Raw genomic sequence first — 117,762 nt, forward strand, 5'->3', positions numbered from 1 at the left:
TCGAAAAAATAATCAGTTTATTAATCGATTATGAAAATAATTGTTAGTTGCAGCCCTAATGCAGAGTATATATACACAATTAAGTACTGCATTGCAAAATAACTGCATACGTAATAAATATTTATATATGCACAGTATGTATCAGCAGTTAAGCACTGCATTGCAACACATCTGCATAGATAGTAAATTATTTATATGCAGAGTATATATTTGACATGTGCGCAGTGGAAATATTTGTTTCGGACCAATTCGGATTTTTTCGAATTTCGTTTTGGATCGATTAAAATTCGGATACATTCGAATGTATTTGTTTTGGGCTTCATTTGGATTCGAATAAATTCGGAATGCATTTGTTTCGGATTTGATTAGTAAATTCGGAAGTTCACTATGTGTTATGTTGATTCAGATGGTTCCAAGTTACACAAACGGAATTATTTCACTGTTCTATCTCACTAAATCTCACTAAATTTAATTTTTAGACTGAATTGTGATTAGTCCATGGCCATTCGAATGTAACAAATAAATCCAAACTAATTCGGATTTATTCGTTAAAAATGCATTCGGACTAGTTTAGTTTTGTTGCTAGGGTAATTCCGAAATACGAATCGATTTGAATCTTCGAATTTGCCGAATTTGTCCAAATTTCGATTCAGAACGAAACGCACATGTCTAGTATATATACACAATTACGTGCTGATTTATCAAGCCTTTTTCTTCTCACAAGACAACCTGCAGTCGGTATTTATCAAGCAGCAGTCAACAGATCGCTGCTTCCCTACTGTCTTAGGTGGAGAATTTCAATCTCCCCGGTCTCATCTGCATGATTGGCTATGCGCGGGCAGAATTGCATATATATAGGGATTGCGTGCAATGATAAATCGCCAGAGGCGAGCTGGGGCGGACAGGGGCTAATATGTACGCACCTGTCCACCCTCGCTTGATAAATCAAGCCCAAAGTATAATTTTTTTAAATAAACTGATTTGTTGTACACAGAGACAGCAATCCATGACAGATCACTAGAGAAATCATATCTTAGCGCAATTTATCAGTTGTATATGTGCGTTGTGTCATTGGATCATCTGATGTGTAAGCTTCGAGTAGTGCATTGTTACTCCTTCAACAAAGGATACCAAGAGAATGAAGCAGATCTGATAACAGAAGTACATTTGAAAGTTATTTAAAATTGCATGTTCTGTCTGACTGGTTAAAACAAAATTTAGGGTTTCCTGTTCATTTAAGGTATGTGTGACGTGTGCAAAAGATAAATATATTGAGCCCAACACTGAAGACATTGCATGGTAATAGTTTAACATTAGTGTTAAAATGGGCTGTACTCTGAGGAATTGTCTGCAGATTGTGGGCCAGATTACAAGTGGAGCGTAAAATTGCGCTTACGCGAGCGCAATATTTGCTCTCCGCTCGTAATACCAGCACACGCAATTGTGTTCTGGTATTTGAAGTGTGGCGTAATACGGCATGACCTCGCCTTCGCATTGCTAGGAAGCTATGCACTCAATAAAGCGCGCTTCCATAGGCTCCAATGCCGTCAGACAGGAAGGGGGTAAGTTGTGCAGCGATGAGCAACAAATGGAAATATATATGTATATCATAAATATATATTTATCTGTTAATATGTTTATATACACATATTAACACAAAAATATATATGTATATAATCATATACATATATATTTATTTATAGCGAACACACAGTTTATATAGACCGCTATGTAAACGCACTTTTCATTTGACTTTTTTTTTAACACTCCACACCTGCAACATTTAACCCAAGTTCCAGGTAGCAATAACCAGCTACTTGTAATGGCTGCTTATTTATCCCGTGCCCGCAAATGGGAAAATTTGCCCGTTTGCGGGCGCGCAATAAATAAGCACTCCACTTGTAATCTAGCCCCCGTATTAGTTGATGGTGCGCTAAATGACATTACAACATGACCGCAATTATGCTGATGATGCAGTTTATAAATGATCTAGCGCTGGTGTGTTTACTGCCTCTAGAATTACACAGCTTCAGGAATGCTGGCAGCTGTTTCATTTGTGTCCCTATAAAAAATATCTGCAGATTTCCGTGAGGATATTTTGTCATATTTTACTTTTGTCATTTGAGTTTATTTTCTTCTTTGTTCATTTTATAGTTCTAAAAACCTTTCTCGTTTTTTTCCTATAAGAGGCGAAGGGAGCATAATTTGCTTCTATAGGGTAGTAATTCAGTTGGTTGCCTTTTGTGACTTTCATACTTGTGTAAATAACACTGCTGTGAGTGGTGATTTATGGGTGACGCATAAAGACACAGTCGCATTTCCCCTGTACTGCAAACCCTCTGCTAACATTCACTGTGTGCTTCCTTTCTGTTGTCAGCTGAATAACTAGCAGGTCACTTTCCTCTGACAGGACCTTCCCATAAATCCTAAACTACTGCCTTGGATTTCTTTGAGGCAGGTGCATTATATTATGCAGGGAGCTGGGCAGAGGAGCTTACAGTCTAAAGTCCCTATCTAGCCTCGACTGTCTTCCTCTCAATCCTGGAAATGGATCCTTGCCTGGACTGACCAAAATAGCCGCTGTGTAAGATATGATCCTTACGACAGCAAAGGGGATTTACTCAGCTGCCTGAATGAACTGAGAAAGAGAGAGGGAGGGGGTAAGGGGAGGAGAGATCCACAGAATATTGAGGGAGAAGTAATGATCTAGGCTGGAGCTTAGAAAGCCTCCTGACACAGAGAGATTGTTATTTAGTCACAGGGATCCTCAAATTACAGTGGATACCTTGGGGTAGTGTGCTAGGTGCACCAGAAAAAAAAAACAGGGCAGAAAAGAGGGGAGTGAGATATCGGATAGAGGGGAGGGCGAGAGAACACATAGAGGGGAGGGCGAGAGGGAGGGCAGCTCTGTGACTTCATCCATTCCTTGCTTTTTAAGCCCTGGGATGCAGGAGAGTCGGATTTACACATCTCTGCAGCAGTACTAGGACACATCGGATTCAGCACCAGCTCAACACTCAGTGTCTTCCAGATTCTGGGAGCTTCTGGTGTCAAGCTGGGCATCCAAAATTTTGTTCTTCTTTGTCACCCTCTGCAGTAACCCATGAGATACTTCCGGCTAACCTTTAAGTGCTTTGTGGACGGTTTCTGATTCTCTTATCATCTTTGACCCCCTGTTTAGTCCTTTTAGAGGAATTTCTCCTTGTACAAACCTCATTTGCCAAACTTTTACTTTTTTATATATATATTCTATATTTTTCTATTTGACATCCATAGTATTCTTTGTATTTATAAGTATTATTTTGAAATTAATTTGGTGAGGTAGGTAGACACCAGGACTGAAGAAGAGATAAAGGAGAACAGAGGGAGAGAATCAGAGGGGTGTGTAGGGTGTTCTGTAGAGGGTGAGAGGGGTAGATTGGGACGATGGAGAAGACAAGGTTGTCCTTGGATAACGGCAGCTACAAAGTGACTGTGGAGGAGAAGAACGGACAGTTGATACCGAATGGACATGACTCAAGCGTGTGCCACAATGGGTCAGTGAAAGGGGGAATGGCTTATTCCTCCGGTTCCAAAACCGCTATCCCTGAACGGGAGACCTGGACCCGCCAGATGGATTTTATAATGTCCTGTGTGGGTTTCGCTGTGGGACTCGGCAATGTTTGGAGGTTCCCCTATTTGTGCTACAAAAACGGAGGAGGTGGGTATGTGCGGAGATAACCGTTACTAACATGCGCACTAGGTTTATCCTTGGAATAGCTAACATTTAATTTGACAACAAATTCAGAAAGTAATTCCTCATAAAAATGTTTAACTGTAGTAGCAGTAAAAAAAAACAAAAAACTTAAATGCACTTTTAGTATGTATTTTGCCTGCTTTTCCTTTAATTAAACTCTAAAAATTGTTTTTTTTCCACTGTCCCAGAGAGGTTAGAGGGCATCCTGGAACATGCACAAAAGTGATTGCTTGATCAGTACAAGGACATCAGCTGCTATATACTGGGCATATATAAAACATTCTTTGCGTATGCAAACCTTTTGGAATGCAGCGCTTAATTGCTGATATGTACTGTTCATATATAAAACATTTATTGTGCATGCAGATATTTTAGAATGCAGCGCTTAACTGCTGATATATATACTATGCATATATAAAACATTTATTGTGTATGCAGACCTTTTGGAATACAGTGCTTAATTGCTGATATAAATATATATATATATATATATATATACACTATGCATATTTAAAACATTTATTGTGCATGCAGATATTTTTGAATGCAGCGCTTAATTGCTGATATATATATATATATATACTATGCATATATAAAACATTTATTGTGTATGCAGACCTTTTGGAATACAGTGCTTAATTGCTGATATAAATATATATATATATATATATATATATATATATATATATATATATATATACACTATGCATATATAAAACATTTATTGTTTATGCAGACATTTTGGAATGCAGCGCTTAATTGCTGATATATATTTACTATGCATATATAAAACATTAATTGTGTATACAGACCATTTGGAGTGCAGCGCTTAATTGCCGATATATATATGTATATAAAACTTTTTTTTGTGTATGAAGACCTTTCAGAATGCTGCTCTTAATTGCTGATATATATATATATATATATATATATATATATATATATATATATATATATATATATATATATATATACTATGCATATATGAAACTTTTATTGTGTGTGCAGACCTTTTGGAATGCAACGCTTAATTGCTGATATATAGTATTCATATATAAAACATTTATTGTGTATTCAGACCTTTTGGAATGCAGTACTCAAATAAATATCAGGTTTTCAAATGTGCAAATTGTGTCTGATGAATTGAAATACAAGCGCAATGAGCTTTCTACTACCGCTTTACAATAGCCATTAAAAGTAAAGAGCATACTATATTTGTATCTGATACATTAAAGGGTCTAAAGTCTACTTGATTTTTTTTACTGTTTAAAAAGATAGATACCACCCGTACCCCAGCTTTGCATTACCAACATTGTTATATTAAAGGTATACTGAAGCCAATTTTTTTCTTTTGTGATTCAGATAGAGCATGCAATTTTAAGCAACTTTTTAATTTACTCCTAGTATAGATTTGTCTTTGTTCTCTTGCTATCTTTATTTAAAAAATAAATTACAGAACCCTGGACAGCACTTGTTTATTGGTGGATGAATTTATCCACCAATCAGTAAGAACAACCCAGGTTGTTCACCAAAAATGGGCCGGCATCTAAACTTACATTCTTGCTTTTCAAATAAAGATACCAAGAGAATGAAGAACATTTGATAATAGGAGTAAATTAGAAAGTTGCTTAAAATTGCATGCTCTATCTGAATCACAAAAGAAAAAAATTTGAGTTCAGTGTCCCTTTAATATTCTTTTTAACCTGTAAGTTTGCCAGCAGGCTGCCCCTTATCTTAGTGATTTTTATTAGCTTTTTAAATCTTACACAGCAGCCAGCCAGTGCTAGTTCATGTGTGCAATATAGATAAAACTGTGCTCACTCCGGTGGAGAATGATAATGGTTATACAAGAACCAGCACTGATTGGCTAAAATGCAACACTGAGATAAGGGGGCAGTCTGCAGGGGCTTAGATACAGGTAATAATAGAGGTAAAACAGTTTAATAGTGTTGGTTATACAAAACTGGGGAATGGGTAATCAAGGGATTATCTATCTTTTTTCAAACAATAACATTTTTCAAGTAGACTGTCACTTTAAAATGCTTTGGTTAAACAGGTTAATGAACAACTTCTAATACCCTATTCGGCATTATTGATTGCACAGGGCAAGCAGAAAATAACACACATTGCGTGTTATCCATTGCGCTCCACTTGCAATCTAGGCCTTATTGTTTATGCAGACATTTTTTCAATGCAGCCCTTAATTTCTTATATATAATGTGCATATATAAAAAGCATGTATTGTGATGCAGACCTTATGCAATGCAGCCCTTAATTGCTTATATATACTGTCTTGCATATATAAAAAGCATGTATTGTGATGCAGACCTTATGCAATGCAGCCCTTAATTGCTTATATATACTGTCTTGCATATATAAAAAGCATGTATTGTGATGCAGACCTTATGCAATGCAGCCCTTAATTGCTTATATATACTGTCTTGCATATATAAAAAGCATGTATTGTGATGCAGACCTTATGCAATGCAGCCCTTAATTGCTTATATATACTGTCTTGCATATATAAAAAGCATGTATTGTGATGCAGACCTTTTGCAATGCAGCCCTTAATTGCTTATATATACTGTCTTGCATATATAAAAAGCATGTATTGTGATGCAGACCTTTTGCAATGCAGCCCTTAATTGCTTATATATACTGTCTTGCATATATAAAAAGCATGTATTGTGATGCAGACCTTTTGCAATGCAGGCCCTAGTTGCTTATCGATACAGTGCATATATAAAATGTATTGTGTATGCAGACTTTTTGCAATACAGATTCTAATTGCTTATATATACTGTGCATATATACAATGTATTGTGTATACAGAGACCTTTTGCAATGCAGATTCTAATTGCTAATATATACTGTGCATATAAAAAATGTACTGTGTATGCAGACCTTATGCAATACAGATTCTAATTGCTTATATATACTGTGCATATATAAAATATACTGTGTATGTAGACATTATGCAATGCAGATTCTAATTGCTTATATATACTGTGCATATATAAAATGTACTGTGTATGTAGACATTATGCAATACAGATTCTAATTGCTTATATATACTGTGCATATATAAAATGTACTGTGTATGCAGACCTTATGCAATACAGATTCTATTTGCTTATATATACTGTGCATATATAAAATGTACTGTGTATGCAGACCTTATGCAATACAGATTCTATTTGCTTATATATACTGTGCATATATAAAATGTACTGTGTATGCAGACCTTATACAATACAGATTCTAATTGCTAATATATACTGTGCATATATAAAATTTATTGTGTATGCAGACCTTATGCAATACAGATTATAATTGCTAATATATACTGTGCATATATAAAATGTACTGTGTATGCAGACCTTATACAATACAGATTCTAATTGCTAATATATACTGTGCATATATAAAACATATTATGTATGCAGACCTTTTGCAATACAAATTCTAATTGCTTATATATACTGTGCATATATAAAATGTATAGTGTATGCAGACCTTATGCAATACAGATTCTAATTGCTTATATATACTGTGCATATATAAAATGTACTGTGTATGCAGACCTTTTGCAATGCAGATTCTAATTGCTTATATATACTGTGCATATATTAAATGTACTGTGTATGCAGACCTTATACAATACAGATTCTAATTGCTTATATATACTGTGCATATATAAAATTTATTGTGTATGCAGACCTTATGCAATACAGATTCTAATTGCTAATATATACTGTGCATATATAAAATTTATTGTGTATGCAGACCTTATGCAATACAGATTCTAATTGCTAATATATACTGTGCATATATAAAATGTACTGTGTATGCAGACCTTATGCAATACAGATTCTAATTGCTAATATATACTGTGCATATATAAAACATATTATGTATGCAGACCTTTTGCAATGCAGATTCTAATTGCTTATATATACTGTGCATATATAAAATGTACTGTGTATGCAGACCTTTTGCAATGCAGATTCTAATTGCTTATATATACTGTGCATATATTAAATGTACTGTGTATGCAGACCTTTTGCAATGCAGATTCTAATTGCTAATATATACTGTGCATATATTAAATGTACTGTGTATGCAGACCTTATGTAATACAGATTTTAGTTGCTAATATATACTGTACATATATAAAACGTATTGTGTATGCAGACCTTATGCAGTGCAGGCCCTAGTTGCTTATCGATACAGTGCATATATAAAATGTATTGTGTATGCAGACTTTTTGCAATGCAGATTCTAATTGCTAATATATACTGTGCATATATCAAATAAGTATTAAGTATGCAGACCTATGCAATGCTTAAAGGGACATGAAACCCAATTTTTTTCTTTCATGATTAAGATTGAGCTTGCCAAGATAAACCTTTCAGCAAAGGATAACAAGAGAAGGAAGCAAATTAAATAATAGAAGTAAATTGAAAAGTTGTTTAAAATCGTATTCTCTATCTGAATCAAGAAAGAAAAATTTTGGGTTTCATGTCCCTTTAATTGCTGATATATACAGTGCATATTTAAAACATGCATTGTGTATGCAGGTCTTTTGCAGTGCAGCACTTGATTGCTAATAGCTACTGTGTACATATATAAAACATTATGCATATATAAACATTTATTTTATGCCCCTTTTAATCATTAGCATATACTTGCTAATATTAATGTGTGCAACAGAGAAACCTGATACAGTATACTGTGCCTGTGTTATGTGAGCTGTATAAATAGATATTAGCAAGTGCCATCAATACAAGCCCAGCAAGGAGAACAAGCCATAAATATTTTGTGCCAACTTCAGAATTTTGTAATTTCCCTATTTAACTAAACCATTTTCTATAATATTAAAAAAAAATGTTTACTCTTAAAGGAATATGAAACAGATTTTTATTTTCTTTCATGATTCAGATAGAGCATACAATTTTTAACAACTTTCCAGTATACTTTGATTTGTTCTCTTTGTATCCTTTGTTGAAGGAGCAGCAATGAACTACTGAGAGCTAGCTGAACACATTGGGTGAGCCAGTAACAGGAGGCATATATGTGTAGCCACCAATCAGCAGCTAGCCCCCAGCTCCTGAGCCTACCAAGGTATTCTTTTCAACAAAGGACATCAAAGAGAATGAAGCAAATTTGATAACAGAATTTAATTGAAAACTTCTTTAAAATTGTTCTGTCTGATTCATGAAAGAAAAATGGGGAATTGTTCCTTTGTGTTTGTTTTTGTAATGTAAATATATCTGTGTTTGCTCCTTAAACTATCACCTGTTCTCAAAGACATGACCTTACAAATGGACTGAGTCTGCAGGTAAAGCAGACCTGCTAATGTTATCGTTAGATATTGAAATGATAATTATGGCTGGGCACAACCAGCTATTTCTGATACAAATACCTCTGTCTCCTACCACCCCACCCCCCTCCACCACACACACACACTGTGAGATTAATTAGAGGTAATGGGGCATATGTAACAAGCTCCGTATGGAACTTGATGCCCCGTGTTTCTGGCGAGCCTGCAGGCTCGCCAGAAACAGCAGTTATGAAGCAGCGGTCACAAAGACCGCTGCTCCATAACCTGTCCGCCTGCTCTGAGCAGGCGGACAGACATCGCCGTAAATCAACCCGATCGAGTACGATCGGGTTGATTGACACCCCCTGCTGGCGGCCGCGAGTCTGCAGGGGGGGGCGTTGCACCAGCAGCTCTTGTGAGCTGCTGGTGCAATGCTGAATACGGCGAGCGTATTGCTCGCTGTATTCAGCGAGGTCTGGCGGACCTGATCCGCACTGTCGGATCAGGTCCGCCAGACCTTAATAACTAGAGTCCTATGTCTCTTATTAACATATATATTCTAAAGAAAATATGTTTGTTATTCATTTAGTGAAGGTGGTGGTTTCTACAGAAAAAAACAGCTCATTCAAATAATAAAATAAAGATAAAGAAGCTGTTTCCAAGCAATTAAATACACTTCAGCAGGTAAAATGGACAATTGGGAACACATTAAAGGGTAGGAAATTTTAAAATATCCCTTTAATGTTCTGGGTGGCAAAATCTGGAGGACATTCAGTGAGTGCGGGAACTGTATGCAATAGTAACGTTGCTGAAAGTCATGTAGCCTATAGCTGGACAACACTGTTATTTGTATTGTTATATGTGTCAGTGTATTGCACATAAGTGTATGGTGTGTACATTAGTGACAGTCATAGGTAAGGAGCCTGTTTCTGGGGCTTACATAAGAACCCTGCTTCTGAGGGGTATGAATAAGGAACCAGTTCCTGTGGGGTGTATATAAGAAACCTGCCCTATTTGTCCTACAAAAGGAGTTTAATCCTGGGGGTGCATATAAGCAGCCTGCTCATTGGGTGTGCACATAAGGAACCTGCTCCTGTGAGGTGTATATAAGGAGCTTGCCCTAGGGGTCCTACATAATGAGTTTGCGCTTGGAGGTGCATATAAGGAGCCTGTTCCTTGGAGGTGCATATAAGGAGCCTGCTCCTTGGGGGTGTATATAAGGAGCTTGCTCCTAGGAGGGGTTTTACAAGAAGCTTGCTCCTGGGAGGGTTTTTACAAGAACCTTGATCCTTGGAGGGGTTTTACAAGAAGCTTGCTCTGGGAGGGTTTTTTACAAGAAGCTTGCTTTTGGGAGGGGTTTTACAAAAATCTTGCTTTTGGGAGGGGTTTTACAAGAAGCTTGCTCCTGGGAGGGGTTTTACAAGAAGCTTGCTCCTGGGAGGGGTTTTTACAAGAAGCTTGCTTTTGGGAGGGGTTTTACAAGAATCTTGCTCCTGAGAGGGGTTTTACAAGAAGCTTGCTCCTGGGAGGGGTTTTACAAGAAGCTTGCTCTGGGAGGGGTTTTTACAAGAAGCTTGCTCCTGGGAGGGGTTTTACAAGAAGCTTGCTCCTGGGAGGGGTTTTACAAGAAGCTTGCTCCTGGGAGGGGTTTTACAAGAAGCTTGCTCCTGGGAGGGGTTTTACAAGAAGCTTGCTCCTGGGAGGGGTTTTTACAAGAAGCTTGCTTTTAGGAGGGGTTTTACAAGAAGCTTGCTCCTGGGAGGGGTTTTTACAAGAAGCTTGCTTTTGGGAGGGGTTTTACAAGAAGCTTGCTCCTGGGAGGGTTTTTTACAAGAAGCTTGCTTTTGGGAGTGGTTTTACAAGAAGCTTGCTCCTGGGAGGGGTTTTACAAGAAGCTTGCTCCTGGGAGGGGTTTTACAAAAAGCTTGCTCCTGGGAGGGGTTTTACAAGAAGCTTGCTCCTGGGAGGGGTTTTTACAAGAAGCTTGCTTTTGGGAGGGGTTTTACAAAAACCTTGCTCCTGGGATGGGTTTTACAAGAAGCTTGCTCCTGGGAGGGGTTTTAAAAGAAGCTTGCTCCTGGGAGGGGTTTTACAAGAAGCTTGCTCCTGGGAGGGGTTTTTACTTGAAGCTTGCTCCTGGGAGGGGTTTTTACAAGAAGCTTGCTTTTGGGAGGGGTTTTACAAGAAGATTGCTCCTGAGAGGGGTTTTTACAAGAAGCTTGCTTTTGGGAGGGGTTTTACAAGAAGCTTGCTCCTGGGAGGGGTTTTACAAGAAGCTTGCTCCTGGGAGGGGTTTTACAAGAAGCTTGCTCCTGGGAGGAGTTTTACAAGAAGCTTGCTCCTGAGAGGGGTTTTACAAGAAGCTTGCTCCTGGGAGGGGTTTTACAAGAAGCTTGCTCCGGGGAGGGGTTTTACAAGAAGCTTGCTCCTGGGAGGGGTTTTACAAGAAGCTTGCTCCTGGGAGGGGTTTTACAAGAAGCTTGCTCCTGGGAGGGGTTTTACAAAAAGCTTGCTCCTGGGAGGGGTTTTACAAGAAGCTTGCTCATGGGAGGGGTTTTTACAAGAAGCTTGCTTTTGGGAGGGGTTTTACAAAAAGCTTGCTCCTGGGATGGGTTTTACAAGAAGCTTGCTCCTGGGAGGGGTTTTAAAAGAAGCTTGCTCCTGGGAGGGGTTTTACAAGAAGTTTGCTCCTGGGAGGGGTTTTTACAAGAAGCTTGCTCCTGGGAGGGGTTTTTACAAGAAGCTTGCTTTTGGGAGGGGTTTTACAAGAAGATTGCTCCTGAGAGGGGTTTTTACAAGAAGCTTGCTTTTGGGAGGGGTTTTACAAGAAGCTTGCTCCTGGGAGGGGTTTTAAAAGAAGCTTGCTCCTGGGAGGGGTTTTACAAGAAGCTTGCTCCTGGGAGGGTTTTACAGGAAGCTTGCTTTTGGGAGGGGTTTTACAAGAAGCTTGCTCCTGAGAGGGGTTTTACAAGAAGCTTGCTCCTGGGAGGGGTTTTACAAGAAGCTTGCTCCGGGGAGGGGTTTTACAAGAAGCTTGCTCCTGGGAGGGGTTTTACAAGAAGCTTGCTCCTGGGAGGGGTTTTACAAGAAGCTTGCTCCTGGGAGGCATGCACATTTCCCCCACACCAGCCATGCATAACATTTCACTAAATGTCCTTGCATTGAATACAAAGGACACCATTTCAATTATAAGCAATTGTTTTGCTCATACAACAGGTTATGCTCTGCAAATATATAAATCAGGCCTGGCAGATAAGAAGTATCTGCCTCATATATAAGGACTTAACCCTAATGTGCCATGCAGTTAGCTAAATAGATTAACCCATTGATGGCCCGTTCAGAGGACTGAAATCCATTACTTGCAGGCCTCTCTGCCAGTCAGTGAGTTAAAATCTAATTTACCTGATGAGCCCTCATATAATGCAATGTCAGCTTGAGAGTTGCAGGGTCAGGGGTGCATTATTATATTGCCAGGCTAGACTGGGAAGTGTCGAGCAGTGCCCTGTTGTGTGCCAGACTGTACAGAAGTGGGTCACTAAGCAGTGAGACTGTGACCCTGGTCTTCTTCTCACCTACAGCCTATGCAGTATACAGAGACGTTTCAGTCCTCCTGGCTGTATGTGAAGCTCTGGGGGCAAGTGGGTTCATGTTGTGTATGGGGATAAAACAGTTTATAGATAAGGTGTGATTGTACTTTACAGTTGTGGGAGAAAATCTTCCTTTGTGGCTGACTGTGATTATTGCTGGTTACTTATTGATGAAGCAAATAACAGTAGCAGTGATAACAATATCCAGTATTCATGCACTGACATGTGTACATATAGTCACTGAATACGGCAGGCACGTGTACATACTGTTACTGAATACACCAGGCACGTGTACATACTGTTACTGAATACACTAGGCATACATGTACATACTGTTACTGAATACACCAGGCACGTGTACATACTGTTACTGAATACGCCAGGCACGTGTGTAAATACTGTTACTGAATACGCCAGGCACACGTGTACATACTGTTACTGAATACACCAGGCACGTGTACATACTGTTACTGAATACGCCAGGCACATGTGTACATAATGTTACTGAATACACCAGGCACACGTGTACATAATGTTACTGAATACACCAGGCACGTGTACATACTGTTACTGAATACGCCAGGCACACGTGTACATACTGTTACTGAATACGCCAGGCACACGTGTACATACTGTTACTGAATACACCAGGCACGTGTACATACTGTTACTGAATACGCTAGGCACACGTGTACATACTGTTACTGAATACACCAGGCACACGTATACATACTGTTACTGAATACACCAGGCACGTGTACATATAGTCACTGAATACACCAGGCACAAGTGTACATACTGTTACTGAAGCACACATACTGTATATTTAGTACACCAGACAAGCACACATACTGTATATTTAGTACATCAGACAAGCACACATACTGTATATTTAGTACACCAGACAAGCACACATACACATACTGTATATTTAGTACACCAGACAAGCACACATACTGTATATTTAGTACACCAGACAAGCACACATACACATACTGTATATTTAGTACACCAGTCAAGCACACATACAGTATATTTAGTACATCAGTCAAGCACACATACTGTATATTTAGTACATCAGACAAGCACACATACTGTATATTTAGTACACCAGGCAAGCACACATACTGTATATTTAGTACACCAGACAAGTACACATACTGTATATTTAGTACACCAGACAAGCACACATACTGTATATTTAGTACACCAGACAAGCACACATACGCATACTGTATATTTAGTACACCAGACAAGCACACATACTGTATATTTAGTACACCAGACAAGCACACATACACATACTGTATATTTAGTACACCAGTCAAGCACACATACAGTATATTTAGTACATCAGTCAAGCACACATACTGTATATTTAGTACATCAGACAAGCACACATACTGTATATTTAGTACACCAGGCAAGCACACATACTGTATATTTAGTACACCAGACAAGTACACATACTGTATATTTAGTACACCAGACAAGCACACATACAGTATATTTAGTATATCAGTCAAGCACACATACTGTATATTTAGTACACCAGACAGGCACACATAGACATACTGCATATTTAGTACACCAGACAAGCACACGTACACATACTGTATATTTAGTACACCAGACAGGCACACATACACATACTGTACATTTAGTACACCAGACAAGCACACATACTGTATATTTAGTACACCAGACAAGCACACATACACATACTGCATATTTAGTACACCAGACAAGCACACATAGACATACTGTATATTTAGTACACCAGACAAGCACATATACACATACTGCATATTTAGTACACCAGACCAGCACATATACACATACTGTATATTTAGTACACCAGACAAGCACACATACACATACTGTATATTTAGTACACCAGACAAGCACACATACTGTATATTTAATACACCAGACAAGCACACATACTGTATATTTAGTACACACCAGACAAGCACACATACTGTATATTTAGTACACCAGACAAGCACACATGCACATACTGTATATTTAGTACACCAGACAAGCACACATACTGTATATTTAGTACACCAGATATTATTACTAGAGATGTGACCCTTGCTGTAGTACAACCTGTATGGGTGGCTCAGCACAGTGCTATCATTACTACTAGAGATGTGACCCTTGTTGTAGTACAACCTGCATGGGTGCCTCAGCACAGTGCTATCATTACTACTAGAGATGTGACCCTTTTTGTAGTACAAACTGTATGGGTGCCTGAGCACAGTGTTATCATTACTACTAGAGATGTGACCCTTGTTGTTGTACAACTTGTATGGGTGCCTCAGCACAGTGCTATCATTACTACTAGAGATGTGACCCTTGTTGTAGTACAACCTGTATGGGTGCCTGAGCACAGTGTTATCATTACTACTAGAGATGTGACCCATTTTGTAGTACAACCTGTATGGGTGCCTCAGCACAGTGCTATCATTACTACTAGAGATGTTTAGTACACCAGACAAGCACACATACTGTTTATTTAGTACATCAGACAAGCACATATAATGTATATTTAGTACACCAGGCAAGCACACATACACATACTGTATATTTAGTACCACCAGACAAGCACACATACACATACTGTATATTTAGTACACCAGACAAGCACACATACACATACTGTATATTTAGTACACCAGACAAGCACACATACAGTATATTTAGTACATCAGTCAAGCACACATACTGTATATTTAGTACATCAGACAAACACACATACACATACTGCATATTTAGTACACCAGACAAGCACACATGCACATACTGTATACTTAGTACACGTCAGACAAGTACACATACTGTATATTTAGTACACACCAGACAAGCACAAATACTGTATATTTAGTACATCAGACAAGCACACACATACTGCATATTTAGTACACCAGACAAGCACACATACTGTATATTTAGTACACCAGACAAGCACACATACTGTATATTTAGTACACCAGACAAGCACACGTACACCAGACAAGCACACATAGACATACTGTATATTTAGTACACCAGACAAGCACACATACACATACTGCATATTTAGTACACCAGACAAGCACACATAGACATACTGTATATTTAGTACACCAAACAAGCACATATACACATACTGTATATTTAGTACACCAGACCAGCACATATACACATACTGCATATTTAGTACACCAGACCAGCACATATACACATACTGTATATTTAGTACACCAGACAAGCACACATACACATACTGTATATTTAATACACCAGACAAGCACACATACTGTATATTTAGTACACCAGACAAGCACACATACTGTATATTTAGTACACCAGATATGCACACATACTGTATATTTAGTACATCAGACAAGCACACATACTGTATATTTAGTACACCAGACAAGCACACATACTGTATATTTAGTACACATACACATACTGTATATTTAGTACACCAGGCAAGCACACATACACATACTATATATTTAGTACATCAGACAAGTACACATACAGTATATTTAGTACACCAGACAAGCACACATACACATACTGTATGTTTAGTACACCAGACAAGCACACATACTGTATATTTAGTACACCAAACAAGCACACATACTGTATATTTAGTACACCAGACAAGCACACATACTGTATATTTAGTACACACCAGACAAGCACACATACTGTATATTTAGTACACACCAGACAAGCACACATACTGTATATTTAGTACACCAGACAAGCACACATACTCATAATGTATATTTAGTACACCAGACAAGCACACATACACATACTGTATATTTAGTACATCAGACAAGTACACATACTATATATTTAGTACACCAGACAAGCACACATACTGTATATTTAGTACACCAGACAAGCACACATACGCATACTGTATATTTAGTACACCAGACAAGCACACATACTGTATATTTAGTACACCAGACAAGCACACATACACATACTGTATATTTAGTACACACCAGACAAGCACACATACTGTATATTATTTAGTACACCAGACAAGCACACATACGCATACTGTATATTTAGTACACCAGACAAGCACACATACTGTATATTTAGTACACCAGACAAGCACACATACACATACTGTATATTTAGTACACCAGACAAGCACACATACTGTATATTTAGTACACCAGACAAGCACACATACTGTATATTTAGTACACCAGACAAGCACACATACTGTATATTTAGTACACCAAGCACACATACTGTATATTTAGTACACCAGACAAGCACACATACTGTATATTTAGTACACCAGACAAGCACACATACTGTATATTTAGTACACCAGGCAAGCACACATACACATACTATATATTTAGTACATCAGACAAGTACACATACACATACTGTATATTTAGTACACCAGACAAGCACACATACTGTATATTTAGTACACCAGACAAGCACACAAACTGTATATTTAGTACACCAGACAAGCACACAAACTGTATATTTAGTACACCAGACAAGCACACATACTGTATATTTAGTACACACCAGACAAGCACACATACTGTATATTTAGTACACACCAGACAAGCACACATACGCATACTGTATATTTAGTACACCAGAAAAGCACGCATGCTGTATATTTAGTACATCAGACAAGCACACATACTGTATATTTAGTACACCAGACAAGCACACATACTGTATATTTAGTACACCAGACAAGCACACATACTGTATATTTAGTACACCAGACAAGCACACATACACATACTGTATATTATTTAGTACACCAGACAAGCACACATACACATACTGTATATTATTTAGTACACCAGACAAGCACACATACTGTATATTTAGTACACCAGACAAGCACACATACTGTATATTTAGTACACCAGACAAGCACACATACACATACTGTATATTATTTAGTACACCAGACAAGCACACATACTGTATATTTAGTACACCAGATACGCACACATACTGTATATTTAGTACACCAGGCAAGCACACATACAGTATATTTAGTACACCAGGCAAGCACACATACAGTATATTTAGTACACCAGATACGCACATATACACATACTGCATATTTAAAGCTGCTGCTCTCAGTCTCCTGCTGTTATCAGCAGTGCACACATAAACAGGAAGGCTTGTGCAATAACAGTGAACGTGTATAGCTGCACTCTCAGCTGCCTTGCTATGAGTGTCATTGCTGCATTTGGTATACAGTATCCTGGAACACTGTGACATCACTACACACAAGGAGGTGACTGCGCTGTCACTGCAAGGAATCCATCAGCTTCCCTTTAGTTTTCACGTCTGCAGCCTGCACGCCGAGCACATCTTGTAATTATTAACAGGGGGCAGAGCTCACACAGCACTTGAGATAGTGAGAAGAAAGGGCTAGTGCAAAGGTTTACAGTGCTCTGTGTCACCTTGAAAAACTTCTGTGAGTAGCAGCAGAGCTGGCTAAATCCATCATAGTGATGTGCACTGTAAATAGCTTCATTCAGTCACATCATATATAGCTTCTGTCAGAGAGACACTCACAAGCTGCTGCCCTCTGGTTACTATCATTCCCCTCTGTTACTCTACTCACTGGCATAGGCACCCTGTGTACTTGTACAGTGCTATCATTACTACTAGATATGTGACCCTTGTTGTAGTACAACTCATATGGGTGCCTCAGCACAGTGCTATCATTACTACTAGAGATGTGACTCTTCTTGTAGTACAACCTGTATGGGTGCCTCAGCACAGTGCTATTATTACTACTAGATATGTGACCCTTGTTGTAGTACATCCTGTATGGGTGCCTCAGCACAGTGCTATTATTACTACTAGATATGTGACCCTTGTTGTAGTATAACCTGTATGGGTGCCTCAGCACAGTGCTATCATTACTACTAGATATGTGACTCTTTTTGTAGTACAACCTGTATGGGTGCCTTAGCACAATGCTATCATTACTACTAGAGATGTGACTCTTGTTGTAGTACAACCTGTATAGGTGCCTGAGCACAGTGCTATCATTACTACTAGAGATGTGACCCTTGTTGTAGTACAACCTGTATGGGTGCCTGAGCACAGTGTTATCATTACTACTAGAGATGTGACCCTTTTTGTAGTACAACCTGTATGGGTGCCTCAGCACAGTGCTATCATTACTACTAGAGATGTGACCCTTGTTGTTGTACAACCTGTATGGGTGCATCAGCACAGTGCTATCATTACTACTAGAGATGTGACCCTTGTTGTTGTACAACCTGTGTGGGTGCCTCAGCACAGTGCTATCGTTACTACTAGAGATGTGACCCTTGTTGTAGTACAACCTGTATGGGTGCCTGAGCACAGTGCTATCATTACTACTAGATATGTGACCCTTGTTGTAGTACAACCTGTATGGGTGCCTGAGCACAGTGCTATCATTACTACTAGATATGTGACCCTTGTTGTAGTAGAACCTGTATGGGTGCCTGAGCATAGTGCTATCATTACTACTAGAGATGTGACTCTTGTTGTAGTACAACCTGTATAGGTGCCTGAGCACAGTGCTATCATTACTACTAGAGATGTGACCCTTGTTGTAGTACAACCTGTATGGGTGCCTTAGCACAATGCTATCATTACTACTAGAAATGTGACCCTTGTTGTAGTACAACTTGTATGGGTGCCTTAGCACAGTGTTATCATTACTACTAGAGATGTGACCCTTTTTTTAGTACAACTTGTATGGGTGCCTCAGCACAGTGCTATCATTACTACTAGAGATGTGACCCTTTTTTTAGTACAACTTGTATGGGTGCCTTAGCACAGTGCTATCATTACTACTAGAGATGTGACCCTTGTTGTAGTACAACTTGCATGGGTGCAGTGCTTGCTAATAGTGCAAATCTGCACTAGTATTATTTATTAGGGTGAGTTGCCAGCATTGCACAAAACATCTGCTCATTTTAAGTAATTGGGCGACTCAATTATAAAAAGATTAATTTAGAAACTGAACAGCACCTTGTACATATAACAGTAGGCCACTAGTATCAAATTCATAACTTTCAGACTGGTAACATTATGCATACTTACATATGTATACACATACACATGCGCACACAGACATCTACACACACAAGTAAGCCCCGACATGTACACACACACAAGTAAACACACAAAATCTTACACATAGGCCTGTACAAATAGACATAGACACCTATATAATATGCTCACACACACAAACACATATATATTTAGATACACACATATACACACAGTGTTAATACTTATGTAGAGTATTTTTGCTATATTTTTGCAACTAAAAACGACACACACAAATATACACACAATGTTAGAGATTATGTAGAGAATTGTATTTTCACAACTAAAAAAAGACGCACACAGATATAGACATAAATACACAGATACACACGCAAGATGTTTTGCATTATTGGAGGAGACGTGTGCTCAGTACAAATTTGTTATATCAGTTAATAAATCCTGAAAATATACTCACAGGCTGGTTACTGATTTTACAGGATTGTATGCATGTAGTACCCAAGCAGATAAGATAAACAGAAAGCGAGCATTTTCCAAACTCTGCAACACCACAGGAACTGTGTGCTGGGGATCCCTGTGCTGGATGATCCCTATACTGTGTGTTGGGGGTTCCCTGTGCTGTGTGTTGGGGGTTTCCTGTGCTTTGGGATCTCTATACTGTGTGTTGGGGGATCCCTATACTGTGTGTTGGGGGATCCCTATACTGTGTGTTGGGGGATCCCTATACTGTGTGTTGGGGGATCCCTATACTGTGTGTGGGGGATCCATATACTGTGTGCTGGGGGTTCCCTGTGCTGTGTGGTGAGTAAATCCCTGTGCTGGGAGATCCCTATACTGTGTGTTGGGGTCCCTGTGTTGTGGGTGATCCCTGTGTTGGGTGATCCCTGGGCTGGATTATCTGTGTGCTGGGGGATCCCTGTGCTGTGTGCTGGTGGATCCTTGTGCTGTGTGCTGGTGGATCCCTGTGCTGTGTGCTGGTGGATCCCTTTGCTGTGTGCTGGTGGATCCCTTTGCTGTGTGCTGGTGGATCCCTTTGCTGTGTGCTGGTGGATCCCTGTGCTGTGTGCTGGTGGATCCCTGTGCTGTGTGCTGGATGATCTGTGTGCTGGTGGATCCCTGTGCTGTGTGCTGGATGATCTGTGTGCTGGTGGATCCCTTTGCTGTGTGCTGGATGATCCCTATGCTTGGAAATCCCTGTGCTGTGGACTTGGGGTTTCCTGAGCTGTGTGATGGGGGGTCCCTGTGTTGTGGGTGATCCCTGTGCTGGATGATCTGTGTGCTGGGGGATTCCTGTGCTGTGTGCTGGATGATCCCTATACTGTGTGCTGAATGATCCCTATACTGTGTGCTTGGGGGATCCTTGTGATGATGTGTTGGGTGAATCCCTGTGCTGGGGGATTCCTGTGCTGTGTGCTGGATGATCCCTATACTGTGTGCTGAATGATCCCTATACTGTGTGCTGGGGATCCCTGTGCTGGATGATCTGTGTGCTGGGGGATTCCTGTGCTGTGTGCTGGATGATCCCTATACTGTATGCTGGGGGATCCCTGTGCTGGATGATCTGTGTGCTGGGGGATCCCTATACTGTGTGCTGGGGGATCCATATACTGTTTGTTGGGGGATTCCTATACTGTGTGCTGGGGGTTCCCTGTGCTGTGTGGTGGGTAAATCCCTGTGCTGGTAGATCCCTATACTTTGTGATGGGGGGTCCTTGTGTGCTGGGGATCCCTGTGCTGGATGATCTGTGTGCTGGGGGATTCCTGTGCTGTGTGCTGGATGATCATTATACTGTGTGCTGAATGATCCCTATTCTGTGTGCTGGGGATCCCTGTGATGATGTGTTGGGTGAATCACTGTGCTGTGTGCTGGGGGATTCCTGTGCTGTGTGCTGGATGATCCCTATACTGTGTGCTGGATGATCCTTATACTGTGTGCTGAATGATCCTTATACTGTGTGCTGAATGATCCCTATACTGTGTGCTGGATGATCCTTATACTGTGTGCTGAATGATCCCTGTGCTGATGTGTTGGGTGAATCCCTATGCTGTGTGCTGGGGGATCCCTGTGCTGGATGATCTGTGTGCTGGGGGATTCCTGTGTTGTGTGCTGGATGATCCCTATACTGTGTGCTGGATGATCCCTATACTGTGTGCTGGATGATCCCTATACTGTGTGTTGGATGATCCCTATACTGTGTGCTGGGGGATCCCTGTGCTGGATGATCTGTGTGCTGGGGAATCCCTGTGCTGGGGGATTCCTGTGCTGGATGATCCCTATACTGTGTGCTGGATGATCCCTATACTGTGTGCTGGATGATGCCTATACTGTGTGCTGGGGGATCCCTGTGCTGGATGATCTGTGTGCTGGGGAATCCCTGTGCTGGGGGATTCCTGTGCTGTGTGCTGGATGATCCCTATACTGTGTGCCGGATGATCCCTATGCTGTGTGCTGGGGGATCCTTGTGCTGATGTGTTGGGTGATCCCTGTGCTGTGTGCTGGGGGATTCCTGTGCTGTGTGCTGGATGATCCCTATACTGTGTGCTGGGGGATCCCTGTGCTGGGGAATCCCTGTGCTGGGGGATTCCTGTGCTGTGTGCTGGATGATCCCTATACTGTGTGCTGGAGGATCCCTATGCTGTGTGCTGGGGGATCCTTGTGCTGATGTGTTGGGTGATCCCTGTGCTGGTGGATTCCAGTACTTGGTCCATAACTGGATTTGCTCCAGTTGCTTACAACACTGCCCCCACTGCCTGTCATCAGATAGATGTATCCGCTTGTTATGAGCAGAGCTAAATGGGGGCAGATGTAAAAGTGTTTATCAGGTGCAGATGAGACACAGAACCCTCATGTGTGTGATGCTTTGCTTAGTGATTGGGCACGTGTCTTTATATAAAAATGTCCCTTCTCTTTCAGGTGTTTTTCTCATCCCTTACATCCTAATTGCCATCCTGGGAGGGATTCCTATCTTTTTCCTGGAAATTGCCCTGGGGCAGTTTATGAAGGCTGGAAGCATTGCAGTATGGAACATCGCACCTCTCTTCCAAGGTCAGTCTCGCACTGCCCCTGTCATTTACATTCCATGTTTGTCTCATGACCCTCAGCTAATGGAGCTGTAAAACCAGCAAAGCGTTTCCTGTTCTACCTGGGAACTAGTTTCCAACTCTTGTTTAGCGTTTGTACTTTTTTTTAGCCCTAAGCATTTTCTCACTAATTAATTAACTCCAATAATGTCTCCTTTTTGCCATCTCTCTGTTTGAACCATGTGATATGCCAGCAACCAATGGGTTTAAGTGGCAGACGACAAGCTGGAACACTGATATATTGTAGGAATGACCTTGGATTTCTGTAAATAACCAATGGCCTTTGCAAATTATAAAAACAAATCTTATCCAACTCTTGTGCCTAGCTGAGGTGTAAAGGAACTTAGACAGCTGTTTCTTATTTTAGGTGTAAAGAAATTTAGACACAAAGCCCCTTGAAATAGGTGAAGGGAGGTCTAATTTAACCAATTTCTATGGCACGCCTTGGTCGTAGCTACAACATGATTACAGGGACGGTTAACACCAAAAATGTTATGGTTTTAAAATATAGATAAACCCTTTTATTTACCATTCCCCAGTTTTGCATAACCAACATGGTTATATTAATATACGTTTTACCTCTATTATTACCCTGTATCTAAGGCTTCTGACTCTTAAATAACTCCACGGGCGTGAGCACAATGTTATCTATATGACCCACATGAACAAACAGTACATGTTGTTATTAGCTATTCACAGTCAGATAAGGCTTTTCCAAATGTGTGTAAATTGGTACTTTGGTAATTACTTTTGAGATATCCAACAGCCAAGATCAAATCATGTGCTTTTGTTTTAATGTTTTTTTGTTCTATAAAGTTTCACTTTGAGCAATATTAACTGTATTTATAAATTGCAATAGTATGTATAGCCTGCATTTGTTCTATCATCGTCATATACACTGTATGTGTCCCGTAGGAATCGGATTTGCTTCTGTGGTAATCGTGTTTTTCTGCAACACGTATTACATCCTTATCCTGACTTGGGGCGTCTATTACCTGGTGAAATCCTTTACCGCCACTCTTCCCTGGTCACACTGCAACAACACCTGGAATACACCGGAGTGCGTGGAGATATTCAGGCATGGCGATTGTATTAACAGCACAGGAAACTCCAGCTACTCAAATCTGACCTGTGATCAACTGTCTGACAAAGTATCACCAATCACCGAGTTTTGGGAGTAAGTAGCCTTTATAGCCGGTTGTGTGTTCAACAATTATGTAAAGTTTCAGATATAAATATACATAACGGGTACAGATGTATACATGGTAGAGAAAAAGTAGAATATTACATAAAAATGAAATTATTGGTATAATGCTATAGCTATCTAACAGTACAGGAGTCTATAATTCACGTGTGCTGCTGTGCGCAAATGGTATCATCTTTCCTAAAAAAACTTTAACCAAGAAAAGATCCAGAACAACGGAAAATTCACTATCTCTGATTTAGTGCTCATAAATATCAATTCTAAGTTTTTACAAGGTTCCAAAATCTTCCTAATTAAATAAATACGTACTGATGTCATCCCTACCTCCTTAAGGTAATGTACTCACATATGCCAACCTCAGTCATATGAGGTAAGTTGTATGAACTTCCAACCAAGTGTAAGTCTTCAAGGCTGTAACTGTCCCGTTGCATTTTGGGGCTTGTAGCAAGAAAGCAGAATTAAGTGTAGCTGGTTCGTATCCTCAGTGATATACAGAATTCTCATGTAAGATAGTAAAGCAGCGGTGGGAGACCTACCAATATAAGGATAAATTACGAATGGCGCGTTAACTGTTGTGCGTAAGCAATAAAAATTGTGCGCATTGGAAATAGTGAGCATATTACGAGTTGAAAGTAAATGCGAACGCATGAGAGCAATTGCGATTTATGCTCGTCAAGTTAACACAACTTGAGAGCTCTGGTTAACTGTTACACCAATCTAAAAAATTGCACAAAACACATCAAAAACACTTTTATTAGTGCAGTTACATTCACATTAACACTAACATTATTTAAAACAAAATGCATACAAAAGTTATGAGGTTCTAGGGTGTTATAAAAAAAGGGCTTTCACATAGAGATACATACATACGTTTAAATATGTATATGTATATCTTGCAGATAAAGTCAGATATTAGGTAATCCTATGATTACCCGGGTAAAACTGACATTACCCAGTGGCTGTGGGTTAAGCCTGATGTAAGATCATACATCGTGCTTTACCTGGGTAATCCTAGGATTACCCAAACGCTTCTGGATAAAGCTAATCACAGCATATTTTCTTCCTTTGAAGACCATAGTTCTTGGAAATCACCACATCAAACATATATATATATGATGCATGGTAATTCTCCATCTTCAATATCTTTTTTGCCTCCGCCTGGGGGGTTCAGAGGTAGCAAAGTCCCTCTTGTAATCCTCATTCCCCAAGGTTCACTTGGGGTGGATGCCAGAGGGTTAGCGGGGCACCCCCCTTGAACCCCCCAAGCAGAGGCATAAAAAATTGTGTAGATGGGCTTTATCCAGAAGCGTTTGGGTAATCCTAGTATGATCTTACATCTGGCTTTACCCATCAGCTGCTGGGTAATGTCCGTTTTACCTACCCGGATATCTGACTTTACTGTTTTCTATTTTATATATATAAATTGTCTATATGTGTATACATATGTACTTATGTGTTTATAAGTGCAGTGGAGACCTTTGCAGTCAAGTAGCTGAAAACATAAAAAATATTATTTATGCAATATTCATATTTAATAAAAGTGTTTTACAGTGTATTTACTGTAAATATTTCACATTCCAATTTTCTTCACATAGGGGAATATGTTCTACATATTTTTAAATAGATATTCCTATATATATCTGTGTGTATATATATATATATATATATATATATATATATATATAATAATATATATATAACAAATCGTGTATCCGCCTTCCTGTTGTCAACTTCATGGATGTTCAACTCGTATTATACATCAAAAGGAAACCGCAAAATACCAGGCTTTTCATCAAACGATTGTCAAATTTATTGACGTTTCGGAGAATGTAGAAGGGGATTGTACATTCCTTGATCCGTCAATAAATTTGACAATCGTTTGATGAAAAGCCTGGTATGTTGCTGTCTCACACACACACACACACACATTATTATTATTATTATTTTACCGAAAAACCATCAGCTATATATAGAAATATTTATTTAAAGGGATATGAAACCCAATTTTTGTTTAATTATTCAGATAGAGCAATTTTGAGCAACTTTCTAATTTACTCCTATTACCAATTTGTCTTTGTTCTCTTGATATCTTTATTTGAAAAGCAGGAATGTAAGTTTAGGCGCCAGCCCATTTTAGGTTCAGAACCTGGGTAGTGCTTGCTGATTGGTGGCAAAATGTGAGTACATTACTTTAAGGGGAAGAGGATTATATTGCTACATATTTATTTGATTCTGAGGCCTTTAGAGCCTGGACTTGATATCTATAAGAACTGTTGCAGTGCTAGTGTGTTCCCTTTGTTTATACACTTGTGAGAAATAGGATTATATCAGGGCAGTCATTCTGGTTCTGTGTTAGTTCCTTTTTATACTACGTAAGATCGATCATTCCTCTATTAACGGACCTCAACCAACCCTTGCAACAAATAATTGGTGCAACCCAGGGGCCCTCATTCTGTATACTGGCCCCTCCAGTAGAGACTGCTCAGTGCAATCTCTGTCACTGCCTTATTGACAAATAATCTTCAGTCCTTTTGTCTCTTTCTGTGCTATTTCTCTAGCTGTCCCTCTGTAATTTTGTTATAGGGGAACTATAAATAATGATCATGCAGGAGACAAATGACACAAGGTGACCTCTGCACTAGAGTGTTAATCGCAACCTGCCTTGTCTACCAGTGACTTAGTGACATCCTGTGATGTTTACCGTAAGCCAGTCACATAGCTATACTGTAGTTGTAACAACCACGCACTCATTGTCAAGTGATGCAGGGACTTCTGGGTAGTGACGTGCTAAAATGGATCATCATTTTTGCTCCTATCCAATTTCAGCCTTGCCTCTGGCCCCTTGTGTGTGTGCGGTATATCACCTTGTTACCCTACATGTCATAGTAAATCAGGGCTTGACAAACCCAGGAGTCAGGTAGCCACTGGCTCCTAGAATCTTACCTCTGGCTCCTAACTTTTTGGGTTATTCTCCATATATCTATATACAAACATCACTATCTGGCTCCTAAAAGTATGTCTGGCTCCTAAATATTCTTACTGGCTACTACATTTTAAACAGATTTGTCGACCCCGTAGTTTGTATGTTCCTCTATCAACCAAAGCTCTACATGCACATATTATGTAGCCCTCTACCCTGCCATAAATATAAACTTAATGAACTGTGAGGCAACATAACAAACATGATAAATTGCATATGAGCTGGTCTCTGTACAGTGCCCACGCAGGGTGGGGATACTGATGTGCGCCATGTGCCTGATGGCAAGGGGTCTGATTTGTGAGCACCCCCAGGAATATGTGGCTTTGTCAGGCACCAAACTGTTGTGATCAACCTGTTTGTTCCCTTGATAAATCTAATCATGAGTACAACACCTCAAATGTTTGTTAGTTGATGTTTATATAAAACAAATCTGTTGATTTAATCTGTGACAGTTCCTTAAGTTGCAATCACATGTGCACAAGGAGCTATAAGGGGCATCAGTAAGACCATGGGGCCGATTTATTAAGGGCCGAATGGCCCTTATTATACCGCCAAAAACAGGAGTTAAGAAGCAGCGGTCTTAAGATCGCTTCTCCTTAACTCATACGCCTCCTCTGAGGCGGCGGACAGCAATCAGCCCGATCGTGTACGATCGGGGTGATTGACACCCCCTGCTAGCAGCCGCGAATCTGCAGGGGGTGGCATTGCACAAGCAGTTCACCAGAACTGCTTGTGCAATGTTAAATGCTGACAGCATACGCTGTCGGCATTCAGCGATGTCGGACGGATCATGTCCGTCCAACAGTTGGTAAAGCATCTACTAACATTTTGCTGGTCACCTGCACAGCTAATAGGTATTGTCTGGTGCCCCCCGGGTAGTATTAGAAAAAAAAAAAGGAGGGCGTTAGGAGTCCCAGGTGAGGGATGTAAACCATAAATTTCAGGGATGGATGCAAAAAGACGATTATGAAGCTAAATATTAGTTGGACAGGGAGTTTCTTTCCCCCTTTTTCTTCCCTTAACCTCTGTTCTTGCTCTGTGCCCATCACTGGGTTGTAAATTAATGTGCCCCCCCCTGCATTCACAGCTACACATAAATATGTTTTTTTACTGCATTTTACAGTGTGTATTTGTCACCACGAAACTAATTAGTAATAATGTAATTGCAACATCTTAAGGTCTGACTGACAACAAAACTCTGCTGTATGTGTCAAAGGGACGTTACCACTATCACTTCACAATTGTATCTTGATAAAGAAACATAATAGTCAGATGTTGTTTTATAAAAAAGGCACAAAGCACCTTGAGATTGTACTATAAAATGTTTAGTAAAACACATTTGCAGTAAACTTTTTGTTATTTATGAATATTGCAGGCTTTCCAGTTCTGAGAATTGGGAGTGCACACTGCAGCCATCTTAATTTAACCCTGCTACATGCATGTCCCCAATTTAAAAATACCTTTTAAAGACACCTCCTTGCACAGATTTGGGAAGGATGTTAACAAAGATTTTAGGTTCACACCTAGTGAGTTTGTTATGGGTTCATTTTATGTCTTCATTTTTGTCTTCAAGTTTTTCTTAATCTTCTCTGTTATTATCCTCCTTTGTTTAACCAACACATGAGCCTTTAGATATTACCATTGCTCTTATTACGGGGATTTGATTTGATTCTTTATGTCCCTTTAAAACTAAGTCTGAATCATCATTGCTAAACACAATGCAGGGAGATAAAACACTGCATTGCATGTTGTAATAACTAATACATTCAGTAGCTCTTTAATAGATTTAAATGGGTCGGGTCCCTTTAAGAAAGGCACAAGCTTGCACTAGTAAAAGGTGCAACACTTTGTCTCTTTGGGCCCCCACAGCATATTGGCACAAGCTGGGATATTATCATGCGTCTGGTTAGCAGCGTCCACCCTGCACTTGTTTGTAACAGTTTCCCTCTTACAGATGGCCGGTGACAGTGACATTGGGTGACAGGGAGAGATTGTAGATCCCCTCCTGTTGTGAGAATGCTCAAGATATATAAACTGGTAAAAGGGCTAATTAATTAAAAATAATTTGCATAGAAAAATTGTTTAAAAATTACTGGCCAGTATTTTAAAATAATTTTCAAAAATATCAAAATGAATTACATATCTTAGCTGCCTGATGCAGCCAACTCCACCCCCTTTATCAGTGTTTAGACACAGACATTGTATTTCGATTGAGTTCACAGCTACTAGGCATGCTCCAGCAGATAATCCCGATGCACTTTTGCATTCTACCAAAAGAACAATAGATATAGATACAGCCATAAAAGGAATTGTGTGGGGGGGGAGTTGGAGCTTTCCAATTCAGAAACTCAAAAGAAAGGGTTAATGGCGAGGCACTGCAGTATAAATTTGCAGGTAAAGTCATTAAAGTACATATTATTATATTTTGTCTCTATCCCAACTTGTTTTATGTCCCTTAACATAAAATATAGCTCCTATAGAAAATTAATCGGACGTTATACTTATAATTTTTCTCCAATGGTCCATTTTGCTTGCTGGAGTGTATTTAATTGTTTGCAAACAACTCCTTTAGCTTTATTTGATATTTGAAACGGCTACTTTTGCCTGGTGTATCCCCAGCTGCACTGAAAATATGAGTAATATACATTTTCTCTGTAGAAAAGCTATGCAAATACGAGACAATGGCACTGATTTATCTCCCACTGGGGGGTATGAGGGAGAGATTTTGTATGCAAAATATCTGCTTGTGTTTATTAACCCCCTGCCATAATTAGCATTTTAATACCTATTACCTAATATAAATAACATTAGCATGTCTGCTTTACTTGCAGGCTCAGCCCATTGTTATGAGCATGTCCTTGGTGCAGGTTTTAATGGGAAAGAACAGCTATTTCAAATACAGAAATTAACATGAAGAAACAATTTCCCATACATGTAATACTCTGCAATAGGTAAAATAAGTCATTTGGAACACATTAAAGGGAAACAAATGTTATAGTACAGTGTTCTTTTAACTGAGAAATTGTATAAAGTACAATACGTAGAGAGCTGTTTGTATCTCACATTCCCTTTTTTGCAAGTGCCCAGTGTAATAATAGATCATAAAGATCCATATAATGTACTATGTTGTGTCATTTTTGGACATGTACCCAGTTGGCAGTGCAATTTAAATAGGGTACATTCATCTGTACCTGTGACCATAATCCCTTTCATCAGTACGCCCATATCGCACATTGTATCCGTTTCACAGATACACATCAGACTTTCTTGAAAACTTTTTTGTCTAAGTGATTTGTATGTGGAGTATAATCTCTAATACTCCTAAAACAATTAGGGCCAGAGTACAAGTGGAGCGCAAAATTGCACTTTCCCAAGCGCAATACTTGTGCTCCACTTGTAATACCAGCGCACGCAATTGCGCGCTGGTATTTGAAGTGGGTTCACATTGCTAGGAAGCTCTGCGCTCAATAGAATGTGCTTCCATAGGCTCCAATGGGAGCCTTGTTTTCATGCCGTGAGACACGACATGAGAACTAGCGCAGCGAAGGGGGGGTAAGTCCCACAACAATGGCAGCAAATTGTAAATATTTATGATTTTTTCCTTTAATATCTTTATTTATAGTCCAACAATAATATAATACATATTCTTATTCAGCAGATCCATTTTGCCACACAGGGTGCCTTAGAGTAGTCACAAACAAAACAAAACAGGACAATTCTGTCAAGTCTCCGATAGATTCAGATGCAGATACAAGTCAGAAAAAAAACCTTCTTGATATATTGTTGGAGTAAATATTTATGATTTTATATATATATATATATATATATATATATATATATATATATATATATATATATATATATATATATATATATATATATATATATGTGTATATATATATATGTATTTTTGTTAATATGTGTATACACATATTAACACATAAATATATATGTATATAAGCATATTAACACATAAATATATATGTATATAAGCATATACATATATACTTACAGGGAACACAAAGTTCCCCATAGACCACAATGTAAAGACACTTTTCAGTGCCTTTTTTTCTAACACACCACACCCGCCAACTTTAGCACCCAAAAACTGCCTGGTGCCGTTATTTTATTAAAAAAATAATAATGCCACCATTTTTATTTTTTAACAAAATACACAACACTGTATTTGGGGGTCATTTCTAAAATTAACCAGAGATCTGATCTCTGGTTAATTTTATAAGCGGCTAAAGCTACTGCAAGCTCATGGTAGCAATAACCAGCCACGTGTAATGGCTGGTTATTTGTTGCACACCCACAAACTGGCAAATTTGCCTGTTTGCAGGGCGCCCTATAAATTAGCGCTTCACTTGTAATCTAGCCCTTAATGTATTAACCTACAATTTGTGCATCCTGCTTTAGTATTTGCCTATAGACCATACAGGCTATATAGATGATATTCAGGTGACATTGAGTGTTGAGTGGCTGTGTCATGGCAGCACCTTATTGCCAATCTTTAGTATATAAATGACTGTTATGAATGATGCCCAGACACAGACTCATTTCTATTAAATAATTGTTTTACTTATTTGTAAAAGTCTCTCTAGTTAGCCAGGCACATCACCAATATAGCTATAGCTCAGCCAAATTAATCATCAATGTATCTGTAGTTAGCTAGATTCATCATTCATAAATCTCTAGTTTGCCAGATATATCATCAATATATCTATAGTTAGTCAAATATATCATCACTATATCTATAGTTAGTCAAATATATCATCAATATATCTATAGTTAGTCAAATATATCATCAATATATCCTAGTACCCTATGTGATGCAGTTCTTCACTTCCTCTGCTATTGTTTGTTCTCTGTTGCTATGATGTTTTTTTGCAGTGGTGCGAGCGAGTGGCGTTTGGGGAGGAGTGCCCGCGCACTGCGCCCCAGCAATCCCAGGACAGGAGCGGATCAAATGACCTCTCGCTGGCAGCTGCAGGGTGGGATGGTCTTGTTAGCATGATTCTGAAACATGTGAGCCTAAAAACAGCCTCTCCGGTTTTTTTTTTATTTATTTTTCTGTCTTCATTTTCTTTAAATATGGTCTGGTAATGATGAAAGGTGGTATTAGAAACAGCGGGAGGGTACCGGCTGAGGGGGACCTATGGTGATGGTTACATGCCAAACGGATTGTACACCAACATGAATGCCTGCTGGTGGTGACCTGCTTTTCTGATTGGTAACGCCTCTTGCAGATTTGCTTTTAGAGGTCTGAACATTTTTCCATTTATCATAGGCTAATAATATTTTTGTATTATTGCATCAGAGGAAATTAAGAGAATATTTAATGCCTAGAGAATTAAAATGATGAACCCCTTGTAAAACATTACACAGGCCCCCCCCCCCCACCGCGCGTTTTCTTGTAACGATACAGCTGTGCGATAGATGTAATCTTAGAAACATTTTAAATAGCTTATTAAAGGGACAGTCAACACCAAAATTGTTATTGTTTAAAAAGCTAGCTAACGCCTTTTCTACCCATTCCCCAGCATTGCACAATCAACATTGTTATAATAATATAATTTATAACATTTAAACCTCTAAATTTCTGCCTGTTTCTAAGCCACTACAGACAGCCTTTTATCACATGCTTTTTTTATTTGCTTTCCACAACAGGAGACTGCTAGTTCATGTGGGCCATATAGATAACATTGTGCTCATGCCCGGGGAGTTATTTAAGAGTCAGCACAAGACAGCACTAATTGGCTAAAATGCAAGTCAATAGATAATAAAAAAAAAAGTCATGTGATCAGGGGCTGTCAGAAGATGCTTAGATACAAGGTAATCACAGAGGTAAAACGTATATTAATATAACAGTGTTGGTTATGAAAACTGGGGAATGGGTAATAAATGGATTATCTATATTTTTAAACAATAAACATTATGTAGTTGACTGTCCCTTTAAAACCAGGATTACAAAATCCTTTGACCATAAGACAAAACAGCAGATGTGCTTCACATAGTTTTGTAATACAATAGCTCCAAAACCATCTGAGAAAATTGCACACTTGACGGTAAAGTCAAAATTAAAGGAACAGTACATTGTAAAATTGTTCTTCCCTTAATATTTTTCCAATGACTTGCTATACCAGCTGCAGAGTATAAAATGTATGGCAAATTGAATTTTTCAGGTTTGTTTATATGAAATAACTGGTTTTGTGCTTTAAAACTAAAACCTATTAAAATGGTTTGAGCTTGTAGGTAAAATCAGATCTACTTATGTTATCACTTTCTGTACACACACTTGCTTCCTTATCTTATATCTGTCTGTAAACCAAAGCCCAATATTTAGAGAGAACAATGGAAAATTAAAATTGTATTACTTATCTCTTCTACGCCCCACTGGGAGTGTAATTTCTTCTGCTGGCTGTGTTTACACAGCCTGTCAGTAGCATGGACTTAAAGGGACTCTCAAGTAAAAAATTAAACTGTCATAATTCAGATAGATTATGCAATTTTAAACAACTTTCCAAACTACTTCCATTAACAAAATGTGCACAGTCTCTTTTTATTTACACTTTTCTTAATCACCAGCTCCTACTGAGCATGTGCAAGAATTCACAGAAAATATGTATCTGCATTGTGATTGGCTGATGGCTGTCACATGACACAGGGGGAGTGTAAATAGACATAACTTTGAAATTTATCAGAAGCAAAATCTACTGCTCATTTGAAACTTAGACTAAGTGCTATTGCATTGTCTTTTTATCATGCAGCTGTTGATTATGCAATTGTACTGCATTTACTGGTCCTTTAAAGGGACAGTACACTGTAAAATTGTTTTTCCATTAATGTATTTTAAATGACTTGTTATACCAACTGCAGAGTATAAAATATTAGAGAAATTGCATTTTCATGCTTATTTGTGTATATGAAGTAGCTGATTTTGTGCTTTGAAACCACAGCCTATTACAATGGGTTGAACTTAAATGTGATATCAGATCTCATTATGTTCTAAGTTTGTGTAAACTGATTTGCTTCCTTATCTTTTATTTGGCTGGAACACCAAAGCTCAATACATAGAGAGAACAATGGAAAATGATCATTTTATTACTTAACTATCCTGCAATGCCTGCATCCCACTGAGAGTGTAATCTCTTCTGCTGGCTGTGTATACTTAGGCTATTCAATAGCCTATACTCCAGTATTAATTTGTTCAGTATAGGTGGCTATACCATAGTCTAAATCAGCTATTTCGAATGCTGAAATAGGAGTAAAGGAACTACTTGTAATCAATTTAATACACTCTAGCAGGTTAAAAGGATCATTGGGAATAATTTAAAGGGGAGAACATTTTTAGGTGAACTGTCCCTTTAAGTATAGAAACTTTCAGTATAGGTTGGGATACCACAGACTAAATCAGCTTTTTCAAATGCTGAAATAAAGGTAAATGAGCTAATTGTAAACAATTTAATACAGCAGGTTAAATGGATCATTTGTAACACATTAAAGGGTAGAACATTTTGGGGTAAGCTGTCCCTTTAAACACTCATTTGCAATTATAAATAAACAATAGAGTGCCAGCATATTACACAGTGCTATAACATTGAAGTGTACAGTTGTGGTGTGCAATAATCAGAAGACATTTACATACATTATAAAGGGTACAGAGCCCTGCCTGTGAGTCACTGTACACTGTAAACTACCTGTACAGAAGATGATTAATAGGACAGATAGACTGATGTCTCTGTGATAGTTGCATGCCTCTCCTACACAGAATAGGAAAATTACCGTCACTTTAGATTGTGACATTGAGTCATGGACATACTCAGTCCCACACCAGACTGAGAACCCTTTGGTCCCTCTATTTAGACTCAAACACAAAGTACAGCGAGTGCGTCCTCCCACTCCTGAAAACCGCATTGACCACTGATCTCCATGGACCCTGAACTGATGAACAATGAGTCATATAGATCTGCTATCGTGCAGATATACTGAGCAAGGAAGAGTCTGGGTTACAAACCAGCAATATAAATAATATTTATTATGTTAAAACATGAGTATGATGCACACAGGATTGGTATACACAGTTACACAATCATTAGCATAACGTTGCTATACAGCTTATAGCAGTGTATCCTGGTCACGCTTATCCTCATTACATGATAGAGAATAATACCGCAGCTTAAGTCATAGCAGTGCATTCTGGTCACGCATATCCTCATTACATGATAGAGAATAATACCGCAGCTTAAGTCATAGCAGTGCATTCTGGTCACGCATATCCTCATTACATGATAGAGAATAATACCGCAGCTTAAGTCATAGCAGTGCATCCTGGTCACGCTTATCCTCATTATACGATAGAGAATAATACCGCAGCTTAAGTCATAGCAGTGCATTCTGGTCCTGCATATCCTCATTACATGATAGAGAATAATACCGCAGCTTAAGTCATAGCAGTGCATTCTGGTCACGCTTATCCTCATTACATGATAGGGAATAATACCGCAGCTTAAGTCATAGCAGTGTATCCTGGTCACGCTTATCCTCATTACATGATAGAGAATAATACCGCAGCTTAAGTCATAGCAGTGCATTCTGGTCACGCATATCCTCATTACATGATAGAGAATAATACCGCAGCTTAAGTCATAGCAGTGCATTCTGGTCCTGCATATCCTCATTACATGATAGAGAATAATACCGCAGCTTAAGTCATAGCAGTGCATTCTGGTCCTGCATATCCTCATTACATGATAGAGAATAATACCGCAGCTTAAGTCATAGCAGTGCATTCTGGTCACGCATATCCTCATTACATGATAGGGAATAATACCGCAGCTTAAGTCATAGCAGTGCATCCTGGTCACGCATATCCTCATTACATGATAGAGAATAGTACAGCAGCTTAAGTCATAGCAGTACATTCTGGTCACGCTTATCCTCATTACATGATAGGGAATAATACCGCAGCTTAAGTCATAGCAGTGCATTCTGGTCACGCATATCCTCATTACATGATAGGGAATAATACCGCAGCTTAAGTCATAGCAGTGCATTCTGGTCACGCATATCCTCATTACATGATAGAGAATAATACCGCAGCTTAAGTCATAGCAGTGCATTCTGGTCACGCATATCCTCATTACATGATAGAGAATAGTACCGCAGCTTAAGTCATAGCAGTGCATTCTGGTCACGCATATCCTCATTACATGATAGAGAATAATACCGCAGCTTAAGTCATAGCAGTGCATTCTGGTCACGCTTATCCTCATTACATGATAGGGAATAATACCGCAGCTTAAGTCATAGCAGTGCATTCTGGTCACGCATATCCTCATTACATGATAGGGAATAATACCGCAGCTTAAGTCATAGCAGTGCATTCTGGTCCTGCATATCCTCATTACATGATAGAGAATAATACCGCAGCTTAAGTCATAGCAGTGCATTCTGGTCCTGCATATCCTCATTACATGATAGAGAGTAATACAGCAGCTTAAGTCATAGCAGTGTATCCTGGTCACGCTTATCCTCATTACATGATAGAGAGTAATACAGCAGCTTAAGTCATAGCAGTGCATTCTGGTCACGCATATCCTCATTACATGATAGAGAGTAATACAGCAGCTTAAGTCATAGCAGTGCATTCTGGTCACGCATATCCTCATTACATGATAGAGAATAATACTGCAGCTTAAGTCATAGCAGTGCATTCTGGTCACGCATATCCTCATTACATGATAGAGAATAATACCTCAGGCTAAGTCATAGCAGTGCATTCTGGTCCTGCATATCCTCATTACATGATAGAGAATAATACCGCAGCTTAAGTCATAGCAGTGCATTCTGGTCCTGCATATCCTCATTACATGATAGAGAATAATACCGCAGCTTAAGTCATAGCAGTGCATTCTGCTCACGCTTATCCTCATTATACGATAGAGAATAATACCGCAGCTTAAGTCATAGCAGTGCATCCTGGTCACGCATATCCTCATTACATGATAGAGAATAATACCGCAGCTTAAGTCATAGCAGTGCATTCTGGTCACGCATATCCTCATTACATGATAGAGAATAATACTGCAGCTTAAGTCATAGCAGTGTATCCTGGTCACGCATATCCTCATTATACGATAGAGAATAATACCGCAGCTTAAGTCATAGCAGTGCATTCTGGTCACGCATATCCTCATTACATGATAGGCAATAATACCGCAGCTTAAGTCATAGCAGTGCATTCTGGTCACGCATATCCTCATTACATGATAGAGAATAATACTGCAGCTTAAGTCATAGCAGTGTATCCTGGTCACGCATATCCTCATTATACGATAGAGAATAATACCGCAGCTTAAGTCATAGCAGTGCATTCTGGTCACGCATATCCTCATTACATGATAGGCAATAATACCGCAGCTTAAGTCATAGCAGTGCATTCTGGTCACGCATATCCTCATTATACGATAGAGAATAATACCTCAGGTTAAGTCATAGCAGTGCATTCTGGTCACGCATATCCTCATTATACGATAGAGAATAATACCTCAGGTTAAGTCATATAGGTGCGTACTGGTCCTGCATATCCCTCATTATACGATAGAGAATAATACCGCAGGTTAAGTCATATCGGTGCGTACTGGTCCTGCATATCCCTCATTATACGATAGAGAATAATACCGCAGGTTAAGTCATATCGGTGCGTACTGGTCCTGCATATCCCTCATTATACGATAGAGAATAATACCGCAGGTTAAGTCATATCGGTGCGTACTGGTCCTGCATATCCCTCATTATACGATAGAGAATAATACCGCAGGTTAAGTCATATCGGTGCGTACTGGTCCTGCATATCCCTCATTATACGATAGAGAATAATACCGCAGCTTAAGGCATATCGGTGCGTACTGGTCCTGCATATCCCTCATTATACGATAGAGAATAATACCTCAGGTTAAGTCATATAGGTGCGTACTGGTCCTGCATATCCCTCATTATACGATAGAGAATAATATCGCAGGTTAAGTCATATCGGTGCGTGCTGGTCCTGCATATCCCTCATTATACGATAGAGAATAATACCTCAGGTTAAGTAATATCGGTGCGTGCTGGTCCTGCATATCCCTCATTATACGATAGAGAATAATACCGCAGGTTAAGTCATATCGGTGCGTACTGGTCCTGCATATCCCTCATTATACGATAGAGAATAATACCTCAGGTTAAGTCATATAGGTGCGTACTGGTCCTGCATATCCCTCATTATACGATAGAGAATAATATCGCAGGTTAAGTCATATCGGTGCGTGCTGGTCCTGCATATCCCTCATTATACGATAGAGAATAATACCTCAGGTTAAGTAATATCGGTGCGTGCTGGTCCTGCATATCCCTCATTATACGATAGAGAATAATACCGCAGGTTAAGTCATATCGGTGCGTACTGGTCCTGCATATCCCTCATTATACGATAGAGAATAATACCGCAGGTTAAGTCATATCGGTGCATACTGGTCCTGCATATCCCTCATTATACGATAGAGAATAATACCGCAGGTTAAGTCATATCGGTGCGTTCTGGTCCTGCATATCCCTCATTATACGATAGAGAATAATACCGCAGGTTAAGTCATATCGGTGCGTACTGGTCCTGCATATCCCTCATTATACGATAGAGAATAATACCGCAGGTTAAGTAATATCGGTGCATACTGGTCCTGCATATCCTTTATTAAACGATAGAGAATAATACCGCAGGTTAAGTCATATCGGTGCGTGCTGGTCACGCATATCCCTCATTATACGATAGAGAATAATACCGCAGGTTAAGTCATATCGGTGCGTACTGGTCCTGCATATCCCTCATTAAACGATAAAGAATAATACCGCAGGTTAAGTCATATCGGTGCATACTGGTCCTGCATATCCTTTATTAAACGATAGAGAATAATACCGCAGGTTAAGTCATATCGGTGCGTGCTGGTCACGCATATCCCTCATTATACGATAGAGAATAATACCGCAGGTTAAGTCATATCGGTGCATACTGGTCCTGCATATCCCTCATTATACGATAGAGAATAATACCGCAGGTTAAGTCATATCGGTGCGTGCTGGTCCTGCATATCCCTCATTATACGATAGAGAATAATACCGCAGGTTAAGTCATATCGGTGCATACTGGTCCTGCATATCCCTCATTATACGATAGAGAATAATACCGCAGGTTAAGTCATATCGGTGCGTGCTGGTCCTGCATATCCCTCATTATACGATAGAGAATAATACCACAGGTTAAGTCATATCGGTGCGTGCTGGTCCTGCATATCCCTCATTATACGATAGAGAATAATACAGCAGGTTAAGTCATATCGGTGCGTGCTGGTCCTGCATATCCCTCATTATACGATAGAGAATAATACCGCAGGTTAAGTCATATCGGTGCGTTCTGGTCCTCTGAGCAAATCTCTGCATAATGTCCAATAAGGGAATGCCTTCATGTATCAAAACTACAGGTATATGTAGATAGTTATTATATAAATAGTCTCATTACATATTATTCTGTTTCCCATCTTAATACATGCTCCATCTAACATGATACAATAATGTTCCTCTCCATATGTGCGGTGCCACCAGCAGGCATATGCCATGGGGCTCTGTGATGCCGGGGTTGACTCTGCTGATTTACAAATACACGGTACTCATTGCGATCATTCTTGCAGGAACAAGGTCTTAAGACTGTCCAGTGGCCTGGATGACGTGGGTTCCATTAACTGGGAGCTACTGCTTTGTTTGTTGTTCTGCTGGCTGCTCGTTTACTTCTGTGTCTGGAAAGGGGTCAAGTCCACAGGAAAGGTAAGTAGTTCTCAGGGGTGTCATAAAATCTCTTCTGTAGTCAATTACAGACAGATATAAATCATCTTCTGCACTGATCAAGCAATCACTGTGTAGCACATTGTTTGAAACTTCTGAATACTGCATGATGCCGTTAAGTAAAACAATAGTAACAATGTTTCTCATGTAAACTAATAATGCATTGGAAAACATGACTATATAGAGGTTTCCCCCCCCCCTGGAAAAAAAGCACAGGGGCAAACCCTGCACCAGCTTGATACCGCCCCCAGGGAGCAGTACCATATCATTTGGGTCCCTTTTCTGTGTTAATATTTCTAATGCACTGTAATTAAGAAATACAGAAGCTATTCTCTGTGACATTGCTTATGGGGGATTCTCCCATCTGACAAACACTGGGCTAACCCAGACGACAACAAGTGTAAGTCGTGTGTAAGCGCTGCAGTTAGGCCTTGGCATCAGATCTCCGCAATCTGTAACTTCCCAGCAACACTGAGCAAGCTGTGGTGTGAATCTGCAGCCACAGACAGAGAAGTCTTTACTAGACAGAGACATTCTTGTTTGTTATTGCTGTAGCTCATTAATGCCTCACGAGTCCTAAAAAAAAACAAACACAGGTTATGTTGTGATCTAGGATCTATTCATAGAGATACATATGAGGGTCTGACTGCACGTTACACAGTGTTCTGTACATTATAGACACACACAAACACGCTGCATGTTACACAGTGTTCTGTACATTATACACACACAAACACGCTGCACGTTACACAGTGTTCTGTACATTATACACACACAAACACGCTGCACGTTACACATTGTGCTGTACATTATATGTTTACAAATGGACTTTGCATTACACTGTGCATTTTTTATTATATGTACACCAACAGATTGCGCTTTACACATTGCGCTCTTAAATATACGTACACAAACAGACTGTTCGTTGTAGACTGCATTTTTTTAAAGGGACAGTATACACCAATTTACATTTAACTGCATGTAATAGACATTACTATAAAGAATATGCACAGATACTGATCTTAAATTCCAGTATAAAATGTTTTAAAAACTTACTTAGAAGCTCCCAGCTTATGACCATTTAATGAGGTTAGGCCGGGACACCCACTGAAAGGGGCTGGGAAAGCAAGTATAGCAGGCTTGGTTAGGAGTCTGAAAATCAGCACAATGTTATTAAAAAATAAGCTAAACTATACATTGTTACAAAAACACTCCCAGATGGGCTATATAAACTAATCATCTACAAAACATTTATGCAAAGAAAAATCTAGCGTACAATGTCCGTTTTAATATACATACACAAATTGCTTGTTCAAGAGTGCACTCTTTAATATACATACACAGATTGCTTGTTCAAGAGTGCACTCTTTAATATACATACACAGATTGCTTGTTCAAGAGTGCACTCTTTAATTTACGTACACAATCAGACTGTGCGTTACACCGTGCACTCTGTATGTACACATAGTCCTTACCAGTTGGATGACATTAAGACCGTTAGTTGGCACTGCACCATGTTGTGCAGTGGATACCGCCAAACTCCTGACAAACTGAAATGCTAAGCTGAGTAATTAACTTGTGACTGATTAAAAAAAACACCTATTTTTAAGACAAACTGATACAGCCTAGGTAATTGTGTTCCCGCCGACCAGTGAGTTTTTAAGTATAGTGTATATTGTTACTTTATTTTGTCCCTTAGTCCTGCCTTGGCTCTTTATTGTTAGAGTAAGTGGCTGATTATAATAATGCCTCCAAATGCCACGCATAACAGGTGAGACTGCCAGTGAGTTGTGGCACATGGTACTTATATAAAACAAATGGCTAATGAACCATCATCCAGCCCACTGAGAGTTAAATAAGTTTTTTTTTTCTCAGGGTCATTAGGTTTGTGGCTAATAAATAGATGGTTGCCTGGAAATTTCCACTCCTGGTTACAGGCGCTTACAACACGGAAAACATTGAGTTAATGGCCCTTCCTGGAAATATCTGTTCTCTCGCCAATTCTATCTGAGTAGAAGCGCAAAAGACTTGTTTTGTGCCAAATGAACTTTACAAGTCAGAGGTTATTGGCTTAGAAACCTACAAATCCCTTCTGTCGAATTTGCTTTATTATTACTGCAAGAGTTGGTGCTTGTTGCTATTAAATAGACAGGTCCTTTTACAAGTAAACAAATACACATATGTAGAGGGCTCCCTAATATGATCATATTCACTGCTTGCGATTGGCAAGATAACAGGATGTCAATCATATAGAACTTCAGGTCGACTGTATATATGGTTCTCATGCAGTAATTGGCTGTGTCACGCCGCATGATCTGTGATGTCATAGCCTAAACAGCCAATCACCACTTTAACCACAGATTGTTTTTAAAAAAGTTGGGCTTCGATCCCGTTGACTGGCAGGTTGCAACCTAACTTCTTGATTACCAAAAAGGGCTGCAATGCTTTGTGGGGGGCATGTGCTGTTCTTCAAACTAACTTTTTGGCTAAAAAGGGGTTAAGCTTGCTCTTCTAATAATAAGCCAAGAAATATGCTTTCAGGAAAAAATGTTACTTACTTAATATGGGTTAATTAGAGGACTGAAATTTACTCATAGAGCTGTCTTTAAAAGTTAATCCTTATTGTGGGTCTGCAGATAACTGTACAGTAATGTGATATCACTGTTAGTATAAGTAATAGGAGCACCAGGTAACAGCAGCAGTATAGGGAATAGGTGAGGTTTGTGTCTGTAGATAACTGTACAGTAATGTGATATCACTGTTAGTATAAGTAATAGGAGCACCTGGTAACATCAGTATAGGGAATGGGTGAGGTTTGTGTGTCTGTAGATAACTGTACAGTAATGTGATATCACTGTTAGTATAAGTAATAGGAGCACAGCCAACATCAGTATAGGGAATGGGTGAGGTTCATGTGTCTGTACATAAATGTACAGTAATGTGATATCACTGTTAGTATAAGTAATAGGAGCACCAGGTAACAGCAGTATGCAGGGCCGCCACTAGAAATTTTGGGGCCCCTGACTTAACCATTGATCAGGGCCCCCCCCCCCTTTGACATGTGCAATTTTTGACCAAGTGACTAAAACATATATGTACTTTATTCTTAAGTGTCTATTTAAACTTGGAAATGTTGTAAAGGTAGCAACATACACTGAAACACACACACACACTCACACATAAGGATTCACATATAGACACTCTAGCAAACACACAAAGAAACTCAGACACAGACACCCAAACAGACACTTAGCACTTGTTTACATTGACCTGACAAGTAATGAGGTAAACTATAGTTTTGTAAAAAAATAAAAAAACGAGATTTAGAAAACAAATATGGAGTTCTGATTATCTTTTTGTAAAGGAAGATGCCAACTAAATGATGACAACAGCATGCAGTGGCTGAAAGGAAGGGCCCTGAACTGCCTAAACAATAATTTAAAGGTTAAATGGTAGATTGGTGACTTCCAGAAAGGTCTCATTAGTCTCAAAGTCTGTAGAAACATGTGAATAATCAGTAGTAACCAATCAAACTTGCACATACACCCAAGGAAACACCAACAGAGACAGCCTCAGAAAACACACAAAGACATACACACACACACAGAGACACCCACAGAAAACACAGAAAGACATACATACATACCCTCACTGAGACATCCACAGAAAACACACAAAGACATACACACACCCTCACAGAGACACCCAGAGAAAATACACACCCTCACAGAGGCATCCACAGAAACAGACATACACATCCACCCTCACAGAGGCATCCAGAGAAAATACACAAAGACAAACACACACACACCGTCACAGAGACAACCATTGAAAAAGCTCAGACATATGCACGCACCCTCACAGACATCCACAGAAAATGCACAAATACATACACACCCACCCTCACAGAGATACCAACAGAAAAAATACATACACACTCATAGAGACACAAACCAAAGCACAAACACATAAACACAGACACCCACAGAAACACTCACAGGAGGAAACATTTATGCACCTTGCATCCCCTAAATCAACAGTGTGTGACATGCATGATAAAAAATGCAGAAATTAAGAGATCACTTTTTAAAGAATCATATTTGTAAATGTGCAAACAAAAATAATTCTGTGAATTCAAAATTGTACATTAATGATCTGGGTAGATGGCTAGATGAAGAAAAGTACTTTTAAAAGGTTGACATATGTTTGTTTGATATTTTCCCCATTTTCCCCAACCAAGAGCACCACTTCAAATATAGTGTACAAATGTTCCCATCAATCAGCTGTACTTGTGGATTTTGAAAATGCTGTACTCTATATGGTCTTGGTGGAACCATAAGCTGTGGTACTCATACCATTAGATCTGGTTAAATGCAGGATTTAAGCTTGTTGGTATGCATTTCAAAATGAAGTCAGCTGTAGAGTAAACTGAACCGTTTTAAGTTAACCTGTCTCATTTCCAACACTGAGCAATCTTAGTCTGAGAGTATAACATGTTATGCAGATGTAAAAATCTTAGATAAAATGCCTCCTTGTATCTGGAAAGTCCTTGCATAAATGGGCAGTAAACTGGAATGTAATATATATAATTTGTGTATTGAGGAGGAAACATTTCTGCATGGTTTTAAATATAGAATTTCTACAGCATTGTCAAATAATCATAAATACACTGCTGCTAAAAAAATGTGTTTTTATGGACCCCTGGCCCCACCATACAACTACTACCACACTGAAGTTACAATCTTAAATTGCACAAAGAAATAAAAAACATTTGCTAAGTAATTCCTACCTCCTCTGCAAATGAAAGTGATCAGCCGTCTCACTCAGGCACACACTCTACAAACAAAGTGCCAAGTCTGTCTCACACTGTGCATAGTGGTTTAGTGCACACTCAGAAATCCTCTCAAATGCTAATACTTTACTCCTTGTAATAACATTTCCCATGCTCAATTAGCACTCTGCTGTAGTACCCACTGGTGGCTGCCAAAATTTAAAAAAAAAAAAACTTTTTTTTTTTTTTTTTTTTTTTTTTAGTTCTTGCCTCATGGGGCCCCCCTAGCCCATTGGGCCCCTGACAGGAGTCACCCCTGTCACCCCCTGATGGCGGCCCTGAGTATAGGGAATGGGTGAGGTTTGTTTGTCTGTAGATAACTACAGTAATGTGATATCACTGTTAGTATAAGTAATAGGAGCACCAGGTAACAGCAGTATAGGGAATGGGTGAGGTTTGTGTGTCTGTAGATAACTGTACAGTAATGTGATATCACTGTTAGTATAAGTAATAGGAGCAGCAGGTAACAGCAGTATAGGGAATGGGTAAGGTTTGTGTGTCTGTAGATATCTGTACAGTAATGTGATATCACTGTTAGTATAAGTAATAGGAGCACCAGGTAACAGCAGTATAGGGAATGGGTGAGGTTTGTGTGTCTGTAGATAACTTTACAGTAATGTGATATCACTGTTAGTATAAGTAATAGGAGCAGCAGGTAACAGCAGTATAGGGAATGGCTGAGGTTTGTGTGTCTGTAGATAACTGTACAGTAATGTGATATCACTGTTAGTATAAGTAATAGGAGCAGCAGGTAACAGCAGTATAGGGAATGGGTGAGGTTTGTGGGTCTGCAGATAACTGTACAGTAATGTGATATCACTGTTAGTATAAGTAATAGGAGCAGCAGGTAACAGCAGTATAGGGAATGGGTGAGGTTTGTGTGTCTGTAGATAACTACAGTAATGTGATATCACTGTTAGTATAAGTAATAGGAGCAGCAGGTAACAGCAGTATTGGGAATGGGTGAGGTTTATGTGTCTGTAGATAACTGTACAGTAATGTGATATCACTGTTAGTATAAGTAATAGGAGCAGCAGGTTACAGCAGTATAGGGAATGGGTGAGGTTTGTGTGTCTGTAGATAACTGTACAGTAATGTGATATCACTGTTAGTATAAGTAATAGGAGCAGCAGGTAACAGCAGTATAGGGAATGGGTGAGGTTTCTGTGTCTGTAGATAACTGTACAGTAATGTGATATCACTGTTAGTATAAGTAATAGGAGCAGCAGGTAACAGCAGTATTGGGAATGGGTGAGGTTTGTGTGTCTGTAGATAACTGTACAGTAATGTGATAACACTGTTAGTATAAGTAATAGGAGCAGCAGGTAACAGCAGCAGTATAGGGAATGGGTGAGGTTTGTGTGTCTGTAGATAACTGTACAGTAATGTGATATCACTGTTAGTATAAGTAATAGGAGCAGCAGGTAACAGCAGTATAGGGAATGGCTGAGGTTTGTGTGTCTGTAGATAACTGTACAGTAATGTGATATCACTGTTAGTATAAGTAATAGGAGCAGCAGGTAACAGCAGTATAGGGAATGGGTGAGGTTTGTGTGTCTGTAGATAACTGTACAGTAATGTGATATCACTGTTAGTATAAGTAATAGGAGCAGCAGGTAACAGCAGTATAGGGAATGGCTGAGGTTTGTGTGTCTGTAGATAACTGTACAGTAATGTGATATCACTGTTAGTATAAGTAATAGGAGCAGCAGGTAACAGCAGTATAGGGAATGGGTGAGGTTTCTGTGTCTGTAGATAACTGTACAGTAATGTGATATCACTGTTAGTATAAGTAATAGGAGCAGCAGGTAACAGCAGTATAGGGAATGGCTGAGGTTTGTGTGTCTGTAGATAACTGTACAGTAATGTGATATCACTGTTAGTATAAGTAATAGGAGCAGCAGGTAACAGCAGTATAGGGAATGGCTGAGGTTTGTGTGTCTGTAGATAACTGTACAGTAATGTGATATCACTGTTAGTATAAGTAATAGGAGCAGCAGGTAACAGCAGTATAGGGAATGGGTGAGGTTTATGTGTCTGTAGATAACTGTACAGTAATGTGATATCACTGTTAGTATAAGTAATAGGAGCAGCAGGTAACAGCAGTATAGGGAATGGGTGAGGTTTGTGTGTCTGTAGATAACTGTACAGTAATGTGATATCACTGTTAGTATAAGTAATAGGAGCAGCAGGTAACAGCAGTATAGGGAATGGGTAAGGTTTGTGTGTCTGTAGATAAATGTACAGTAATGTGATATCACTGTTAGTATAAGTAATAGGAGCAGCAGGTAACAGCAGCAGTATAGGGAATGGGTGAGAAGAAATCCTATCAAATAGACGGCAGCATACGACAGGAATTTTGCTGCATAATAATGTTTCTTCCTGGGGCTGACAGTTTTACTAATTATCATAGAGCGACTCTGCTGGGGGAGGGGACGGGCTTTGCTATTGCTCAGCAACTGGCAAACAATGTGGAGGAATGAGTGAGTCTGGGAATAGGGAAGCAGCTAGTGACCTTGCAATGTCCTTGTCCACTCTGGCTGATCACTCACCCTTCCCCTCTCAAAGGCACAGGCCCATACTAGGCCTCTCGTACCTCACAGCAGAGGAAACTGTCTTTTGTATTATTTTGCAGCTCAGGGGAACATCCAATGAAAAAAAAACCTTTTTAATCAGATTATTTTATCTCCTCTGCTGTGGACAGTTAGACACAAATATAATTGATCTCCTGCTGTGTCAAGCATGTTGCAGGGTCAAGGTTTTGCATATTGCAGGATACACTCTAGCCTCTGGAGGCAAAATTTAAAAAAAACTTTATTTTCACAATGAAACTGCAGGAAAAGACACATTACAATTACTACAAATAATAAAGCACTTTATGGGGCATTACATTTAGAGTGTATTGACCGCTATCAGGCAGGCTGGGCACCTGGCCCTCACGTATGTATCTGATATATGCAGCATGATGCGCTATATCCGCTATATCCACAGGCAGTCTAACCTAAAGCGTAAGCACTGCTAGGGGAGATCAGATAGTGGCAGTCACGTATGTCCTGTGCCATAAAAAGGTCTAATGTAAATGCCAGGGATGGTTGTGCTCTGTACGCCAAGCGTGTGACATTACATGGTACGTTTTCCTGGCTTGGTGATAGGAGCCCCCTACTGGGGAGCAAGCTTTAGTCATCTGTTGTTCGTGGGATAAGAGTTGACAAGTGCTAAACCTGCGCAATCCTTGACAAAGCCCAGCGACTGTCTGTAAAGCCTCGGAGATTGCTTATACAGCACCAGCTGGTGACCCATAAAGCCTCTGGTCAGCAGAGGGACTCGCAGGCTGAATGGGGAGGTGGGAGAGGGGACCGATGACCATGAGACTATGAATGGAGCACGTGTCATGGGCTCCCACTCCCAGACACTGCTGTGTACTGTTCCTCGCTGTGACTTTACTGAACAATAGGGATGTTTACCAGCACCAAGTACCAGATGGGGGCAGCTTACGCAGTGTCATGGATACTCTACAAGAACAAAAGTGCTTCTTCTTTGTCCGGCATTGTTGTTTAGTAGAATAACTCTTTAGTGCCAGGAGGGCTGCAAAAGCAAATACTTTCATTTATGCCACCAAAACGCATGTTTATCTTAAAAGGCGTCTGAGCTGTCAGCTAAAGAGACAGTAAAGTAACAATTAAACATTCATGGTTCAGATAGAGTATGACATTTTATACAAATGACTTGTATTATTACATTTTCTTTGATCTTTTGGTATGCTTTGTTGAAGAGTATAGCTAGAGAGTGTTAGAAGCAGCAATGCACAATGAAGCTAACTGGCGGCTACACGTGTGTCACAGATACCAGGCTGCCAAGGCTACCCCCCACCCGCCTACTACCTGACTCCCTACGTATTACACCAGTTTTGGCCCTTTTATGGATTATGGGATCTCCCAAATCCTTCCTGTTTCATGTTTTACTGTTTGTACCTCCTCATGGAAGAGCTGATCCCTTACCGTCTGACCCCTCTCTGGCTGGCCGGGCTCCTGGAACTACTGGCCGGCCTACCCCGGACGCCCGATAACCTTTACCCCAGGTCGCTCCAGCGGTCCTTTGTCCAAGAGCTCTGCTCTCTTGGGGAATTGTTGTGTCTTTAGTGGACAAGGGCTGGGATGATTGCCGAGGGGGAGCCCACCTGGGAACCGGGGGTTTTGGACACCCCCACCTCAATATCTTTGCTAGGCTGTAACTCTGGTCCCAAGTAACCTGTGGACTGTGGCATCTGGGGACCAGGAACTTTTCAACGACACCCTGGAAGTACCGCCACTCCCCGGGGTCACCCCGAAACCGCGACCTAGGTACTGTGGGGGCTCTATATGACTGTGGCTCCTATGGAGGCGCCGGACCGTCTGGAGGGGTGGGAATGGCGGGAGATCTTGGGATCAGATAAGGCTCTCAATGTGTATATAAGCTGTGTGGTTTTCCGTATAAAGTTTGTTCGTGTTTCATCTGAATACTGGTCTTGTCTGGTTATTTGGGTGGGCTCTAGCTATAATCACTTTCCAGCTATATAGTCCAGGTTCCGGGGAGGAAGCAGGACCTTTTGGCAGAGCTACCCAGTCAGGGTAGCCGGTGTCCGTCACAACGTGTATGCCTCTTGTATTTGGCTCACCAAATACGTTCATCTAGTTTCCAGTAGTGCATTGCTGCTCCTGAGCCTACTCTTAAACAAATTAATCCAAATCAGCAAATCAAATTTGATAATTGAAGTAAATTGGACTGGAATGTAAAATTGCATGCTCTATCTGAATCAAAAAGTTGTAATTATTACTTTACTGTCCCTTTAAGGGTAGTCTTATGCAAACCTCAGGCATTATTGTAATTCCCTTACAGTATGTGTCCCTATCTATACTGGCAGTCAACCACCTTTTCTGTAAAGTCATTCTTCTGCAAATTACTGCTGAACTTGCTGCCCTCTATCCTGAGATTATGACCTCATGAAAGATTAATGCACAACGACCGCACACAAGACATGTACAGTATATCTTTATTTATAGGCTATAAACAGCCTCTCAGAAAACCAGATCTACAGCACACTATAGGCAACACAGTAAGGAGTGAGCTAAATTGCACAACAAAACTAGGTAAATAAGCAATTAGAAGACAGAAGAGGCCCTAGGCAGATGATTTCTCTGTCTGTAACAAATCAAAACCCCTCTGACTTTCTAAACATTAGTGGGTTCTGCACATGCCACCTTACCATGAATGACATTGCTTTTAAAATGATGTGTTATGGTTGGTTCTAGCAATGAGCACCCACATTGTGCTAGACTTAGCCTAGAACAGTATGTGCCCACTAAGGTGATGATGTGTATGTCAGGCTGGCATTCATGTAGGGTTAGCATTGCATTATCCTTGCCTACATCCATGTACATAAACCATAAAGAGCTCATGTCTCTGATCCATAAGGTAAAGGGGAGTTAATTACATTTTAATTCATAATTGAAAGTTCTAACCTGTTTGCCTAGGGGGTGGTAGAGAATGTATTATCAGGTGTAACATTAAACCACTGCTGGGACAGGTGGTTCTTACAAACTACTAATGTCACTTCTGCCTGTTTCAGATTGTCTACTTCACAGCCACATTTCCCTATGTGGTCCTTCTCATCCTCCTTGTACGTGGTGCTATGTTGCCCGGGGCACAAGACGGGATCATTTATTACCTGAAACCCGACTGGTCCAAGCTTGGCACAGCCCAGGTAAGGAATGGTCACCCAGCGCTGGGAGCCATGTATACTAATTACCAGGGATCAGGAAGAATAACTCCAGGAGATGTTAGTACACAAGTATTAGACACGATTGGGGGGGGGGGGGAATACTCCAGGTGATGTAAGTACACAAGTATTAGACAAGATCATGAAGAATTACTCCATCTGATGCTAGTACACAAGTATTAGACAGGATCAGGAAATAATTACTTCAGGTGAGGCTATTACACAAGTATTAGACAGGATAAGGGAAGAATTACTCCAGGTGAGGCTATTACACAAGTATTACACAGGATCAGGGAAGAGTTACTCAAGCTGATGCTAATACACAAGTATTAGATAGGATCAGGAAGAATTACTTGAGGTGATGTTAGTACACAAGTATTAGACAGGATCAGGGAAAAATGTATTCAGGTAATGCTAATACACTAGTATGACACAGGATCAGGGAAGAATTACTCTAGGTGATGCTATTACACAAGTATTAGACAGGATCAGGGAATAATTACTTTAGGTGAGGCTATTACACAAGTATTAGACAGGATCAGGGAATAATTACTCCAGGTGATGCTAGTACACAAGTATTAGACAGGATCAGGGAATAATTACTCCAGGTGATGCTAGTACACAAGTATTAGACAGGATCAGGGAATAATTACTCCAGGTGATGCTAGTACACAAGTATTACACAGGATCAGGGAATAATTACTCCAGGTGATGCTAGTACACAAGTATTACACAGGATCAGGGAAGAATTACTCCAGGTGAGGCTATTACACAAGTATTAGAAAGGATCAGGAAATAATTACTTCAGGTGAGGCTATTACACAAGTATTAGACAGGATCAGGGAATAATTACTCCAGGTGATGCTAGTACACAAGTATTACACAGGATCAGGGAATAATTACTCCAGGTGAGGCTATTACACAAGTATTAGACATGATCAGGGAAGAATTACTCCAGGTGAGGCTGTTACACAAGTATTAGAAAGGATCAGGAAATAATTACTTCAGGTGAGGCTATTACACAAGTATTAGACAGGATCAGGAAATAATTACCTCAGGTGAGGCTATTACACAAGTATTAGACAGGATCAGGAAATAATTACTCCAGGTGAGGCTATTACACAAGTATTAGACAGGATCAGGAAATAATTACTTCAGGTGAGGCTATTACACAAGTATTAGACAGGATCAGGAAATAATTACCTCAGGTGAGGCTATTACACAAGTATTAGACAGGATCAGGAAATAATTACTTCAAGTGAGGCTATTACACAAGTATTAGACAGGATCAGGGAAGAATTACTCCAGGTGAGGCTGTTACACAAGTATTAGAAAGGATCAGGAAATAATTACTTCAGGTGAGGCTATTACACAAGTATTAGACAGGATCAGGGAATAATTACTCCAGGTGATGCTAGTACACAAGTATTAGACAGGATCAGGAAATAATTACTTCAGGTGAGGCTATTACACAAGTATTAGACAGGATCAGGAAATAATTACTTCAGGTGAGGCTATTACATGAGTATTAGACAGGATCAGGAAATAATTACTCCAGGTGAGGCTATTACATGAGTATTAGACAGGATCAGGAAATAATTACTCCAGGTGAGGCTATTACATGAGTATTAGACAGGATCAGGAAATAATTACTCCAGGTGAGGCTATTACATGAGTATTAGACAGGATCAGGGAAGAATTACTCCAGGTAATGCTAGTACACAAGTATTAGACAGGATCAGGAAATAATTACTTCAGGTGAGGCTATTACACAAGTATTAGACAGGATCAGGAAATAATTACTTCAGGTGAGGCTATTACACAAGTATTAGACAGGATCAGGAAATAATTACTCCAGGTGAGGCTATTACATGAGTATTAGACAGGATCAGGAAATAATTACTTCAGGTGAGGCTATTACACAAGTATTAGACAGGATCAGGAAATAATTACTTCAGGTGAGGCTATTACACAAGTATTAGACAGGATCAGGAAATAATTACTCCAGGTGAGGCTATTACATGAGTATTAGACAGGATCAGGAAATAATTACTCCAGGTGAGGCTATTACATGAGTATTAGACAGGATCAGGAAATAATTACTCCAGGTAAGGCTATTACAAGAGTATTAGACAAGATCAGGAAATGATTACTCCGGGTTGATTAGGGAGGAATTACTCCAGTTGATGCCTATAGATGAGTATTAGACATGGCACAGTACCAACATGCCCTTTATGTGCCCTAGATATTGCATGTTTGGCTATGGCTAGGTGTAAGTGGCCAACATTCCCTTTATGTGCCCTAGATAATGTGTGCTTGGCTATGGCCAGGGGTGAGTAACAACATGCCCTTTATCTACCCTAGATAATGTGTGCTTGGCTATGGCCAGGGGTAAGCACCAACATGCTATTACACAAGTATTAGACAGGATCAGGAAATAATTACTTCAGGTGAGGCTATTACACAAGTATTAGACAGGATCAGGAAATAATTACCTCAGGTGAAGCTATTACAAAAGTATTAGACAGGATCAGGAAATAATTACTTCAGGTGAGGCTATTACACAAGTATTAGACAGGATCAGGAAATAATTACCTCAGGTGAGGCTATTACACAAGTATTAGACAGGATCAGGAAATAATTACTTCAGGTGAGGCTATTACACAAGTATTAGACATGATCAGGGAAGAATTACTCCAGGTGAGGCTGTTACACAAGTATTAGAAAGGATCAGGAAATAATTACTTCAGGTGAGGCTATTACACAAGTATTAGACAGGATCAGGAAATAATTACCTCAGGTGAGGCTATTACACAAGTATTAGACAGGATCAGGAAATAATTACTTCAGGTGAGGCTATTACACAAGTATTAGACAGGATCAGGGAAGAATTACTCCAGGTGAGGCTGTTACACAAGTATTAGAAAGGATCAGGAAATAATTACTTCAGGTGAGGCTATTACACAAGTATTAGACAGGATCAGGAAATAATTACTTCAGGTGAGGCTATTACACAAGTATTAGACAGGATCAGGAAATAATTACCTCAGGTGAGGCTATTACACAAGTATTAGACAGGATCAGGGAATAATTACTCCAGGTGATGCTAGTACACAAGTATTAGACAGGATCAGGAAATAATTACTTCAGGTGAGGCTATTACACAAGTATTAGACAGGATCAGGAAATAATTACTTCAGGTGAGGCTATTACACAAGTATTAGACAGGATCAGGAAATAATTACTCCAGGTGAGGCTATTACATGAGTATTAGACAGGATCAGGAAATAATTACTCCAGGTGAGGCTATTACATGAGTATTAGACAGGATCAGGGAAGAATTACTCCAGGTAATGCTAATACACGAATATTAGACAGGATCAGGAAATAATTACTCCAGGTAAGGCTATTACAAGAGTATTAGACAAGATCAGGAAATGATTACTCCGGGTTGATTAGGGAGGAATTACTCCAGTTGATGCCTATAGATGAGTATTAGACATGGCACAGTACCAACATGCCCTTTATGTGCCCTAGATATTGCATGTTTGGCTATGGCTAGGTGTAAGTGGCCAACATGCCCTTTATGTGCCCTAGATAATGTGTGCTTGGCTATGGCCAGGGGTAAGCACCAACATGCTATTACACAAGTATTAGACAGGATCAGGAAATAATTACTTCAGGTGAGGCTATTACACAAGTATTAGACAGGATCAGGAAATAATTACCTCAGGTGAGGCTATTACACAAGTATTAGACAGGATCAGGAAATAATTACTTCAGGTGAGGCTATTACACAAGTATTAGACAGGATCAGAAAATAATTACCTCAGGTGAGGCTATTACACAAGTATTAGACAGGATCAGGAAATAATTACTTCAGGTGAGGCTATTACACAAGTATTAGACAGGATCAGGGAAGAATTACTCCAGGTGAGGCTGTTACTCAAGTATTAGAAAGGATCAGGAAATAATTACTTCGGGAGAGGCTATTACACAAGTATTAGACAGGATCAGGAAATAATTACTTCAGGTGAGGCTATTACACAAGTATTAGACAGGATCAGGAAATAATTACTTCAGGTGAGGCTATTACACAAGTATTAGACAGGATCAGGAAATAATTACTCCAAGTGAGGCTATTACATGAGTATTAGACAGGATCAGGAAATAATTACTCCAGGTGAGGCTATTACATGAGTATTAGACAGGATCAGGAAATAATTACTCCAGGTGAGGCTATTACATGAGTATTAGACAGGATCAGGGAAGAATTACTCCAGGTAATGCTAATACACGAATATTAGACAGGATCAGGAAATAATTACTCCAGGTAAGGCTATTACAAGAGTATTAGACAGGATCAGGAAATAATTACTCCAGGTAAGGCTATTACAAGAGTATTAGACAAGATCAGGAAATGATTACTCCGGGTTGATTAGGGAGGAATTACTCCAGTTGATGCCTATAGATGAGTATTAGACATGGCACAGTACCAACATGCCCTTTATGTGCCCTATATATTGCATGTTTGGCTATGGCTAGGTGTAAGTGGCCAACATGCCCTTTATGTGCCCTAGATAATGTGTGCTTGGCTATGGCCAGGGGTGAGTAACAACATGCCCTTTATGTGCCCTAGATAATGTGTGCTTGGCTATGGCCAGGGGTGAGTAACAACATGCCCTTTATGTGCCCTAGATAATGTGTGCTTGGCTATGGCCAGGGGTGAGTAACAACATGCCCTTTATCTACCCTAGATAAGGTGAGCTTGGCTATGGCCAGGGGTAAGCACCAACATGCCCTTTATGTGCCCTAGATAAGGTGTGCTTGCTTATGGCTAGAGATGAGTGGCTGGCGCATACACTCAGTGACACTCTCTTTCCTGTCTCACTAGGTGTGGATTGACGCTGGCACTCAGATTTTTTTCTCGTATGCTATCGGACTTGGTGCGCTGACTGCCCTGGGCAGCTACAATCGCTTTCACAACAACTGCTACAAGTAAGAGAGAGAAGCCTACTGGTGCATATTATAAGTAATAGTGACAACACAATATATGGCGTACATGAGTGTTTACATATTGGCATTTACCACACATGGTCTGCGCATCCGTTCCTTTGCTAATCTCAGCAAATCAACTCTATATTTGTGGTCCTGAATGTGTAAGTTAAGCTGTAAATATTCAGGGAACCTGATCTGTGTCACTTGCACTTGTCTACTATGTTTAGTAAGTGGAATTGTACACTCAGTGATTTATGTCACTTTCCTCTGGACCATGATGCTCCACTGTGTTTTATGCCTTTAAATATATTACATGAGGAGCTTAATAAATGCTGAGACTGCCAGATAATAATGTTACTAAAGTACTACGTTATATATGAGTTTTGGTGATACCATTGTTACTTGAGTGCTACATTAAATAGGGTGTTTGGTTATTATTACTGAAGTACTACATCACATAGGACACTGATGACAACATTGTTACTGAAGAACTACATTATACGGGAAACTGGTGATAGCATTGTTACTGAAATAATACATTACACAGGGTACTATTGATAGCATTGTTACTGAAGTACTACATTACACAGGGTACTGGTGATAGCATTGTTACTGAAGTACTACATTACACAGGGATACTGGTGATAGCATTGTTACTGAAGTACTACATTACACAGGGTACTGGTGATCGTATTGTTACTAAAGTACTGCTTTACACAGGGTACTGGTGATAGCATTGTTACTAAAGTACTACATTATACAGGAAACTGGTGATAGCATTGTTACTGAAATAATACATTACACAGGGTACTAGTGATAGCATTGTTACTGAAGTACTACATTACACAGGGTACTGGTCATAGCATTGTTACTGAAGTACTACATTACACAGGGATACTGGTGATAGCATTGTTACTGAAGTACTACATAATACAGGGATACTAGTGATAGCATTGTTACTAACGTACTACATTATACAGGAAACTGGTGATAGCATTGCTACTGAAATAATACATTACACAGGGTACTAGTGATAGCATTGTTACTGAAGTACTACATTACACAGGGTACTGGTGATAGCATTGTTACTGAAGTACTACATTATGCAGGGATACTGGTCATAGCATTGTTACTGAAGTACTACATTACACAGGGATACTGGTGATAGCATTGTTACTGAAGTACTACATTATACAGGGATACTGGTCATAGCATTGTTTCTGAAGTACTACATTACACAGGGTACTGGTGATAGCATTGTTCCTGAAGTACTACATTACCAAAGTACTGGTGATAGCATTGTTACTGAAGTACTACATTATACAGGGATACTGGTCATAGCATTGTTACTGAAGTACTACATTACACAAAATACTGGTGATAGCATTGTTACTGAAGTACTACATTACACAGGGATACTGGTGACAGCATTGTTACTGAAGTACTACATTATACAGGGATACTGGTGATAGCATTGTTACTGAAGTACTACATTACACAGGGATACTGGTGATAGCATTGTTACTGAAGTACTACATTACACAGGGATACTGGTGACAGCATTGTTACTGAAGTACTACATTATACAGGGATACTGGTGATAGCATTGTTACTGAAGTACTACATTACACAGGGATACTGGTGACAGCATTGTTACTGAAGTACTACATTACACAGGGATACTGGTGATAGCATTGTTACTGAAGTACTACATTATACAGGGATACTGGTGATAGCATTGTTACTGAGGTACTACATTACACAGGGATACTGGTGATAGCATTGTTACTGAAATAATACATTACACAGGGTACTAGTGATAGCATTGTTACTGAAGTACTACATTACACAGGGTACTGGTGATAGCATTGTTACTGAAGTACTACATTACACAGGGATACTGGTGATAGAATTGTTACTGAAGTACTACATTACACAGGGTACTGGTGATCGTATTGTTACTAAAGTACTGCATTACACAGGGTACTGGTGATAGCATTGTTACTAAAGTACTACATTATACGGGAAACTGGTGATAGCATTGTTACTGAAATAATACATTACACAGGGTACTAGTGATAGCATTGTTACTGAAGTACTACATTACACAGGGTACTGGTGATAGCATTGTTACTGAAGTACTACATTATACGGGAAACTGGTGATAGCATTGTTACTGAAATAATACATTACACAGGGTACTAGTGATAGCATTGTTACTAAAGTACTACATTATACGGGAAACTGGTGATAGCATTGTTACTGAAATAATACATTACACAGGGTACTAGTGATAGCATTGTTACTGAAGTACTACATTACACAGGGTACTGGTCATAGCATTGTTACTGAAGTACTACATTACACAGGGATACTGGTGATAGCATTGTTACTGAAGTACTACATAATACAGGGATACTAGTGATAGCATTGTTACTAACGTACTACATTATACAGGAAACTGGTGATAGCATTGCTACTGAAATAATACATTACACAGGGTACTAGTGATAGCATTGTTACTGAAGTACTACATTACACAGGGTACTGGTGATAGCATTGTTACTGAAATAATACATTACACAGGGTACTAGTGATAGCATTGTTACTAAAGTACTACATTATACGGGAAACTGGTGATAGCATTGTTACTGAAATAATACATTACACAGGGTACTAGTGATAGCATTGTTACTGAAGTACTACATTACACAGGGTACTGGTGATAGCATTGTTACTGAAGTACTACATTACGCAGGGATACTGGTCATAGCATTGTTACTGAAGTACTACATTACACAGGGATACTGGTGATAGCATTGTTACTGAAGTACTACATTATACAGGGATACTGGTGATAGCATTGTTACTGAAGTACTACATTACACAGGGTACTGGTGATAGCATTGCTACTGAAGTACTACATTACACAAAGTACTGGTGATAGCATTGTTACTGAAGTACTACATTATACAGGGATACTGGTCATAGCATTGTTACTGAAGTACTACATTACACAGGGTACTGGTGATAGCATTGTTACTGAAGTACTACATTACACAGGGTACTGGTACTATCATTGTTACTGAAGTACTACATTACACAGGGTACTGGTGATAGCATTGTTACTGAAGTACTACATTACACAAAGTACTGGTGATAGCATTGTTACTGAAGTACTACATTACACAGGGATACTGGTGACAGCATTGTTACTGAAGTACTACATTATACAGGGATACTGGTGATAGCATTGTTACTGAAGTACTACATTACACAGGGTACTGGTGATAGCATTGTTACTGAAGTACTACATTACACAGGGATACTGGTGACAGCATTGTTACTGAAGTACTACATTACACATGGATACTGGTGATAGCATTGCTACTGAAGTTCTACATTATACAGGGATACTGGTGATAGCATTGTTACTGAAGTACTACATTATACAGGGATACTGGTGATAGCATTGTTACTGAAGTACTGCATTACACAGGGATACTGGTGACAGCATTGTTACTGAAGTACTACATTATACAGGGATACTGGTGATAGCATTGTTACTGAAGTACTACATTATACAGGGATACTGGTGATAGCATTGTTACTGAAGTACTGCATTACACAGGGATACTGGTGACAGCATTGTTACTGAAGTACTACATTATACAGGGATACTGGTGATAACATTGTGCAAATGTGAGTCATACCCAGCTCTGCAATAATTAAAGGGGCGAGGAGAGGCTTTATGGATACAATTCTATCTATACATCATATTATATGGCAGCTACAAAGTGGGTGGTGAGGATCTGACCCTCGGAAGGGATACACAGAGGCACCAGGCTTCTGGGGACACAGAGAAGCACAAATTACCCTGTGAAAGTAGAAAGGGGCCACAGTTACACGCCAGGAGATATGTATCTGTGTCATTTAGCCCACAAAATGTGCTGTGGGTTGTGGAATGTTATGCTGGACATAAAGTCCTGTTGCTCAGCATGAAAGGAAACAGAGGCCCCGGTGCCAGCTTGTTTATTCGCCTGCCTGCCAAATGGGCACTCTTAGGATAAATACCCCACCCCCTTTACATTCGCATCCTCCCCAGGCACTGTGTCCCATCTATACAGCGTATTACTGTTTGCTGCAGAATGAATACCCTGCTGTGATCCTCACACAGTACACAGCTCACAGTATGTGCCAAATATAGATGGCATTGGCTATGCCAAGTGACTGAAGCAACTCTCCCCGTGCCTCAGTGTAATTACTGTTACCACCTCTGCTGTGAGACTGCTGCACGATTTGGCTATAAATTAGTGCTCACTCCGTTCCCTGTACACTTAAGTATCACGTAGTCCGGTATCATACTCTATTTCTGGAGCTGTGGCACCTGGCATGCAGAGAGAGCTGTGTCCCCTCCCACTGACTTTTATATACAGAGATTTATGGCTGGCTGGCGTAGTTGCTGTAAACAGAGCCTCCCGACACCTCAGCTGTTGTGTGCAGCACATAGCATCATGTTCCCTGGCCACGGATAGGCTAAAGCTGTGCCCATGCAGGGCAAGCGTGGTCCTTTATTGTTTTGTCCCCCACTAAAGGGTCTGTGCCCTCACTAGCAGGTCACATAGGGTGACAGCCCCTTCATCTGGTACAAGGTAGAGCAGCACGTGCACAATGCATGTCACCTACTGACCATGTGATGAGCAGATGTCACATCATGCCTCTTTCTGTAGAATGTAGTGATTACTCGCTGGTGTGTGCAGTTAACCCCAGAGAGGCCTCAGCCCACCCTAAGGGATAGCCAGAAACACTGATACCACCGAATGCTACACTAAATAACATTCTTGTTGGAAAGTTAACAAATGATTGTAACAGCTAAATTCTTTACTGCCTTTACATTTAGGGAAATGGGGTTGGTTCTTGGAAAAGCAGAGGCAGTAAGTTCATGATGCACAGTGATTGCTTGATCATTGTAGAAGTTAATTTATATCTGTCCATATTTGGCTAAAGCAGAGGAGATAAGATAAAAAAAGGCTTTGCGTGGGGTGTGTCCCTGGGATGAAGAACAGTGTCAAATTATTTCAGAACTTTGTTAAACAAATCTTTTGCAATGCAATGTTCTCTGTTATTTCCTTTAAAGGGACAAGAAACCTAAAGTTTTGCTTTCATGAATCAGATAGTGATGTTAAAACAGCTTTCCAATTTACTGCTGTTATCAAATTTGCTTCATTGTCTTGGTATCCTTTTTTTGAAGGAGCAGCAATGCACTACAGGGAGCTAGCTGAACACATCTAGTGAACCAATTAAAGAGGAATTTATGGGCAGCCACCAATCAGCAGCTACCTTCCAGTAATGCATTGCTGTTCCTGAGCTTACCTAGGTATTCTTTTCAACTGGGGATACTAAAGCAAATTAGATTACGGAAGTAAATTTGAAAGTTGTTTAAAATCACATTCTCTGTCTGAATCATGAAAGAAAAAAATTGGGTTTCATGTCCCTTTAAAGGGACATTAAACACTTTGAGATGGTAATATAAAATGATAAATTGTATATATATATATATATATATATACTGTATATAAATCTACAATATACTTTTATTATTTATTTTGTCCCCTTTTTCCTGTAATTCCATTCTGAAATTGTGAGCTTTTCAGTTCCTGTTAGAAATGGAAGTGCAGAACACTGTTATATTCCCACACAACCATTGGCTGCACACTCTAGTGACCTATTTATAACTGTTTCTAATTGGCCACAGCAGAGAAAGTAACCTACGTTACAACATGGCAGCTCCCATTGTTTTATAGACACTAACATTTTACACTTATTTTGTCACTATTTAAACAGCTAATGTATTAAAAAATACATCTACATGTTATTCTTAGTCTAATCTTTTCTCTGAATGCATCATTCTATCTAGCATTTATTTAGTGTTTAATGTCCCTTTAAGTGCGGATTTTTGTAGTTGGCACCAGTTCTTAAGATTTCTATAGGAATGTGCAAGGCCAGTGTATTGTAAGGCTGGCAGTGTAGCTGTGGCTTTAAGGACCAGAGTAATTTAGGAAAATGCTACATAGCCAACAGGGTGACAAGCGTTTCAGCTTTATAACCAGACACTGATATCTCAAGGATTCTTTTTCCAGCTGCAGTGATCACATTTATTACTATTTAATAACTCTGTATATCCTGTGCCTGATTATTTCTGCTTACTAGCCCAGTGCCCTAGTAGCTTTGTATTCGGCCTGTGAAATCTGCTATGATGAATTGCTAGCCACTTGGGCTACTAAGATTAGTACATTATGCACTGATATCCTCAGAACTCAGCAAATGTGTGTGCGGCTGGCTAATGCCATTGTTGTCGCTCTCTCCATTCTCAGGGACGCCTTTGTTCTCGCTCTGATTAACAGCGGCACAAGTTTCTTTGCGGGGTTTGTGGTCTTTTCTATCCTCGGCTTTATGGCGAATGAGCAGGGTGTGGACATATCGAAAGTGGCTGAATCAGGTTAGTAGTGACAACATTGTGTAACGAGGTCTTTCTGCCCTTTTTTTGTTTTGTTTCTCTGAAATCCAGCCCTGGCATACTTGTATTGTTTTTAAGTCTGTAGGTCACTGTTATAAAAAGCAACGCAGCAAACGTGTCGCCACTTTTAGTTAAATAAACTGTATGTGCTGTAAAATGTTCCTATTTTTCATTTCTTCCCAATGCCATTGATCAATTTTACCTGCTGGGGTGTATTAAGTTGTTTGCAGATAGTTCCTTGACCTTTATTTTGCCATTTGGAATAGCTGCTTTTGCCTTTTTTGAAACCACCACCGATACTGAAAATTGCAAGTACTGGCTATAGAAAAGCTATGTAAAAATAGTCAGCAGAATAAATGACACTCCTGGGGGGTGGGGTGAAAGAGGAAGTACTAACATATTTATTTTTAACTGTTCTCTCTAAGTATTAAGCTTTGACAGAGACTAGATATGGAGGTTTGATATCCCTCCAAGATCAACCCATTTTAAAGAGCAAATCCAGCTATTTCATATATAAGAATAAAGCTAGAGGAACACTTTCCTATACCGTTTATACTCTGGAACTAGTATAACAAGTTATTTTACAGTACACTGTCCCTTTAAAGCCCCAGACATACAAACCTTGTTAATAAAGTATAGTCCTATGTTTGCCAGACACTGTTTGGGTTTCCTCTCCTATACATTGTTGCAGCTTAAAGGGGCAGTATACACCTATTTTCATTTAACTGCATGTAATAAACACTACTATAAAGAATAATATGCACTGCTACTGATATAAAAATCCAGTGTAAAACCTTTTAAAAACTTACTTAGAAGCTCCCAATTTAACACTGTTGATGAGATTAGTCTGGGACACCCATTGAAAGGGGCTGACAGCAGAACCTCCTCCCCTGCATATGAAAAGATCCATTATGCAAACAGAAGCAGTCTGAAGTCTGTATACATCAGTATACATATACAACTTTGGGGCTTGGTTAGGAGCCTGAAAAGCAGCACAATGTTATTTAAAAATAAGCAAAACTAAACATTGTTACAAAAACACTCCCAGATGGGCTATATAAATGGATCATGTTCAAAACATTTATACAAAGAAAAATCTAGTGTATAATGTCCCTTTAAAGTGACAGGAAAGTCAAAATTAAACTTACATGATTTAGATAGAGCAGGTCATTTTAAGACACTTTTAAATTCACTTCTATTTTCAAATGTGCTTCGTTCTCTTAGTATCCCTTGTTGAAAAATAATATGCACATATCCTACACTAGTGGGAGCTGCTGCTGATTGGTGCCTGCACACATTTTGTCTCTTGTGATTGGCTAACTAGATGTGTTCAGCTAGCTGCCAGTAGTGCAGTGCTGCTCCTTCAGCAAAGGATAACAAGAGAATGAAGCAGATTTGATAATAGAAGTAAATTGGAAAGTTGTTTAAAATTGTATGTTCTTTCCGAATCATAAAAGAAAATGTTGGGGTTTCCTCTCCCTTTAACTAAAATATTTCCAGAGATCTGGATATGCAGAGGTGGGTCCTGGGTATGGATACTTGCTAAATACAGACTGTGTGTATATTGTATAAATATGTAGGTGTTCCTTGCATTACTCACTCATTGCACAACACTCACTGTGGTTAGAATAATCTTGATGGGGTTCTGGATGTGCTGAATGTTGCTTTTTTACCTGCAGGTCCCGGCTTGGCATTCATCGCATACCCGAGGGCAGTGAGCTTAATGCCAGTGGCACCGTTGTGGTCTGCACTATTCTTCTTCATGCTACTCCTCTTAGGCTTGGACAGCCAGGTTAGTTGTACTGTGTAACAACAGGTGACGTAACAGACCGTCTGCAGCACTGCATAATAGTGTGACAGAAACAGGAGTACTATAAGACTAGACTAGAATCGGATACTCTCTTTAAAGGGACACTAAACCCATTTTTTTTCCTTTCATGATTCAGATAGAGCATAAGATTTTAAGCACCTTTCTAATTTACTCCTAGTATCAATTTTTCTTTGTTCTCATGCTATCTTGATTTGAAAAAGCAGTACTGTAAGCTTTAGAGCCGGACCATTTTTTGTTCAGCCCCTGGGTAGCACTTGCTGATTTGTGACTAAATGTAGCAAACCAATCAGCAAGCTCTACCAAGGTGCTGAACTAAAAATGGGCTGGCTCCTAACCTTTTATTACTGCTTTTTCAAATCAAGATAGCATGAGAACAAAGAAAAATTGATAATAGGAGTAAATTAGGAAGGTGCTTAAAATCTAATGCTCTATCTGAATCATGAAAGAAAACATGTGGGGTTAGTATCCCTTTAAGTAGTACATGTAAGCCAGACCATTATCTATTCCAAGACCGTATTAATGAGTAAGCTTCAGATTTATCTATAATATATATATACTGAGGGCAGGCTGTCTGGGTATGAGAATGCAATGACTCCCCCACCCAGTAGTAACATTACTGATTAGCATATCAACCTAGTAGCCTGGCCGCTGACCTTACTAAAGCTTCCTGTCTACCTGCATGCAACCAATGCTTATGCACAATTTGTACTTGTGTCTTTGCTGCTGGTTTAGGTCACAGTTAGATGTCATACAGGGGCCATAGTTATGGGGCAGCTGCCCATCATATAATTAGTGTATTTCAAATGTATTTTAGTATAGTTAGATATAAATTAGTGACCTTTGGAAAGCTCCAGTTACCAATACCCAGAAATGTTTTCTCAGCTTCCTAGAAGTGACGTTTTCTACCTCTAGCTAACATATTGGCATTGTACAAGCCCCGCCGAGATTCCTTTCAAAATCTAAAGTTAACCAGTGAGTGAGTTCTCACCCGGGGATACAAGTACCAGCTATAATGGCGCTGATGTGTCTTATTACAAGCTCTCTAGAGCGAATGCTATTGTGACATTGTACAAGCCCCGCTGAGATTCCTTGCAAGATAGAATGATATCCACTGGGTGAGATAGGAAATCATGTCCGAGCTTTTACAACATTAAAGGACCAGTAAATACAGTAGATTTGCATAAACAACAAATGTATGATCACAAAACATAACAAGTCATGTCAATTTCCACTCCCCCGGTATCATGTGACAGCCATCAGCCAATCACAAATGCATACACGTAACATGTGACAGCCATCAGCCAATTACAAATGCATACACGTACCATGTGACAGCTATCAGCCAATTATAAATGCATACACGTACCATGTGACAGCCATCAGCCAATTACAAATGAATATACATATATTCTGTGAATTCTTGCACATGCTCAGTAGGAGCTGGTGACTAACAGTGTAAATATAAAAAGACTGCACATTTTGTTAATGGAAGTAAATTGGAAAGTTGTTTAAAATTGCTGCTATATCTGAATCTTAAAAGTTTAATTTTGACTTGAGTGTCCCTTTTAATGAATTTTCTATCTCTCATCACAGTTTGTGGGCGTGGAGGGTTTCATTACCGCCATCCTGGACATGCTGCCTGCTCGCTACTATTTCCGCTACCAGAGAGAGGTGGCTGTTGCCGTGTGCTGTGCGGTCATGTTCCTTATTGACCTTTCCATGCTGACAGAGGTGAGCTCATAAGAGGGATATAACCTTCCCCAGAAAGAGTGGGGAGATCAGGTTACGCACAGTATAGACTCATACTGTACATATGTAACAAAAAGACCAGTGTTTGTTGAGGAAGTGATTGAATCGCACAAGCTAAGCATTAACCAGAGACTGATAATGTACAGTTCAGAGATTCTATACTTACAATAGAGTGCACTAGAGCATGCATTTCCTTTCCGTACAGTATACTTATCGCAACCATTATATTTTAATACCAGGTTTTAGTGGAAAAGTGTTATCCTACCTAGGCTGCACAAAATCAGAGGTTTTCTTGAGGGGAAGGCAAATATATGTAGCTGATTTAAAGGACCGCTCAATGCAGTACAAATTGCATAATTAACAAGTGCATAATAAAAATACAAGGCAAAAACACCTACTCTGCATTTCAAATAAGCAGTAGATTTTATTTTTATGACAATTTTTTTTTCTCCCATTTTCCGGCCCATGTATCATGTGACAGACATCAGCCAATCACAGACTAGTATACGTATAACCTGTGAGATTGTGCACATGTTCAGTAGGATATTGTTCCCCAGAAGGTGTGAATATGAAGAAGTAAATTGGAAAGTGTCTTAAAACTGCATGCTCTTTCTGAATCATAAAAGTTTATTTTGACTTGAGTGTCCCTTTAACTCATCATAGGATATGGATAAGATATTAGCTTCTATCGATACCTTTTATAATGATTTTTAATACAAAAACTCAGATGATAAAATATCAGTATACAACTATTTTCCCAAAGTCCCTGAGAATAATAACATTGCTATACTGATGCCGTTACATGTTTTTGCCTTAGCCAGTCGTTCGGTGTGTTGTTCCCTTGTGCAGTGAGCTACTATGGCCTATAGTGGGCTACAGGGCTGAAATAGCCAGTGAGAGAGGGTATCTGAGGAACATTGTGCAGTTGTGTGTATACTGAGGAGGGTGTAAAGTCCTCACACAGCTGTCTGTGGTACCACATTTACTACTTGACATCTGAGCTTGTATATCTTTTGCTTTACAGGGTGGCATGTACGTCTTCCAACTGTTTGATTATTACTCTGCCAGCGGGATGACCCTTCTCTGGCAAACATTCTGGCAGTGTGTGGTCGTTGCCTGGGTATACGGTAAGTGAACAACATGCGAAATGCAAAGGGAAAATGCTCCAGGCTCACACAGCCTGACTATTGGTCTGATTCACCTCGATTTTGTGCCAACATGTTGGGTCAAATAGTTTCTGCTGGTATAATTTATCTCTATATCCAACCAAGCATTAATTGGTATAAGAATGGGCTTTTAGGCTATTTTCTTAAAACACCTTAACACAAAATGTTTCTCATCGGATTGTATTTGCTACCTGTGTCCCTTTGTATAGATTTTATATGAAAATGTATCTTTAACCAGTTCGTTTAAGGTGACTTAATGCTGAAGTTTACTGCCAAATTAAGGCTTAAAGGGACAGTTTACTCAAAAATGTTCTCCCCTTTAATTTGTTCCCAATGATCCACTTTACCTGCTGGAGTGTATTCAATTGTTTACAAGTAGCTCCTTTACCCTTATATTGGCATTTGAAATAGTTGATTTAGCCTGTGGTATCCAGACCTATTCTGAAAGTTTGTGGCCGCAGGTCCAAGCTATAGATAAGCTTTGTAAACACAGCCAGCAGAAGAAATTACACTCCCAGTGGGATAAAGCAGAGATAAGGTAATACAATGATGATTATCCAGTCTTCTCTCCAAGTACTGGTGAATGTTTTAAGGACAGATATAAGATAAAGAAGCAGGTATATTTACACAATGTGATAACGTAATGAGATCTGATTATACCTACAAGCTCAACCCATTTTATTAGGTTGTGGCTTCAGAACACAAAATCAGAGCTTTAATATACACAAATAAACCTTTAAAAGCTAATTTCCATACATTTTTTACTCTGCAGTTGGTAAAAAGAGCAATTGTAAACACATTAAGGGAAAAACTATTTTTCAGTATACTGTCCCTTTAATGAAAGCTCTGTTTGCATTAAGGTACTATGATATAATTTTGTTGTACACACAGAACACTTTTATTAACACGAAGTGTTCACACATTGCCCACACCAGCACTCTTAGTGTAAAACACACAGGGATGTGATAGAGATGTTTTATTGGGTTAATCTGTATCCCCCTAATTGCAATAGGTCATTGAGCAAGTGTAGACCAGATGCAAGTAGACTTGCATCATGTAGTAAATTTAGTTTCTGGTTGCATGCAGTCTTTGTCCCAAGCCATGTATGCAACTGTGATGTGTGAGGTTTACCGAGCAGCAGAAGACTAGGTGCTAGCGACAAACCAAATCCATTATCCGATTGGTTATCACGGACCCCCTTCTAAACCTCATTCCCCAAGGTTCACTTGGAGTGGATGCCAGAGGATCGGCAGGGTGCCCTCCTAATCCCCCAGGCAGAGGCAAAACAAATAGTGAAGATGGGTAAATTACAGTGCCCATCTGATTGGCCCGTGTCTCTGTGAGGTCACAGGATGCTCCACCAATCGGATAATGGATTTGGTTTGGCTCTAGCGCCTCGTAGCAGAAGAGCTCTGATTTAGCTCATACCGTGTCTGCAGATAGGGACAGCACCTGGCACAGCCTGTACTAGGGCAAATGTGTGAAGTTTACTTCCTGTGCACATCAAAAGCTTAGATCTTGAATAGGCGAGCAAGATCACTGGAGGTTGCAAAAAGTCACAAATGAAAACGGAGCACAGGAAAATATATTTTTTCTCAAAGCATTTATTTAAACAAGCAGAATAGCAAAGATAAAAAAATACTTGCAAGTATAAGCTGTCCGGTATGACGCGTTTCGGCCTAAGCCGTCATCAGATACCTAGATAGTACCATATACTGTCACCTTTTATAGGCTCATATGTTAGCTTGTATGAAAAACACCTGTAAACCATCATTAGTGTAACCTGATACATCTTACACATCTCTGATCGTATTAACCATTAAAGTCTTGAATTGTGACCTCAGATACAAATAAACACACAGGTAAACTAAGCATTAAGTTAAAGCTATACTCTTTTATTAGTGAGGACTGTACTTTCATATAATATTAACAAAGGTTACATTGTGTGTTAAATTATAATCACATATTTATAATTTATATGGAATTTTACTACAAATAAATTTCACACTATTATGTAACTTTAAGAAATGAAAAATAATTACAGACTTACTGCAAAGACAGCTAAATAATACAATAGTCTATTTTAAGTGTAAATTAATGTGTGAGCCCATAGTAATACTATAGGGGACATTAAATTTCCAAAGGTGAGTTATAAAAGAATAAACACCTGGAGCGAGTATGCAATGAATGTTTAAATAAATATTCACTAATATCTAAGTGAAAATTTCACCAATGTCTCCTTACTTGGATTATTTAATGATACCAATTATTTGACTCATATAAGAGTTAAATGAATCTTAAACTTTCAAAAATAGTAATAAAACTTATGGACATGAAGAATGAATAGTGGGGATATGTAAATATAAATGATAAGACACTAAATTCTATTTCCAAACATTAATTATGTCAGCCTCAGTGTTAAATCCCTGAGGCAATCTGGTATTTAAATTGAAAATCCCAAAAATTTCTCTTCTGGACAAAAGCAGGTCCAAATTGCCTCCTCTCACTGGATTCCTAACTTTTTCTATGACCATCCATTTGAGTGAGGCCACATGACCACCATGTCTCTCAATGAAATGGGCCGCAAGAGCAGAACATGGAGTCTCAGATGAAATATCATTTAAATGCTCCCGTATTCTTACTCTGGCCTCCCTGGTGGTCATGCCTACATATTGCATGTGGCAAGCCACACACTGCACCAAATAGACCACATAACTAGACCTACAGTTAGTGTAACCTGTAATCACTGGAGGTTGCAGGGGTGCCAGTCACCTGGTACATGCAGTACTGGCACCAGAGGTGTATTCTGGCCTAGGCAGCAGGATGTAGGGTGGCAGCACATTTCGAGGGATATTTCTATGGTATGATGTCTTCGCACCTTATGCTCTCATTGACTCATTTAGTCAGTGCTGAGATTCTGGACTGGTGCGTGGGAGGAACATTACCTTATGGTATTACTGAGTAGTCCTCTGTCCTATTTCCAAGTGACATAAGAACTAATTTGCAAGTTGTAGTTTACAGTTTGCATATTTGCATTTTCATGGTCTGATGAGAATCTAACACATTCTCTGTTATTACGTTTTATAATTTGTTCAGACCTGTTTTGCAAGACGTTGGTAACCTTGTATATCTGCCATTTTCCACAGGTGCGGATCGGTTTATGGATGACATTGCACTGATGATTGGTTACCGCCCCTTCCCCTGGATGAAATGGTGCTGGTCTGTAATAACCCCATTCGTCTGCTTGGTGAGTCTTTTGCCTCTGTTTTCTTTTCCTGCAAAGGCCCCCGTTTTTGTAACTAATGGTCCAGACAATGAACGTGTACAAAATCCATAGGGCATGCAGTTGTGAGTTTAAAGCAAATAACATTATAATCTCCTATGCCCCCTCTTCATGCTAGAACGCACGTTTCCTTAGCTCTGTATAGTGCGGCATGCCTACACACTAGCAAGGGATAGCTGCAGTGACATACTCGCCGTAGAGCTAAGCATTACATTTTGGTAAATCCAGTTCTGGGTTGAAAGAGAAGAGTAAAACACTAATTAAGATAGGGAACTGAGGTGTCAGGAAATGTAACACCGCCCCATTAAAGACTCATTAATAAGCCCACTCCACGTAAGAGATAAGTGCTGGGTATTTCACTGTGACGCTACAGGTGGAACAGAGGAATATACCGCTCTCACTACCTTTTCCCTGGTGTAAGCTAAATATGGAGGTTTGACGAAGGTAGATATTGGGAACTAATTAGATGTTTTTAGTGACAACAAACCGTCCCTCACAAGTAATGTGCCATGAGTGTTACCCAGAAACACCATTACCATCTTCTCATTTTGTTCCTTCTAGGCCATCTTTATCTTCAACATTGTGAACTACAAGCCTTTGACTTACAATAACAGCTACATTTACCCCTGGTGGGGAGAAGCCATTGGCTGGTGCTTTGCGATGTCCTCTATGTTGTGCGTCCCGGTTACCTTCCTGTATAAAATCACACGTGCCAGGGGAACCCTCAAAGAAGTAAGTGCCCTTAGGTGTTTCTGAAGTTTAGCTGGTCTTCCCCAGCTCTTTTTCTTGTGATTTGCAGTTTCTCCTGTTTGCATGCAGTGGTCAGATCCATCCCCTTGCCAGGCAAGTGGCTTTCTTGGGCATGTGTAAAGTACATCTAACGTATTGGATATTTTGCCAGACCCACATTTATGTATCTCCGAGGTCTGACTCACTGTAACCTGTCGCTCATGCCTACTTTTTACTTTGTGTCCTACACTAGTTAGATGCAGATAATTCCAGCAATTGTGTCTCAAGAGTACAGCATTACCCATAGTCATATAGTAACAGCACATGACTGGTGCAACGTGCTGGTTTAACGCAGTAATTCAACAGAAGATAGAAGCTGATTACTTAATATAGACATAAGCACCAAGCATTACTGTGGTCTCATGAGCAGGCAATTACTTATGCGCAGTAAGTGGGTTTACAGCTCGGGATTAACTAAAGCTAAAGATCCTGTACGACTGAAGTAACCAAGACGTAAGACACTTGCTCAAGTTTTGCTTTTTACTATTTAGTTGGGTAACATATCACTTCACACAAGCGTTTGTGTTCACTCATGTGTTCATCTGTTTTCTACCTTCAGCGCTGGCAGCACCTGACCAAGCCCATCTGGGGCGCCCACCACTTGGAGTATATGTCTCATGATTCAGATATCAAAAGCCTAACCAGCCTAACCCCGGTATCGGACAACAAGGTCATCATCTTTGAGAGCGTCATGTGAATAAAGCGCCCACTCTCCACAAGTTCCTAGTGATGCTCCAACATGTTGCTATGCACATCTCAACTTCCCAGTATGGGGAGCCATCATTGCACAATAAAGGGTCCTATGGACTTATGCAAGAATCATCTTTTGATATTCGGAAGACATTTTGCTTTTTTTTATGTAATTACAATCCCGCTCAGTGCCAGAGAAAATGCAACTGGTGACACCTCTGCACCATTCTGTGGCTCCTCCTCTTGCACAACAAAGGCAAATATTGGACTTTATTGGACTTTATTAGGAGTATGAGTTGGCATGACCATAGGAGGACTGCTGAGAGTTCCTTGTGCCCTATAAGCCGATCTTGGCTTTGGGAAATTGGCCTCCTCAGTGCTGAAATAATGAAGTCTCTGCTAAATGCCATGAATTCTGTCTTCACAAAACCATTAACCTCTTCTTTGCTGTGGGATTGTAGTGCAAGGTTGAGCCTATACACACAGCTCCGTCACTCTCTAACTTCCAAATAACCCCGTACCCACAACAGCAGAATTACAGCATTCAGTCTTAAAATGATTAAACTCAATTAAAATATTAGTCATTTAATTTCAATCTCACTCCATATGGGGAGTAATCGAATAGACACTTTTTTTTTTTCTTTTTTTTTTTCTTTTTTTTAAACTACATTTTTCTAACCCAATTTAGTATTGAGGAGTTTCTAAAGCTGATGACTTTCTGCTTCTAGCAAAGTTTATTGAAAACTACACCAGCAAGGAAGAGGGTACACATTTTCCTTAATTCAAAATAACCTATTATTTTCTACAACATCCACCTGGCACTGATGGGGTTAATATAAGGGCTGTGACCCAGCATAGAGGTGACAGTCACTAAAATGCCAAATACTGATACTGGGATTAACCAAGAACAAATCTCTGTGCTGCAGCTGAGGGATTGTGCAGGTTATGACATTAAATCCAGGTCTTGTTTACTTCTAGGAACACACATCCCAAAATATACTAAAAACAAGAACAGCTGTAGAAGTGCCCACAATGCACTGTAGTGTAAACTCTGCCAGCACCCAGAGTAAATAAGCCTTGTACAAGGATAGCTGCGGTAACTGACGCCAGCCAACGTCAAGCGGGCAGATAGTTGGCACCATTATCCTGTGTTATGGTGACTCACAGTGTAGCTACAGGTTTAAAGTTATTCTTGGTGCATCCGACAATCCCTCAGCTGTGGATGAGAGCAAAAGCCTAATTTGCACATTTTGTACAATACATAGTACACATCGTATTAACCGGCGACTGCCCCATGCCCTGGGGCAATGCCTCTGCTGCTGTAGATGTTGCTGGGGAGAACAGCCATGTTGTGCCATAGTAAACAGTGCAATGTGCGTATTAATGCTAACACTGGTACTGTCTATAGTACACCCAATCAGGGAGACCCAAAGAGGGGAGAGATACTTAAATAGCCTTTATAGAAGAGCCTGCTGACCTTATCAGCAGTGATCTAATACAGGGAGTGACAGTGAGAGCAGATACGTTCTATTTAGTTATGCTTGTGGAAATGCCTTAAATAATGTCATACTGACCTTCCGCAACACACCTGTGCCTAAGGTTTTTTGTTTCCGTTGCTCTCTCCTCTCTTTATCTGATGCAATTTCGGCTACCCTGTCTATAAAATTAGCATTAAAAATGTGTCCCTTTTATCTAAGAAAATGTTCTATATTATACCTCACTTCCAGAAAGAATATTTGTCTTTATATTGATCATTTAAAAATATAGGGACATTATACATTTCTATTGCTACCAGTCTAGCGTGTAGGGGGTTAATATGAGATGTTTTAAAAATGTTCCTTTTGGTTTTTTTTAAAGTTACATACACCAAGCCCCGCCCCGCTTAGTCTGGCACATTTTTATAAAGGGAAGTAATACAGCCAATCAGAAGCAACTTAATGATATTGACTTCTGTAGGATGCACTCTCCCAGCTCCTAGCTGCTCCTTGTCAGCATTAAATCCTTAAGCATTATTGATTTTAAACCAAGGCATTAGTCAGCATATAGCAGATTGTGTGGGTGCAGCGCCTTATATACGTGTACTTTGCCATACGCTTACTGAATCAGTAGCTCTTCTGCATTCCCATTAGAAATGAGCAGCCAGGAGCTGGGAACATGAATCTTACTTAAGTTACAGCTTTTAATTAGTTGATTTATCCCTGCCACCCTTTAAGAACAAAATGCTGGATCAAGGTTCATGACTTTGGGCATGAAAGTGATACCTTTAAAAAGCTAATAACAAAGAGAAAATATTTATAAAATAACCCACACATTTTAACTCCCTACATGCAGACCTGGAAACAATATGCCCTCTGTGTCTTTAAAAAAACACATTTCTTGATTAATACCTCATTGTTACTGTTTCCTGAGAACCTGGCTGTAAATACTCTCATACTGCACAGAATTTAGTATAATCCCATAATTCAATGTATGTGTTTTTATTGTATTATCATAATTGCCGCAGAATTTGTGCTCCATTGTTTCTTAAGATGTAGATTTCTAATTTTGCTATCAATAATTTTTTTTTTTTTTTTGCGCTGCAGAAGGAAAATATTTTTTATTTTTTTTGAGGGTATAAAATGTACAGAGTTGGTATTTTTATTAAGAAAAAAAGCTATATTTTGGGTACTTGAGAAATGAAGTTCATAGCTCCTGACGTGAGGTGTAAGCACTAAGCATTGTGCATCAGTTACACTGTGCGTCAGGTATCTATACGTATTCTGATTAATGTGACACTGGGCCTGTGTCGGCATACAGTCTTATGACCTCACTTTATTTAGATAAGTTCTGGCAATGCAATACCCCTATTGGTATTATCATCCTTGCTTGCAGCTGAAGGGTTAACCCCTTATTCATCTTTACAACTATTTAAGATGTCTAATCTTGTATTCCCCTTTCTGTCCGTATTTACAAAAAAAAAAAAAAAAGCCCAATTTCCTACCCCCCCACCCCCACCCCCACCCCGTGCTTTGTATATGCTTATATATCCAACAAAATAATACAAGGGTATGCATAGCACTATGCACTTTGATGGGGGATTATACAGGGAACCCATTTTTCTTTTAAGGAATGTATATTATTTTCCCCCTCTTATTTACCAATTAAGGACATTTTTACATGTATTAGTTCCTATTATACAGGTACAAATGTGAAGGAAAAAAAAATGGTACTTTTTGAACAGGCAAACTACCTACATCCACGTAGACTGCACAACCCCTGTAGTTATATGTTGCAGATACATAGTCCAGATTACAGTCTGGAGTCTCTGTAAGCAAATGAAGTTGCATGAGACAGAAATTGACTGTTGTACTAGAACAGGGGTGTTTATTTCCTAGATCACCAGTGGTAGCATACTGATTTATATGGCTAGATGATGACATCCATTCATGTGAGCATTAGAATGTGCTGCCGTCTAGATGTTTTATGGCAGATGTGCTGGGTAACAACCCCCCACCACCACCACCACCACAGCTGTTGAGAAACACACATATACAATGTGTACTCATTAGCTGGCATAGCGCCAGTGAGTCTGGGAGATTTTAGCCTGTTCAGAATTGGTTTAATGAACAAACCAGTAAGTTGTCAGTTCTTTACAGGGGCCAGTTGTGCCCTATCCATTTACAACATATAATGATTAGTGGTTGCAAGTCTTCATGGGCAATAGGAATGTGCAGACATGTCTAGATTTGTACCTATCTGCCGCCTTCATGTGAATGATTATCCTTTTTTTCACAGTGAGTGATCAGCTAATCTTTTTATTGATCAATTGGGTAGGTATTTCATTATTGGTTAACTTTTTCCTGCATATTTTTGTATATTTTACTTTGAATTGTCAGCAAACTGAACCGTAGTAAATATAAATATAAGAATTGGATTTGTTAATTGCAGATCTGAGGAGGGATCACAGTTGGGTGACATTGTCTCCTACTCAGCTCCTTTATGTGACCGTGTCCTCATACAGAGCTGCTACATTCAATCACTGCCTCTACAGTGTGACCAGTTCCTGTGTTGCTCTGTGAGTGCAGTAAGTTAGGCCAGGAGTTTTCATGTAAGGCTTCATGAAACTGAGGCTATTAGTGATTCTAGCTTACTATGCCCCATGCACCTTATATTTCATGTTTTAGGAATGTGCTTGTTGTATATGTGTTTTATTATATATATATATATATATATATATATATATATATATATATATATATATATATATTACTAACTGAGCCATTGGACAATGCAAATGTAAATCTAAAGCCTATGGTATTGCTTGTCTAGGAATATAACCTATGGCCTGGCCTGACTGTGACTATAACCCATGGCCTGACTGTGACTATAACCTATGGCCTGACTGTGACTATAATTTTTGGCCTGACTGTGACTATAATTTTTGGCTTGACTGTGACTATAATTTATGGCTTGACTGTGACTATAATTTATGGCTTGACTGTGACTATAATCCATGGCCTGACTGTGACTATAATTCATGGCCTGACTGTGACTATAATCCATGTCCTGACTGTGACTATAATTTTTGGCCTGACTGTGACTATAATTTTTGGCTTGACTGTGACTATAATTTATGGCTTGACTGTGACTATAATTTATGGCTTGACTGTGACTATAATCCATGGCCTGACTGTGACTATAATCTATGGCCTGACTGTGACTATAATTTATGGCCCATCTATGAATATAACTTATGGACTGTCTTTGACTATAACCTATGATCTGATTGTGACTATAGCCTATGGTCAGTTTCTGACTATAACACATGGCCTGACTGTGACTATAATTTATGGCATGTCTGGGTCTATAACCTATAGCCTATCTATGACTATAACCTATGGCCTGACTGTGACTATAATTTTTGGCCTGACTGTGACTATCATTTTTGGCCTGACTGTGACTATAATTTATGGCTTGACTGTGACTATAATTTATGGCTTGACTGTGACTATAATCCATGGCTTGACTGTGACTATAATTCATGGCCTGACTGTGACTATAATCCATGTCCTGACTGTGACTATAATCTATGGCCTGACTGTGACTATAATTTATGGCCCATCTATGAATATAACTTCTGGACTGTCTTTGACTATAACCTATGATCTGATTGTGACTATAGCCTATGGTCAGTTTCTGACTATAACACATGGCCTGACTGTGACTATAATTTATGGCATGTCTGGGTCTATAACTTATAGCCTATCTATGAATATAACCTATGGACTGTCTTTGACTATGATCTGATTGTGACTATAGCCCATAGGCAGTTTCTGACTATAAGCTATGGTCTGTCATACTTTAACTCATAGCCTGACTGTGACCATAACCCATAGCCTGAATGTGACTATAACCTAAGTTCAGTCTCTGACTATAACCAATTTCCTCACTGTGACTATAATCTATGATCAGTCTGTAACTAATATCTATATGTCCCTCACCTGAGACTGTGCACACAAACCATTAGAGGGGTCAGCGGTATTAGCCAGCAGAGCACAGAACTTGCATTGCACTGATCAGTATTGGGAGTTGTTTGTGACTGTTTAGTCCTTGGCATGGACTAAGATGAGTTAGTGTAGGGCGCAGCTGCTATCTCTACCTATTGTATTATGGGGAATGGCTGTGCCCTTTTATGTAAAGCACCATAACCACAGGACTTGGTGCTGCATCCAGATTAGGGGATTCCCTAGTGTAACAGACTTACTCAGTAAAATAACACTAAAGAGCACTACCATTTTGGGTTGAGAAAATGAAGCAATTTATGGTTTTGTAGAACTGTGACCAGGACATCAGCCCTTCCCCTAACTACTAGATACACAAGATTTTCTACTGTTTCTGATGCTGGGGGAAAAAGGAAAAAAGGACAAGTAACCATGCACAGGTCACAATATTATGTATATATATATGTATGTATATCTATGTGCTGCTGAGCCGTAAATCCAATGGCAGCTTATTAGTTCAGTAGTTATATGGTGCCTCACGGTTAAGCACCACTTGGTAGACATGAGCATCAGTGCCAATGCCGACTTCATGCCAAGGTAGCGGCTTCTGCGCCCTCTGTATGAGCCATTTACTGTACGGTCCTGTAGGCCGTGGGCTTTAATCTTCGTCTTCCTGTAGGAGCTTGGGAACATACCTCTGTCAAATAGAACACTAGGAGCTCCGCGCTTTGCACTGTGATTGTTTGCTAAATTCACTGATGATGGCAATAATGGCAATAACAATAAAGTGTTTGATTTTTGGAAATTGAGTCTTGTATGTTTTTTTTTTACCCATGGTGCACAGTGTTGTTCTTAAGTTCTGGTTTCACTGTGTGTGGGGGGGGGGGGGGATATAGATGGGGGCATAGCAAAGGGTCAAACACAAGGCCTTCTTGTTAATGAGTGAGGCACTGGGTGGTAATACGAGGCACTCCCCATGGGGCTATACATGTGTAATATAATCACTGACGATAAAGATGTACAGTGTGCCAGGGGGCATGAAAACCTGTATCTATTGCCTTATGGCCTCCCCTGTACCTACCATAGCTCACACACATGTTACATTGGCTTAATGTCCCCTACAACATGCACCTTCACCCTTACTGACATATTGTGAGGCGCATATTTGTGGTGTGATTGTGCATGATGAACGTGCAACTGAAGTGCTGATACTGGCAGCACTGCCCATAATTCTGTGCCAGCTATGGCTTCATTATCCCTGATGCCTCTGTGAAAAGGCCAACAAGTAAAGATGCAAAAAGATTATCTGTCAGAACAAACCATAATATCCAACCCAACCTCCGCTAGTGGGTAAGGTGGATTATATGAGCTCCTTATAGCTATCCTGTACCAGCCATACCTCTTTCCTGGGGTTCTCTTTGTAGCCATTCTCTCCAGACATTGGTAAATAGGCTCCTTGAGACTGGTGGTGAATCTGCTTGAGGCTCCCTTGTTTCCCTTTCAATACTAAGTTTACAATAGAGACTAAGGGGCCCATCTATCAAGTCCTGAAAGGAGCTTGAGGCCCCGTGTTTCTGGAAAGCCTGCAGGCTCGCCAGAAACAGCAGTTATGAAGTAGCGGTCTAAAGACCGCTGCTACATAACTCTGTCCGCCTGCTCTGATTAGGCGGACAGGAATCGCCGGAATTCAGCCAGATCAAGTACGATCGAATTGATTGACACCTCCCTGCTGGTGGCCGATTGGCCGCGAGTCTGCAGGGGGCGACGTTGCACCAGCAGCTCACAAGAGCTGCTGGTGAAATGCTGAATACGGCGAGCGTATTGCTCTCCGAATTCAGCGATGTCTGTCGGACCTGATCCGCACTGTCGGATCAGGTCCGATAGACATTTCATAAATAGGCCTCATTGTGAGGATAGATTTTATCCTATTAGAATGACTGCAACAAGATGACACATTTAGCCCCTCCCATATGTCACACCTACCCAAAGATGAGCCCAAAAGCTAGAACAGAATTGACCAACAGTAAATCATCAGACTGGTGTGTGGTTTCCCATTTCCCTCTCCACCAGTAGCGTAAAAAAATGTGATGTTTATAACTGTATCCTGCACTACTCTAATGGCTTCAATATAAAAAAAAAAAATTGTTGGTTCAGCACAATAATATTAAACAACGGTCAATAAGACATGCAAGTTCAGATATTTTCTTATGCTTGGTACATTCAGTAGATTACACTGATAAACTTTACATTCATCTCACATAATTATGGGCACCCCCAGTATATATAACACATAGTATATATAACACATAGTATATATAACACATAGTATATATAACACATAGTGTATATATAACACATAGTGTATATATAACACATAGTGTATATATAACACATAGTATATATAACACATAGTGTATATATAACACATAGTGTATATATAACACATAGTGTATATATAACACATAGTGTATATATAACACATAGTGTATATATAACACATAGTATATATAACACATAGTATATATAACACATAGTATATATAACACATAGTATATATAACACATTGCCAGCTCGTTGCACTTGCCTAGAATATGCCTTATTTATAGGCAATGGGACCATGTCATGTTTGTACTGTACAGGGATTATGTGTGGTTATCTCCCTGTCCAGGGTTTTATACCTCTGCGATTCCTGATCCTGTTGCACCAGCTGTGACATATTCCATAAATAGTGAGTCACAAGATGAAGTCTTCCTCCACGTTGCCAGAGATTCCAAAAGGGAGAGGGCAGAGCAGAAATATGCAACCCAATCTCACACCGGATTGTGATGTGGTAGTGAGTAATCTGTAGGGAACATGTATCCAATCCACACATATACATTAATACTGAGACACTGATGCACAGTCCCAGTAACATACTGGTACACACACACACACTGACACACAGATACAGTGACACACTAGTACACACACTGAGACACAGAGTCACAGTAAAATACTGGTACACACACTGACACACAGATACAGTGACACACTGGTACACACACACTGACACACAAATGCAGTGACACACTGGTACACAGTCACAGTAACATACTGGTACACACACTGACACACAAATGCAGTGACACACAAATGCAGTGACACACTGGTACACAGTCACAGTAACATACTGGTACACACACCGACACACAAATGCAGTGACACACTGTTACACAGTCACAGTAACATACTGGTACACACACTGACACATAAATGCAGTGACACACTGGTACACAGTCACAGTAACATACTGGTACACAGACTGACACATAAATGCAGTGACACACTGGTACACAGTCACAGTAACATACTGGTACACAGACTGACACATAAATGCAGTGACACACTGGTACACAGTCACAGTAACATACTGGTACACAGACTGACACATAAATGCAGTGACACACTGGTACACAGTCACAGTAAAATACTGGTACACACAGATGCAGTGGCACACTGGTACACACACACTGACACACAAATGCAGTGACACACTGGTACACAGTCACAGTAACATACTGGTACACACACTGACACACAAATGCAGTGACACACAAATGCAGTGACACACTGGTACACAGTCACAGTAACATACTGGTACACACACCGACACACAAATGCAGTGACACACTGTTACACAGTCACAGTAACATACTGGTACACACACTGACACATAAATGCAGTGACACACTGGTACACAGTCACAGTAACATACTGGTACACAGACTGACACATAAATGCAGTGACACACTGGTACACAGTCACAGTAACATACTGGTACACAGACTGACACATAAATGCAGTGACACACTGGTACACAGTCACAGTAAAATACTGGTACACACAGATGCAGTGACACACTGGTACACACACACTGGTACACAGTCACAGTAACATACTGGTACACACACTGACACACAGATGCAGTGACACACTGGTACACAGTCACAGTAACATACTGGTACACAGACTGACACATAAATGCAGTGACAAACTGGTACACACACACTGGTACACAGTCACAGTAAAATACTGGTACACAGATGCAGTGACACACTGGTACACACACACACACTGGTACACAGTCACAGTAACATACTGGTACACACACTGACACACAAATGCAGTGACACAATGGTACACACATTGGTATTGGACAGGACTAAGAACCAATTGTTGGTTCGAAACGTTGTTGCTGTTGCTGTACTATGGACCCTGTATAAGTGAATGAAGGTTTTTTTACTTACCATCTGGAAATCCTTTTGAGTCTTGACACACACACTGGTACAAAGTCATAGTAAAATACTGGTACACACACACACACACTGACACACAGATGCAGTGACACACTGGTACATACATACTGACACACAGTCACAGTGACATACTGGTACACACACACACACTGACACACAGATGCAGTGACACACTGGTACACACACACATACTGACACACAGACACAGTAACATACTGGTACACACACTGACACACAGACACAGTAACACACTGGTACACACACTGACACAAAGATGCAGTGACACACTGGTACACACACACACACTGACACACAGATGCAGTGACACACTGGTACATACATACTGACACACAGTCACAGTGACATACTGGTACACACACACACACTGACACACAGATGCAGTGACACACTGGTACACACACACATACTGACACACAGACACAGTAACATACTGGTACACACACTGACACACAGACACAGTAACACACTGGTACACACACTGACACATAAATGCAGTGACACACTGGTACACAGTCACAGTAACATACTGGTACACAGACTGACACATAAATGCAGTGACACACTGGTACACAGTCACAGTAACATACTGGTACACAGACTGACACATAAATGCAGTGACACACTGGTACACAGTCACAGTAACATACTGGTACACAGACTGACACATAAATGCAGTGACACACTGGTACACAGTCACAGTAACATACTGGTACACAGACTGACACATAAATGCAGTGACACACTGGTACACAGTCACAGTAAAATACTGGTACACACAGATGCAGTGGCACACTGGTACACACACACTGACACACAAATGCAGTGACACACTGGTACACAGTCACAGTAACATACTGGTACACACACTGACACACAAATGCAGTGACACACAAATGCAGTGACACACTGGTACACAGTCACAGTAACATACTGGTACACACACCGACACACAAATGCAGTGACACACTGTTACACAGTCACAGTAACATACTGGTACACACACTGACACATAAATGCAGTGACACACTGGTACACAGTCACAGTAACATACTGGTACACAGACTGACACATAAATGCAGTGACACACTGGTACACAGTCACAGTAACATACTGGTACACAGACTGACACATAAATGCAGTGACACACTGGTACACAGTCACAGTAAAATACTGGTACACACAGATGCAGTGACACACTGGTACACACACACTGGTACACAGTCACAGTAACATACTGGTACACACACTGACACACAGATGCAGTGACACACTGGTACACAGTCACAGTAACATACTGGTACACAGACTGACACATAAATGCAGTGACAAACTGGTACACACACACTGGTACACAGTCACAGTAAAATACTGGTAAACAGATGCAGTGACACACTGGTACACACACACACACTGGTACACAGTCACAGTAACATACTGGTACACACACTGACACACAAATGCAGTGACACAATGGTACACACATTGGTATTGGACAGGACTAAGAACCAATTGTTGGTTCGAAACGTTGTTGCTGTTGCTGTACTATGGACCCTGTATAAGTGAATGAAGGTTTTTTTACTTACCATCTGGAAATCCTTTTGAGTCTTGACACACACACTGGTACAAAGTCATAGTAAAATACTGGTACACACACACACACACTGACACACAGATGCAGTGACACACTGGTACATACATACTGACACACAGTCACAGTGACATACTGGTACACACACACACACTGACACACAGATGCAGTGACACACTGGTACACACACACATACTGACACACAGACACAGTAACATACTGGTACACACACTGACACACAGACACAGTAACACACTGGTACACACACTGACACAAAGATGCAGTGACACACTGGTACACACACACATACTGACACACAGACACAGTAACATACTGGTACACACACATACTGACACACAGATGCAGTGACACACTGGTACACACACTGACACAAAGATGCAGTAACTCACTGGTACACATACACAATGAAACACAGATGCAGTGACACACTGGCTGCACACACTGGCATACAGTCACAGTAACAAAGTGGTACACAAACATACTGACACACAGATGCAGTAACACACTGGTACACAAACATACTGACACACAGACGCAGTAACACACTGATACTGTGACTGTGTGTCAGTATGTGTGTGTATCAGTGTGTTACTGTGTCTGTGTGTCAGTATGGGTGTGTGTACCAGTGTGTCACTGCATCTGTGTGTCAGTATGTGTGTGTGTACCAGTATGTTACTGTGACTGTGTGTCATTGTGTGTGTGTATACCAGTGTGTTACTGTGTCTGTGTGTCAGTGTGTGTACCAGTGTGTTACTGTGTCTGTGTGTCAGTATGTTTGTGTGTACCAGTGTGTCACTGCATCTGTGTATCAGTGTGTGTGTGTACCAGTATGTTACTGTGACTGTGTGTCAGTGTGTGTGTGTACCAGTATGTTACTGTGACTGTGTGTCAGTATGAGTGTGTACCAGTGTGTTACTGTGTCTGTGTGTGTGTGTACCAGTGTGTTACTGTGTCAGTGTGTGTGTGTGTGTGTACCAGTGTGTTACTGTGTCTGTGTGTCAGTATGTTTGTGTGTACCAGTGTGTTACTGTGTCTGTGTGTCAGTATGTTTGTGTGTACCAGTGTGTTACTGCATCTGTGTGTCAGTATGTTTGTGTGTACCAGTGTGCTACTGCATCTGTGTGTCAGTATGTGTGTGTAACATACTGGTACACACACATACTGACACACAGACACAGTAACACACTGGTACACACACACACTGACACACAGACACAGTAACAGTATACACACACTGACACACAGATGCAGTGACACACTGGTACACACATTATTACACACTGACACACAGATGCAATAACACACTGGTACACATACTGACACACAGACACAGTAACACACTGGTACACACACATACTGACACACAGACACAATAACACACTGGTACACACACATACTGACACACAGACACAGTAACACACTGATACACACACATACTGACACACAGACACAGTAACACACTGATACACACACATACTGACACACATACACAGTAACACACTGGTACACACACATACTGAAACACAGACACAGTAACACACTGGTACACACACACACTGACGCACAAACACAGTAACACTGGTACACACACAGAGAGACACACAGATGCAGTAACACACTGGTACAACACACACATACTGACACACAGTAACACACTGGTACACACACATACTGACACACAGATGCAGTGACACACTGGTACACACATTAGTACACACTGACACACAGATGCAGTAACACACTGGTACACACACATACTGACACACAGATGCAGTAACACACTGGTATACACATTAGTACACATTAACAGACAGATGCAGTGACACACTGGTGCACACACAGACTGACACACAGATGCAGTGACACACTGGTACACACATTAGTACACACTGACACACAGATGCAGTAACACACTGGTACACACACATACTGACACACAGATGCAGTAACACACTGGTATACACATTAGTACACATTAACAGACAGATGCAGTGACACACTGGTGCACACACAGACTGACACACAGATGCAGTGACACACTGGTACACATACTGACACACAGATGCAGTAACACACTGGTATACACATTAGTACACATTAACAGACAGATGCAGTGACACACTGGTACACACACAGTTGCACACTGGTACACACACAGTCACACACCGGTACACACACAGACTGACACACAGGTGCAGTGACACACTGGTACATACATTAGTACACACACAGATGCAGTGACACACTGGTACACACATTAGTACACACTGACACACACATGCAGTAACACACTGGTACACACACATGCAGTAACACACTGGTATACACATTAGTACACATTAACAGACAGATGCAGTGACACACTGGTGCACACACAGACTGACACACAGATGCAGTGACACACTGGTACACATACTGACACACAGATGCAGTAACACACTGGTATACACATTAGTACACATTAACAGACAGATGCAGTGACACACTGGTACACACACAGTTGCACACTGGTACACACACAGTCACACACCGGTACACACACAGACTGACACACAGGTGCAGTGACACACTGGTACATACATTAGTACACACACAGATGCAGTGACACACTGGTACACACATTAGTACACACTGACACACAGATGCAGTAACACACTGGTACACACACATGCAGTAACACACTGGTATACACATTAGTACACATTAACAGACAGATGCAGTGACACACTGGTACACACACAGTCACACACCGGTACACACACAGACTGACACACAGGTGCAGTGACACACTGGTACATACATTAGTACACACACAGATGCAGTGACACACTGGTACACACATTAGTACACATTAACAGACAGATGCAGTGACACACTGGTACACACACAGTTGCACACTGGTACACACACAGACTGACACACAGGTGCAGTGACACACTGGTACATACATTAGTACACACACAGATGCAGTGACACACTGGTACATACACCGACACAGTAACACACTGGTACTTACACACACACTGAGACACAGATTCAGTGACACACTAGTACACAGACACAGTAACACTGGTACACTGACACTCAGGCACAGTGGTATACTGGTACACACACATTGACGCACATGCATAGCAACATACTATTATATACAGTGACACATTGGTAAACATATACACAGTTACACACTGGTACACACACAGATAGTGACATACTAGTACACACAGTTATGCACACAGATACACACACACTGGTAAACAGACAAACACAGATGCACATAGTGACACACTGGTACACAGAGACACACCGATGGACACACATACTGACACGCAATCACAGCAACATACTGGTACACACAGATACATACGAACACGCAATTATAGCAACATACTGTACACACACACAGATACAGTGGCACACAGGTACATATTGACGCACACACAGCGACATACTGGTACACACACAGATACAGTGAAACACAGGTACATACTAACTCGCACACACAGCAACATACTGGTATACACACAGATACAGTGACACACAGGTACATATTGACGCACACACAGCGACATACTGGTACACACACAGATACAGTGACACACAGGTACATACTAACACGCACACACAGCAACATACTGGTATACACACAGATACAGTGGCACACAGGTACATATTGACACACACACAGCAACATACTGGTACACACACAGATACAGTGACACACAGGTACATACTAACACGCACACACAGCAACATACCGGTACACACACAAATACAGTGACACACAGGTACATACTGACACGCACACACAGCAACATACTGGTACACACACAAATACAGTGACACAGCAACATACTGACACGCAATCACAGCAACATACTGGTACACACACAGATACAGTGACACACAGCAACATACTGGTACACACACAGATACAGTGACACACAGCAACATACTGGTACACACACAGATACAGTGACACACAGCAACATACTGGTACACACACAGATATAGTGACACACAGCAACATACTGGTACACACACAGATACAGTGACACACAGGTACATACTGATACACAATCAGAGCAACATACTGGTACACACACAGAGTGACACACAGGTACATACTGACACGCACACACAGCAACATACTGGTACACACACAGATACAGTGACACACAGCTACATACTGACACGCAATCACAGCAACATACTGGTACACACACAGATACAGTGACACACAGCTACATACTGGTACGCAATCACAGCAACATACTGGTACACACACAGATACAGTGACACACAGCAACATACTGGTACACACACAGATACAGTGACACACAGGTATATACTGACACACACACACAGTTACATACTGACACACAATCACAGCAACATACTGGTACACACACAGTGACACACAGGTACATACTGACACGCACACACAGCAACATACTGTACACACACAGATACAAACTGATACGCACACACAGCAACATACTCGTACAGATACAGTGGAACACAGATACATACTGACACGCAATCTCAGCAACATACTGGTACACACCCAGTGGCACACAGTTACATACCGACACTCACACATAGCAACATACTGGTACACACACAGATACAGTGACACATAGCTATATACTGACACTCACACATAGCAACATACTGGTACACACACAGATACAGTGACACACAGCTACATACTGACATGCAATCACAGCAACATACTGGTACACACACAGATACAGACTGACACAGCAACATACTGTACACACACAGATACATACTGACGCACACACAGCAACATACTGGTACACACACAGATACAGTGGCACACAGTTACATACTGACACGCACACATAGCAACATACTGGTACACACACAGATACAGTGACACACAGGTACATACTGACACACAATCACAGTAACATACTGGTACACACACAGATACAGTGACACACAGCTACATACTGACACGCAATCACAGCAACATACTGGTACACACACAGTGACACACAGGTCCATACTGACATGCAGACACAGCAACATACTGTACACACAGCAACATACTGGTACACACACAGATACAGTGGCACACAGGTACATACTGACATGCACACACAGCAACATACTGTACACACAGATACATACTGACACGCACACAGCAACATACTGGTACACACACAGATACATACTGACACGCACACAGCAACATACTGGTACACACACTGATACAGTGACACACAGGTACATACTGACACGCACACACAGCAACATACTGGTACACACACACATACAGTGACACACAGCTACATACTGACACGCAATCACAGCAACATACTGGTACACACACAGTGACACACAGGTACATACTGACATGCACACACAGCAACATACTGTACACACACAGATACATACTGATACGCGCACACAGCAACATACTCGTACAGATACAGTGGCACACAGATACATACTGACACGCAATCACAGCAACATACTGGTACACACACATACAGTGGCACACAGTTACATTCTGACACTCACACAAAGCAACATACTGGTACACACACAGATACAGTGACACACAGCTACATACTGACACGCAATCACAGCAACATACTGGTACACACACAGGTACACACTGACACGCACATACAGCAACATACTGGTACACGCACAGATACAGTGACACAAAGGTACACACTGACACGCACACACAGCAACATACTGGTACAGATACAGTGACATACAGATACGGTGACAAACAGGTACATACTGACACGCACACACAGCAACATACTGTACACACACAGATACAGTGGCACACAGCAACATACTGGTATACACACAGATACAGTGACACACAGCTATATACTGACACTCACACATAGCAACATACTGGTACACACACAGATACAGTGACACACAGCTACATACTGACACGCAATCACAGTAACATACTGGTACACACACAGATACAGTAGCACACGGCAACATACTGGTACACACACATACATTGGCACACAGTTACATACTGACACTCACACATAGCAACATACTGGTACACACACAGATACAGTGACACACAGCTACATACTGACCCGCAATCACAGCAACATACTGGTACACACACAGATACAGTGGCACACAGATCAACATATTGTACACACACAGATACATACTGACATGCACACACAACAACATACTGGTACACACACAGATACAGTGGCACATAGGTACACACTGACACACACATGCAGCAACATACTGGTACACACACAGATACAGTGACACACAGGTACATACTGACACTCACACACAGCAACATACTGGAAAACACACAGTGACACACAGGTACATACTGACACGCACACACAGCAACATACTGTACACACACAGGTACACACTGACAGGCACACACAGCAACATACTGTACACACACAGATACGGTGACAAACAGGTACATACTGACACGCACATACAGCAACATACTGGTACACAAACAGATACAGTGACACACAGGTAAACACTGACACGCACACACAGCAGCATACTGGTACACACACAGATACAGTGGCACACAGTTACATACTGACACGCACACACAGCAACATACTGGTACACATACAGATACAGTGACACACAGGTGCTTACTGACGCACACACAGCAACATACTGGTACAGATACAGTGACAAACAGATACATACTGACACGCACACACAGCAACATACTGTACACACACAGATACAGTGACACACAGGTACACACTGACACGCACACACAGCAACATACTGTACACACACAGATACGGTGACACACAGGTACATACTGACAAGCACACTCAGCAACATACTGGTACACACACAGATACAGTGACCCACAGTTACATACTGACACTCAATCACAGCAACATACTGGTACACACACAGAGTGTGTCACAGATACCAGGCTGCCAAGGCCACCCCCTCTCTCTTTGTGGATCATTGTGTTCCCACCTGTTTTACTTTTATTGTTACCTTGATTACACTTTGCCCTTAATAAGCTGATCACTGCCCCGCTTGGCCCTTCCTGACTTTCCGAGACCCCACTGAACTTTGACCTAGGTCGCCTCAGAGGCCCATTGCCCCAGAGCTCCTCTCTTTTGGGGACTTGTTATGCCTTCGATGGACATGGGTTGGGGTAATTGCTGAGAGGGAGCTCCCTCGGGAACCTGGGGTTTTGGATACCTCTCCAACTCATGCTCGCCCGGAGTACCTTTGACTGGTTGCCGCTCTGGCCCCCAGAGACAGATCGTGATGCTTTTTGGACTAGGACATCTAGGGGCCCAGAGCGCTCCAACGGTACACGGGAATAGCTGACGTTCCCTCGGGATCACCCCGAAACTGCAACCTAACTATTGTCGGATCTCTGTGACTATGGCTCCTATGGAGGTGCCAGCCTGTCTGGAGGGGCGGGGATCTATTGATCAGATAAAGTCTGTTAGTGTTTCCCCTTAATACTGGTCTTATCTGGTTATTAGGATGGGCTACTTGCTAAAATCACTTTCCCACTCTACAGCTATAGGTTGCGGGGTAAAGAAGGATTGTTTTGGCGGAGATAACCAGTCGGTGTAACCGGAGTGTGCTGCTGTGAAGTGGCAACAATGTTGCATTAGTGTGGGTGGGGATTTAGCTTACCTATAAGATGCTAGGTTACAGGCCCCAGAGCCTCTTTCCAGCTCGTTTTGTCTGATACCAGTCTGCTGCAGCATGGATCGCTCGGCTGGAGTACCTGTGAGAATAGAAGAGTTGGAGGAGCTGATGATAGGGGACTTTGACTCAGAGGAAGATGTCATACCGCCATCACCCCGTTTCCCTCTGACAGAGCTAAGGTGGGATTTCTCATCTCGTTACTCTCTGACACAGCTCTTGCCTGGGCTAATCCCTTGTGGGAGACTAATAAACCTGTGATTTCAAATTACCCTGAATTTGTGGCCTCCTTTCGAAGGGTATTTGATGTTCCGGCTCGCTCCTCCTCTGCTGCTAAACAACTCATATCCATTCAGCAAGGTATAAGATCTGTTGCTCAGTATGCTATTGAGTTCCGTACACTTGCTGCAGAGGTAGGTTGGAACAATGAAGCCCTTGTTGCCGCCTTCTTTCATGGGCTCTCTGATGCGATTAAAGACAAAGTTGCTACCAGAGATTTACCTGAGGATCTTGAGACATTGGTGTCTTTTTTGATCCTAATTGACATCAGACTCAGAGAGAGGCCCTCTTTCAAGGAGCGCTTGCGGAAGCCTCCTGTTCCGTTGTCTCCTACGTGTTCGTTCCCACCCATGCCTCCCTCTCCTCCCATGCCTCCTGGTCCTGAGTCACCAGGTACTGCTGAGCCAATGCAGTTGGGATTCACGCGTCTCTGCGGTGGAGAGGACCTTTAGGAGGAGGGAGGGGCTCTGCCTCTATTGTGGGTTACAGGGCCACCTTTTGAAGTCTTGTCCTACACGGCCGGGAAACACTCACACCTAAGGTCCTGTCGGGGGCAGACCTTGGGTGGTTTATCCTCGTCCCCGGAACCGCTTAAGGAGAAACCTTTGGTCACGGTTGTCCTTTCCTGGGTGGACTCCTCCGTAGTCACTCAGGCTCTTGTTGACTCCGGTGCTGTAGGCTATTTAATTGACAGTGCTTTTGTATCAAAGCACTCCATTTCTGTTTTGCCTTGGTCCGTTCCGCTTGCTATTGAGGCCATTAATGGCAGTTACTCACGAAACTGCTCCGTTGTCCATGGCTGTTGGGGCTCTCCATTTTGAAACCCTCCAGTTCCAGGTGATAAACTCTCTGCATTTTCCGGTTGTTCTGGGTTATCTCTGGCTTCAAAAGCACAATCCCAGTCTCGACTGGCGCAGGTCCGAAATTTTGTCGTGGTCCCCGCAATGTATTTCCACTTGTCTTTGGAAACCAGTTAAAGTCTTGCGCACTTCTTCGGTATCTCAATTTCCAGAGGAGTACAGAGAGTTCCTAGACATTTTTGACAAGGTGCATGCCGGTACGTTGCCTCCTCACCGGTCTTACGATTGTGCCATAGACCTGCAACCCGAAGCCATTCCTCCTCTGGGCCGGGTATACCCTCTGTCTGTTGCAGAGAATTGTGATATGGAGGAGTATGTTGCCGGTGCTCTGTCGCGGGGGATCATCCGCAAATCCTGCTCTCCTGCAGGGGCTGGCTTCTTCTTTGTGAAGAAAAAGGGTGTCGAGTTAAGACCATGCATCGATTATAGGGGTCTTAATCGTCTTACCATTAAGAATGCTTACCCTATTCCGCTCATTACGGAACTCTTTGACCACCTCAAGGGAGCTACAGTCTTTACTAAACTTGATTTGAGAGGAGCGTACAATCTCGTTAGGATTAAGGAGGGCCACGAATGGAAAACAGCATTTAACACCAGGAGTGGGCATTATGAGTATCTTGTAATGCCCTTTGGCCTATTTAATGCTCCTGCTGTTTTTCAGTAATTTATTAATGATGTCCTATGAGATATGTTGCAACAGTGTGTTGTGGTGTACTTAGACGACATCCTCATACACTCACCCACACTTGAGGCTCATCTTTCTGATGTTACACAGGTTCTTCAGAGACTACGTGAGAACGGCCTATTTTGTAAACTCGAAAAATGTGAGTTCCATCAGACTCAAGTAACCTTCCTAGGTTATGTTATCTCCGTTGCAGGGTTCTCCATGGATCTTGTCAAGTTATCTGCAGTTCTGAAGTGGCCTCGCCCAGTTGGTCTTCGGTCTATTCAACGTTTTTTGGGGTTCGCCAATTAATATAGAAAGTTTATTAAAAACTTTTCTTCCTTGGTCAAACCTATCATAAACATGACCCGTAAAGAGAATTATCCACTCCATTGGTCACCTACTGCCATTAAGGCCTTTAATAGTCTTAAGACTGCCTTTGCTGCCGCTTTAGTTCTGGCTCATCCTAACCCTGTCCTGCCTTTTGTTCTTGAGGTCGATGCGTCTGAGACTGGAGTAGGTGCCCTCTTGTCTCAACGTCCTACGCCTGACGGTTCCTTGCATCCGTGTGGTTTCTTCTCTAAGAAATTGTCTCCAGCGGAGTGCAATTATGAAATTGGCGACAGGGAATTACTGGCCATAATTTTGGCACTCAAGGAATGGAGGCATCTTCTCGACGGTACTAGCGTGCCAGTGCTCATTCTTACTGACCACAAGAATTTAACTTATCTATCTGAAGCAAAACGTTTGTTGCCCCAACAGGCCAGATGGGCGCTATTTTTGTCTCGGTTTAATTATGTGGTCTCCTACCTGCCTGGTAGTAAGAATGTTAGGGCTGATGCCCTCTCTCGACAATTTTCGCCTCTGTCCAAGGAGGAGTCTGTACCTACTCCTGTTATACCTCCTGACCATATTTTGGCTACCATACGTACTAATTTGACTTCTCCCTTGGGGGAGGAGATCCTGGCTGCACAAACCAATGCACCTCCTGAGAAACCTAATGGTAAGTGTTGTGTTCCTGAGAATCTTCGAACTAAACTTTTGCACACTTACCACTATCTTAAAGCAGCAGGTCACCCAGGCAAGAACCAAATGATTTGGTCTATCACTCGACAATTCTGGTGGCCAAGTCTTCGTTCTGATGTTGCTGTGTATGTTGCCTTCTGCTCAGTTTGTGCACAGAATAAGACTCCTCAACGTCTTCCTGTGGGTCTTCTTAAACCTATTGCTAATGGTGAGCGTCCTTGGACACATCTTTCCATGGACTTCATTGTCGAGCTCCCTGTTTCCATTGGCAATACTGTTATCCTTATGGTGGTTGACCGTTTTTCTAAAATGTCACATTGCATTCCCTTGATGAAGCTGCCTACCGCTCAGGAGCTTGCTTCAATTTTTGCCCAGGAGGTCTTCCGTTTACATGGGTTACCAAAGGAGATAGTGTCGGACCGGGGTAGCCAGTTTGTCTCCATATTTTGGTTTTCCTTTTGTGCTCAAATGGGGATCCAGCTTTCCTTCTCCTCTGCATATCACCCTCAATCCAATGGGGCTGCGGAACGGTCTAATCAAGATCTGGAACAGTTCCTCCATTGCTATGTCTCAGATCACCACAATAATTGGTCTGAACTGTTACCTTGGGCAGAGTTTGCTCGTAATAGTACTATTAATGCTTCCTCCAAGTTATCCCCGTTCATGGCTAATTATGGCCTAGATTTAGAGTTCGGCGGTAGCCGTCAAAACCAGCGTTAGAGGCTCCTAACGCTGGTTTTGGCCGCCCGCTGGTATTTGGAGTCAGTGATTAAAGGGTCTAACGCTCACTTTTCAGCCGCGACTTTTCCATACCGCAGATCCCCCTACGCCATTTGCGTAGCCTATCTTTTCAATGGGATCTTCCTAACGCCGGTATTTAGAGTCGTTTCTGCAGTGAGCGTTAGAGCTCTAACGACAAGATTCCAGCCGCCTGAAAATAGCAGGAGTTAAGAGCTTTCTGGCTAACGCCGGTTTATAAAGCTCTTAACTACTGTACCCTAAAGTACACTAACACCCATAAACTACCTATGTACCCCTAAACCGAGGTCCCCCCACATCGCCGCCACTCGATTAAAATTTTTAACCCCTAATCTGCCGACCGCCACCTACGTTATACTTATGTACCCCTAATCTGCTGCCCCTAACACCGCCGACCCCTGTATTATATCTATTAACCCCTAACTTGCCCCCCACAACGTCGCCGCAAGCTACTTAAAATAATTAACCCCTAATCTTCCGACCGCAAATCGCCGCCACCTACGTTATCCCTATGTACCCCTAATCTGCTACCCCTAACATCGCCGACCCCTATGTTATATTTATTAACCCCTAATCTGCCCCCCTCAACGTCGCCGACACCTACCTACACTTATTAACCCCTAATCTGCCGAGCGGACCTGAGCGCTACTATAATAAAGTTATTAACCCCTAATCCGCCTCACTAACCCTATCATAAATAGTATTAACCCCTAATCTGCCCTCCCTAACATCGCCGACACCTACCTTCAATTATTAACCCCTAATCTGCCGACCGGAGCTCACCGCTATTCTAATAAATGTATTAACCCCTAAAGCTAAGTCTAACCCTAACACTAACACCCCCCTAAGTTAAATATAATTTTTATCTAACGAAATAAATTAACTCTTATTAAATAAATGATTCCTATTTAAAGCTAAATACTTACCTGTAAAATAAATCCTAATATAGCTACAATATAAATTATAATTATATTATAGCTATTTTAGGATTAATATTTATTTTACAGGCAACTTTGTAATTATTTTAACCAGGTACAATAGCTATTAAATAGTTAAGAACTATTTAATAGTTACCTAGTTAAAATAATAACAAATTTACCTGTAAAATAAATCCTAACCTAAGATATAATTAAACCTAACACTACCCTATCAATAAAATAATTAAATAAACTACCTACAATTACCTACAATTAACCTAACACTACACTATCAATAAATTAATTAAACACAATTGCTACAAATAAATACAATTAAATAAACTATCTAAAGTACAAAAAATAAAAAAGAACTAAGTTACAGAAAATAATAAAATATTTACAAACATAAGAAAAATATTACAACAATTTTAAACTAATTACACCTACTCTAAGCCCCCTAATAAAATAACAAAGCCCCCCAAAATAAAAAATTCCCTACCCTATTCTAAAATACAAATATTACAAGCTCTTTTACCTTACCAGCCCTGAACAGGGCCCTTTGCGGGGCATGCCCCAAGAATTTCAGCTCTTTTGCCTGTAAAAAAAAACATACAATACCCCCCCCCCAACATTACAACCCACCACCCACATACCCCTAATCTAACCCAAACCCCCCTTAAATAAACCTAACACTAATCCCCTGAAGATCTTCCTACCTTGTCTTCACCATACCAGGTTCACCGATCCGTCCTGGCTCCAAGATCTTCATCCAACCCAAGCGGGGGTTGGCGATCCATAATCCGGTGCTCCAAAGTCTTCCTCCTATCCGGCAAGAAGAGGACATCCGGACCGGCAAACATCTTCTCCAAGCGGCATCTTCTATCTTCTTCCATCCGATGACGACCGGCTCCATCTTGAAGACCTCCAGCGCGGATCCATCCTCTTCTTCCGACGACTAGACGACGAATGACGGTTCCTTTAAGGGACGTCATCCAAGATGGCGTCCCTCGAATTCCGATTGGCTGATAGGATTCTATCAGCCAATCGGAATTAAGGTAGGAATTTTCTGATTGGCTGATGGAATCAGCCAATCAGAATATAGTTCAATCCGATTGGCTGATCCAATCAGCCAATCAGATTGAGCTCGCATTCTATTGGCTGATCGGAACAGCCAATAGAATGCGAGCTCAATCTGATTGGCTGATTGGATCAGCCAATCGGATTGAACTATATTCTGATTGGCTGATTCCATCAGCCAATCAGAAAATTCCTACCTTAATTCCGATTGGCTGATAGAATCCTATCAGCCAATCGGAATTCGAGGGACGCCATCTTGGATGACGTCCCTTAAAGGAACCGTCATTCGTCGTCTAGTCGTCGGAAGAAGAGGATGGATCCGCGCTGGAGGTCTTCAAGATGGAGCCGGTCGTCATCGGATGGAAGAAGATAGAAGATGCCGCTTGGAGAAGATGTTTGCCGGTCCGGATGTCCTCTTCTTGCCGGATAGGAGGAAGACTTTGGAGCACCGGATTATGGATCGCCAACCCCCGCTTGGGTTGGATGAAGATCTTGGAGCCAGGACGGATCGGTGAACCTGGTATGGTGAAGACAAGGTAGGAAGATCTTCAGGGGATTAGTGTTAGGTTTATTTAAGGGGGGTTTGGGTTAGATTAGGGGTATGTGGGTGGTGGGTTGTAATGTTGGGGGGGGGTATTGTATGTTTTTTTTTACAGGCAAAAGAGCTGAAATTCTTGGGGCATGCCCCGCAAAGGGCCCTGTTCAGGGCTGGTAAGGTAAAAGAGCTTGTAATATTTGTATTTTAGAATAGGGTAGGGAATTTTTTATTTTGGGGGGCTTTGTTATTTTATTAGGGGGCTTAGAGTAGGTGTAATTAGTTTAAAATTGTTGTAATATTTTTCTTATGTTTGTAAATATTTTATTATTTTCTGTAACTTAGTTCTTTTTTATTTTTTGTACTTTAGATAGTTTATTTAATTGTATTTATTTGTAGCAATTGTGTTTAATTAATTTATTGATAGTGTAGTGTTAGGTTAATTGTAGGTAATTGTAGGTAGTTTATTTAATTATTTTATTGATAGGGTAGTGTTAGGTTTAATTATATCTTAGGTTAGGATTTATTTTACAGGTAAATTTGTTATTATTTTAACTAGGTAACTATTAAATAGTTCTTAACTATTTAATAGCTATTGTACCTGGTTAAAATAATTACAAAGTTGCCTGTAAAATAAATATTAATCCTAAAATAGCTATAATATAATTATAATTTATATTGTAGCTATATTAGGATTTATTTTACAGGTAAGTATTTAGCTTTAAATAGGAATCATTTATTTAATAAGAGTTAATTTATTTCGTTAGATAAAAATTATATTTAACTTAGGGGGGTGTTAGTGTTAGGGTTAGACTTAGCTTTAGGGGTTAATACATTTATTAGAATAGCGGTGAGCTCCGGTCGGCAGATTAGGGGTTAATAATTGAAGGTAGGTGTCGGCGATGTTAGGGAGGGCAGATTAGGGGTTAATACTATTTATGATAGGGTTAGTGAGGCGGATTAGGGGTTAATAACTTTATTATAGTAGCGCTCAGGTCCGCTCGGCAGATTAGGGGTTAATAAGTGTAGGCAGGTGTCGGCGACGTTGTGGGGGGCAGATTAGGGGTTAATAAATATAACATAGGGGTCGGCGATGTTAGGGCAGCAGATTAGGGGTACATAGGGATAACGTAGGTGGCGGCGGTTTACGGAGTGGCAGATTAGGGGTTAAAAGTGTAATGCAGGGGTCAGCGATAGCGGGGGCGGCAGATTAGGGGTTAATAAGTGTAAGGTTAGGGGTGTTTAGACTCGGGGTACATGTTAGAGTGTTAGGTGCAGACGTAGGAAGTGTTTCCCCATAGGAAACAATGGGGCTGCGTTAAGAGCTGAACGCTGCTTTTTTGCAGGTGTTAGGTTTTTTTTCAGCTCAAACTGCCCCATTGTTTCCTATGGGAGAATCGTGCACGAGCACGTTTTTGATGCCGGCCGCGTCCGTAAGCAACTCTGGTATCGAGAGTTGCATTTGCGGTAAATATGCTCTACGCTCCTTTTTTGGAGCCTAACGCAGCATTTGTTTGAACTCTCGATACCAGAGTTAAATTTATGGTGCGGCCAGAAAAAAACCCGCGGAGCGTTAACAGCCCTTTTACCGCCGAACTCCAAATCTAGGCCCCAGGGTTTTAACCATCCTTGTTGCCCAATTCATTCATGTCTCAGGGTATTCCAGCTTTGGAGGAGCATCTCCGGCAACTCCGTTCCACGTGAGTGCAGATTCAGGATTGCCTTCATCGTTCTATGCAGCGACAAATGTTCCAGGTTGATCGTAGGCGTCTGCTGCCGCCTTCCTACCAGGTTGGTGAGAGAGTTTGGCTGTCCTCCCGCAACTTGAATCTTCGTGTGCCTTCCAATAAATTGGCTCCCGTTATGTTGGTCCTTTTCGAATACTCCGACGGGCTAATCCTGTGGCCTACGCTCTTGACTTTCCTCCTGCTATGCGCATCTCCAATGTTTTTCATGTCTCCCTCTTGAAACCATTGGTTTGTAATCGGTTTACCACTATGTTGCCTCGTCCCCGTCCTATCTTTTTTGACAACCATGAGGAGTATGAGGTCAGCAGCATTATTGACTCTCGTATGTCCAGGGGCCATGTACAGTATTTGGTTCACTGGAGGGGCTACGGTCCGGAGGAGCGTTCTTGGGTTCCCTCTTCTGATGTTCATGCTCCCGCCCTCCTCCGTGCCTTCCATGCCCGTTTCCCCAATAAGCCTTTTGTCCTTCCGCGGGGGAGGGGTCGTTGAGGGGAGGGTACTGTCAGGGTTTTTTCCCTGTCTTGTTTGCCATGTGCTGCTGGCAGCCATTTTACTCACCTCTCTTGCTGACTATGGTGCATTGTGGGGGATGCTGCTCATTTCCTGCACTTCCTTTTATGGCCAGACTGGTGTGCATCATCCGTGTGAGACAGGATGCAGTCTCAGAATTGTGATGTCATCACTTATTATTTAAAGGGCTTCTGTTCAGTATGCTTTGCCTTTGCGTTGTCTCAGACCTGTTTGTGAGAGTTCCTGTGTATTACCTGGCTGCCTGACGTCCTTCCTGGTTCCTGATCCCTGGCTTGTTCCTGACTCTGCTGTTTTCCTTGTTCCTGATTCCGGCTCGTCTGACTATTCGCTTTGGCTCTTGACTCGGCTCGTCTGACTACCAGCTCTGGTTTTGACTCCTGGCTTGTTATTTGACTTGTGGTCTTTTTATTATTTTTTGCTATTAATAAAGGTGTGATTATTTTTGCACTTCTCGTCTCAGTCTGATTCCTGGCACCCTGACAGAGTGATAGCCCAGGGGGTATTGATGCCATGTTTGATCGGCCCTTGTCCTCCCCCGTGGTACTCCTCTCCCTCAATTTTCATTTCAGGATACCATGGAGTGTCAAAGTGCGTTTGTAGCCATGCAGCACGGTCCAGGTGGTTGTGGCGATGAGGAGCAGAGCCGTGAGTAGCCATCAACTTCCTCCGGTCCCCTGTCTGTGCAGCATCCTCTGGAAACTGGTAAGTCAAATTTGTCTTCCGGGCATAGGGGTTTTAGCTCATCTTCTGATGATTCTGGGTCTGAAAGTGATAGATCGCTGGGGTTGGAGGCCAAGGGTCAGAAGAGAATGTATAGGATGATGAAATAGTTAGTTGAGGAAAGAAAGCCCATGGGTCTTACACCTGGTTTGTCCCACATGGAGCCCAGTGTTCTGTTGCCGACACCTCCCACGCTAGCGGGGGTTGCTAGCCCTGAGGCGACAACTAGACATAAGGTGGCTACGTATGGGAACACGCATCCGTGGCCCTCATTCAGCCTTCATGAGCATCTCAAATCCAAAATGGTTAGACGGATTCAGGAAGGTATATATGTCCACATGTTCAAACTCTCTACCGAAGCCTATCACCAGAAAGAAATGGCGGAGGACGGTACGGGCCCCAAAAAAAGTTCAAAGGGCCTGATTCGTTTGACGAGTGGCGTAAATGTTTTCGGGTGTATGCCTCGTGCTATATCACTAAATTTCCCGATCAGGCATTGGATATTCTCAAATATCAGGATGCCATTGAAACCGTTTATGAACGGTATAGGGGGGGGGCGTGGCGTGACTATGACATGGCGTTTCGGTGGAAGATTGGTAACCCTCTCCTGTCATAGACTTGCGTCTATGGGCGCAGTTGGGGCCTGAAAAGCAGGTCATACCTAGGCAGGTGCCCACAGGACCTTCAATCAAGCCCCTCAGCGTTCTCGATGGTGTCCCACAGGGTTTGCTGGCGATTCCAGGATTAAGCTCTGCACCAAGGGTACAGTGTGCACGTTCCGCCATGCTTGTAAGCACTGCGGGGGTGGCCACTCTGGTTCTGAGTGCACCAGATCCCAGGAAGCCGGTCACTCTCAGGAGTGGCCCGGTTCTGGTTCCAAGCCTTTCGTTGCTGGAAAGGGCGGCCACCCCACTGAGGGTAGCCGTAATTGAGAAATGGTTGCTGCTTTATCCTGATCGGGGGGGGGCGATTTACTTGCCGCCAGTCTCCGATGGGGATTTACTATCCCCATCAGCTCAGCAGTTGTGGGTTCCTCTGTTCGTAGGAATCTGAAATCAGCATATCAATTTCCAAGCGTTGTGAGGGAGAAACTGGGCAAGGAGATAGCTTTGGGCCACCTGGCTGGCCCATTTGGGGCGATTCCGATTCCGGGATTAGGGGTCGTTCCAAAGAAGGAGCCGGGTAAGTTTAGGCTCATTCAGCACCTTTCCTTTCCAAAGGGGCGGTCGGTTAACGATGCAATTTCTCCCGAACTTAGTTTGGTTCATTACCAGTCCTTTGACGATGTGCTTACGCTGGTCCGAAGGGCAGGGGCTCTTTTGGCAAAACTGGATGTGGAATCTGTGTTTCGGCTCCTTTCCATGCACCCCTCCTCCTTTCGCCTCATGGGGTGTTGGTTTGAGGGAAAGTATTTCGTAGTCAAATGCTTCCCTATGGGTTGCTCCATCTAATGTGCCTATTTTGAAGCTTTTTGTAGTTTCTAGCACTGGGCCATCGCGGCGGTTGCTGGTTTCGATGGCTTGGCACACTAACTGGAAGGTAGATGAAGGTCACTAGATTCCTGCTGGCCAGATTGGGCATCCCTTTGGCGGAGGACAAGACCCAGGGTCCTTGTACATGCTTTATTTTTCTGGGCATAGACATCGACTCGGCAGCAATGCAATGTCGCTTGCCGCAAGTAAAAATTGCCCGCATGCTGGGGGCTGTCAGGTCCATGAAATCGGAGCCTTACAGGTCCATAAAGAATTTTGCCGGCAGGATTATTCCTATAGGTAGAATATTCCTTTGACAGCTTGAACGGCAGTTATGTGGCGAGCGGTCCCAAACGCGTAGGTTTCACATGTCAGCTGAAATGGTAGATGACCTTGCAGATTACCGGCCGACGAGGGCTCAGCTTGTTGCCCAGTCAGGCTCCTTAGGACCTACATGGACGTGCGTCCGGAGGGTCCGTCACAGTTCTTTGTTCATGGGGACAGTTCCCCGTTGACAAGATTCCAATTCAGGAGAGTCCTGAACTGGGCAGCATCGAGAGTGGGCCTTGACCCGAGGGTCATTGCTCCTCACTCATTAAGGGTTGGAGCGGCTACCACCTCCGCAGGTTTGGGTTGGTCTGCTGACCACATTAGATCACTGGGGAGATGGAGGTCTAAGAGATACCTGTTGTACGTTAGGCCATTAATTGTGTGAATGTTTTGTTTTAATTTGCGATATTCCCTGTTAACTGTTGTTTCTTTGCAGGGCCGAGGGACGATCCATTGAGAGTGTGGATCATGGGTCACTCCTACATCCATTGAGTGGAGCTGAGAGCGATCGCGAGACCTGATGGGCGCTAGCTGGGATTACCTTCTTCTAGGGTCACCATTAGATGGCTAGGGCGTAGGGGTCTGACTTGGCAGAGTCTGCCTGAATTATTGCTTGGGGCGTTGCACAGGTGGGAGAAACCCCACGTTTTGATCATTCACGCCAGGGGGAATGATATGGGGCTCTTGCCATGCAAGCAGCTCAGTGCAGTGATCCAGTCGGATCTGCACACTTTTCAGACATGGGTTCCTGATGCAAGGTTAGGGTGGTCCAATATTATCCCTAGAATAGAGTGGCGCCATATGCAGTCCCACAGGGCGGCCTTTCAGGTCCGTAAGAAACTGAATAGGGAAGTTAGGATTTTCCTGACCCAGTTAGGAGGTTTTGTTGTGGAACATGGGAACATCACAACGGCTGAGAGGAGCCTCTACAGGAGGGGCGGTGTGCATCTCTCTGAGAGGGGCATTGACCTGTTCCTGTGTAATTTGAGGCGTGCTATTTTGTTACATCTATGAGGGTGGCGGCAAGAGCTGTACCTGTTGGGCTGTCTCTTGTGGCGGTTGGCCCGTGCCCCGGTTTGCCATCAGAGGTAGAGTGACGGCTGCCCAGGGGGAGTGTAGTCTCCACAGGCGCGTGGTTGGGGTCCCTCCCCCATTCTGTCGATGCTAAGAACTCCCTAAGCCTTCTGCGTGCAGCTAAACTCCGCTTGTGTAGGCATTCACGGGCGCGGCCCATCTTTCTAGCAGGGGGTTGCTTACTCTCCTAGCTAGATTGCCGCCACCTGGTATAGGTTTGCCTTGTTGCTTCCAGCCGGTTCTCTTGTTCCATAATAAACGTGACCCATGGGTCTTTTCCCACACATTCACCTAGATTTAGAGTTTTGCGGCCAAAGGTGTGCATTAGCTACGCGTGTTTTTTTCCCCCCGCACCTTTTAAATAACGCTGGTATTTAGAGTTCTCTGAAGAGCTACATTAGGCTCCAAAAAGGGAGCGTAGAGCATAATTTACCGCCACTTCAACTCTCAATACCAGCGTTGCTTACGGTAGCGACCAGCTTGAAAAACGTACTCGTGCACGATTTCCCCATAGGAAACAATGGGGAAGTTTGAGCTGAAAAAAAAACTAACACCTGCAAAAAAGCAGCGTTCAGCTCCTAACGCAGCCCCATTGTTTCCTATGGGGAAACACTTCCTAAGTCTGCACCTAACACCCTAACATGAACCCCGATTCTAAACACCCCTAACCTTAAACTTATTAACCCCTAATCTGCCGCCCCCGCTATCGCTGACCCCTGCATATTATTATTAACCCCTAATCTTCCGCTCCGGACACCGCCGCAACCTATGTTATCCCTATGAACCCCTAATCTGCTGCCCCTAACACCGCCGACCCCTATATTATATTTATTAACCCATAATCTGCCCCCCCAATGTCGCCGACACCTACCTACACTTATTAACCCCTAATCTGCCGACCGGACCTCGCCGCTACTCTAATAAATGTATTAACCCCTAAAGCTAAGTCTAACCCTAACACCCCCCTAACTTAAATATAATTTAAATCTAACAAAATAAATTATTTCTTATTAAATAAATTAATCCTATTTAAAGCTAAATACTTACCTGTAAAATAAACCCTAATATAGCTACAATATAACAAATAATTATATTGTAGCTATTTTAGGATTTATATTTATTTTACAGGCAACTTTGTATTTATTTTAACTAGGTACAATAGCTATTAAATAGTTATTTACTATTTAATAGCTACCTAGTTAAAATAATTACAAAATTACCTGTAAAATAAATCCTAACCTAAGTTACAATTAAACCTAACACTACACTATCAATAAATTAATTAACTAAACTAACTACAATTACCTACAATTAAATCAACTAAACTAAATTACAAAAAAACAAACACTAAATTACAAAAAATAAAAAAAGATTACAAGAATTTTAAACTAATTACACCTACTCTAAGCCCCCTAAAAAAATAACAAAGCCCCCCAAAATAAAAAAATGCCCTACCCTATTCTAAAATAAAAAGTTAACAGCTCTATTACCTTACCAGCCCTTAAAAGGGCTTTTTGCAGGGCATGACCCAAAGAAATCAGCTCTTTTGCCTGTAAAAAAAAAAACATACAATACCCCCCCACCAACATTACAACCCACCACCCACATACCCCTAATCTAACCCACTCAAACCCCCCTTAAAAAACCTAACACTAAGCCCCTGAAGATCTCCCTACCTTGTATTCACCCAGCCGGGTATCACCGATCTGTCCAGAAGAGGGTCCGAAGTCTTCATCCTATCCGGCAAGAAGATGTCCTCCAGAGGGTCCGAAGTCTTCATCCTATCCGGCAAGAAGATGTCCTCCAGAGGGTCCAAAGACTTCATCCAGGCGGCATCTTCTATCTTCTTCCATCCGGAGCGGAGCGGGTCCATCTTGAAGCAGCCGGCGCGGATCCAACCTCTTCTAACAACGTCCTAAGTCCTAATGAAGGTTTCTTTAAATGACGTCATCCAAGATGGCGTCCCTCGAATTCCGATTGGCTGATAGGATGCTATCAGCCAATCGGAATTAAGGTAGGAAAAATCTGATTGGCTGATTGAATCAGCCAATCAGATTCAAGTTCAATCGGATTGGCTGATCCAATCAGCCAATCAGATTGAGCTTGCATTCTATTGGCTGATCGGAACTGTTAGCTTTTTATTTTAAAATAGGGTAGGGCATTTTTATATTTTGTTGTGCTTTGTTATTTTTTTAGGGGGCTTAGAGTAGGTGTAATTAGTTTAAAATTCTTGTAATCTTTTTTTATTTTTTGTAATTTAGTGGGGGTTTTTTGTAGTTTAGTTGATTTAATTGTAGGTAATTGTAGTTAGTTTAGTTAATTAATTTATTGATAGTGTAGTGTTAGGTTTAATTGTAACTTAGGTTAGGATTTATTTTACAGGTAATTTTGTAATTATTTTAACTAGGTAGCTATTAAATAGTAAATAACTATTTAATAGCTATTGTACCTAGTTAAAATAAATAAAAAGTTGCCTGTAAAATAAATATAAATCCTAAAATAGCTACAATATAAGTATTTAGCTTTAAATAGGATTAATTTATTTAATAAGAAATAATTTATTTTGTTGGATTTAAATTATATTTATGTTAGGGGGGTGTTAGGGTTAGACTTAGCTTTAGGGGTTAATACATTTATTAGAGTAGCGGCGAGGTCCGGTCGGCAGATTAGGGGCTAATAAGTGTAGGTAGGTGTCGGCGACGTTGGGGGGGCAGATTAGGGGTTAATAAATATAATATAGGGGTCGGCGATGTTAGGGGCAGCAGATTAGGGGTACATAGGGATAATGTATGTGGCGGCGGTGTGCGGTCGGCAGATTAGGGGTTAAAAAAATGTATTAGAGTGGTGGCGATGTGGGAGGACCTCGGTTTAGGGGTACATAGGTAGTTTATAGGTGTTAGTGTACTTTAGAGCACAGTAGTTAAGAGCTTTATAAACCGGCGTTAGCCCATAAAGCTCTTAACTCCTGACTTTTTTCTGCGGCTGGAGTTTTGTCGTTAGAGTTCTAACGCTCACTTCAGCCAAGACTCTAAATACCAGCGTTAGGAAGATCCCATTGAAAAGATAGGATACGCAAGTGGCGTAAGGGGATCTGCGGTATAGAAAAGTACCAGCGGGCGGCCAAAACCATTGTTAGGACCCCTTAACTCTGGTTTTGACGGCTAACGCAGAACTCTAAATCTAGGCGTCTATGTTTTGTGTTTATTTATACGTCATAAGTATATAAGTTATTATTGTTATTGTTCCGTCAGTTCTGTGACTGTTATGTTATAATACAGCAAGCCAGGAGGATAGGGCATTTAATTACTTAAGACAGTGGAGGGCAGAATAGCCCATAACAAACATAAGAATTAAGGCCATTAGGAGTGTGCTGCTGTGAAGTGGCAACAATGTTGCATTACAGTAGTGTGGGTGGGGATTTAGCTTACCTATAAGAAGCTAGGTTACAGGCCCCAGACCCTCTTTCCAGCTCGTCTTCACAGCTTCCCTCCCTACCTTTAATCTGGTAAGGCGGCAATCTTTAGGCTGAGCATCACTATGGTGTTTTCAGCAGAGGGTCTGAGGCAGGATGAGGGCTACGCGGCTCGTTTCCTTAAGTCCAAGGGCGGTAGTTTTTGACTCCCCGGGTAGTGGCATGCACACGCGCCTAGTCACACCTGGTCCTACTGGTTCGGCGTTCTACACCCTGGTTGGGCTGCTGGCCCGCGCCCCGGTTTGCCATCAGAGGTAGAGTGACGGCTGCCCAGGGCAGGGGGTAGTCTCCGCAGGCACGCGTCTGGGGTCCCTCCCCCATTGTGACGATGCTGAGAACTCCCTAAGCCTTCTGCGTGTAGCTAAGCTCTGCTTGTGTAGGCATTCACGGGCGCGGCCCATCTTCCTAGGAGGGGGTTGCTTACTCTCCTAGCTAGATTGCCGCCACCTGGTATAGGTTTGCCTTGTTGCTTCCAGCCGGTTCTCTTGTTCCATAATAAACGTGACCCACGGGTCTTTTCCCACACTCTGTGTTTTGTGTTTATTTATAAGTCATAAGTATATAAGTTATTATTGTTATTGTTCAGTCAGTTCTATGACTATTATGTTATAATACAGCAACTTAGGAGGATAGGGCATTTAATTACTTAAGCAACATACTGGTACACACACAGATACAGTGACACACAGGTACATACTGACACGCACACACAGCAACGTACTGGTACACACACAGATACAGTGATGTACAGATACATACTGACACGCACACACAGCAACGTACTGGTACACACACAGATACAATGACACACAGCTACATACTGACACGCACACACAGCGACATACTGGTACACACACAGATACAGTGACACACAGCTACATACTGACACGCACACACAGCGACATAGTGGTACACACACATACATACTGACACGCACACACAGCAACATACTGGTACACACACATACATACTGACACGCACACACAGCAACATACTGGTACACACACATACATACTAACACGCACACACAGCAACATACTGGTACACACACAGATACAGTGACACACAGCTACACACTGACATGCACACACAGCAACATATTGGTACACACACATACATACTGGTACACAGTCACACATACATACTGACACGCACACACAGCAATATACTGGTACACACACATACATACTGACACGCACACACAGCAACATACTGGTACACACACATACATACTGACACGCACACACAGCAACATACTGGTACACACACATACATACTAACACGCACACACAGCAACATACTGGTACACGCACAGATACAGTGACACACAGCTACATACTGACATGCACACACAGCAACATATTGGTACACACACATACATACTGACACGCACACACAGCAACATACTGGTACACACACAGATACAGTGACCAGGGCCGGACTGGGAAATCAGACCGGCCCTGGAAATTTGTATAGACCGGCCCTGCCACGCCCCCTCCAGCCACGCCCCCCTCCAGCAAGAATTATAAAACAAAATACAGAGTTCTAATTATCTTTATGGCAAAAAAAAATTTGACTATCAACATTAAAAAAATATATTTTTATAATATTATATATCTCCAGTTTTTTGTTATGGCAAACCCAGTGATATTAACTTTAAATATCTAATCTCCAGTTTTTTGTTATGGCAAACCCAGTGATATTAACTTTAAATATCTAAAATTAGTTATCTAATTTTAAGGGTAATGTTAAACACATATATTTTAACTTTTATACAAAACAATGAACTGTTGTTAAATATGATATAAACTCAAATTCTGTATTTTGTTACTAATCTATTTACCATATGAATTTATTAATTTGGGGGTGTATTACGCAACTCTTTTGTTTGAAAACAAAAACTAAATATAGCCTCTATTGATGATAAACTAAACAATGCCCATCACACTACCTTCATTCTGACCCCACTTGGCTACATATATACTACCACTGGCTCTGGCTGTGTCCCTTCTCATTTGTTTGCCCCTAAAATAAACAGTAGTAAGTATATTATCCTGACCCTGACTGACATTGTAAGGGGGATCTTTTGCCTTAGATAATGCACAGTGTCAGTTGCACATTTGCACAGACAGACTAGTAACCAGTAAATAATATAATACACATTAATTATCATTTATAAACAAGCTTAGTGACGTGGACTCAGCTGGTTATGGTTTAGGTCAATTTGGGAAAATTATTAAATGTGAAAAAAACCAGTGCGCCAAATACCTGTGTATAAAAAGTAAAAATATCAACATATAGTGCAATATTATAGTGAATATTGAAAGTACATCAGCCTACAAACAAAACAAATGGCTATACCCTTAAAAATAGGGACTCTACACTACTAGGAAAACCAGGTTTCTATAAATGTAATCGTGCACACTGTGGCCTATGTGCTTTCACAAATCCAAATAGAATTGAATTTAGTTCATTTATCACAAAAGAAAAATTTAACATTAATTCACATTTTACGTGTGATTCTCCCTTTGTTGTCTACCTCTTAGAATGTGTATGTGGGCTCCAATACGTGGGGAGGACCTCCAGGCCCCTAAAAAAGAGGTGGGGGGAACACAAAAGAAACATAGAAAACAATATCAAAAACCATAGTATTCCCAAACATGCCAGTCTTTGCCACTCTTCACCTACTGATTGTTTTTCTATATTCCCATTAGAACAGATCCTACCCAAGTGGGGCAGGAACAGGTTTTTACATTTGAGACAAAGGGAGACCTTTTGGATTTGGAAACTCAAAAGTCTGTCCCCTGGTGGTCTCAATGCCAATATCGATATGGCAGCTTTTAACTAGTTTTTTAATATATTTTTTAACATATATTTTGCTGATGGTATCTTTATGATGACTTCTACCACCATTGCCTTATGTGAGAATTAATATAGATACAACATTATTGGCGATGGATTGATATAACGTATTCCATGTTTGATGCCTTATGGGTTGTGGTTTCAGCCATACTCATGTGATATGAGACGTTATAGGTGCATATATGCATGTATAGCTAGATATTATATTTGCATATTACATATGCAAATATAATATAGATATAACATGATTGTTATATCTATATAGATAGGGATAGATATATCGTTCATGTGGGGTGCCTTATGGGTTGTGGTTTCAGCCATACTCATGAGATACGAGACGTGCATAGGTACATATATGCATGTATAGCTAGATAAAATATTTGCATACCATTTATAAATATGTTTTACTAGTAGATTTTATCTGCACCTTATATTTATTTATTCAGTTTCATAATTTATTGTTGTGTACACCTTCGCATTTATTTACGTTCTATGCCATAGAAATCTTTAACTTTAGGTCTCTCATATGAGGCTAATATTTACTGTATTGTGATGTATTATCCTGCAAATATTATATTTGTTATCCGGATTGATAGATATTTTAGTTTTACCTGTTTTATGTTTATTTTTAGTGTGCGCGATTGGTGTCACCACTTAGAGTCTCCCATTGATAAAAACATATACATATATTTTTTACATTCTCGAATTGATACTACTTATATGGACATAGACTTATTTCTTCTATGCGTATTTTATATACCCCTTATAAAAGTGCATGTGCAACTTTATCCTGCACGATTTTGCATATATGATACGAGTGGCAGTTTTTTACTCATGCTGTGCACATCGCATAGAGGCTTGTAAAGTATTCCCTCTAACATTGGACAATGACAACCAATGGTAGCTCTTGTAGTGGTCACACCTCCACGCATGCGCTGTTCACTTTAGAAGACGCCGAAAACTCGGCAATAAAAGTTCGTGGTTTTAATCATTTTGTATATTGCACCTGAGGAAACGGTCAGGAAAGACCGAGAAACGTTGTGTTGCTATACTTCAAATAAAGTCTGTTTGTTTTTACTAGACTTTTGCCACGAACCATCATCTTTTTCAATCATACTATCTACAATTTTATTCAACATTTGGATTCATTTTGATACATTGTTTCCAAGAGTGTATCTACTTTTACTGGTGTATCCATTAACACCAGTGAACGATCCGGCTTGGCGCTGAGCTTGTGGCTAGTCACTGCATGCTGTTAGCCTGTCGCCGCTCCCACGCTTCAGAGTTGCTCTGACATCCATCAGTGTGAGTTAGCTGGACGACTCCCAACAGTCCAGAAGGCATTTGTGACACTTCTCAAGTGTCATACAGCTTGTAAGTACGGTCTTACTTGTACATTTGGCGTGTTTGAATCATCTGATTGTGCACCATGGTGGCGCCTTCTTTTTTTATCTTTCACATCTACAGATCATAACATCTTGGGACACCAACAAGAATTTCGAAGAAGCAGCCTGCCATCTGTTCCAGACATTTGAATCTGGATTATGGACTAGACGAACTGTCCAATATCACATTTCCACCATCTACTAGATTGGTTTGATTGGGACTTTTTTTCACTCTGTATATATATTTTGTAATATTTACCCCTGTATACACATATAGGGGTATTTCACTATAATATTGCACTATATGTTGATATTTTTACTTTTTATACACAGGTATTTGGCGCACTGGTTTTTTTTTTCACATTTAATAATCTTCATGTTCTTTGGGTATGACCAGTTAGCGACTACTTATAATATATCACTATACCGGCCACTATATATGTGGTTATACGGTAGCTAAACCTTTCGATATCGCACTATTTTGTACACATATATATATTATTTTTATTTTTGTGTGCACATTTGCACACCTTCACATTAATCAGAACAGTGGTTCATATATCCTGTTTGTAACTACTGCACTGCTATACATACTGTATATATATATATACATCATGCACCACATGTGATTTCATTTATTATTGTTTTTTTTTTATTATTATTGTATCACATTACAACTTTTACACACTATAATCATATAACTGGGTTACCAGTTTATTGTGCAACATATTTGCTCTAGAAATTTTCATTTTTTAACACATTCACTATGCAAAACAGAGACCAAAGACTTAAACATAGGGAAGCCCTGAGTAACCATGAGAACATACAAGATATGTCAGATGAAATCATAGATGATCTCTCCATGGTACAATTATTCCACAAATTAGAAGATGCCTTAAAAAATGAACACAGACATTGGTGGGATATAGATACACTCAAAAAGTATAAAGAGAGAGGTCAGATCCCTAGAGGTCTCAGAATTTTAAAATTATGTTCCTTCAAACAAGATGTAGAGTTGACTGAAAAATGGCAGGCTACTCTGACAGACTGTTCACTAAAACTCATAGATTTACTAATTGAGTTTAGAACAACTCTTTTGAACAAAACAGAGTCTGATATTGAGGAGATTCAGAATATTTTAATCAAACATGAATCTAATTCTGATTACACTAAATACATAAAAGAAGTACAAGAAAAATCAGATACATTCCAAAAGAAAATTATACACACCAAAATCAAAAAACTAGCTAGAGATGAGAAAGATTATCTGGAAGGCAAAGTATATGATTTTCAAAAGGGAACTCTAGAAAGTGAACACAATAGTGGTTCACTGGAAATTGATACACCCCAGGAGAAACCATGGGTAAAAGTTAATTACAAGAAACCCAGAGATAAAAAGAAAAATTTGAGTTTTAGGAACCCAAATAATACCTCATTTAATTCTAACCATAGAGAATATGGTCAACCCTCAACCTCTAACTGGGAAAGAGAGGATTTTAACAACAGTCCACACACATATAGATATAACCAGTATCAAAATAATAATCAACAACATTATAGGGAGGAAGAGATAGAATACAATAACCGTGGTTTTCAAAACAGGTACCATGGGAATAATTCTAGAGTCCAACCAAATGAAACTAATTACAACAATAGCTATCAAAGATATGAAAACAGACAGATTAATAAATCTCAGGTTTTTCAGTACGAACAAAAACAGATGTACACCCCGCCACACCTCAGACATGCACCAATCAGATTAAAACAATTAGAAAGGGCCCAAGAGGGAGAAAAAATGGCTACCACTACACCAAGAAAAAGATCTTACGCCAACGTGGCAGCAGAGGGAGAGGCAAGACTTCCAAAAAAGAGAAACTTAAACGCATGAGTAAAAATATATATAATTTATCCAATCATGTTCTTTCCAACGAAGAAATTTGTGTTTTAAATAGGGGCTTATCGTTCTGTCCATCAAACCAACACAATTTATTTGACTTGTTTGTTGATTTGAACAAGTTTGTTCGCAAACTATCTTTGCAGCGTTATTTTTGTGAAAAGAAACTAAAAGATTCAGGCCATAGACCAATTTTAACTAATGACATGAGTGAACGTCCTTCCACGGACATTATATATTTTGATCCAGATACTCTTTGTGCTGATCTTTTTGAAGATTGCATACATTCAAATCTAACGCCTAAATCTAATTTTAACCCACCTAATGCAGGTTTAAATATTGAACTATTTCAAAAACTAGTATTGGAAGATTTTGGCAAACTACCAAGAGCTAGAACCAAAGATTCCAATTTGAATATATATGAAGGCAAGGCCCTATCCAGACTAGCTTCTAATAATAACATAATAATCAGAGAAGCGGATAAGGGTGGAGGAATTATCATACAGAATCGTGTAGACTACATAAGAGAAGCCGATAGGATTCTGTATGATAAACAGTATTACAAAATCCTTACTTTCAATCCCACTAATAAATTTCTGGCCAGTCTGGTCAAAATGGTTGACCGTGGCTGGTTAGAAGGTATTTTAACTAAAAAAGAAAGGGATTTTTTAATCCCTACGAACCCGAGTCTGGCTTATTATTATCATCTCCCGAAAATCCACAAAAATTTGGTGGATCCTCCCGGGAGGCCTATCATTTCGGGTATTGGCAATCTCACATGTAGTCTATCCGAATATGTGGATCAATTCCTAAAAAAATCAGTAGTCACTCTAACTTCATATATTCAAGACACTCCGGATCTCATTTATAAGATATCTAAAATTAAGAAGGAAAATAGGAAACTTTTATGGCTTACTTGTGATGTCTCGGCTTTGTATTCAAATATAGCCCATGATTTAGGCATTAATGCCATTGAATACTACTTAAAACAAGACATGTATATGCCAGAGAAACAAAGGAAATTTCTTTTGGAATGTATCCTATTTGTCCTCAAGAATAACTATTTTGTCTATCAAGAAAAATTCTTTTTGCAGATCAAGGGAACGGCCATGGGGACCAGATTCGCCCCGAGTTTTGCCAATTTATTCATGGGCATGTTTGAGGACAGATACATCTATTCCTCAGACTCGGTGGCGAATCTGGTCTTCTATGGCCGTTTCATTGATGACCTCCTGTTTATTTGGGAAGGCAGCACTATAGAAGCCCAAAATTTTGTTGACAAATTAAATGATAACGATATGGGGCTGCAGTTTTCATCCAAAATGGATGAAACAAGTATAGACTTTTTGGATTTGATATTAGAATGGGACAATCTGGGCAACATCACTACCAAAACTTTTTTCAAACCAGTGGATGCTAACAGCTATCTTAATTTTAAAAGCAACCACCACCTACCGTGGAAAAAGAATATACCATACAATCAGTTCTGTAGGTTGCGCAGAAACTGCACTGATTTGAAAACTTTCGACATACAGGCTAACCTTCTAAAAGAAAGATTTTTGGAAAAGAATTTTCCGAGTAGTCTAATTGAGACCAGCTTCCTTGAGGCCAGAGGGAAATGTAGGGAAGATTTTTTCTTTAAATACACAAGGGACAACCATGTGACCGATAAAGAAGATAAGTCTAAAAATACTGGGGTTAGATTTGTAACACAATTTAACAACAACCACAAAAAGATCAAAGGCATTTTAGAAAAATATTGGTATATCCTAGAGAATGATCCTTTTCTTACCAACACTTTGAGTAAGCAACCAATATGTACTTATAGAAGAGCTCCCACCTTAAAAAATAAGCTGGCACCCAGCAAGGTAGTCATGAAAGTACATCAGCCTACAAACAAAACAAATGGCTATACCCTTAAAAATAGGGACTCTACACTACTAGGAAAACCAGGTTTCTATAAATGTAATCGTGCACACTGTGGCCTATGTGCTTTCACAAATCCAAATAGAATTGAATTTAGTTCATTTATCACAAAAGAAAAATTTAACATTAATTCACATTTTACGTGTGATTCTCCCTTTGTTGTCTACCTCTTAGAATGTGTATGTGGGCTCCAATATGTGGGGAGGACCTCCAGGCCCCTAAAAAAGAGGTGGGGGGAACACAAAAGAAACATAGAAAACAATATCAAAAACCATAGTATTCCCAAACATGCCAGTCTTTGCCACTCTTCACCTACTGATTGTTTTTCTATATTCCCATTAGAACAGATCCTACCCAAGTGGGGCAGGAACAGGTTTTTACATTTGAGACAAAGGGAGACCTTTTGGATTTGGAAACTCAAAAGTCTGTCCCCTGGTGGTCTCAATGCCAATATCGATATGGCAGCTTTTAACTAGTTTTTTAATATATTTTTTAACATATATTTTGCTGATGGTATCTTTATGATGACTTCTACCACCATTGCCTTATGTGAGAATTAATATAGATACAACATTATTGGCGATGGATTGATATAACGTATTCCATGTTTGATGCCTTATGGGTTGTGGTTTCAGCCATACTCATGTGATATGAGACGTTATAGGTGCATATATGCATGTATAGCTAGATATTATATTTGCATATTACATATGCAAATATAATATAGATATAACATGATTGTTATATCTATATAGATAGGGATAGATATATCGTTCATGTGGGGTGCCTTATGGGTTGTGGTTTCAGCCATACTCATGAGATACGAGACGTGCATAGGTACATATATGCATGTATAGCTAGATAAAATATTTGCATACCATTTATAAATATGTTTTACTAGTAGATTTTATCTGCACCTTATATTTATTTATTCAGTTTCATAATTTATTGTTGTGTACACCTTCGCATTTATTTACGTTCTATGCCATAGAAATCTTTAACTTTAGGTCTCTCATATGAGGCTAATATTTACTGTATTGTGATGTATTATCCTGCAAATATTATATTTGTTATCCGGATTGATAGATATTTTAGTTTTACCTGTTTTATGTTTATTTTTAGTGTGCGCGATTGGTGTCACCACTTAGAGTCTCCCATTGATAAAAACATATACATATATTTTTTACATTCTCGAATTGATACTACTTATATGGACATAGACTTATTTCTTCTATGCGCGATTGGTGTCACCACTTAGAGTCTCCCATTGATAAAAACATATACATATATTTTTTACATTCTCGAATTGATACTACTTATATGGACATAGACTTATTTCTAAGGGATTAAATGCCTATCAGTTGTTACCAGCAGAGAGGCTTACATAACTTAACACAAATATAACTTAACACTTTATTTAACTTAACCTAATAAATAACGACACAGAAACTGGTTATGGGTAAACTATTTGACCGTCACAGGGCAAAATATTTATTAAACTGAACGCATCAGAAAAAACTGCACAACAGGCAAGATGGCGGCAAGCGCTTATCCTAAAACATAACCCAGCACTGCAAGAGGTAAGCGGCCCAAAACGGAATCTGCAGCAGAGAGGCTCTCTGCTCAAGGAAACGCTACTGAGGGGTGTCGAGCTCTTGTGACCCACCCGCAAGGGGAAGGAGGGGCACCCCACGTGCACTTGGGGACATCCGCCCCTCCCACTTTTAGACTGGTCATCGCTCACCCCTTTTCGCCATTCCCTACGCAACAGGGTCGCTACCTCCCGCCGTGAGGGTGTCAGAGAAGGTCTCTGTATCCCAGCCGCTCGAACTGAGAAATCCAGAGAGGAAAGCTGGAACTATCCTGCTATGGACTTCAAAGGCTAGCCTGACTAGGCATGCCCAGGTCCCGTAAATTAACTAGCTAGAGTAGCCATCTTGCCAAAAAGGGAGGGAGGGCGGGAAAACGTCTCTGCTCAGGATCCAGGAAGAAGAGGGCCAGTGATCAGTGTTGCACACTTTTAAGGTAAGAAGGGGAGCTCCTCCCTACACTAGCAACATTGTTGCAACTAACCCCACACTGCCTCTTCTCCTATCTCACTCCTTTCAGCATTAACCCTTAGCTTGTTTCAGTCCCATGCTGGTCCCTCCACTGTCTTAAGGGATTAAATGCCTATCAGTTGTTACCAGCAGAGAGGCTTACATAACTTAACACAAATATAACTTAACACTTTATTTAACTTAACCTAATAAATAACGACACAGAAACTGGTTATGGGTAAACTATTTGACCGTCACAGGGCAAAATATTTATTAAACTGAACGCATCAGAAAAAACTGCACAACAGGCAAGATGGCGGCAAGCGCTTATCCTAAAACATAACCCAGCACTGCAAGAGGTAAGCGGCCCAAAACGGAATCTGCAGCAGAGAGGCTCTCTGCTCAAGGAAACGCTACTGAGGGGTGTCGAGCTCTTGTGACCCACCCGCAAGGGGAAGGAGGGGCACCCCACGTGCACTTGGGGACATCCGCCCCTCCCACTTTTAGACTGGTCATCGCTCACCCCTTTTCGCCATTCCCTACGCAACAGGGTCGCTACCTCCCGCCACAAGATAGCATAACATAATGCTAACCTTGCCGCCACCTAACAACCACAACCTGCTTACAGGCGGGTTCCTATAGAATTTTTAATATCCTCAATAAAGATATCTAGGGCTACATTCTGCAGGTGAACCCTATCCCTTCTATAGAAATGCTGCTTGTCGGACGTGATGGAGTCGTGTTTAACCACGAAACCTCCCACTCCCGTGACGGTCCTACCAATCGAGGCATTGATCTTTTTCCTAACTCGATAGGCTGCGCTATGACTGACCATGTGCCTCCATTCCAGTCTGGGAATAATATTAGACCACCCGATTACAACGTTCGGGATTCTGATCTTAATCCATGCAATCCCGGCCTGCATGATTTTTGTCAATTCCAACACTGGAATGGCGCCCACATCGTTACCACCCAGGTGAATAATCAATATGTGGGGCTTACCCCAGCGAACTAGGGCCTCGGAAATAAGGGGGGCTAACCTAGGCCAACACATGCCCCTCTCCCCTAACCATCTAATCGATGCTTTATTTGCAGGGAAACCCAGTGACTGACCCCCGGGGAGGGATAAACAGCGGATGCATGCCCAATGGACATACGAGTGCCCAACAATCCACACTCTCCTGGCTCCCTGTGCGGTTCCTGCAACGACAAACAGTGTAAACAACACAGAAATTGAAGGGAAACATTAAACAACTGGCCGAACATAACCGCGATATCTGTTGGACCGCCATCTACCCACATGTCGAATAGCATCTGCTGAGGAACCTGTCATCGCAGCGTTAGTCGCAGCCCCTATACGGAAAGAATGGGAGGCAATCCTGGTTCCGTCTAAACCGGCAGCTGCCACTGCCTTTGCTAAAACTTTGCGAAACTGGTAAATGGACAACGCACAACCATCAGCATGTATTAACAGGGACCCCGGGTTGCCTGGTCTCACTTCCCAAAAGTGTGAAAGAGCTAATACCGGGCAGCACGATCCCGATGTTTTGGGCATAGAAATCCACACCCCTTTTCCCTGCTGATCTGTCTTTGACCGTGGTAGATAGAGCA

General features: G+C 40.7%; 1 protein-coding gene across 1 annotated transcript; it reads left to right on the top strand.

Annotated features, from left to right (window-relative positions):
- The first annotated feature begins 2,936 nt into the window (after nt 1-2,936).
- On the top strand, nt 2,937-77,766 carry SLC6A8 (solute carrier family 6 member 8). The gene is made up of 13 exons (XM_053695829.1): nt 2,937-3,700; nt 22,646-22,777; nt 23,728-23,989; nt 39,722-39,854; nt 50,309-50,443; nt 55,353-55,456; nt 61,831-61,955; nt 63,653-63,765; nt 65,398-65,535; nt 66,578-66,680; nt 69,866-69,966; nt 70,564-70,734; nt 71,351-77,766. Exons 1-13 carry the CDS (start codon nt 3,427-3,429, stop codon nt 71,486-71,488), a joined length of 1,929 nt encoding a protein of 642 aa, XP_053551804.1. The 5' UTR covers nt 2,937-3,426; the 3' UTR covers nt 71,489-77,766.
- The last annotated feature ends 39,996 nt before the right edge of the window (nt 77,767-117,762 follow it).

This window comes from Bombina bombina, chromosome 12 (genome assembly GCF_027579735.1).
Source record: "Bombina bombina isolate aBomBom1 chromosome 12, aBomBom1.pri, whole genome shotgun sequence".
In the NCBI taxonomy this organism is placed as follows: domain Eukaryota; kingdom Metazoa; phylum Chordata; class Amphibia; order Anura; family Bombinatoridae; genus Bombina; species Bombina bombina.

Excerpts from the sequence above, each read along its gene's own strand:
- SLC6A8 (XM_053695829.1), top strand. The coding sequence starts at position 3,427 with ATGGAGAAGACAAGGTTGTCCTTGGATAACGGCAGCTACAAAGTGACT. Across the intron at positions 23,990-39,721 it reads CCAATCACCGAGTTTTGGGA|GAACAAGGTCTTAAGACTGT; the intron begins GTAAGTAGCCTT and ends TCATTCTTGCAG. Across the intron at positions 66,681-69,865 it reads GGTCGTTGCCTGGGTATACG|GTGCGGATCGGTTTATGGAT; the intron begins GTAAGTGAACAA and ends CATTTTCCACAG.